Source organism: Saimiri boliviensis, chromosome 16 (genome assembly GCF_048565385.1).
Source record: "Saimiri boliviensis isolate mSaiBol1 chromosome 16, mSaiBol1.pri, whole genome shotgun sequence".
Lineage (NCBI taxonomy): Eukaryota > Metazoa > Chordata > Mammalia > Primates > Cebidae > Saimiri > Saimiri boliviensis.
This window is the reverse complement of record NC_133464.1, coordinates 81,554,840-81,699,018: the sequence shown is the minus strand read 5'-3', so window position 1 is coordinate 81,699,018 and position 144,179 is coordinate 81,554,840. Positions and strand designations below refer to the sequence as shown.

At 40.5% G+C, this 144,179-nt stretch overlaps 1 protein-coding gene and 1 non-coding gene across 2 annotated transcripts; both read right to left on the bottom strand.

The window, feature by feature from the left end:
• Positions 1-25,940: 25,940 nt before the first annotated feature.
• USP12 (ubiquitin specific peptidase 12) lies at positions 25,941-130,804 on the bottom strand. Its single transcript, XM_039473350.2, has 9 exons — positions 130,530-130,804; positions 77,440-77,520; positions 67,408-67,621; positions 57,121-57,350; positions 51,297-51,373; positions 51,096-51,179; positions 34,318-34,515; positions 30,542-30,620; positions 25,941-29,193 (listed from the first exon to the last, which is right to left on the bottom strand). Exons 1-9 carry the CDS (start codon positions 130,575-130,577, stop codon positions 29,092-29,094), a joined length of 1,113 nt encoding a protein of 370 aa, XP_039329284.1. The 5' UTR covers positions 130,578-130,804; the 3' UTR covers positions 25,941-29,091.
• Positions 62,950-63,068, bottom strand: LOC120365775 (5S ribosomal RNA). Its single transcript, XR_005580628.1, has one exon. It is a non-coding gene; the product is annotated as a 5S ribosomal RNA (ribosomal RNA).
• Positions 130,805-144,179: the final 13,375 nt, after the last annotated feature.

Sequence of the window (144,179 nt, the reverse complement as noted above, 5' to 3'; positions counted from 1 at the left end):
TGTCATACCTGCCTTCCCATTTTCAAAGATCCTCTTCTAAAAATACTATCAATGAATGCACTGTGGCATGGCAACAGGAGACAGCAAACTTAGAAACTCAATCTCTGAGCCTGGAACTTCCCCTAAATCATATTTTGGCAAAACATCTACAAAGCCCAAACACATTCTTGACCTTTGAAGAAAATGTCAGTGTGGAGCAAAGGCCTGTGTTCTGACCCCACCGAGCTACAATCATTTCCTCCCTCCTGCCCGCACATCTTCAAAGAGTCCCTGAGATTCCAGGCTGGTTGCTGCTTCCCCAGAGGAGCACTGCATGCGTCTTTTCCATGTCCTGGAGGTCCAGAGTGGCTTTATAAAGTGGCCCCAACCCAGCAGCATTTGGGGCTGTGCTCTAGGGGAAATGGAAGGAGGAGGCAGATTTGTCTTGGAGGATTTCTGTCAGTCAGCAGGAGTTCTGGGTTACATTCTGAAAAGCAGACTACATTTTTTCATTGCAGATCGCTTCTGAAAAACACCATTGCAGAAAGGGTGATCGTACATCCCGGTGCCTAAGACAATTCAGGTTTACAGCTGTTATTCCTGCATACATATTAACAGCACCTCTTTAGCTCTCAAAAGCATCTGACTTTGGCAATAAGATTCCACTTCCCAATCCTAGTCTTCCCGTGTCTGGATGGGGGCTGGTAAAGCCTCGGCCTCTGGAAGCCCCCTTGCAACCGGCAGTTGGTTTATCCCTGAATTGTCTGCCGGAGTGAAGCTTAATTAAGATCTTGTTAGTTTGGGGAGAAAGAATCGGGGCCATTTGGCGGCACACTCCTCACTTTGTGTCACCCCTAAGTGAAATCTCCAGCCGGCTTCAGGGGGGCATTTTCCCATCACCAGCCTTCTTGGTTCTCAGGAGCAGAGTTACCCTGTGGCAAGAAATGTTCACATCAGAGGTTTCCAACTTGGGAAGAGAAGAGTCCGAGCAAGTGGGGAGACTCTGTTGTCCCTCCACTCACCCCCGCTAACTGGCCAAAGCTTTCCTGGCCACCACAGGACCTCAGAGTGCATCTCTGGCCTTTCAAAGACAATGTTGTCTAGTGTCCATAAACAGTGGCCAGGAGACTCAAAAAGAAGAGCTGGACCAACCTAATGCCTGTACAGAGCAGTGCACAATAAATACTTGTCGACTGATTAATACATAAAGGAATGAAAGAAAAACAAAACCGACAAATATCTGGCCCTCTGTCTGAGCTGAGAGGAAGCGAATTGTTCTCATACAGCACCTGCGAGCATTCTTGCTCCCAGAGCTCAAGGAAAATCAACATGCAAGGGAAATCCAGGAAGGGAGGCACCAGCCACCAACTCCCCTGGGGTGGCAGGTAAGCATGCGGAGAGGCCACACCTGTGCACGCTGGGTCTCTGTTGCTCAGCTTCTGGGAACCGGCAGGTGCTTGTGTCTGTCCTCGAGGTTCTGCCCCACCTCCTCTGCCTCCTTCCAGGTCCCTTGAGGGAGAGAACTGAGGACACCTCTGCTTTCCTGAGCATGGAGGAATTATGATAAGATGACATCCCCAAAGAGAAGGGAGCGGGGCCAAGACCCTCACTGGGGAGCAACCTTGCTTCTTTCTCCAGCCTCCTATGGCTCACACTTACCAACTTCCGTCTCTCGTGGTCTCTTTTTCCTAAGATCCTGAGGCAACAAGGTTACAAAATACAACATAGGCTTAAAAGCAAAAGGCATTAGCAGAGATCATTTGGGTCACTTCTTAACGATACAATGATACCATTTGGTGAGTTTTCTCCACGTTGCTGTGTTGGCAGTGCACAGTGCTCCTATGGACATTTTTGAATGTCGGCCAAAAGTGTTTTTTGAATATGCTCAATTCACCAAAAGATATAATTTTATGCATTAATAACGTAGCTTCAAAATATATAAAGCCAAAAAATGACAAAACTAAAATGATAAATAGACAAATCCATGACGATTTGGACAACCCAATTTATCACTTTGGAAAAGAATGGCATTATCTTTAAAATTATGGATATGAAAACCCAGAACTTCCAATTCTAGGTGCAGACTACAGAGAGACCTGAGTACATGTGCATAGTGACTCACCCTCAGAATATTCATCACAGCCTTGTCCACTGCCGACAACCCATTCCAGCGCCAATTTTCCATCTACAGTCAAGTGAATAAGTAGTTGTGGCAGATTCATACAAGAAAACCCTATAGTGCAATGAAAACTCAGTGAACTTCAGCCACACATACCTCAAAGGATGCATCTCAAAAAGCAATGTCGAAGGAAAGAAGCAAGATAAAAGAATCCAGGCCAGGCGCGGTGGCTCGCACCTGTAATCCCAGCACTTTGGGAGGCCAAGGTGGGTGGATCATTTGAGGTCAGAAGTTCGAGACCAGCCTGGCCAACATGGTGAAACCCCATCTCTACTAAAAATACTAAAATTAGCGAGGCATGGTGGCGGGCATCTGTAATCCCAGCTACCTGGGAGGCTGAGGCAGGAGGTGGAAGTTATGATCGTGTCATTGCACTCCAGCCTGGGAGACAGAGCAAGACTTCATCTCAAAAAAAAAAAAAAAAAAAAAAAAAAAATCCATACAGTATGGTTCCATTTCTATCAAGCTGAAAACCAGCTAAAATGAAAGTGCATTGTTTAGAATACATATGCAAGTGATCAGACTATAAAGAAAAGAAAAGAGATGGCCATCTCAAAAGCCGGGAGGATGGTGACTCTGCGAGGAGGAAGGGTATGGCCAGGGAGAAACACCCAGGGGCTTCTGTCTAGTTCCTGACCTAATGAGTATTACCCATGTGTCCATGTTATAATTCTTCATTCAACTGGACATACGCTTTTATGCAAGTTTATGTACATGAGGTGTATTTACCAATAAAAACAATGTTTTCAAAAATCTGGGAAAAGCTGGGGCCAGCAGGGTTGAGTGCCCCCAGCTGGGACTGTCCTGCCCAGAGAAGCTCTGCCTCTCTTCTCTCCCTCCACCTGCTGAGAGGCAAAGGAGCCTCCGGTCTCCCCATCTATGGGGGTCTCCCCCACCCCCACGTGTTCTGGGCAGCAGCTGGTCCAGACCTGCCACGACTCAGGTCCTGGGGTAAAGGCTCCCAGCCCCTGGCTCTCCCTGGTGGGCAGCTCCTTCCCAGACAGGGTTTTCCTCCCACAGAAAGATGCATGTGTGGGCTTGGGGAACAGCCACGTGACCTGGTCCCAGGCCCCCAGCCTGCCCCGTAAAGAGGCATTCTTCACATGGTCCACATGAGGATCAAAGCAGACATTGGCCTTGACCTCTTTGTCTTGAGGACATCAAGGGGAGAAAGGGCTGTGTGAGGGCAGGATTCAGACACTCAGGCTCTTTAACCCTGTGGCATCGTTCCCAAAGCCCAGTCCCAAGGATGAAGCAAACAGGGCAGAATATTAGAGCCAGGCCTTTAGGGTAAAATCCCCGGAACATGCTCCCTCCATTCCTCAGCCAGAACTACCTGGTCCCCAAAAGTGAGCTGGAGCTGATGCATTTCCCGTCCACCCCGGGGTCCCAGCAAGGTTCCTAGGCTTCCAGGAACCACTTTTTCTCCAGATAGATTGCTGACACCTGTACATAAAATAGACTCCCACAAACAGACATTTTCCAAAAGCTTTTAAACTGCAGAGCGTTTACCTAAAGCCTGAGAAATCTAAGCCTTAGGCTCATTTTCCTCCAACAGGGAGCTCAGCTGCAGCATTCCCCAACAATGACTGCCAAACTTGGGCAGAAGAGCCCCAGGGCAGCAGGCCCGAGCTCCCTGATGCCCCGCAGAGCTGCCCGGCCCCCAATCAGGTCTGCCGTGGAGACAAGCAAAAAGCAGCCTTCACCATCTCCTTACTCTGCCCTCCTCACTAGAGGGAAGAGAAAGCCACAGGGCAGAAGACAGAAGGAGAGACTTCCCAAGTCGGGAAAATGGTTTCTAACAGTGAAATCAAGTTCTGCTTTGTCCTGTGGAAGTAAATAGAGCTAACTCCACCTTCACCTTCCCTGTGGGAGACAGGCCAGGCCTGTGCCTGCCGGGGTGCAGTTAGCTGGAGGCAGGTCCCTCTCCCCAGGCAGCACTAAGGCCTCCCTCCTCACTGGTAACATCCTCCCTACGCCACATTTCATCCCTCCTGCCCTTCCATTCCAGCTACCACCGAAGGCGAGGACTGCACAGGGTGAGGTGGGTCTCACCTCCTCTCCTTCTCGCCTCCTCCAGCCCTGCAGCCCCCTTCTGCCCACACGGTCCTTGAAAGCTTCTGCCTCCAGGCACCTTTCGGGGTTGGATGCTCCCCCGCCACAGTCCACACCTGGACAGTCTCCCACTGTCCTTTCCAGGAGGTCCTGGACCCTCCACTGGTCCTTCTCTGTTCCCTTTGTGGCTTTTTGCTTCCACTCTTGCCCCGCTCCAGCCAGTTCTCCATATGGCATCCCGGGAAGCAGACCTGACCTGGCCAGTCTCCTCCTAACACCTCAGGGCTCTTCAGAGCCTTCAGGATGACAGCCAAAGTCCTCACCAGGGTCCCCAAGGCCGGAGCAATCTGCCCTGCAGTCTCCCTGCTCTCACCCCTGCTCTCCACCTCCCACCGGCCCCTCCAGGCAGGCTGCCTGCTCGCTCATCCTGAAATGCATCAGCCCAGGCCCAGCTCAGGGCTTCCCCTCAGAGGTCCTTCTGCCCTGTATCTTGGCCTGGCTCCCCAGCCCGCACTAAAAGGTGAAACCCCACCTTTTTTAAAAATACAAAAATGAGCCAAGCGTGGTGATAGGCATCTGTAATTCCAGCTACTTGGGAGACTGAGGCAGGAAAATCGCTTGAACCCAGGAGGTGGAGGTGACCATCTTTGCTCCAATGCTTCCTCATTAGCGAGATGGTCACCACATCAGCCTCTTCACCCATCCCTGCCTCTCCACCTGCATAGGGCATCCCACGTGCATGATGCAATGTATCAATATGACGTAGTACGCACTTGTCTACTGTAGGCTCCTTCCCTAGAATGGAATTCCTAAGAGGGCAGGGGCCTTGTTGATCTTACTCATTTCTGCATTTCCTGAATGTGGAATACCAACACATAGCAGTCACCCAATAAAATAGGTGTCAGATGAATTAATCAATGATAAAAAAAAAATTACATAAATACTTTAAACATTTTATTTTAACTTAAAACACACGTATGGAAATTCATTTTCTAGAATTTTGACGCAGGGCCAAAGCCTTTCTTTAAGTGTGGTGCTACCACTAGAGAGCCTGTCCCTTTTCTTACATAAATCCTATCTAGAGAGCATTCACCACAATTTCACGTTTGTTAATTTATTCTTTTTTTTTTTTGAGATGCAATCTGGCTCTGTTGACCCAAGCTGTAGTTTAGTGACATGATCTCAGCTTACTGCAACTTCCGCCTCCTGGGTTCAAGTGATTCTCCTGCCTCAGCCTCCCGAGTAGCTGGGACTACAGGCACATACCACTACACCTGGCTAATTTTTTTATTTTTAATAGAGATGGGGGTTTGCCATGTCTGGAACTCTTGACCTCAGGTGATCCGACCACCTCAGCCTCCCAGGGTGCTGGGATTACAGGCATGAACCACTGCCAAATGTAAATTTCTTTAAAGAAGCAGTATAAGATCTTAAAGACTCATGAAAAGCAGTTTCAGCACAGAGGACTTCCTTATTTTTATTATATTCCCCAATCTTCCCTACACTTAATTGAAAGCAAATGTTTAAGTCAACTTGCCCTTAGTGAGTCTTTCCAAATCATTCGACTTAGTTTCCAAGAAACAACTCCTTCTTTTTGTGCTCATTATACTGGTTTACATAATTTGCCTACGTGTCTGTAATTAAATTACTGAATCACAATGACATCTATTACAGGCATAAGCTAGCTTAGGGAAAAACACCACTCAACTCAAAGGTGTGTGGCTGGGCGGGAGAACTTGCCCGTGGTCACTGGGCCATGGGCACCTGCTGGTGCATTTGCTCCGTGAGTCAGCTTAGAAAGGTTGGAAGACAGAGCTGGTTCTGTAGTATGCATATCCTGGATACAGGCACACACTCATTCTGATGGGGATGGCATGCCGCCCACAGAAGAGAACAGGAAAAGTAAAATTAGTGCACAAAATGTGACGAGGATCTAAACAAGAAATTTCCCTCAGTCTTTCCTAGCCAAGGAAATTTCCTGCATGAGAATGAACTGACGTAAATATAAGAGCCATGGTGAATGTTGGGTTTCTAGACATAGAATTGGCCTCTACCATTAGTAAACAGACTTGGTATTTATTTATTTTTATTTTTTGAGATGGAGTCTTGCTCTGTCGCCTGGGCTAGAGTGCAGTGGTGTAATCTCGACTCACTGCAACCTCTGCCTTTTGAGTTCAAGTAATTCTCCTGCCTCAGCCTCCCACGTAGCTGAGATTACAGGCATAGACCACCATGCCTGGCTAATGTTTGTATTTTTAGTATAGTCGGGGTTTCACCATGTTGCCCAGGCTGGTCTGGAACTGCTGATCCAGGTGATCCGCCTGCCTTGGCCTCCCAAAGTGCTGGGATTCCAGGTGTGAGCCACTGCGTCTGGCCTGGTTTCCATTCTTGAGTAAGAACGACTGAAGTGTCTTTCTCTCTTCTTTTGTGGTCCTTTGAATCCTGCATAAATTAGTACCTCCAGGTATTTTTACAAACAGGCTTCTGAACTCAAAGTGAATTCTTGCTTTTAATTCTTGCTTCCTGACTTCGTAACTTCATCCAGCCCAGGTGTTACCATCACGGGTTCTTCTGTTCATGTGTTAGACGCCCATAGAGAACACCGGCCCGTCTGTGGATCTCAGCAACACTCCCTTCTGTCTCTCAAGGAGAGCCTCTTCTGAGGTCTTCACTGCTGGGGTCCAGACCTCCACACACACATTTGCCACAGGGCATTGTCACTGTCATCATCATCCTCCCTCCCTTTCTCCCAGATGCACGGGCTTGGGAAGCCCAGCAACTCCTCTCTGCTGCAGCCTGGTCAGACAGGCAGCATCAGGTCATAGGTGCTAAAGGCAAAGCCAGTTGTTCATGATCCTGCAGGCATTTTAGTTACAGCTTTCAAGGCCATGAATGCTCCCTGGAATGAAAAGGATGGACCAAAGCCAAGTCCCTTCCGCTGGGGCATGCACATGAACACTTGTGACATCTGACTTTGATCCAAGCCCCGCTAAGGCTCACGGCACCCCCCTTTCCGGCACACTGGTGAGTTGTTTTATAAGATTTGGGCAGGGCCTACTGTTGGCACTCGCAGTATGGGATCTGTTTCTAAACGGCCTGATGATAGTGGCCTGCAAGAAGAATCACAAAACCAAGACTGAAGGAGATCCACAGGAGAGCGTCAGTCACTCTAAGGGCGAAAAGGTTTTCCAGATCTGAGAGTTGTGGCTGGCTTGAATGAAGCTCCTGACACGACATGATGTGACCGTGCTAGACAGAGAGGGGGATGGGCGGGGAGACCTGGAGTACATGGGAAGGGCTGTCCTAGCAGCAAACCCCAGACCTGCCCATGTGGACTCCATTCATGGGTAAGAAGGGACCCCCGTGGGAGCAAAGCAGCACCCAGCCTGCCTGAAGGGCACATACCCGTGATGGGCCCTCAAGCCAGATGCCAGATAACATGCAGACCATACAACCACGTCCTCTGCCCTGTGCGTTCTGATTATCTGTCTTCCGTTGGAGTCGGCTTAAAGGTGAGATGTACAACCTCACCCCAGGCCAGTTAAAATCAGAATCTTTTAAGAAATGAAGCTGGAACAATGGCCTTTCTAAAAAGCTTTCCGGGAGATTCTAGTGAGCAGCAAAAGCCGAGGACCATGGGCTTAGCGCACCTAACTGACAGAGCCCTTGGATGCTGGAACCTATGTGAACGGTCTTCGGATCTGTATTAGCCTAAGCACTTGTAACATTGTTGGTTACCATAGGCTGCGGGCCTAATCTGGGCTCAGCACTGTTGCGTACTTCCACATCAGTACGTGAAGACCTAAACACAACCCTGTACGGTAGCTATTGTTACCCCACTTCAAAATGTTTTAAGAAAACAGGCTCCGAAAGATTAAGTAACTTGAAACAAAATTTGCACACTGATTAAGCAGAGAAACAAGTATCTAAATCCAGCCTCTGATTCAAAAAGTCTAAGCTTTTCTATTATGCATGTTGTCTTTTAGCCTTTAATAATTGCAGAAACTATGAGTAAGATGCTGGGATCAGAACTATCTCTTCCTAAACTTTCTTTTTTTTTTTTTTTTTTAAAAGATGGGGTTTCACCATGATGGCCAGGCTGGTCTTGAACTACTGAGCTCAGGTGATCCACCCACCTTGGCCTCCCAAAGTGCTAGGATTACAGGCGTGAGCCACTGCACCCGGCCCCTAAACTTTCATCTGTAGGAAATTTGGATCGGGAAGCCTGCTCCTCCAGAGGCTATCAGCACCCTGACACCTGCCTGTGTTCAAGAGGGCCAATCATTTACTATCATCATCTGATTTTGTAGAACAGCAAACTAGAGAATAATTTTGGGCTAAATTGCATTTGTGTTTTAATCAAGAGGCCGACATTATTGATTATGTAATAACCCATGCTCTGTTTATTTTCATCCTTAAGAAAACAGTAACTTCTTCATTAAACTCACTCTGACCCTGATTTTGGAGACTTACTGCTGTCCCTGAATCCGACAAGACTCACACATAAAAAAGCGGAATTATATGCATAAAATACTAAAAGAGAGAGTCCCTCTAATTGCAGAAGTAACTCCTTGAGGTACAAAGAAGCCATGGCATCACCCCGAAAGCACTTGTGGGAAGCCTCCCTTCTCTCCTCACACCCCCAAGGGGATGACCCTGTGACTGAGTCATTAGAAGACCAGACAAGTGAGCTCCCAATTCCATCACTGCTGGAGACTGAAGAGCGTGGCTGAATTATCCATACACGTCTTGCATGGAACCCTGTGAGAGGTCCCACCTTGCTTATGAAATGGCCATTCTGTTATAAGCAGAAGAAGGAACTATCGGAAGTCAATGATGAGGAGTGTTGAAGGAAGGTGTCATCTGTTGTATCAGTGCAGTGAGTCCTCCTTAAAAACACAGGTTGACGTGTTCCTCAGCTTTGCAGGATGGTAATCATCTCTCCATTCTGGTGCTCTTGGGGTTCTCCTGGACTGAACCTTGAAATACTATTCCCTAGGAACAACTGAGGAATCCACTGTTTAGCACTGTTTTTCAAGCTTCATAGGAGGAGGTGCATAAAGATGTGTTGACTTAAGGAGATGGAGGAAGGAAGTGCTATAACCCCAGCAGCTTGGTAGGGGCTTTTTCCACCTTCAGGGCATTCATCTTACATAAATCTCGGCCGGGCCCAGTGGCACACGCCTGTAATCCCAGCACTTTGGGAGGCTGAGGTGGATCACAAGGTCAAGAGATCAAGACCATCCTGGCCAACATGGTAAAACCCCGTTCTCTACTAAAAATAGAAAAATTAGCTGGGTGTGGTGGTGCATGCCTGTAGTCCCGGTTACTCAGGAGGCTGAGGCAGAAGAATCGCTTAAACCGGGAGGTTGAGGTTGCAGTGAGCCGAGTTTGTGCCACTGCACTGCCGCCTGGTGACAGAGCGAGATTTCGTCTCAATAAATAAATAAATAAATAAATAAATAAATAAATAAATAAATGAATGAATCTCACAATTCCCAAATGAGGAATTTGAGCTCCAGAGAGTACACAGCTAATAAGTGATGTGACTGATTTTCAATTCAGCTCTAACCTCAGTCTCATACAATTTCTCTGTACCACTTAAGAGTGTCCCAAGAGGACTTCTTATCTCTCCATGATGACAGGCCCAACCTTCAACCACTCCTCTCCCTGTGTAAGGTCTTCGGTTCTTGGGTTTGGCCCCTTCCGAGTCAATTCGACATTAAGCAAATATCCATTCTGCCGTAGGGCACTGTGCCACATGCTGCCAGAGATACCTCCCGCTGTGGCCCAGCCCTCAAGGAGGCTGAGCTCCATAGAGCAGCCCGCCTAGCCAAGCCCCAGCCCAGCAGGTCGTGGGAGACACAAGAAAGCAACAGCTCCATCTCTTACGTGCCTGAGAGGTCTCAAAGTATGCATAGAACCCTAAAACCCAGAAATGAGGCAGGGGAATGGCACGCTCTCTAAGGCCTGGCAAGCAGAAGAGCTTGGGCAGACTGTGCATACTCTGCACTCCGAGCCTGAGCTCTCCTGGGTCCATATCCTAGCTTCACCACTTCGTTAGCAGAGGGACTCTGCCAACAAGTAAGTTAACCCCTCCACGCTTCCATGGCCACACCCATCAAATGGGAACCAATTCTGTCTAAACGCAAGGTGTACACCCTTTCCTCTATACCACTTATGAAAGGAATTAAGGAGAACATTACCCGCAAGAGCACACACTGTTGTTGTGAGGGTAAGAGAAGATCACCTTCAGTGACAAGCCTGATTCCTGGCACACAGAAAGCTTTCCATCAATATGCTATTATTTTGATTATTTGGGGGTACATCAAGCATTCCAATTTGACTGGAGGATAGGATATGAGAAGTAACTTCCCACCCTGAGCATGTAGCATGTCACTTGGTACATGTTGGGCACTTGCTGTAACACAGTCCCTTAACCTCTGGAGGACGGGTTGAGAGAGATGACACACTTGAAAGCACCTGGCATGATGCCTGGCATGTGGTGGTGGTCAGCAAATGCTCTGAGAATCTGAGTTCCTCCAGGGTCAACTCCAGGCCTTCTAAGTCCTTTGGAAGCAAGACGGTACAAGATTCCCAAACTGGAATCTAAGAAACATGCACATTCCCTGGGATGCTGCTAGTGTTCCGTAAAAACAAAATCGGTGCCTAAACACACTCCCTTCTGAAACGTAACACCGGCAATGCAAGAAAACACTCAACATGCCTACACAGTCATCCTTATTACTTCTCAATAAGGTGTAGTTAAGACATGGAAGATCACAGAGGCTAAAATCGTATGGTCCCAAGAACAGGACTGGACAGACCGATAAAACTGAAGAGAGAGCCCTGTGGTTACAAGAGCACGTGGGATTTCAGTACATGACAGAGATGGCATTTCACACCAATGGGAGTGAGGTTTTATTTGATGAATGACATTGGAACAAATAGCTAGCTGTTTGATTTCCTCTCTCATTCCTTTCATCAAATTTTCTGGGAGTTGGACATAAAATACCTGTAATAATTTTTAAGTTGCTGAAAACACTCACCCCATGACTATTCAATTTTGCACTCAACAAAAAACCTCACCATGTTGAAGACAGCAGTAAAGTGACCCGTGCTCGGGAGTCCCACTGACGCAGCTCCTGCTGCCCCCTGCACCTCCAACTCATTCCCACCTCAGGGCTCATGCATCTCCACCCCGTGCCCAGGACAGTCCCCACCTAGCCTCTGCACGCTCCCTCATTCTCATCCCGCAAGTCCCACTCAAGGGTTGCCTCCTCAGAGAGGCCTTCCCTGGCCACCCAGTCTATAGCAGGCCTCCCCAGCATGGCCATCCTAACACATGGCCTTCTTCGTTCCCTTCTTACCTACTACACCACCTACTAAATTTGCCATTTGCCCCAGGAGAACGTTAGTTACACGAGGATGGGGGTCTCATTCTCTTCCTTATTGCCTGCAATAATGCTGAGGGCAAATTAGGTGCCCAACAAACATTTCTTCAATGAATCAATGAATGAATGGCCTCCGCAGCTTAAATATCTGCCCTGAATAGGACACTCTTTTTCAAGGAAGCTGATATATTTTTTTCTTTTAACCCCAATAGAAGGCTCGTGGATAACTTTTATTTTCAAATGTCTACCCACCTGTGCTTGGTTTCTCTCTTCTATATCTTTTTTTTTTTTTTTTGAGACGGAGTTTCACTCTTGTTATCCAGGCTGGAGTGCAATGGCACGATCTTGGCTCACCGCAACCTCCGCCTCCTGGGTTCAGACAATTCTCCTACCTCAGCCTCCTGAGTAGCTGGGATTACAGGCATGCGCCACCATGCACAGCTAATGTTTTGTATTTTTTAGTAGAGACGGGGTTTCACCATGCTGACCAGGATGGTCTCAATCTCTTGACCTCGTGATCCACCCGCCTTGGCCTCCCAAAGTGCTGGGATTACAGGCTTGAGCCACCGTGCCCGGCCTCTCTTCTATATCTTAAGTTAAAACAGTTTTACTGACTGGAGCACTACATTCATGTCTCTTTGGTAATGCACTGATTTGTAACTTCAGCAACTAATCTGTTGCCTGATTATATTTAATACTTTGACACCAATAAGATGACAGAGACTACTTCCAAACCACACTTTCTTTACTGACTCATGCATCCCTAACCTGCTGGTTCCACATTCAGGAGTTCATGCTGAATGCCTCAGGCAAGGGAGCCTCCCACCCAGTGTTCTGTCTAGAAAAACTGCTGTACACACATGTGCATGCATGCACGTGTGTGTGTGTGTTGCTTACTGTATGTGAGGTAAGGCACCTTTTCCCTGCTTCTATTTTCTGTGCCCATTGCAGCATCAGACCCAGAGACACTTACCACAGGTAGAATAATGGCATATGATCGTGAAACGTCCTTACACAATGTGACCAAGGCCAGCACCCAAGCCTGCTCCCAACACCTTTGACTGGTGGCACCTCCAGAGCCCGGAATCCCTTCCCAGACTTTTACTTCTTTCCTCAGTGCATTCTGTCCTGGCCCTTTCTGTAACAGACATGCCTGAAAAGCTTTTACTAAATAAATAACCTCACGTGCTCTCTAGATGACAGGTATCCTCTACGAGGTCAGCTAGAGAAGAAATGTGGTACTCAGTGTGGCAGATTTATTTTCCAAACATGGTAGCAGCAATCTTTCTCCCAGGCCACCTGTTCTTGCAGTGACCCTGACATGCGTTCCACCATCTCATGGCATATTTGTCCACTTCCCTTGGGTCTGGGCAGATCTTTGGGGCTGCCTTGACCAACCTGCTGTGGCAGATGTATTGCTATGTGACTTCGGAGGAGAGATCATAAAAGTGCCTTGTGCTTCTGCCTTGCTTGCACAGGATTTCAGCTGCCATACCATGAGGAAGCCCAATTATCCCATGTGGAGCGATCACATGGAGAGGTCTGTGTGAGATCACAGGTATAGGTAGTTTAGTCAACAGCTCAGATGAGATCCCAGCTGACAGCCCACATCAACCTTCAGATGATCTGGACCCTACCTATCGGGCTGTTCCCAGCCTTCGAGTCTTCTTACCTGGGGCCACGGATGCTGGGGAGCAGAGGCAAGCTGTTCCTGCTGTGTCCTGAACCAGAAAATTTATGAGCATAGTAAAATGGTTATCACACACCATTAAATTTCAGTTTTTTAGGCAGCAATATTATGTGGAAAACTGATTTCCGTTTATAAGCCCAGTTCCTCATTTCAAGATGCAGTCTAGATGTTCTATGAAACAGCATGCTTTTATATTCTTTTAAATATTTATATTTTTCCATAAGTTACTGGAGTACAGGTGGTATCTGGTTATATATTAAGTTCTTCAGTGGTGAGCTGTGAGATTTTGGTGGCCCCATCACGCGAGCCGTGTACACTGCACCACATGTCTAGTCTCATCCCTTCCCTGTCCTCTATTCCCCTCGAGTCCCCAAAGCCCACTGCATCATTCTTATGCCTTTGTGTCCTCATAGCGAAGTTCCCACATATCAGTGAGACCATGGGATGTTTGGTTTTCCATTCCGGAGTTACTTCACTTAGGATAATAGTCTCCAGTCTCATCCAGGTCACTGCAAATGCTGTTCATTCATTCATTTTTATGGCTGAGTAGTATTCCACTGTGTATGTGTGTATACATATATATATATATATATATATCCCATATATATATATATATATATATATATATATATATATATATGTATACACACACACACACACACACACACACACACATACATACCACAGTTTCTTTACCCACTCATTGATTCATGAGCATTTGGGTTGGTACCATGTTTTAATCAGAGTTTAAAACATTTAGAACAACCGAGCCCATGGCTGTGGTTTATACATTTTCCCCTCCAAAATTAAGGTTGCAAGTTAATCCCCAATGTGGTAGTATTGAGAGGTTGGGCTGCGAAGAGGTGATTAGATCATGACAGCTCTGCCCTCATGAAAGGGTTAATCCATTCATGGGTTAATGTGTTGTCACAGGAGTGGGACTGGTGGTTTGAAGAGCAACTTGAGCTAGCATGTGAGCATGCAGAGCCCCCCAGTAAATGGCCCTCACCAGGTGATGCCCTCTGTTACCTCAGGACTTCAAAGTCCCCATCAGCAAGAAGGTTCTCACCAGAGGTACTCCCTTGAGCTTGGACTTCCCAGCCTCCAGACCCACAAAAAAAAAAAAAAAAAAAAAAAAAAAAAGACTTTATTTCTTACAAATTACCCTCTTTCAGGTATTCTATTATAAGGAATAGAAATTGGACTCATATGTCCACCAAAACATCCAATGCATGGAAAATTACACACCCATTTAGATGGATTCGAATGACACAGGGATATAGTTATGCATTTACTTAATGCATTTTCCTCAAAGAATCCTCCATGTATGAGGGAAAAAAGCACAGCTGCTTTGGGAGTCAGAGGGCTTCCTGAGGCTGATTAGGAGGGAGCGGCTCCCTACTATGCAGCTGGAACACACAGGACAGATGGAGGGAATGCAATAAGAAACCTTGCATTCTCTCTGCACAAAAGTGATTTTTTTAAAGGCAGCGAATTTAGAAAATCTGGAAAAAAAAAAAAGTGATTAGGAGGAAACCTCATCACCTCCCCTCACCACCAAGAATCCCCAGAGATAACGTATGTGGAAGAAGGAGGTGCTGGCTGTGGGGCCAGACTTCCCACCGGAGCAGGATAGGTTTGAGCCCTTTCTATGCTCTCATCAGGATGAGAGCTGGGGACATCCGGACACACACACTCAAGGTAAATTTACCAACATGTCAGCACTGGCTGTCTCAGCTGTGTTAATTACAGCTGCATTTTTTTTCTTTATATCTTGTGTGTTCTGAATTATCTCTAATGAGATGTTTCTACCACACCAGGGAGAATAAGCAATGACAGGGACTGTAAAATGAAATTTAAATACCAGACCCTACAAACGTGGAATGCGCAAAGGGCTGCAACCCCCTGCCTTCCCTCCTTCCCTTCCCAGGCAGCTCCTAGAAGGAGCCGTCAGCCCAGCCCCCCCACCTCCGTTTCCTCTTGCCCATGCAGTCACATCTCTGCAGTCTAGCTTGCACTTCACACCCCCACCTCCAGATCAACCGTGACCTCACTGTCAAATCCAAGGGACATGTATTTATCGTTATCCTGCGTGGCTGTCCAGCATCCGACCCTGTGGGCTGCTCTCTCTTCCAGGTCCCCCCTGCTGCCTTTTCTATCTGCCTTGTGGGTTTCCTCCTGCACCTCCTCCAAGTTCCCCAGAACACCATCAGGGGCCCCTGTACACCTTAATCTACACATGCTTCCTCTTCTAAATTAATGGTTTCAAATAGCAATGCCACACTAATGAGTCCCAAGCCCATGGTGAGCACTGCCCTCCCTAAGCTCTTGCCACACGTGTCTAACCACCTGCTGGGCATCTCCAGCAGGAAACAAGCAGAGCTTGAGACATAAGCTGAAACCTGAAGGATGGCTGGGTTTTGAAACTAAGAAGCTGGGGTGGGGTAGGAGTGTTCCAGGCAGGAGAAATGACACATGCACATGTTTAGAGGAGAGAGGGATCATGCGCATTGTCTTCCAGGGACTGAATCCAGCAGGAGCTCACCCAGGTTGGGATCGTGCGTTACCATTCCCCAATAGGAATTCGTCCTCCCCTGTTCTCTGAGCATAGGTGCTATTAACTAGTCACCCAAGCCAGAAATGAGGAAGTCCAGTTACCCACTCATTCATGTATTCATTTGCCATTCCTTAGGTGCATGCGGATAAGATGCACACATCGCTCACAGCCCTGCCCTCACAATGTGGAATCCACTGAGGTGGGGAGGTTGTCTGGGTGGTGCGGGGCCGTGAGCTGGCAGCCAGGTCAACAGGCAGTCACATCTCAACGTGGAGGTGCTGTGACGGAGGAAGTGCTGGGGCTATGAAGACACTCAGGAGGGAATCAGGAAGGACTTCCAGAGGTGGCAACGTAAGCCAAAACCTGAAGGATGCTGGGTTTTCGAAGAGGTTGGGGTAGGGTGGGAGTGTTCCAGGCAGGAGAAATGACATGTGCACATGTTTAGCAGGGAAAGGTCTCATGCACAATGCATTCCGGGGACTAAATCAATATGGCAGATGCTCAGATTGTGGAGAGCGTGAGGGTGTGTGTGTGAGAGAGAGATGAGACACAGAGAGAGAATGACAGAGAGGTGTGTAGGAGCTGAGCACTCAGGGACCTGTTTAAGAAAATGGATTTTGCCCGGAGGAACATGGAGTCATTGTAGTGTCTTAAAGCCAGAGAGTTCTTTCAGCATCTATTCAATAAATGTGTGCACTTTAAAAAGAGCCCTCAAATTGCACTGTGAGAATGTGTTTGCACAGGCCAAGCCTGCAGGCAGAAAGGCTGAGCAAGAGACCCAGGTGACTAGCCTTGCCAAGGCAATGGTCAAGAGATAAGACAGGCTCAGGAGAGTTTGCAGAGCCAGTCCTACTAACAGTACTTGCTACATGTCTGTGCAGGAGGAAGATGAAGGACTAGAGGAAGCTTTCCAGACAACGACAGGTGCACATGGGTGGATGATGGTACCGTGCAGGGTGAGGGAAGCTGCAGGAAGGTCGGTGTTGGGGCAGGAAGTGGGTAGAGCCAGTTGTCTGGGGTGTCTGTGTCCTAACTGGGTGTCGCACAGGGGACACAGCTGGAGATACGGGCCTGGGACCTGGGAGACCTGGGCTAAAGGTTTGAGAGGCACTGTCTGATAAACCAAAGCCATGGGAGTGGACAAGTTTGTTTCAGAAGAGCCTAAAGAGAGCGAACTGCCTAGAACAGAGCCCTGCAGAACATCAACTTTTGTGGTAAGAGCAGACTCCCTCCTGCTCACTTCCACGACAAACCCTCCACCGCGCCCTAGGTTCACAGTGCCTCAAGTCCGAGCCCCCACCTCCAGCCCCGGTGCCTTCACCTTGCCCAGGCTCCTGTCCCTTCTCAGTGAGATTCCTACTATCTTCTCAGGGGTCATTCGCTTCCAGTTGGGCCCTCTTCTCCAATCTACCTCCTCCACACTGCTGCCACTGAAATGACTTTACCAAAATATCGTTCTGAGAAATCAGTCATTCGCATTCCTCAAAAGTTCCCTACGTCTATTTTAGGAAAATCTAGACTCCTTACCTGGATAAAAAGGGCACTTACAGCTTACAATCCTCCTTTTCTTACCTCATAGGGCCAAGTGTACTGAAGCCACATGAAACCTGGACTCCCCAGACATGCGCTGTTGTGTACCACCCATGCCTTCTCATGGGCTTTCTTTAAACCCAGAATGCCGCCTGCCTCCACCCTCTCTTTGATCTAAATAACCCTGACTTCTTTGAAGCTAGGTTTACATGCGCTATTTCCTGTGAGGCCTTTTCTGCCCAGCAATCTCATTTAGATGCCTTTTCCCAGTGTTCCTGCATCAACTTATTCATGCTCCCATTATGGCTCTCAACACTGTATCCCTGCAATTCATTACTAATTTGTCAGTTTCCTTCACCAAACTGCACATACAAAATCTCACTCAACTTGCTGTTCTTGGTAATTGAATACAGTAGGTACTCAATAAATATGTGCTGAATAAACAGATAATCACTAACATTTACAGAGCACTTTCAGTTAAATGCTCACTCACAGAATCCTCCTAACACTGAGCTAAGCAGGCATCCACGACACACTCTGTTTTATAGATGAGGACCACTGAGGCATGGGTGGCCAGGGAAACACCAGGAGTGGGTGGTCTGACTCTAGAACCTGGACTCTTAACAACAGCAGGCTTCCTCTGATAACTCCTTTCTCTGAACCCAAAGAACATTTTATACAGCTTTTGTCTAACCATTAACAACAAAAACTTCTCTTCTACATTGGAAAGCTCCATGAGAATAAAAATTGCCTTGGGCATCTTTACATTCCTTGCAATAACTGATCCGATGCTCTTCACATAACACATGTTCAATAAATATCTGGGAAATTAGAGTGGCGTTTTAGCATGTTTCTAGATGATGCTATTTGGGGAACTATTGCCATGAACTGTGTGAGGTTAAGCTTCTCAGTTGAGTTTCACATCTTACAAGACGGTATTAGGTTAGTCATTTTATAAATGAGAAATGTGGGCTTAGGAGGGGTAGGCAACTTGTTCAAAGTCATGAGGCTGCGAAGGGCTGGCTTACTGCCCACTTAAAGTGTGTATGCTTAGCTCAACATGCAAAGGAAAAGGCATGGCCAGGCACAGTGGCTCAAACCTGTGATCCCAGCACTTTGGGAGGCCGTGGCAGGAGGACTGCTTGAGGCCAGGAATTTGAGACCAGTCTGGGCAACATAGTAAGACCTCATCTCTACGAAAAGTTTAAAAATTAGCCAGGCATGGTGGCATGCCTGAAGTTCCAGCTACTCAGGAGGCTGAGGGGCAGGAGGATCACTTGAGCTTAGGAATTTGAGGTTGCAGTGAACCATTATCACACCGTTGCACTAGAGCCTGGGCGACAGAGCAAGTCCCTGCCTCTTAAAAAAAAAAAAGTGAAAATAAAATCAACTATAATAAAGGGGATGGTGATAAACATGATCAGCCAGTGCAGTAGCTCATGCCTGTAATCCCAGCACGTTGGGAGGCCAAGGCAGGCGAATCACTTGAGCCCAGGAGTTCAAGACCAGCCGGGGCAACACAGTGAGACCCCATCTCTACAAAAAATGAAATAATTAGCCAGGCATGGTGGTGGGTGCCTGTAGCCCTAGCTACTCAGGAGGCTGAAGTGGGAGAATCGCTTGAGCCCCAAAGGACAAGGCTGCGGTGAGCCATGATTGCACCACTGCAGTCCAGCCTGGGTGACAGAGTGACACTGTCTCAAAAACCAAACAGAACAAGAACTAAAAACACCTTATGGGCAACAAATGAGTACCACTTTGGTTGCTAGACTGGTGCTAGGAAGGACACCAATACACCTGTGTGGGAGAATGTGACACTGTCACAGGTAACTCCGCTGACAGAACTCCCTTGGAGAGGCTGGTAGCAAACCTAACCCCAAGGAGCCATCACACCAGGCTGCAGTCCAGTCATCCTATCTCCTGTTCGCCTGAAACGTCTGCATGTATCACAGAAAGCAACACCTAGGTTCTGGGCCACTTCCATTTGCTATTAAACTGGCTTTAACCGCCGGGCGCGGTGGCCCAAGCCTGTAATCCCAGCACTTTGAGAGGCCAAGGCAGGTGGATCACGAGGTCAAGAGCTCAAGACCATCCTGGTCAACATGGTGAAACCCCATCTCTACTAAAAATACAAAAAATTAGCTGAGCATGGTGGCATGTGCCTGTAATCCCAGCTACTCAGGAGGCTGAGGCAGGAGAATTGCTTGAACCCAGGAGGCGGAGGTTGCGGTGAGCCAAGATCACACCATTGCACTCCAGCCTGGGTAACAAGAGTGAAACTCCCATCTCAAAAAAAAAAAAAAAAAAAAAACTGGCTTTAACCTACCTAGCAGTCAATTAACTTCACAAAACTTCTCTCCAAACATGTGCAAATTGCCCAGCAAATGCACTTTTTTTCTTGTCCTAAACCCTTTCAAGGGTCTCAAGGATGTATATTTCCATAGGCGAAAAGGAAACGTTTTATGCTAGATCAAATGATTCAGATGCAACTAGTTGCTGGCAGGAATTTTCAATAGCCACCCACCGGCACTCTTCATGAGGCTGTTAGTTTGGTTTTAGCAGTGTGTCCTCAATTATCAAATGCCTCAGAATCACTGCAGACTTCATAACACAGTCTGTGAGTACACCAAAAACAGAGTCTAATTAAGAATCCTAATTTCAACTCTACCTAATCTCAAATCCTAACAACTAAGTTTTGCACATGTGGGATGTGGGACAGGCTAATAGGTATACCCTGGGCATGTGAATTCCAATTATTCTCATTCCATTACAGTTCCCAAAACCGCTGGGCAAGGTCAGTTTATTAAAAGTGAATGCTTTTAAACTGTGGTACATCCATACCATGAAACACTCATGCTCTAACCCCCAAAGCTAATTATTTTCCAGGATTCTCAGCAAAAGCCTTCTCCATCTACCTAGCTGTGCCGGCTAGAAAAGCCTAGGCATCCTCCCTTAGGATTCCCTCCCATGGCCAAGGCTTGTCACCTTCCGAACCCTGCTCCACACCCAGGAGTATCTTCTACAAGGACACAGCTCCCCACCCCTGCATACTATGGCACAGGACCCGAAACCTCATCTCCATTTGTGACTTCACATGCGGTAAACTAATGTAATTTCCAATCAATTCTAATCAATAGTTTAACACGTAGTAAAATATAGAGTTCAAATAATGTGGAGAAATCCACACACTACGATGCCCCTAACTTTGTGTTCATGATAGAAATTTGGTTTTTGCAGATATTTAAAAAAATACATCTGTTCAACAAACCAATTTAATCAAAATGTAACAATTGATGATTTAGGGAATGATAAATATATGTAGTACTGGGAAAATAGGTCAGATGCTTACCTGTAGCTGTTTTCTAAGGATCTACTCCATTAAAATGAAATTTTGTGTCTACTTTCCTCATCATTCTACCATTTTCTTCTTAAAATAAATGTAAAACTTTGACAGGTTATAAATAACTAGCATCCAGTGAAAATCCATCCACAAAAACATTCATTTTTGTGGCCTAAGAACATCATTTGGAAAATGGTTTCTAACTGGAGGAAAAAACAGAGAAATAAAAAGTTCCAGCAAGTAGTTTAAAAACAACACAATCATTACATCTGTCATCTCAAAATATGCACAGACAGTATATTACTATCTTGTTTCTGAACCTGACAGTGGATAAAGACTTTGTAATGACATGGTAAATACAGTGGTATCAAAATTCTATCTTATTCTTCTATAATCTTGCTTACAAATAACCCAATGGGCACTTCAAGGATTGATGGGAGAGGACTAAAGATAGCAGAGTCATGCAAAGTGAACAGATCATCTCTCAGTTACTTTTTAAGTCTTCTATCAAGCTGGTCACAATTCAGAGGTTCCTCAGTCTAAAGAACCTGAATCTTTAAACGAAGGTGTTTTGAGAGATGGTGGGAAGTGTTTTATTAATGCAGCATAGACTTACTCAACACTAGTAACGTCACTTTGATACCACCCCGCTTGCTCAAACTGAAGGTGATATAAACTTGACTGCCACTCTAAAATCTTCAGGCTGGTGTGCTTTGTTCAACCCACCTCTATTCTAGTCGGGAATTGGTGATGGGATACTTTCCATCCTTATGACCAGTGGCAGTGTAAATTCTCCCAGTGGTGTGTTACAGCACTCTAGGTCCAGCTATTTAAAAGGACAAAGGACAGCATGATGCAGAACTATGAGCCCTGGAATAGAAAATATGGGCCCTGGCTGGGCGCGGTGGCTCACACCTGTAATCCCAGCATTTTGGGAGGCTGAGGCAGGCGGATCATGTGGTCAGGAGTTGGAGACCAGCCTGGCCAACATGGTGAAACCCCGTCTTCACTAAAAATAAAAAAATTAGCCAGGCACCTATAATCTCAGCTACTTGGGAGTCTGAGGCAGGAGAACTGCTTGAACCTGGGAGATGGAGGTTGCAGTGAGCCAAGATCTCACCACTGCACTCCAGCCTGGGTGACAGAGAAAGACTCCGTCCCCCAAAAAAATACATGGGCCCAGACACCAGCTTGGCCATTTACCAGTGACCTTGGCTAAGTCACCAGTCTTAGCTGCCTCATCTGGGAAGAAGCTTAAGTTCTGCACCATGTTCTAGCCCAGAGGTATCTAATATTTTGGCTTCCCTGGGCCACACTGGAAGAATTGTCTTGGGCCACACATAAAATACACTAACAGCCAGGAGCGGTGGCTCAAGCCTGTAATCCCAGCACTTTGGGAGGCCGAGGCGGGTGGATCACCTGGTCAACATGGTGAAACCCCGTCTCTACTAAAAATACAAAAAATTAGCTGGGCATGGTGGCGTGTGCCTGTAATCCCAGCTACTCAGGAGGCTGAGGCAGGAGAATTGCTTGAACCCAGGAGGAGGAGGTTGCGGTGAGCCGAGATCGCACCATTGCACTCCAGCCTGGGTAACAAGAGCGAAACTCCGTCTCAAAAAAAAAAAAAAAAAAAAAAAGAAATACACTAACAATAGCTGATGAGCTAAAATTTTTAAAAGGGGTTCATGTATAAATCTCGTAATGTTCTAAGAAACTTGACGAATTTGTGTTGGGCCACATGCGGCCTGCAGTCCACAGGCCGCGTGTTGGACAAGCGTATTCCAGCCAGTGTTAAGAAGCCCACCTACAAACAGCCTAATGACATACGTTTGACCCTTTATTTTTTACTATGTCAGCTCCTCTCCCTGCTGAACAACCAGAAAGCTCTTCATTGCACTCAGTATGTGGCTCTCTGTCCTTTTCAATGCAGTCCCAATTCAACCCTAGAAGCAAAACACACCCCCAGACGGCAGCCCTTCAAACTCTGTATGAGAAGACAAGTGCCACACCCCCTTTTAAGTTTCCCCTGAACAATCCTTACATGATTCCGTTTTCTGACAACTCTCTCCATGTCAGGTCAACTCTGGCTTGGCAGAAACCTTACAGAAGCACGCTAGGGAACGCCAGAGGAACTGCATCCCAGGACTTCTAATCACCCAAACCCAGCTGATTAGAATCACCAGGGAACTTCTGAAAACTAGTTTTCTCATCTCCATTGGATCAAAATCTTCAGGGATCGAACGCAGGAATCAAAACATTCTATTAATCATCCAGATGTGATCAAATCAGTATAGCGGGACTACTTAAGACAGTTTGGTTAATGGAAAACAAGCAGGAGGTATGAGCTTTTCTCAATGTTTTATATCACAATTTAATTATATGGCAAATTGTTGAGAAAGGTTTTTACTTTTATTTTTGGAAATAGGGTCTCACTCTGCCACCCAAACTGGGGTGCAGTGGTGTAATCATAGCTCACTACAGCCTCAACCTCCTGGGCTCAAGCCTCCAAGTAGCTGAGATTATAGGCTCACACCACCATGCCTGGCCAATTTTTTGTGTTTTTGTAGAGGCAAGGTCTCCCTATGTTGCCGAGGCTGGTCTCGAACTCCTGGGCTTAAGCAATCCTCTTGCCTTGGCCTCCCAAAGTGCTGGGATTATAGGCATGGGCCACAACGCATGGCCAGAACAGGCGATTTTTAAAGGATCCAGTTATTTAGATGCATTATAACAGATGTATATGATACAAAATAGAGTAAGATCTTTCGCTCAGGAGTCGGGGCTCTACAGTGGCTGCCTGAAAATTCCTCAAGAGTAATTTAGGGCCTTTCCTTAGGGAAAGGAAGGGGGAAAAATTAGTCTGACGCAGTCTTAGAAATTCTACTACCCAATATTATCATAATATTCTTAAATTTCTATTATACTTAGTATTTCCAGTCCCTTTGACAGTTTTTGATTTCCAGATTCCCATTTTGGGCCTGGGAATCTGACAGCATCCCTGCGATTTCACCAATACCTTCCTACCCTGCATTCCTCCACCCACCCTGCAGAGTTGTATAAATGTCCATTTATACAACTGATTTTCCTAGGTTTCCTTTGATTCATTCTCAGATGATAAATTCCTCAAGGACAAAAACTAGGCCTTCAATTTTCTTAATAATGACTTACAGTAAGGAAGTACTGGTTATTGGTAAAAATCTTTTGATAGTCTCAAACTCTTTCACAAAGTTGAAGAAGGTGGAACATTTCCTAACTCATTCTATGACACCAACATTACCCAGACACCAAAGCTGGGCAAAGACACTGCAAGAAATAAAATTTGCAGACCAAAGTCTCTGATCAATATTGATGCAAAAACTGTCAACAAAATACTAGCAAGCTGAATTCAGTAGCATACTAAAAGTAATTTATGCACAATAACCAAGTGAACTTATCCCAGGAATGTAAAGATAGTTTCACATGTGAAAAACACTGTAATTATTGACACAATAAAAAAAACACATGACCATCTCAACTGATACAGAAAAAGCATTTGACAAAATTCAATACCCTTTCTTGATTTAAAAAAATCATACTCAAATTGAAACAGAAACATGATAATTAAATACCCACAGATAGTATTGTACTGTGGTAAAAGACTGAAAGCTTCTCCTCTAAAATCAGGAACAAGACAAGGATGCCTACTTTTGTCACTTCTATTCAATATAATACTGGAAGTTCTAGCCAGAGCAATTAGGCAAAACAAGTTAAAAAAAAAGTCATCCAAATTTGAAAACAGGCCAGGCGCAGTGGCTCACTCTGTAATCCCAGCACTTTGGGAGGCTGAGGCGGGTGGATCACCTGAGGTCAGGAGTTCGAGACCAGCCTGGCCAACGTGGTGAAACCCTGTCTCTACAAAGAACACAAAAATTAGCTGGGTGTGGTGGCGGGTGCCTGTAGTCCCATGTACTTAGAAGGCTGAGTCAGGAGAATCACTTGAACCTGGGAGGGCGAGGTTGCAGTGAGCTCAGATCATGCCACTGCACTCCAGCCTGGGCAACACAGCGAGACTCCATTTCAAAATATTAAAATAAAAAAAAGAATTATCTGTTAGCAAATGACATGATCTTTTATGCAGAAAATCTTCAAGATTTCACTCTAATAAAGCTAATAATTCAGCAAAGTTGCAGGACACAAAACCAACAAGTAAATATTAGTTGCATTTCTATATACAGACAATGAACAATCCTAAGAGGAAATTAAGAAAACAATCCCATTTATCATAGACCAAAAATAATAAAATACTTAAAAGATCTGTACAATAAAAACAACAAAACATTGTTCAAAGAACTTAAAGACCTAAATAAATGGAAAGACATCAGTATTCACAGATTAGAAGACTTAAAATTGTTAAGTCAATTTAATCTTTAGATTGCCTTGGGTAGTATTGTCAAAGGCAATCTTGGCAATCTAAAAATTAAACGCAAGAGTGGGTGGCAAGGGACTCTTGGCTTTTCAACAGTTCATGAAAAACTTTTAGGTGTACAAGATTTCATTTACTAAAAGTTCAGTATGAAGTGTGTGATACAGATGCTTAGAAAAGATAATGTAATCTTAGGTCCCCAACGACCGTCTGGTTCACCTTTTACTGTGTTTGTTCTAGGAACACTCTTTTAGAGACATGAATGAAAAAGAGCGCTTCCGGAATAGGGCTCCCAAGAAGGCTGAAGTCTCTGAAAGCCATCCAATACCAAGGTGAGCCCTGAGAACAGAAGCACACTGGGAGACAGAGGGTGGACTGAAAATAATGACAACATAAATAACAATTCAAGTCATTCAACAGTGGGACAGGCTCCCAGCACTCAAGTGCAGGCTGACTGACCGCTTGTGAAACAGATTTTACAGGAGTAATTACTACACAGGAAAGGAGGAAGAGCAGGAGAAACAGTGACCTTAACAGTATTTGACCCTCGAAGGTTCTATGACTCTCAATTTTCAAATTTAAACTTTGAACTTTTAAAGACATGTTATCACATAAAGATAACACAAGCTATGTGCTAAATAAATGCAGGCACATGTAGAATGTTATTTTACACAGATGCAATTCTGTTCTAGGGAAAATCTCTTTGGATACAGAAGTCATAGCCTGAGCCAAAGTAGTAACACAATTTCCAAAGCGTCTACTTCTACTCTGCAAAAACAAGTAGGCAAAAAGAAAAAAAACACACTTAAAACCCACAGGCACAAATAAACCAACTTTAATAGATATTATTTTGTATTTATATAGCGCCTTCTTCAAGAACCTTAAATGCTTTACAGACATTATCTCTAATTAATCCCCACAACAACCCTGTGAGGTAGGTATTACTCCCATTTTACAAGACAGGGAGACTGAAGCACAGAGAGGTTAAGTGACTTGCCCAAGGTCACACAGTTAAATTCACTGAAGAGCCAGGACATGAGCGCTTTAGCCTCCCAGCTCCTAGCCAAATACCTCATGATAGAATCTTTAATAAAAAGTGTCTTTAAAGAAAGTATCAAGAGTAGTTATGTTATGAAAATGAGGTCCTCCTACTGCCATCAAGGAAAAAAAAACCCTATACTGATGGTTAGAGGCCACAAGACCCACATAATACAACATTTCCTTCTTTCCCTGTTCCCAAGCCTCCTGGTTCCTGTCTTAAAAAATCTTCTAAAGGTAAAATTTCCAAGACAGAAGCCATGTGACTTAAGAAGTGGGACTTACTTTAGAATATTTACTTTTAGTTACAATAATTTATAGAAATTTTTATTCCAATATACAAAATATGGGACAGCCATCCCAACAATCATGTACATAGTTACACAGCAATCAGCCACCATTTACAACCTAAACCGGCCCCGCATTTTAATCACAGTCAACCGACACACACCCTCACAATGCTTTCTTCATGGGTCACTTTTCTTACTTACTGTACCTGTATTTTTCCCCCAACACTTACCCTACATGTTTTAGAAGTATATTAGGTTTCTGATAAGCTTAAAAACATTTTACTTAGATCCAGCTGCATTAAGAAGAAAAAGCAAATGTAAAACTGTCACCCCACAGTCCCTCCCCTGACAAACCATACGATCAAGTATGGTGTAGCTGTGAACAAAGTATGTGACCACCAGGAACTCAATACAAATGCTAGAACTTGCTTTAATATGGAATTTAACTTGGGTTTTACTGCATGTTCTTTTTTAATGCAAAAAATGTAAAAACAAACACAACGTAGTATTTCAATGCTGTACCTTTATGCAAATGACTTCATCTATCTTTTTTAAACACGCTGTGATATAGATAATGTTAAAACTGACAGTTTCACTTTCCTCTTTTTCTCTGTACTGAAAGCTGCAAAAATACACCTTTAAGTCCAAGACAATCTGGTTTAAGCCCTCAAAATAAAAAGTGTACATCCACTTCCCCTTCCCTGGCTTTCCCCACACTGTTGATTGTGATTCTCTGTGCCATGCGGGTAGATGAGACAGCCTATAAATAATTTGTACAAAACATCTCTAGCCAGGGTAAGGCTTTAGAAACTATCTTAGGAAAAAAAAAAAAAAAAAAAAAAACCTGTCAAAATACCTTTGATATTTAGTACAAATACTAAATATTATAATTTTCTCCCAGCACATCTGTTTAAGCAGCCCAATTAGCTAAGTGACCCTGTTAAAGATCTGCTTATGGAATGAATAGGTGAAGTCATTTCCTGAGCCAAAAGATACAGTTAATAAATGTTAGTAATAGCAGCAGACTAAAAACATTCCTTTCTGTGGTTTGTTTTCCATAATCAAGTTTTAGCAAAAGAACTTTAGAAAATGACAGATTTTTTTTTTTTAATTTACTGCCTGAAAAGAGTTTAATGAAGAACATCCAAGGCCTGATTGCTATTATTCTGAATATAACTTTCTATTCTTTTCTGCAAGTTACATTCGGCTACTGTCAGACAACTTACCGATCCATGGAAAAATATCCAAAAAAACTGCAATGTTTTACATACATTTTACGTTACATATATTACTTGTTAAAACCCCCAACAGAATAAAGTCTTAGCAAATACAATTTTTAATTTCTGAACACCCTTCCAAGTAAGATTTGTAAAGGTAGGGGGAAGGGGAGGAAGGATTTGTTTTTTGTATTCCTAGTCTACTTGATTAAAATTTAATCTTCAGAGGGTTTATTTAGCTCACTATCCAGGCTGCTAGGGTTATGGTGAACACTATTACTTCTTTCCAGGGTGAAAAATGACGTTTGAAAATAACATAAATGCTATGACATGATTTTCCCAAGCATGACCTCAGCTTGAAACATTAGAATACTTAAGAATTCTAAAGATTGGTATACCACCACTGCACCAGAATTTTTAATTATTCCAACAACTACAGGAATTTTTTAAATAGTTTTTTAATTTTACAAAATTAAAGCTGAAGAAAATAACTGATTTAGAAACCATGATAAAAGGACACATATTTAGCCAGAGATATCAGTTCCTCCTGAAAAAGGATATTTACCTCCTCTCATTGTAGTTCTTCTCAAGGTATCTTACTGATTTCAGATAGAATTTAAATTTCACCTTAAAAATAGAAACAAACAAAAGGACTACTTAAACTGACATTAACTAATGAAATATGCTTAAATTTACTGATAGAATCATGGGCACTTCACACAATACTTAGACTCTACCAGTTTTAGGTAAAATAAATAAGGAAAAAATTATAATTACAAAGCCAGTCTTTCCCCTTGGGGAAACAAAAAGCCACTTTTGACCAATTGTTCCCTACATATACATATACTGTATATTATTATAAGCTTCTTCAGAGAAGCAAAACATCTTTGTCTTCCTGACACTGGATTATCTAGCACGTTAGTTTTTTACATCAGGAAGGCAACTGCAAGTGTTGGGCCCAAAAGTATTTCTGGTTTACTCTTGAAAAGACCACTGAATATGCTTCTATACATACTGAACAAATTTATGCAGTGTGTTCAACATCATCTCCTTATCAATACGGCACAGGTTCTGATTCTTTCCACTGCACCCCCAAGGAATTCAAAGCATTATTGGTGCAATTAATAAAGAGAAAATGCGTGTCAATGACTGGAAGGCTGTTTTACAAGAGGAGCTGGTATCTCTGATTTCACCTCCTTGTTGTATGGAACTGTACAGACAGCATGATACCTGAGCAAATAAATCAACTACCATGATCGGAAGGGCTTGTCAATCCATCGTCTTTGCTTTATCGTGTGCAAAGTGTGCTACTGCCCCCTGAGCTTCCTGCATTTCTCTTTTCTTGAAAAATCAGTGCTTGATCCTTTCCAAAATAACCAGAGAAGAAATGAGGCAGAAAGTATCTCTTCATCACGGTTCCCCCTCAGTCCCGAGACTGATAGAAAAGGATGTAACCAGACTCAGAGTTCTTTGAGATATCTGATGTCAACCCGTAGAATTCTTCAATAGCTTGTGCATCTATTTTCTGTGAGGCAAAATGTAAACATTAGTACATAAATGAGCTCTGTACAACCAGAATGACTTAAATTTAATAGACTGACAATACAAGTATTTGGTGAAAATGTGGGGAAAACGGAACTTTCATACATAGCTGGAGGGAATGTAAATAGCCAAGGCACTCTGAAAAAATGTTTAGAAATACCTATCTTCTAAAGCTGAACATACAACTACCCTTTGACCCCGCAATTCTACTTCCAGGTATAGGATGAATTATATGAAACCACTAATAGCTATTTTGGACCTACAAAATGGCAACTTCCAATGGTCCAACCTAAGATACGCCCAAGACAAATGAGTGTATATGTCCAGCAAAAGGGGTTGTACAAGAAGACCAATGCATTTTAATTCAGAAAAGTCACTGATTGACAAAAAGCCAAATTTCTAACTTGGTATATTCATACAGTAGAAAATGACAACGTAGTAAAAAAGAGCTGTTATTACCACAGGAAACAAGAATGCATCTCACAAACATACTGCGTGAATAAAGTCTGGCACAAATAAAATCATACTGTATGATTCCATTTATATTAAAGCATAGGCAAAATTAATCATAATGATAAAACTTCAAAGAGCAGACTCCGGACAATGGAGAGGAGAGGTGTGAGGTGTAAAGCAGTAAGTTCTGACCAGAAGGAGGAACAGGGGGCCTGCTGCGGTGTCGAATTATATCCTAATCTGGATGGCAGTTACAAGTGTGTGTGTAAGTGTGTGTGTGTGTAAGACATGCGGGGACATGTATCTGGATGGTAGTTACAAGTGTGTGTGTGTGTGTGTGTGTCTGTGTGTGTAAGACATGAGGGGACACGTATCTGGATGGTAGTTACAAGAGAGAGAGTGTGTGTGTGTGTGTGTGTGTGTGTGTGTGTGTGTGTGTATAAGACATGGGGGGGACACATGTATCTGGATGGTAGTTACCTGGATGGTAGTTACGTATGTACGTGTGTGTGTGTGTGTGTGTGTGTGTGTGTTTAAGACATGGGGGGACACATGTATAAAAATTCATCCAATTCAGATTTGTACACTTTCCTATGTTACATGGCTTAATAACATTAAAGAAAAAAAAAAAAAGCCAGCTCTGTCGTTGAAAGCTTTCCCTTGTTTTATTCTCGGTGTGTAAAGGTTAGGTGATCACTCAACAGCTGGGCTTGGACATTGCAGAGTAAGAAGCAGGAACCGGACTACAAACTAAAGGCCCAGAAATTTGTCTCATATTCATCACCAGTCATATATAAATGAAAAACTACAAGAAAAAAGTGACGAGCAACATATACACATAACTTTCAAAAAAATAATGCAATAAAGAAACTACTTACTTCTACAATGTCGTCATCAAACAACAACCAAAAATCATGACTCTTAACTATTGCAATGTAATGGCCTCGATTGGGACCACTAAAACAAACAAAAAGGAAAAGTTAATTTATTAGGATATTTAGTAGTATCACTCTTTCATGCTCTAAATTTTATGTTTTGTAGAGTAACTGAAACAGATAAAAATACCCCTTACCTATTCTTTCCAAAAAAGATAAAGCCACACTGAGTTGAACTGGTAATCAATTTTAAAATCAAATAATTAGCACTCAAAGAGATATAATCAGTATTCTATTCACAGAGCTGTATTACTGAAATTCTTTACCGTCTTTGTAATAATTTTCAATTTTGCTTCTATAATCAAAGACAATTTTTTTCTATCATTTTATAAGGAAAGAGAATGACAGCAGAACATGCTGAGTTAAACTATAAAACAATGCATATAGAATTATTTCTAAGTCTCACTCCCTTGGCAATAGTTTTGTTCTTGAGGGAAGATCCAACATGATACTTGAAACAGGCAAAGATATCAAATCCTTGGCTCCAAAATCAAGCCTGAACTTCATAAAATGTCTTTAAAAGCAAATGACCTTTGCTCAACAGTGAGTCATTATTAAGTACCTAATTTTTAATACCATTATAACTATGATTGCTCCTGCATCTCATTTTAAACAAATCTGGAATATATAAAATGTACACACGCATAAAAATAAAGGAGGCATAATTTCTTTTAAAAGTGATTCTTTGCTTCATAAAAGGATATGACAAAGGTCCTAACCGCTTCCATTTTAAGTATGATTCATTATAAAAGCTTATATAATTATTTTTATTAAATTGTAATTCTACAATTAATACAGAATTTGAAATCCTTTTCAACATAAATTATTCTTTATGGTGAACATTATTTTAAAAATAATGACCAGATATTAGAATAAGCCACCTCCTTTCACGTCTTATGTTTCTCAGATCATTTGATTCAGTAGGGGAGATAAGTATCTTAGGTGACAGAATAATATCAACAAAAATACTTTTTTTTTTAACTATGGAGGATGACACCTCAAAACTTTTTCTAAAAAAAGCATTTAATGCTTTATTAAGTCTATTTCTACATTTATTGAGGACTCATCTAAAGGGTCTTATGTGTTAGGAGGAGAGGGTCAGAAATGAAAAAAAATTATAAAAGGTGAAATAAAAAACAAAGAAAGGTTGCAGAACACAGGGTGGAAGGAAAGGAGGTGGGCGGGAGTAAGGACTAGTAAATTGAGAGAAATTAGGCGGCTTTTTCCTTAGAAGAGCAGACAAAAGTTAATTTCATAAACGAAAAATAAAATGAGAGATGAAGGGCTGAACTTCCACCTAAGGAAGTTGTTTCTTAGGCATCCGATTTCTGGACATTAAACATACTCAGTTGACTAGTACAAATGCCGAATACATGCAAATAACTGTTGATTGCTGTGGAGATGGAGATATCAACAAGTGCTTGCTAAAGACCCCGTTAGTACAGTAGATTAGTCCAAAAACATAATCCAAGGCAGAATATGATATAAAAGTAGAGCCATAGAAGAGACCTCATCCAGTGAGAGAGGAGGTGGAAGGGAGACAGGGCTGGGGAATCAAGAAATGAAGCCCAGGTCTGGCATGGGCTTGAAGGGTAATAGTCAGTCAGCAAACGTTTGCTGGAAGTCTCCTCTAGGCTAGGCACTGGGGACAGAGACGGAGCAAGCTGGACTCGGACTGACATGCTGACAGTGAGGCTGTGCACACCCTGGACATTTTCATATGAAACAAATCTGCAAGTAAGTCTCATAGATAAAATACACAATGGAAAAATATTCTAAAATATGATTAGTCTGTTATTAGTGAGCAAATTATTTCCCGTTTTAAAAAGCACCTGTTCTCACAAGGGAAGCAGACATACATCCTTTTTGTACATACATACAGTACGCAAAGCACTAAGACAGGGCTAGCAATGCACATCTAGTAATTATGTGAAGACAGTGGAGCAACACCACGTGAGGACAGGACTAGGCAGAAGAGCATCAAAGAAGACATCCAGAGAGAAGGGGCAGGAGGGCATGAGGCAATGAAAGTGCGACAGGAGGAAGAGTAAAACCCTGGAGTCGTGGCGGAAAGCCCAAAGACCTGCTGTGCCAGACTCCACCAGGAGTGAGTTCCCAGTGAAGGCAGACCACCAGGACTGTGAGGAAAGTCAATAAGCACCTCTCTGCAATTTTCTGCAACAATTCTGAGAGTAGGGAGTCAGACAGCTGGCAAGAGGATTTTACAGTACTTGTAAGTACATGCTTCAAATAACTGACTGTGGAGTTCAAGTTGGGAGAAGCAAGTGAGGCCAAAGAAAAGGTTAAAAAGGGAAAGGGTCAAGAGACTTGAGCAACAATTTAAGGGTGGGAAAACAGTTGGATTAATTTTAAAAGGAGAGAGTGGGGAGGGGACCGCAGTTGCCATCTGAGTTAGGAATCTCAGCTCAGTATCTCATGAACAGAGTGATTCCAAAAATCTAGCATAATTTAAGTAGAGTAGGACTGTCACTAAATTTGAAGAGGTAAAGAACAGTCTAGTTAGGGTGTGAGAAAGTAAATATAAAGTTAGGATGGGAGAAGGTAATATTATATTTTTGTTACTTAAACAATAGCAGTAGCTAAGTGATTTACATCTCCCTTTGAATCCTAACAAAGCAATGAGGTAATCAGTATTATTGACACTTTCTAGAAGAGAAAACTGAAGCTTTTTTTCAGGAAGCTAGGCGTGACGTCACACGGCCCACAATTGGCAGAAATGGTACTGAGACCCAGGTTTCTCTCACTCTGAAAACCTGATCTGAATCACCACACCAAAGTTCTCTGTCATCTGACACTGCTTCACTACTGTAAGATGTGATCACTCTTAATTTAGAAGTAGAAGAAAGACTCTTGCTGAGGATGAAAGACGGGAGCCAAGACTGACCCAGGTAATAGAGGTGGAAGATGATTACCACAGAGCATTTGCTGCCTCTGGATTGTCCTTAAAAATTCTGATCAGAGAGGTGGGAGGAGGGCTGAAGATGGGAGAGCTGGACGTCTTTTCATTTGAAAAAGCAGGTTGTTAGGACAAGTTACCCAAAACCAGCATCAATGAGTGCCTGTTTTAAAATTATTAAAAGAAATTCTAAGCAGTCAATGAAGACGGTAGGTTCCAAATACAAGTTTTGATTATGTGATACTCTTGCAGTGTGAGCATGTTTTGAGGTATTTAATAAGGTCAGTTATATGTATGTACATTATACAGAGATGTGTATACTATGTTGGAAAAGAAGATGAAAAGGAGACAGAGCACTAAATAGGCTAATGGGAAATGATAACTACACACATAGGTAAAATCAGCAAATGAATCTCTGAAGATTCCAATGTCATTTTAAATGCTTTTATGATCATTAATATGAACATATGCAATTAAACTCAGAAGTGACTTATTTTAACAACCCTCTACACACACACCCTAAAAAAGGAAAAGAAAAACAAAGAGACCTCAAAGTTCTAGGAAATAAGATATAGTAGTTGTAGAGTAACAAATGATAAAAATAAAAACAATATATTTAACATACAAAAATTTTAAGGAGTGATAAAATGTAAAGCTAAAAATCCATTTTGAAATAAAATTGTCTTGAGGAGGAGATAGACTTTCTAAAAGTTCTACATTTGAATCATCCATGAGTTTCTTGATGGTACACTGCTCTTCTAACCTAGAAATTCCACTACTATGTACCCAGAGTTGCAATTACCTTCCACAGTGAACCACAACAGCAACAAGGTCGTACATTCTGTCTGGATTGGTGGCATCACCTGAAGTGTTAAACAGACGAAGTTCTAAAGGAAAAACTACCCGGTAAGAGAGTTTTGTATATCGATGAAGTTGATCCATATATTTAAATCTCTTCAGGTGCAGGGCTAGAATCATGGGCAGTTTTTTAACTTTCATCCTATTAAAAATAAAAATGAAAACAAAATTTCACAAAAAATATCCACCATGTCCTTGAGTTATCAAATCTTATGATATTCAATGAACAGACAGCCAAGGGTTGGTTTTAATAGCCCAGCATTGCCCAGTTTTGCATATTTCTACCAATTATTTTTATACGGACAAAACAATATTCTGAACACCCTAAGACGACCCCATCCTACCCATCATTACCACACCACATCATTTGACACAGCACTCAATACAGCTCCAAGACAGACAGAATGGCATTAGCCCTTGGTTGAGGAATATGTATATTTCAAACACACATCTCTTATAATAAGGCTGAATGCATAGGGTGCTCAAGAGTGGTAGAGGAAAAACAAGCGTCTTGAAACTGACAATTCCTTTGGACTTGAGTGGACTGAAATCCATTTTTTTTCTATCAATCTATGTGATGCAGATACAGACTGACAACAGGAGACTAAAATAATAAAAGCACTAAAGACCATTCAAGGTGCTTGTCAGAGACAAGAAATAATTCCATATTAAGAACAATGGCTATGTATATCCTAGAAAGGGAATAAAATAACCTGGAAACTTAGGAGTTAAGATTTTGATTGTGAAACACAGGCTGTTCTTAATGTTCAAAATAGTCTTTATTATGCCTTTAAATGCTATTTCTCCCTGAGAGTGCCTTTGTACTCCTACTTCACCTAAAAACTTATTCTTCTTTTAATGGCTCAGCTCAAATGTCACACCCTCTGGCACAAATACCTGCTCTCTTCAATCTTCCATCAGCACTTTACAGGTTCACTTTATATATGTCAAGCTTATTACATGGTAAAAGTTTTAGGTGGTTGTGGTTCTTTTCTTAAAGGCGCTGGACTCTTGGCAGCTAGAAAGCATTCCCTTCATTTTTATTTCTCTACTATCTAGCAACATGCCTGGAATATGATAGATGCCAAATGTTGCAGAACTGGATTTTAAATGGATTCAGTGAAGTAAAATATTCCTCACAATTTAAAGAAATGATAAATGGTAAGCCACTGCCTCTAATAAGTGAAAAAAAAATCATTTTATAACATTATACTAAATCTGCATTCTACACATCTTAGATATGGTAGATAGCTTATTATTCCTAAATTACTTACTATTCAACTAACTTGGCCTTTTGGAAACATTAGCCAAAGTAAAGGTAAAAACCCAGCAATATGAATTAAGAGCTTTTATGGCCTTTGGTTCAGTAATCCTATTTCTAGAAACATAAATTAAATATATAATCTCAAAACATCACTTATGAGAATAATCTATTTGTAGAGTTCTTTTACATTGTGAAAAATCCCAACTATTCAACAACAGGTAATGTTAAATTAGAATGCAAATATAACAGAGTGTTATACAACTTAAATAAAGCAATGAGGATGAAAGTTTCTAGGTGACAATGGAAAATACGAGTTAAAAAGTATATAAAATTATACATAAAATGATTCAACTATGAAACATGAGATCTTTGATTAAACCCATGTAAAGTTACTGAAACAAAATCTTCACAAAACAACAGGGTATCCTTTGAGAATTTCCAATGAATGGCAGATGCAAAAGAAGAATTTTCTCAGCATAAAATGAGTGTCAGTGTACTATTAATAGATGGCAGTCAGGTAAGATTAGGAAGAAGAGAATGAACATGGCCTGATGGTTAGGGAAAATGTGCTTTTAGAAATTAAAGAGGGGAAGTCCAAATGCAGAAAAAAGAAAATATCTCAATAATAGCAGATACAATATGTCTGATCGGACAACACATGAAGAAGATGAATCCTATTTGCCAAAGATCCTCTCAGAGAACTGCTGGCTACCACAAAGAAACCAACTGCCCATGGACCTGTCATGCAAAAATATGTGCAGAGCCATATTTTAAAGATGCTGAGAGACTAGCTTATAAAATTTCCCTCATATTGAAATAGTTCCAGAAGAAAAAGCAGAATACTGCTTGAACATACGTGTAAGGAGTGTGAAACTCATTATGTAGATTTTGCAGCAGAAGGAAGAAAAAAGAAGTTGATTTCCTGCTCAAAACACCAAGACACCAAAGAATTTATAGGATTCTGGCTTTCCTTCTATTCAAACTTGTGGGGAGGGAGGTTATATTAGGGAGCTCTTGACCACTGTCATTGTTTTAAAAAACAGTTGTCCTAAAACATGTTATCTATAAAAGACAAAATTTTGAAGAAAAAAACAGGAGGACAGAGAACACTTTTTTCCTTTTTAAAGTTTGAATAGACAATAATTTTTAAAAATCTTCTGTAAACTGATATAAATTAATTTTCTATTAAAATTTATTTTTTAATGACATTTACTGATCACATAAACAACTACTTAAAATGTGGATGAATTTCTGTTATTCAGTTAGCCTGCCCTATCTGGGAGTTCCACATCCACAGATTCAACCAACCATGAATTGAAAATATTCAATAAATAAATAAATAAATACATAAATAAATAAAAAGAATGACAAGAAAAATAATACCATTTTTAAAAATACAGTGTAACATCTATTTATATAGCATTTACATTATATTAGGTATCAAAGCACACAGGAGGATATGCATAGGTTATATGCAAATGCTATGCCATTTTATATCAGAAACTTGAGCACCCATGTATTTTGCTGTATGTGAGGGCCCTGGAACCAATTGATACTGAGGCACAACTGTAGGCATTTTCTTGCTTTTACATCTTTAAAATGACAAATTGCATCCATTCTGTATTCTAACATAATAAGGGTTGCCTTTCTTGCTAATGTCTAGTTATAATTTAAAACTATTTAGAAAAGAAAGCAGAAGGATGGGAAAAGACATACCATGTAAACATCAATCCTAAGTAAGTGGGCTATCCTAATGTTAGACAAAGCATACAAGATAAATAATATTACCAGAGATAAAGAATACTTCATAATAATGAAGGTCAATTAAGTAAGAGGACATAACACACTTAAAAGCATGTGCTCCAAAATGGGAAAGAATTATAGAAGTAAACAGACAAGTGTATAATCAGAATTGCAATCTTTACAGAATTCTCTAATAGCAAAAAAAAAAAAAAAAAATCAGTACAGATAAGAAAATATGAACAACCTAACTATGGATTTAATTGACATTTATGGAATACTCTACCCCAGAATGCACTATGCGCATTCTTCTCAAGTTCAATCAAAACATTCACTAATGTATTGAACAATAAAAGAAGTCTCAATAAATTTAAAAATATGAAATTGGAGTATGTCCTCTGATAAAAAAAAAAATCTAGAAAATCCCCCCAGATATGAAAACTAAGCAACATATTTCTAAATAGCCCATAGGACAAACAGAACATCACAAAATAAATTTTGTATTTTTAAATGAATGATTATTATGAGACTACACATCCTCTCATTTTAGGTCTTGTTCCCTAAGAGCAGACCCTGAGATAAAAAGTCCCAGGCCTGTGATTTATTATTGTAGTGCTCCGTGTGTGTGTGTGTGTGTGTGTGTGTGTGTGTGTGTGTAAGGGGGAGGGGCAGGCAGGGAAGGGAAGAGAAGGAAAACAGGTAAGGATTCAATCTCAAAGTGGTGTGTGTGTGTGGGTGGGTGTGTGTGTGTGTGTGTGTGTGTGTGTGTGTGTTGGGAAGGGGGAGCGGCAGGCAGGGAAGGGAAGAGAAGGAAAACAGGTAAGGATTCAATCTCAAGCAAAATCCCAGAAAGGGTGCCTTCAGCCCAGTGTCACAGAGAAACCCCAGAAGCTAAATTTCACCACAGATTTATCTTAACTACAAGGTAGCTGGGCTTTCATATGCTCTTCAGCACCTGTCAGTGGCTGGTCAAAGACTGGGAATTTGAACCAAATTGCCAGAAACTCCCTTCTCCAGTAGCCCACAGGGAAGTCCTTCCCAAAGCCAGCAGGTGCTAAGTATTAGAAAACAATCCAAAGGACTAGGGAGAAGCTGGACAAAGGACCAACATCACCAGCAACCACCCTCAACCAGAATACCAACTACCCTGCAGCAGGCAAGCAACACCATTATGGGATGGAATGCAGACCCTGAAATCCAGTGGAGTCTCATCTTTGAATTGTTTTTCTCAATAGTCAGAAAAAATTTTTAAAGTAAATTACCCATTTTTATAAACTGTGTGAGCCAAACAGAGAGTTCTACAGATGGAATTTGATCCAGAGGACACTATTTGCAAGCTCTATCACAGATGAATGTAATATCCAGCCACAGGCACTTAAGAACTTGCCAACATCCTGTCAGCAGAGAAGTCCTGACCGCACAGAAAAGCTTAATAATTATACAGACACACAGTTCTAAGGACTGAATTCCATGCGCTTTTAAAATGTACCATTAACAAGAATTAATTGTGGCACATTACAATGAGGGGGTCAGGGGAAATAGAATGCTTTAAGTGAGAAAGACACTAAGGTAACTCAGTGAGATATAAGCAATGAGAGGACATTTAGGCGGCAGAACCTATCCCCAGCATGTGTTAAAATGAGGGATGGGGTCACAGGCACAAATGAGGCCCATGGCATACCCTAACATGCGTATAGAACACAGTATTGAGTGACAGACATCTGGAGATCCACACAGGCATGCAGGCAGGCAGGGAGCCAGGTGGCACCAACTTCTCAACAGATGGAAGGACCCACCCAACTCAGATTCCAGAAGACTTGCATGAGGGTATGTGTGCAAGAGGCAACTGGAGATGTTGACTACAGCAAGGCCAATCCCTATTGCCAATATGATTTTGACATGATACTACACAAATAACCTTGACTGGGACTGGCTACAGGGGAATAAGATATGAATCTAGTTAGGAAGATGAAATAAAAGGTAGGGCCTTTATCTCAGAAACAGGAAGCAACTCAATCATTAAATCTAGGGCAGATACTCAGAGATGGACTGCGGCCATGACAATGTAATATAGAGTCACCTGGCCATGAATGGGTCTTGATTCAATACCTGGTAAGGACAGGACTGGTCCTAGAAGTTGGGTCAGGCACATACGGATTAAAGGGAGAGTTAAGAGAATTGAGAGAGGAGATGAGAAGGCAAGGAGCTCAGCTCCCAGTCCACTGTCATTAATCACTGGATCCCACAGAGTAGTGACAGAAATACAGGCATACCTTGGTGGCACAGCAAGTCCAGTTCCAGACCACCACAATAAAGTGAAGACCACAATAAACTAAGTCACACACATTTTTGGTTTCCCAGTGCATACAAAGTCAGATTTATACTATACTGTAGTCTATTATGTAATGGCATTATGTATGAAAAAAATCCATATCTGAATTTAAAAATAGTTTACTGCTGAAAACTTAATGATCATCTGAGCCTTTGGTGAATCATAAACTTTCTGCTGGTGGAGGGTCTTGCTCCAAGGCTGATGGCTGCTGACTGATCGGGGTGGTGGCTGCTGAAGGTTGAGGTGGCTAAGGCAATTTCTTAAAATCAGACAAGAACGTCTGCCACATTGACTGGCTTTTCCTTTCATAGACTTCTCTATAGCATGTCATTCTGTTTGATAGCATTTTATCCACAGTAGAACTTCTTTCAAAATTGAGTCAATCCTCTCAAACCCTGACACTGCTAGCAACTAAGGTTATGTAATATTCTAAATACTTTGTTGTCATTTCAACAATGTTCACAGCATGTTCACCAGGAATAGATTCCATCTCAACAAACCACATTCTTTGACCATCCATATAAAGAAACCTCTCATTCATTCAAGTTTGATCATGAGATTGCAGCAATTCAGTCTCCTCTTCAGGCTCTGCTAATTCTTGTTCTCTTGCTGTGTCTAACACATCTGCAGTGACTTCCTCCACTGAAGTCTGAACTCCTCAAAGTCATCAATGAGGGTTGGAATGACCTTCTTCCAAACTCCTGTTAATGTTGACATTCTGACCTTCTCCCATGAATCACAAATATTCTAATGGCACCTAGAATGGTGAATCCTTTTCAGAAGGACTTAGATTCACTTTGCTCAGATCCATCAGAGAAATCTCAATCTATGGAAGCCAGAGCCTTAAAAAATATTAAATAACAAGACTTGAAAGTCAAAATAACTCCTTGATTCATGGGCTGCAGAACGGATGTTATGGTAGCAGGCATAAAAACAATATTAATCTCCATCAGAGCACTTGAGTGATCACATGTATTGTTATTGAGCAGTAATATTTTGAAAGAAATCTTTTTTTTTTTTTTTGAGTGGTAGGTCTCAACAGTGAGCTTAAAATATTCAGTAAATCATGCTGTAAAGAGATGTGATGTGATTCAGGTTTTGTTTCTTTTCTACAACACAGGCAGGGTAAATTCAGCATAATTCTTAAGGGCCCAAGGATTTTAGAAATTGCAAATGAACACTGGCTTCAACTTAAGCTGCATTAACCGCTAACCAGAGAATCAGCCTGTCCTCCGAAGCTGGGCATTGACTTCTCTCTAATTATGACAGTCCCAGACGCCCTCTTTTTCCAACAGAAGACTGTTTCCTCTACATTGAAAATCTGTTTTTTAGGGTAGTCTCAACAACTATTTTAGCTAGACAATCTAGATAACTTACTGCAGCTTCTATATCAGCATTTGCTGCTTCACCTTGCACTTTTATCTTATGGAGATGGCTTCTTTGCTTAAACCTCATGAACCCAACACTGCTAGATTCAAAATTTTGTCCTGCAGCTTCCTCACCTCTCTCAGCCTTCCTAGAACTGAAGACAGTTAGGGACTTGTTTTGGATTATGCTTTGGCTTAAAGGAATGTTGTGGCTGGTTTGATCTTCTAACCACGCCACTCAAACGTCTCCATATAGGTAATAATGCTGTTTTGCTTTCTTATCATTTGTGGGCTCACTGGAGTAGCTCCTTTAATTCCCTTCAAAAACTTTTTCTTAGCACTCACATCTTGGTTGTTTGGTGCAAGGAGCCTAGCTTTCAGCCTGTCTTGGCTTTCAGCATGTCCTATTCACTAAGCTTAATCATTTCCAGCTTTTCATTTAGAGTGAGAGACATGCAACTATTCCTTTACACTTGAACCCTTTGAAGCCACTGTAAGGTTATTAATTGGCCTAATTTCAATACTGTTGTGCCTCAAGGAATAAAGAGCCTCGAGAGAGAGTTGGGGGGACGTCAGGTTGGTAGAGCAGTCAGAACCCACAACACTGAAGTTCATCATCTTAAATGGGTGCAGTTCATGGTTCTCCCAAGACAATTACCATAGTAACATCAAAGATAACTGATTACAGATCACCATAACAAAGATAATAATGAAAAAGTTTGAAATAGTACAAGAATCACCAAAAATGTGAAAGACAGGAAATGTGCACATATTGTGGGAAAAACAGCACTGATAGACTTGCTCAACACAGGGTGGTCACAAATCTTCAATCTGTAAAAACCACGGGATCTGCGAGGCGCTGTAAAATGAAATGCAATGTGCTGTTCTCTAAGACCTGAGCCCCAGCCTCCCTGTCACCCCCATGCCAACGCCCAGGCACAAAAAAACAACACCTGAAACATCCATCCATCCTTTCTCATTACAGTTCCCAGGGCAATCACTCTCCTCTCACCTATATGCTTTAACCTCCTGTGGGATAAATGTATATGACCATTACAGTGACATTTCCCAAACTGCTATCTTTCCTGAACTGTGCTATTTACAGAATTAAACAGACATGCTATATAAATGGAGTCTATGTGAAAGTAAATTCTGGAAAAGGCTGGATAAACTTAAGTTTATTTTATTTTGTGAGTCTTCAGAAGCATGAATATCTAAGATAAAATGTTATTATACAACAAATTCATTTGATCAGCAAAAACTAATTTTGTGACGCATCACTAACATTCCCAGAAATCATTCTTCAGTGTTCCAGAATGAACCTTTTTGGAAGATTTTTTTTTTTTTTTTTTTTTTTTTTTTGAGACAAAGTCTCGCTCTTGTCGACCAGGCTGGAGTGCAATAGCACGATCTCAGCTCACTGCAAGCTCCGCCTCCCAGGTTCAAGTAATTCTCCTGCTTCGGCCTCCCAAGTAGCTGGGATTACAGGCACCTGCCACCATGCCTGGCTAATTTTTGTAATTTTAGTAGCAATAGGGCTTCACTATGTGGGCCAGGCTGGTCTCAAACTCCTGACGTCAAGCAATCTGCCCACCTCAGCCTCCCAAAGAGCTGGGATTACAGGCATGAGTCACCGCACCTGGCCAAGAATTTATATATATAAAAGCAAACATGGATTTATGAGTGACAAACTTCAAGTGTGTGTGTGTGTGTGTGTGTGTGTGTGTGTGTGTGTGTGTGTGTGTATTTTTTTTTTTTTGAGACGGAGTCTTGCTCTGTCTCCAGGCTGGAGTGCAGCGGCGCAATCATGGCTCACTGCAACCTCTGCCTCCTGGGTTCAAGCAATACTTCTGCCTCAGCCTCCCAAGCAGCTGGGACCATAGGTGCATGCCATCATGCCTGGCTAATTTTTGTATTTTGAGTAGAAACGGGGTTTCACCATGTTAGCCAGGATGGTCTCAATCTCTTGACCTCGTGATCCGCCCACTTCGACCTCCCAAAGTGCTATGATTCCAGGTGTGAGCCTCTGTGCCCAGCCTCAAGTATATATTTTTATTGTAGTTAAAAAGATAATGAAATTTATAAGCTCAACCATTTACATGTAAGGTACAGCAGAGTTATCTACATGAACATTATTGCATAGCAGATGCTTTTTCATCTTCCCAAACTGAAACTCTATACCCACTGAACAACCACCTCCCTGTGATCCCCTCCACCAACCCCGAGCAACCACCACTCCACTTTGTTTCTATAAGTTTAACTATTTTAGATACCACATATAAGTGGAATCACGCAGAAATGCCTTTTCTGGCCAGCTTATTTCACTTAGCATAATGTCGTCAAAGTTCATCCCTGCCATACATGACGTAATTTTCGCCTTTTTTAAGGCCAAATAATACTCAACTGTATGTATATACTACATTTTCTTTATCCATTCACCTGTCAACAGACATTTACGTAGCTTTCACCTCGTGGCTATTGTGAAAATGTTTCAGTGAATATGGGTGTGCAAGTAACTCTTTAAGATCCTGTTTTGAATTAGTTCAGACACATACCCAGAAGTGGGACTGCTGAATCATATGGTAATTCTCTATTTTTAATTTTCTGAGAACCTCCATAGTATTTTCCACAGCAGCTGTACCACGTTTCTACCAATACTGCACAAGGGTTCTAACCCTAGTCAACACTTGTTATTCTGCTTTTCTGATAGTGGCCATTCTAATAGGTCTATGGTGATAGATACACCATGTGGTTTTGATTTGCATTTCTCTGATAATTAGTAACGTTAAGCATCTTTTCATATGTATGTTAACCATTTGTAAATCTTCTTTGCAGAAGTGTCTATTCTAGTCCTTTGCCCATTTTAAATTGGATTATTGCTGAGTTGTAGGAGTTCTTTATATATTTTGCATTTTAACCCCTTATCAGTTTACCAATATTTTCTACCATTCCATATGTTACCTTTTCACTCTTGTCATTTCCTTTGCTTTGCAGAAGTTTTTAAGTTTGATGTAGTCTGTGTTTGTTTTTCTGGCCTATACCTCTGTAGTCACATCTAAGAAATCACTGCCTAATCCAATGTCATAAAGCTTTCTCCCTATGTCTTCTTACAAGAGTTTCAGCCGGGCACGCTGGCCTGACACCTGTAATCCCAACACTTTGGGAGGCCAAGGTGAGTATATCTTGAGATCAAGAGATCAAAACCATCCTGGCTGACATGGTGAAACTCCATCTCTACTAAAAATACAAAAATTAGCTAGGAATGGTGGCGAGTGCCTGTAGTCCCAGCTACTTGGGAGGTTGAGGCAGGAGAATTGCTTGAACCAAGGAGGTGGAGGTTACAGTGAGCCAAGATCATACCATTGCTCTCCAGCCTGGCAACAGAGCAAGAATGCCTCAAAAAAAAAGTTCTAGAGTTTCAGATGTTCCTTTTAGATCTTAAATCCATTTTGAGCTAATTTTGTGTAGGTGCTGTAAGGTAAAGTTTCAACTTCATTCTTTTCTGTGTGGTTATTCAGTTTTCCCAACACCATTTGCTGACGACATTATCCTTTCTCCACTGTGTATTTTTAGCACCCTTATTGAAGATCAGTTGACTGTACATGTATGGTTTTATTTCTGGGCTATTTTGCTTTACCAGTCTATGTGTCTTTAGGCCAGTTCCATAACTGTTTTAATTACTGTAGCTTTGTAATATATTCTGAAATCAGGAAGTGTGATGCCTCCAGCTTTGTTCTTCTCTCTCAAGAATGTTCAACTATTCAGGGTCTTTTGAGATTCTGTATGGGTCTTTGAGTGGTTTTTCTATTTCTGCAGAAAATGCCACAGGAATTTTGATAGAGACTGTACTGAATCTATAGTTTGCTTTGGGTGGTATGGACATTTTAACAACATTATGTCTTCCACCCATAAATATAGGATGTCTACTTTCTATTTATTTGTATCTTACTTAATTTCTTTCAGCAACATTTTATAATGTTCAATATACAAGTCTTCTGCCGTGTGAGTTTATTCCTAAGTATTTTATTGTTTGTAGAACTGTTTTCTGTTGTGTGTGGTGAAAATATATACATAGATTTAGAATTAGCCAGCTGGGCTCAGTTTTGATGATCCCAGTTTCGTTGGCAACATCCAAAGCATCGTAATCAGGAGCCAGTGGAAATACGCCTTCTTCTCTCCATCAGGCCGAATCAGGATGCTGACCTTGGCCACATCCATGTCACAGAGCTTCTTCACAGCCTGTTTGAGCTGGTGCCTGTTGGCTTTAGCATCCACAATGAACACAAGTGTGTTGTCGGCTTCTAGTTCTTCCTGGCGGACTCAGCGGTCAGCAGACACTTGCTGACAGCACAGGGGTCAAGCTTGTTTCTCCCGGGGGCGCTCTTCCAGGATATTCCGGCTGCCTCTGGAGTCTCAGGGTCTTGGGCTGCCAGAAGGTGGGTGACGTGGGGATCTTCTTTTTTTGTGTGGCTGTGGACACCTTTCAACACCACCTTCTTGGCCTTTAAAGCTTTCGTTTTGGCTTCGGCTTTAGGAGAGGCAGGAGCTTCTTTCTTTGCTTTCGATGCCATCTTGTGAAAAGGGCTGTTTCTTGTACTATTATAAATAAAATATTTTCTTTCTTTCTTTTTTTTGAGACAAAGTCTCGCTCTGTTTCTCAGGCTGGAGTGCAGTGGGGCCATCTCAGCTCGCTGCAACCTGTGCCTCCCAGGTTCAAGTAATTCTCTTGTCTTAGCCTCCAGAGTAGCTGGGATTAGAGGTGCACGCGACCACACCCAGCTAATTTTTTTATTTTCAGTAGAGATGGGGTTTTACCATGTTGCCCAGGCTGGTCTTGAACTCCTGACCTCAGGTGATGTGCCCACCTCGGCTTCTCAAAGTGCTGGAATTACAGGAGTGAGCCCCCATATCTGGCTGTCAAATTGATATATATATATTTTTTTTTTCAGTAAGAACTATAGTTTGTATACTCAACACAAACTTATCCTATTATTCTGAGGCTGAAAACTATCAACTTTTAGAGCTTGTAGAGACCTTATAAGTGAACTCATCCAAGTAAAGATCAAAAATGCTAAATGAGGCTGGGCGTGGTAGCTCACACCTGTAATCCCAGCACTTTGGGAGGCCAAGGAAGGCCAATCACAAGGTCAAGAGATCGAGACCATCCTGGCCAACATGGTGAAACCCTGTTTCTACTAAAAAATACAAAAATTAGGTGGGCATGGTGGCACGCACCTGTAGTCCCAGCTACTCAGGAGGCTGAGACAGGAGAAATGCTTGAACCTGGGAGGCCAAGGTTGCAGTGAGCCAGGACTGCACCACTGCACTCCAGCCTGGCACCTGGCAACAGAGCAAGACTCTGTCTCAAAAAAAAAAAAAAAAAACCTAAATGAATTGCTCAATGTCACACCATCAATTATCAGAAAGGTTGTTACTAGATCCTAATGAGAAATAGGTAACTTCTGTAAAGTTGTCTTTCCAGGAACTTATGCATAATTTATCCTACAAAATGTCTTAAAAATATGTGGGGAATATGTGTATATACACACAAAACTGTTCATCAAAACACTGTTTATAACAGTGTAAAAAGTCTGGTAGATATATGGTACTAAGGTACATTCATACAAAAAAATAATACTATGCAGCAGGCATAGTGGTTGGCTCCTGTAATTCCAGCTACTCCAGAGGCTGAGACAGAGCACTGCTTGAGACCAGAAGATCAAGGCAAGGCTAAGTAACATAGCAAGATCCTGTCTCTAAAAAATAAAATTCAAGGCTGGGCACGGTGATTCACGCCTGTAATCTCAGTACTTTGGGAGGTCGAGGTGGGTAAATCACAAGGTCAGAAGTTGGAGACCAGCCTGACTAACATGGTGAAACTCCGTCTCTACTAAAAATACAAAAATTAGCTGGGCGTGGTGACAGATGCCTGTAATCGCAGCTACTTGGGAGACTGAGGCAGGAGAATCGAGTGAACCCAGGAGGCAGAGGTTGCAGTGAGCCGAGATCATACCACTGCACTCCAGCCTGGGCAACAGAGCAAGACTTTGTTGCAAAAATAAATAAATAAAAGTAAAAAAGGCCGGGCGCGGTGGCTCACACCTGTAATCCCAGCACTTTGGGAGGCCGAAATGGGCAGATCACCTGAGGTCAGGAGTTCGAGACCAGCCTGGCCAACACGGTGACACCCCATCTCTAAAATAAATAAATAAATAAAAATAAAATTTAATAAATTACTCAGTCACAGTGGCACACATCTATAGTCCCAGCTACACAGGAGGCTGAGGTCGGAGGGTCATTTAAGCCCAGGAGTCTGAAGCTACAGTGAGCTAAGATTGCACCACTGGACTCCAGCCTGGGTGAGAGAGAGAGAGAGATCTTGTCTCTTAAAAAAAAAAAATACATATATATGTATATATGCATACATATACACATATGCAGCACCTCCTAATAATGATATAAAAATATTTCTTCATTAACATGGTCGCAATTTTTGAAGTGAAAAAAGTTTCAAACTCATTTATAAAGTATAACAACATTTTAGGGACTACGTGTGCATATATATACACACTTTAAAAATCTAAGATACATACAAAAATGCTAACATTTTATAGCTGTCATAGTGATTCTTGATTTACACTTATCTGTATTTTCTAATTTATTTACAAAGAATATGCATTCTTTATGTATTTTCTAATATATTAAAATCTCATGTCTTTAAAACAAAGAGCTCAACTTCATAGACAATTCTCAATTACTCTCATGTGATTACTCGTATAACCATCATTCTAGGGGAAGGGTGGCTTTTGCTCACAGATGGGCCTTCCTCCCTATAGTCAGTAAAGTCTGAAAGTTGTATTTCTCTTAGCTACATTTAGTCCCTGACTCTTAACTTATCCAACAGTCTTAGGTACTTTCTTTTCTTTTCTTTTTTTTTTTTTTTTGAACAGAGTCTCACTGTCACCCAGGCTAGAGTGCAGTGGCACGATCTCTGCTCACTGCAACCTCCACCTCCTGGGTTCAAGCGATTCTCCTGCCTCAGCCTCCTCAGTACCTGCAATTACAGACATGTGCCACCATGCCCAGCTTATTTTTGTATTTTTAGTAGAGACAAGGTTTCACCATGTTGGCCAGGATGGTCTCGATCTCCTAACGTCGTGATTCACCCACCTCGGCTTCCCAAACTGCTGGGATTACAGGCATGAGTCACCGCGCCTGGCTGGTCTTAGGTACTTTCTAAGGCGTTTTCAGGATGAGTGTAATGCCTCAGTCCCTATCCCTCTGATTAAACTTAACTGAGGTGCGCCCTATCATACGCACTAATGGACAGAAACAATGAGTAATCTGTTTTGATTCTGTGGTCCATCACCAAAAACACTTCCCTTTCTAGGAAATACGTCTATGTCCAAAACGAAATATAATCGTTTAAAAATCTGAGCTTTTCCCCTCCTTAATGAACAACTCTGTTCAACTATTTGATGGGGCCAAATAACACAGACATCTATACAGGCAGGAGAGTGGGAAGGCCAAGCAGAGGGGAAAGACGTGTGGGGTGGGTGTGTATGTATGTGTGCGTAGGATGTGTGTGTGTGGGGGGGTTGTGTGTGTATGTGTGCGTGTGTGGGATGTGTGTATGTGTGCGTGTGCAGGTTGTGTATGTGTGCCCGTGTGGGATGTGTCTGTGGATGTGTATATGCACGCATGTGCAGGTTGTGTGTGTGTATGCGTGCATGTGTATGCGTGTGTGTGCGGGTTGTGTGTGTTTATGTGTGCGTGTGCATGCAGGGAACAGAAGAAGAGAGATTAAGCTGGGTTACCTACAGGTGCACTGACTCAATAAGTAAATGTAGTGAGGGTAACGGCAGCCAACTGTACTGTTGGAGAAAGGAATTACAAATATCATGGGGGTGCCTATAACAAGATATCACTATGTATTCATGGTTTTCAAAACAGATAAAAAGATTAATAGACGGAGAAAATAAATGCAGATGTAAAAGTGTGTGTGTTATCTACAAGTACTCATCTATCCTCTAGCTCTGCTCACTAAGGGGGCTAGAGAATAATGACATCCCAACAGCAATGAGCACAATGACACAAGGTCCTAGTTCTTCCTACTCCCCTAAGAGAAATCAGGACTCCTTGGAGAAATGGCTTGTTCCAGAGTAAGGGCAAAGAAAGTCCAAAATGATCCTGAACGGCTTGAGTCAGAAAGGAAAGAAGTACTGGAGAACGATGGGGTACATCAAGAAGAGAGGAGCCAGCCTAGAGGAGTTCCCCATGGCCACACTGGGGATAATGTGAGCATGGAAGCAAGACAACCAAAGAATGACAATCCACTGAATAAAACAGGAAACTTTGGGTCCACTGTAAGATTTTAAAAGTGAATAAATTGAAAGTTTAATAAAGAAAGGAATATTTATAATCTCAAAATACTTCTACACAAAATACTCCTAAATTACAATGAGAAAAAGTGAAGATTAACAGTGAAGAACTCTGGAAAACATCTGGGGAACATTCACTCAAGTGTTCGGTAACAGCCAAGAACAATAATGGGAGGTTCAGAAAAGAATTCACAGGGCCTCAAACTATCCTTAGAAAGGCCCCCTTACATGGATGGCCCTTTCAGCATCTGGAAACTTGAATTTAGGACATGTTCCCACCATTCTCCAAATGAGAAGAGAGTCTCGCTGTGACTAAATTGTTTGAACAAACAAGAAAGTTTATGCTGAACTCTTGCTTTCTTCCTGGGAGTCTGGAATTTGGGGGTATGGTAGGCAGAGGGTACCTATGTGACCGGCCTCCAGTAAAAACCCAGTACTCCGTCTGTAATGAGCTTCCTGTATTGCCACAATTCAATGTGGGAAGAATTAAGTGTCTTGTGTGGCTCCACTGAGGCAGTGACTCCTGGGAGCTTGCTGGCTTTCCCTTTGCTGACGGTGTTCTGTATCCTGTCCCTGTAATAAATCTTGGCTGTGAGCATGCCTGGATGTTGAGCACTGTGAGTCCTTCTAAGAAATCACCTGTCCCAGGAGTGGTCTTGGGGATACTCCAACATATGGCACAAGTCAAGTCACACATAACTGGACATGATGAGAAAAACACTAAGATTCCTGTTCAAGATACATAATCTGAAACTAATCACAGGAAAACGAGACAAACTCCAATGAGGGACATTTTGCAAAATAACTAATTTATGATCTTCAAGAGTCAGCATCACCAATGTCAAGAAACGACTGAGAAACTGTTCCAAATTGAAAATAACTAAAGAGACTGAATGTTAAATGTAATGTGTAATTGTGGACAGAATCCTTCTTCTATAAAGGACGTCCTGTGATACCAAAATAAGGTTTGCAGTAACAGTAGCATGTCAGTGTTACTTTCCTGATTCGAATAGATGTGGGCACATAGAAAAACGTCCCTGTGGCTGGGAAATACCTACTAAAGTGCTGGGGATCATGAGGTACATATCAGTAACTTACTTTCAAATGGTTTAGGGTAAAAAAACTTTCTTGGTACTATTCATGCAACTTTCCTCTGAGTTTGAGATTGTTTCGAAATAAGAAGTAACGATGATGATGATGTTTATTATTCCATTTCTTGATACCAAACCAGTCTTACAATAACGCGCTAAGAGAACATACAAGATCCCATGTAGGAAAAGCAGAAACGGGGGTGTGGGGACAGGGAGTGGGGAGTACTTTTCTCCTCCAACCTCTTAACCAAGAAAAAAGTTTACATCATCAGGAAAGCCTCAAAGCCAAATATTTTAACTGTACTGGTTTATGATGATTAAATAATCTCTAGACATAGAAAGATCACTTGAGTGTACACAGTTTTTGTCAAAAGAAACATCAAATAGAATATCATTTACCAGGTCATACTTTAATAAACATTAACTGTTAGTGACAAAATTAAGAATTTTTACTCACTGTAAATTTTCCTAGATTGTTTTTCTAAGCCCATCTACAATATCTATTGCCAAAAAAAATCACTTACAAATCCATAAAGCACTAACTTACCGTTTGTGTGCTTCCTGCTTGCTGCGACACTCTTCACAGTAATACTTGTATTCACTACATAGAGTTTCCGTGTTGCTGAAACCCCTGTTAGAAATTCAAAACAAATTTATTTTGTAGATACCAGGAAAGCATGTACCCATTAAAAAAGATTCCAGACTAAAAATAATTATTAAATTTCAAATTAAATAATTCTACATGTACCTTAAGCAGTGAGTAATTGATGTATTTTGTTCCACGTCAACAGAAAGGTCTAAAAAATCTTCATCTTTGCTGCTTATCTGTAAAAATAGTGAATTATCTTTGATTTTTTTCAAATATTAGTAAACCACAGTTCCCAATTAACAGAATTAAATGCATTCTATTATAAGTAGTAAGTAAGTAAACAAGTTTACTTACTCTTTTCCCTCAAGTTCAAAAGAAAACTACTTAATTGGATTATCCAAAAAGACACTGAATAAATAACCCGTACCAGATGTATAAGTAAAACACCAAAGCACACTTTTGACTGACTCTCTCATTGGCAAAGGTTAGTATGATGTGAGATTTCATGGCTTTCCAAAATCTTTGTGTTATTTTAAAGCATGAAACAAACTGTACCATATACACTGATTCTTAAAAAAAATAAGCCAAGACTGAATGAAAATGTTTCAAACGGGACATGATATCTGTATTGTTTTATCATTTAAAAAAAGTTAGCCCAAAATGTTAAATTACATTCTTCATTTATGACTGACTTTCTCTTAAAAACTTAATATAAAGTTTTGTTTGATTTATGGGTAAACAACCTTATAAAGTTATCACTTGCACATGTGAATTGGAATAGGACAGAATTTTAGACATAAATTTTCTTAGCTAGTTCTTTCAGCAAGTCCATCCTGAAGGTACATGTGCAACAGGAGATACATCTGGCTCAGCTCCCTGTGCCTCTCATCCACTCAGTTAAGCAAACGCTTTCCCCTTTTTGTTTGTTTTGTGATACGTAGTCTTACTCTTGTCACCCAGGCTGGAGTGCAGCGCCGTGATCTCGGCTCACTGCAAACTCCACCTCCTGGGTTCAAGCAATTCTCCTGCCTTAGCCTGAGTAGCTAGGATTACTGGCATGCACCACCAGGTCGGGCAAATTTTTGTATTTTTAGTAGAGATGGGGTTTCACCATGTTCATCAAGCTGGTCTCAAATTCCTGACCCCATGATTCCTGAGGCCTGCCTCAGCCTCCCAAAGTGCTGGGATTACAAGCATAAGCCACTGCGCCTGGCTGCTTTCCCATTTTATACTACATCAAGGTTATAAGCTCAGTAAGTTGTCAGAGATCATGAGGCCAGACATATTACATATTTATGCAAATATAAGTAAACCAGGGTACTGTGCATAGCATATTTTATAGATAGTTGAAGGGAGTTCCAATGGTGATTTTGACTTTCCTTGATTTCAACATTAAGCTAACTGTAGGACCTAAACCCCTTCTCTAAGATGCCATTCCACTGTAAAGTGGAAGATAGCAACATTACAAGATGACTAACCTGAGTCTCAAAAAGTCCAGTGAAAAAGAAGGGGGAACACAGACAACTCAGAGAGGAAAAGAGAACACGATAGGTTTAAAAAGAACACATCAATTTTATAGAAAATTAGGTAGGGCGTCAAGAGATAGTATGGCAGAGGTAGGCTAAAGTCAGATCAGGCAGGAGTTTACATGTAAGCTATAGAGAAACAAAGGTTACACAGTCTAGTGTTTCTCAAAATCAATTTTGTATTCCTCAAAATGAAGTCCTCAGACACTGCCCCAGAGGTCTTCATTTGAAATGTTCACTTTTATGATCATGTAAAAACCTAGACACAGGATGCTCTAGATCACCTGGGTGCATGAGTTACTACATTTATATCTGCAGTTGGGTTGGTGCCAAGGGGTCCCCAAGTAAGGCAGTATTTCACTTTTCAAAGTGGTTGTGCAGACATCTGGATGCTACTGGAATAATATGTCCCAATGTCATGTCATGTATAATATAGGGAGATCTCAGTTTAAATCTCAGGGAAGAAGTCTAGGCTGGAGATCAGGACTTGAGACTTATCAGCACATGTAATAATAAAATGGAACATGATCCTCCCAATGCAGAGTGAGAAGCAACTGACAGTGAAACCCTGGGGAACAACCACATTTAAAGAATGGAAAAAGAGAAGCCAAGGAATGAGACTGAGAAGGGACCCTCATAGAGAACACCAGAAAAGGGTATTACAGACACCAGCTTCCTACCACCTGAGACATGACCAATTGTATTTCTAAAATACAAGCATGAGCTCCTCCAGGAAGCCCATCTCTCACCTGCCCAAATCCTTCTCACTCCCACTTGGATTAGGTCTACCAATCTCTGTCTGGCATGGTGTCCTGTGCATATACATACAATAACACACTGTACTGGAATCACCTGAACACTGGCTCGCCAGTCTTCATTACCCATGAATATCTTGAGATCATAGGCTTATGTCTTATTCATCTTCTACCTTCTTTTACCCAGCATAGTTGGTGCTTAGCACCCCCAAAAATGAATACTTAAATATAAATCTAACAAAACATGCATGGCACTGATACAAGAAAGAACTGCCAAACTCCAATTTAAGACATCAAGGAAGTAGTAAATAAGGGGAGACAGGGCATGTACTTGGATAAGAAGACTCAATTTTGTCAAGATATCATTTTGTTCCAACTTTATCTATAGGTTCAGCAAAATCCTTAAAATCCCAGCAAGTTACTTTGTGAATATTGATAAACTTGATTCTGAAGTTTACATGGAAAGGCAAAAGACCCAGAATAGCCAACAAAATATTGAAGGAGAAGAACAAAGTCAGAGGACTGACATTACCTGACTTGAAGATTTACTCTAAACCTACGGTAATCAAGACAGTGTGGTAGTGGGGAAAGAAGAGATACACAGACCATCAAGACAGAAGAGAGTGCCTAGAAAGACACTCATACAAATAGAGTCAACTCATATTTGACAAAGGAGCAAAGGCAATTCAATGGAGAAAGAATCGTCTTTTCAACAAATGATGCTGGAGCAGCTGAATATCCACATGCAAAAAAATTAATTCAGAACAAACCTTATAATATCTTATACAGAAATTAACTTAAAAAAGATCATAGACCTAAATAAAAAAAATGAAAAACAATATAATTCCTAGAAAGTAACATAGGAGAAATTCTAAGAAACATTTAGTTTATTGATGACTTTTTAGATGCAATACCAAAAGTACAATGCATGAAAGAAAAAGTTGGACTTCATTAAAATTAAAAACTAATACTTAAAAAACTAAAAACTTCTCTGCTGGCTGGGCACAGTGGCTCACACCTGTAATCCCAGCACTTTGGGAGCTCAAGGCAGGAGAATCACCTGAGGTCAGGAGTTCGAGACCAGCCTGACCAACATGGAAAAATCCTCTCTCTACTAAAAATACAAAATTAGCCAGGTATGGTGGTCATGCCTGTAATCCCAGCTACCTGGGAGGCTTAGGCAAGAGAATTGCTTGAACTCAGGAGGCGGAGACTGCAATAAGCTGAGAATGTGTTACTGCATTCCAGCCCGGGCAACAAGAGTGAAACTCCACCTCGGGGAAAAAAAAAAAAAACAAAAAAACAACCACTGCTCTGCCAAAAACAGCGTTAAAAGAATGAAAAACAAGTTACAGACTGGGATAAAATATAAAAGACTTACCTGATAAAGAACTAGTATCCAAAATTATACCCCAAAAAAGCCACTTAAAATTCAGCAATACTCAAAGAAAAAACAAACAGCCTGATTAAAAAATGGATAAAAGATCTAGACATATCATTAAAGATATATAGAGATAAGTAGATGATAAATAACCAGACAAAAAGATGATCGACATCATATGTCATTAAAGACTTGCAAATTAACATGAGATACCACTACACACTTCTTAGAATCACCAAAATCCAAAACACTGACAAAACCAAATGTCAGCAAGGATGTGGAGAAACAAGAACTCTCACTCACTGCTGGTTAGAAGGAAAAATGGTACAGCCACTGTGGAAGACAGAATGGTGGCTTCTTACAAAACTAAATATACTCTTACCAACCAATCCAGTAATCATGCTCCTTGATATTTACACGAAGTAAAAATTCACATCCACACAAAAACCTGCACACAAATGTTTATAGCAGCTTTATTCACAATTGGCAAAACTTGGAAGCAACCAAGATGTCCTTCAGTAAGTAAATGAATTTTTAAAACTGCAGCACATCCATATATTAGAATGTTATTCAGTCAAAAATAAAGGAAATGAGGTACCAAGCCATAAAAGACATGGAGGAACCTTAAATGTATATTGCTAAGTGGAAGAAGCCAATCCAAACAGGCTGCATACTATATGATCTCAACTACACAATATTCTGGAAAAGGCAAAACTATGGAGGCTTTATAGGACTCTCAGCTTTCTTGCTTACAGACCCTCTTTTCCAATGTTATTAAACCCTAGCAGCGGAACTTTCATGGTAAAGACGAGATCATAAATGCATGCTAAATCTTGGGCAAGGTTTTGATGAGGAGGGAGGTATTTATGTCTCCCCCCAGATTGCCTACTAATTGCAAAGAGATTTAAAAAAAAGTCATCATAAAGTGGAGAAACTGGCCCAGCACGGTGGATCATGCCTGTAATCCCAACACTTTGGAAGGCTGAGGCAGGTGGGTTGCTTGAGGCCAGGAGTTCAAGCCTGGGCAAGACAGCAAGATCCTGTCTCTACAAAAAGTTTAAAAACTAGCTAGGGGTGATGACATGCACTGTAGTCCTAGTTACTCAGACGGCTGAGGCAGGAGGATCACTTCAGCCAAGGAGTTTGAGGCTATAATGATCTATGACAGTGTCACTGCACTAAAGCCTAGGCAACAGAGCAAGAACCTGTGTCCAAATTAAATCAAGTGGAGGAACACCACCACCTTGACTGGGTGATCAAAAATTATTTTCACCAACGAGAGGCAGATGGATACTGAGTGCCTACAGATGTGATACCCCGAGAAGAATATAACACAAACGATGTATTATTCCAGCCATGAATGTATGACCTGCATCTAATCAGGAAGAAACATCAGAGAAATGAAATATGAGAACATCTGATTTTAAAAAGGTGGGGGAGGCATATTCTTAAAAAACCTAACTGTTATAACGACAAAAAATAAAAGACTCTGGAAATGTTTCAGGTTAAAAAAGGCTAAAGAAACAACTAAATGCAATGTCCACCTAAACTGGATCCTGTACTGAATGGGGAAAATGCTATAAAGAATATTACTGGCCAGGCACAATGGCTCACATCTGTAATCCCAGCAGTTTGAGAGGCCAAGGTGGAAAGATTGCTTGAGCCCAGGCGTTCAAGACCAGGCTGAGCAACACGGTAAGACCCTTGTCTCTAAAAAAATAAAAATTTAAAAATAAGCCAGGTGTGATGTCACATGCTGGTGGCTACTCATGAGGCTGAGATGGGAGGACTGCTTGAGCGCAGGAAGTAGAGGCTACAGTGAGCTGAGATTGGCCACTGCACTCCAGCCTGAATGTAAAAATTTTCCAGCTTCATCCTTACAAAGTGTCCAGCAAATGAAATATTTTCCCCTCATTGAGGGTACACTACATGCTTTAGTTTTTATTCCAACAATGGACACTGAAGGTAATCGTAGAAAAAGGAAAAACAAATTAATATACCTCCCTGATCTGTATAATCCTATGAGATTATGTCCTAAGACATAATTTCTAAAACATGGTTCTATGGTCTCCTAAACCGAAAGAAAATCAAACAGTTCAATCTACAGTAAGTATCTTTCTATCACCTCAGGTATTCATTGTAAATAAGCAGTATTACATTAAGAGTACAGACAGATTCCTTTCAACTAAAAAATGTATCTTTAACTCCTATATTTAAGAATTATAACTTTCGAGTTCATCTTCCATCCTCTCTTCCACAAAGAATAACCTTTAATGTAATGATTCAATTTTTTTCTACACAAAATTGTATGATATACTTACAGTTTCACAAGTAAGACATCTGGTTTCATTAGTTAATGTTCCCTGAAAAATCTCATGAACCCACGTTGGGTCTGGTGTGCTGTTATTATTTTCATTATCAATATTACCATTAGGTAAGCGACCATTTTGTTTTTCCTGCTTTCTCTCTTCTTGTAAAATATCAGCAATTGTGTTTAGTAGGTAATTTAAGAATTCATGGGCATCTTGTTGCATGTAGTTGTCAAAAAGCTCTAAAAATAAAAACATAATATTAGAGAATTATTTCAGAATATCTAACTTCATGAAAAACCAATTTATAAAAGAATATCTAGTATTGGATCAGAACTAAAATATAAATGCACAATGTTTTTGTAAGGTGTAAAAAATAATTAAACTTTCACATCTAAAACTTTCATCTAAATTTGGGGAAAATAAATGTAAAATTAATTAAAATCTTGTTTAAAAATACTACTAATTGATCCATGAGAAAAGGGCAAAACCTATCCTCATGTATCAGCATAACAGATACTGAGAATTTAAGAAGAATTGCTTATTAATTTACCTAACATATTGTTTCGCAAGTATTTCAACATGGCAAGCTTTAAAGAAGTTGGACAACCATTTGCCAATGCCAGGCCAACTGCTTAAGAACCACAAAGTTTATCAAAAATAAATTATTGAACCACACATCCCAGAGATTCTGATTTGTTTGGTAAGGGCTCGTGAGGCCAGAATGTGGGGCTTTTCAAAGCTCCTCCAACTAACTCTGATATAGAGTCAGGTTAAGAATCATGTTATCAAGAATTATCTATGTAATCTGGATAATCTCAAGTCCCTTCCAAATGTGAGATTTTATAATTCCATGAAACATTCTCTGCAGTTATACAAATGAGTAAATGTAATGGAAATATTGGTGGTGCTAACATCAAGTGCTTTACCCTGTGCTTGGCAATGTGCAACTCTACCACAGAACAGTAAAGACTTTAGAGATAGCATCTCATTTGATCCTCAACACCCATGTAATATTGTTATTAACTTTATTTTTAAACATGGAAATGGGACCAGAGAGGGTAAAGTCACACTGCCAAGAAATGGCGACCCAGGATTCAAACTTGGCAGCCTGACTCCACCATGCCACACACAAAGTAATACCCAGTGTGAGCCCACACATGAGAACATACATGAATTATTCAATAAAATGCATTGAGAAAAATAACCTATTTAGGAAATTTTATTTTTAGATCCTCAATGTACATTTAATAAATTCCAGAAAGATTTTACATTTTAAAAATGAATGCATACAAATTTAGAAAAAAATTCAGGGAAAGTCTAAAATAAAAGCAATTAACAATTACATTTTAGAAGAGATACAGATATAAAATTAAGTTCTGTGTATTAGAAATCTTTTAAAAGGTTAAAAAAAGTGAAACCTGAAAATTACTAACATTATAACATATAAAAGAAAATCTCATATAAAAAAACCAAAGTGGGCAATGGACTTGCAATCAACAATTTATAAGAAGAAAAAACAATCAAAAAGCTAAGAAACATCAGAAAATGTCCAATGCCATGGGAAGAAAAAAAAAAAGAAAAACAGGCCAGGTGCAGTGGCTCATGCCTGTAATCCCAGCACTTTGGGAAGCCGAGGCAGGTGGATCACCTGAGGTAAAGAGTTGGAGAACAGCCTGGCCATGATGGTTAAACCCTCTCTACTAAATACAAAAATTTCACCGGGCGTGGTGGTGCATGCCTGTAATCCTAGCTACTTGGGAGACTGAGGCAGGAGAATCACTTAAACCCGGGAGGTAGAGGTTGCAGTGAGCCAAGATGGCGCCATTGCACTCCAGTCTGGTTGAGACCAAAACTCCATCTCAAAAAAAACAAAGCAAAACAAAACAAAACAAAAACAAATACCATCTTTCTTTGCAAAGTTATTGTAAAAATAGAAAGGGAACGAGTGAAGCTATTTATGGGGGGCACAGCTGCTAGAGCAAGGCTGTCTGGGTTGGTGCTATGGTTCTACTTCTAACTGCACGTGTGGCATACGCAACTTATTCAACCTCCCTGTACCATAGTTCCTCATCTGAAAAATGAGGCTCACAGCAGTACCTACACCTCACGAGGCTGGTAGGAAAATCAAAAGTGCTCAGAACACAACAGTAGGTTTTGTATTCTGTTCAACAGCAACCACAATAATAATATTGGCAATATTACCACAGGCTGAGTATCCTTTATCCAAAATGCTTGGGACCAGCACTGTTTGGGACTTTAGACTGCTTCAGATTTGGGAATACTTGTATACACATAACAAGATATTTTGCGGGTGGGACTCAAGTCCAAACATGAAATTTGTTTCATATACAGCTTGTAGCCTGGAGGTGACTTTATATTTTTAAATATTTAGTACAGGAAACTAAATTTGTGTACACTGAACTATCAGAAAGTAAAGATGTTACTAAGTCAGCCACACAGTGGCATCATGCAGCTCAAAAAGTTTCAGATTTTTAGATTAGGGATGCTCAACCTATATTATTGTTGTTGCTACTGAATAGAATACAGAACACATCAAAGACTGACTACATAAAAATTAAGAACTTCTGTATGGCAAAGTCAACATAAAGGAAGACAAGTGACATACAAGGAGAATTATTTGCATGCTAATACCTAGACTATTAAAGGATTAATATACAGAATACTAAAAAAAAAAAAAAAAACCCTTACAAAACAAGAAAAGAAAAAACCAATTTAAAAAACTGGCAAAGGAAAATAACAGACAATTCACACTAGAAACACAAATGCCTAAGTAATACATGACAAGTGACTGGGAAATAAAAATTAAAACAATGACAAAATATCATTTTGCCCATCACTTTGGCAAAATAAAAATTGACTTAGCGTCCATCCAGTGTTAGCTTGAGTGTGGAGAAATGGACATTCTCAACCACTGCTGTTGGGGGTTTAAACTGTTACGGTATGTTGTAAAGGCAATTTTGGTAACACATTTAAAATAATGCAATCTAGTTCTCCCAGGTAGCGATGCCAGGTTAAGTATCTGTGCATGTACTGAAACAAGCATAAATCTGGCTGCTTATTTATAACAGCAGAAGTCTGAAAATATCCTAAATGTTTATCAACAGAAGAATGATTTATTTAAATTATGCTATAATTTTGTTAGGGAATGCTGGGCAACGGTTAAAATGGAAGCAGCTCCATATGAATTAACATGGCAAAACTTCCAAGACAGGAAGCAAAGCAAGGATGCTGAACATGCATGGATCCCACTCATGAAAAGCATCCGGCTGGGAGCACTGGCTCACATCTGTAACCCCAGCACTTTGGGAGTCTGAGGCAGGCAGACCACTTGAGGTCAGGAGTTTGAGACCAGACTGGCCAACATGGTGAAACCCCATCTCTACTAAAAATACAAAAATTAGCCAGGCCTGGTGGCAGGCACCTATAATCCCAGCTACTTGGGAGCCTGAGGCACAAGAATCACTTGAGCCCGGGAGGTGGAGGTTGCAGTGAGCCAAGATCACGTCACTGTACTCCAGCCTGGGCGATAGAGTATGACTCTGTCTCAAAAAAAGAAAAAGAAACCACCACCATTAAGTCCCCATAAAATGTAACTCTGGCTTCCTATTTGTACATATATATTTAAATGCATAGAAAAGGTTTGGTCGGATCAGCTTATTTCAAAGGAAGATGAGACTGAGGAGCAGGGGAGAAGCATAGCACTCAGGGAAACTTCTAGGTTTGTTTGGTACTGAAATTATAAGAATGTATGCATGTATTATTGTATACTTAAAATACAACTTTCCATACAAAAACTCTACTGCCTTGCTCCCTATCACTGCCTGTTACACATTCTCTTATTTTTTAAGAGATGGGGGTCTCACTATGTTGCCCAGGCTGATCTCCAACTCCTAGGCACAAGCAATCTGCCTGCCTGTTGCATATTATTTATATCCAATTACTTCCCAAGCCTTTTCAATTTTTAAAGTTCATTTCCTGCATATGTCTAGTCTGTTCCATTTCCATTTAAATCTACTTAGTTCATATCAGCTCCCTTCACTTAACCCACTAAGTCTCCTTTCCTTCAGTTTCACACTGCAAATAGACAAGTTTAATTCAGAGACCCTGAATCGCTCCCTAAGAATTTTCCCTGACACCTCTTGCATTATATGGTAAAATTCACAATACATTTTTCATGTTCATCATTTAGTTATTTTCACATATCCAAATCCATTCCACAAATTTGGGTCTCAAATCAAGCACAATAATATTAAGAATGCAACTGAAGCCACTTCGTTTCTCTACTATAAGTTTAGCCTTAGGGACCCATTAGCCTTTAGCAAACTCCCCATGTTATATTTAAGAACAAGAAAAGTCATGAGTTCTAAGAGTTCAGTATTAGCCTACCTGGACTTAACAACTAACTGATCTTGAATTTGGTACACTGTGTGGGTTTTTGTCCACAAGAGACAGCAGATCTAAAGCACTCCAACCCCATTCCCTTCTCCCTGCTCAGAGCAGAAGTCTCTGCAGCCTCCCCCAACACTGAGACAGCTTGCAATTCACAAACCTCAGCAGTCCACTCCATCCCTCTGAGGCCAGGCCAAGTCGTGCATAGAACCTCACATGGCTCTGCCAGCTGGAAAAGTCTAGCCCACAGCTGAGCTAACTGAAGTAAATTATCTAACCTTGCCCCTCAATGCAATAATCCTCCATCCCTGAAAATAATAAACACTTCACTTCTCAACTGCAATCTCCTATCATCTACTACTCTCATTTGCTTATTGTACCTTATATCTCCTTTCTCGTCCTGGGATTTTCTTTGTTGCTCCTTCAAGGTCTTGCATTCTGTTTTCCCCCATCTTATCAACCTTTGGCATTTTCTAGTTCCCTGCTGCTACTTGCTTTCAACCACAAAAGTGCCAAAGATCCGGCCATACTATGACCCTCAACCCTCCTCTCTCTAAGGCCATCTCCCAGCCTCCTCCTCACCCACTGATGGCTTGATTCACAGTTTCTCTCTCCACTATGCCACCTGCACCAACTCTGACACCTCAGTGTCTAAGCAGCTTCCTGACGTGTATGCGCCTCAATCCCTTACAATTCAAGAACCTTTATCTCTCACTCATCCACCCATTTCCAGGTCACAAACATGGAAACACCCACCACAAACAGATCCACTATGTCAAGGAGTGGAAAATAATTAGGCTAAAGTTGAGTTGAGGGGCTTAAGAAAAGTAGAAACCAACTGGAAAAGTCCTAGAGGAATCTAAAAAGGATAACCAGAGAGGACTAGTAAAAAAATGTTATAGGCACTGTTAAAGACCTAGTTAAGGTTGGAGATGATTAAGTCACCACAGTGGCTACCTACATACTGGCTTGGTGCCACAATCTGAAGTGGTCTAATTTTTCCCTGTGGGGAAAAAAATTATTTTAGCATATACATGTTTTTTCAAAATAATTACTTTCTAAGCAAAAATGTGCAAATGTTTTTGCTTTTTAAAAATTCACATCTTTTTTTGGATGCTCTTTTAACATAGAGCAATGATTTCATATTCACAAAAACCCCTCAACTGACTTGCATGCTCTGGAAATAAGATGCAAAGTAAACAAAAAAATAATCTTTAAACTTTTGTTGAAATATTTCTAAAATTATTTATTGTCCATTTTCCAGAGTATATTAAATATGCCAGAATCTTGCTGTACCTGAAAGCAGCCACTATAGTTTTAAAAACAACAACCAGGACTGCATAAAAAGCAAAATAACACTGATGAGTGACCTCAGGACAATCCCTGTGAACTGTACTGTATTTATTTTTAATTTTTTAAATTTTTTATAGCCTACAGCACCCAGTATTCCCAGGTGGTCTCCCATCCAAGTACTAACCAGGCCCAAACCTGCTTAGCTTCCGAGATCAGACAAGATCGGGCGTGTTCAGGGTGGTATGGCTGTAGACTATAGGTTTTAAAACCCTGGTTTTCTTATGGTTTGCTTTCTTTTTTGCTAAGTAGCATAATGGAAAAGGTAGACTTCAAACTTGCTTTGGAAATTAAACAATTTCATTCATTCATTCACTCATTCAATAAATATTGAGTAAGCACCTACTATGTGCCAGGAACTGGATTATGTGCTGGGAATACAATGGTGAGCAAAAACAAATGGGTTCCCTCCATCATGGAACTGACAGTCTAGTGGGAGAGACAGACAATTTCATTATTAAATAAATGTATGATTATAAACTACTATTGTCCTGATATAGCTGCAACATTAATGCAAAAAAAAAATGAAAAACAAAATCACTGCTTAAAAATAGGTTATGTTCTCCTCATAATTTAGAAATAGCTATAGCTCTCATTACACAAAATACCATTTATGCTCTTTTGGAGAAAAATAATTGTTTGAAATGAATATAAGAAATCATTTACTCAAATATATTTAATAGGTATTATCTGTGGACAACTAAAATGTCCTCACTTGAGGGAGACCAAGACTTAAATTTATCTGTTTTTTGTATCTCTCCACGGCACATGAAACACTGCTATGTACATGCAGGTTCCTTAAGAACAAGGACCCTATCTATCTCATTCCCTGCTGTATCTCCAGGACTAACAATAGTGCTTGCCACATAATGAGATGTATTTCCCATTTTTAATGAATGAATGAATGGATGGATGGACAACAGGGATTGAAACGGCTAAGATGATGACAGACTTACCCCCAGACAATAACTTAAATGACTGATACTGCTAAGATTCAGTGAATCAGAGCTCACGGCTTCAGATGCCAGCTGGTATGACCCTCAGGCCCACCTTAAATGACCTCCAACAGTCTAGCTGAGGGTCAACTCTACCTAACACAATCAGATCACCAACCTATGTCGTATTTCTTCCAAAACAGCAGACAACCCAGAGGCAGTACCTGCACATCTGTAAAGAGATGACTCCATTTCCTACCTGGGTACTGCAACAGCCTCCAGGCTGATCTCCTGCCTCAACTCTCATGCCGCCTGTGCCCACCCGGCAGCCAGAGGGTCTTCTCATGCAAATCAGAACATATCGTCCACCTACTCAGAACCCTCTCATGGCTTTCCAAATAAAACCCACGCTTTAGGCCCCGACTCTCCTCTCTGACTTTATCTTCATCTTATTCCACTCTTGCCATGCTAATTTGCTTGCCCTCCCTCAAGCACTCAGGCAACCTGCACTTTCTCCTTACTGATGGTAACATTTTTGCCTCAGAACTTCAAATGATGTATTTTTCTCTTCAAATTTCTGATCCAACCACTGACATATGAACTAGCAACTCCCTCATCCTCTGTCCCCTTTCTCAGTCTTCTTTTTATCGTGGCAGTGACATATTACATCACACAACTGATGGCTGTCTGCTTCCCCATGAGGGTGTCAGGTACTAGAAGGCATATTTCTGTATCATCAGTTCCTAGACAGTGTCTGGCACACAAAAGGAAATATATCTGTCATAATTAGTCTACTCAAACACTCAGCTAGCATCCATCCCAAACAGCAGGCAGCATGCATGGAGCCAGTGTTGCTGTACTCTATGTAGGAGCACTGTGCCAACAGTCCTCTTATGCTATGATTAGGTAACATAAGTTAAAATTGTAAAAACAAAAATTTGTTAATAAATAGAAATTAAAATCAGTTCTTTCCAGGGACATCAAAAAGATTAGTAACATAAAGCAATGGTGGTTAAAACAATATGGGGCTAGTATCTATTGAGAATAAAAGTTTTTAACATAGTATAGAAGGAAATTAATTTAGTAAGAACCAGCTAACAGTGAAAGTTCATGGAAATACTGAAATGAGTAACATACAAAGATTTAAAACAATCAAAATCTCAGAAGGAAAGATAGGCAATGAATAATATATTAAATCCTCTTTGATTTGTATATTCTTCTCTACACAATCCTCAAGGGAAAATTCAAAAGCCAAAAACCTATTTCAAAACATATTTGCAAATGTAAGCAACATCAAATAATAACAATGCTTTTCTATTAAAAAAATGGCTTTTCTATTAGGCATTATTTCTGAAGTTTAGAAAAATGAAGCAAAACTTATGAGAAGATGGGCTTGGAATAAATATTTATTCTGGACTCAGTCTCTTTCAAAGAAGTACTTAAGAACTCTATTGTGTTACCAATTCAATCTGCCTAAATAAAAAAAAAAACTACTGAACTATTTTAAAAAATAATAAATAATAATAAGGGCAGGCACAGTGCTCATGCCTATAATCTAACACTTTGAGAGGCTGAGACAGGAGGATCATTTCAGGCCAGGAGTTCGAGACCAGCCTGAGCAACAATAATGAGATCCAGTCTCTACCAAAAAAAAAAAAAAAAAAGAGAGAGAGAGAGAGAGAGAAAAGAAGGAAAAAAAAAAAGCCCATCTGGAAAAAATAGCAAACACTGTAAAAATGCCCCAGGTTTGACAAGCAAACATATAAAGTCGTAAGTACGTAACTGTATTTTACATCTATTCAGCATGAGAGTCAACCTAACTAAAAATTAATAAATAAATCATTGTATACTTAAAGAACACATGTGATAGGTTAATAAAGCCAAGATAAATGTACTATTAAATAAAAAGGGAAATAATGTATGCTCTGCATGAGCTGCATACTTTTGAACTTTTTTTTTTTTTAAGAGACAGGGTCTCGCTCTGTTTCCCAAGCTGGAGAGTGGCACAATCAGGACCAGCTTCGACCTCCTGAGTTCAAGCAATCTTCCCGCCTCAGCCTTCCAAGAAGCTGGGACTATAAACATGAACCAACACATCTGACTAATTTTTAAAATTTTTTGTAGAGACAAGGTCTTGCTTAGCTGCCGAGGCTAGTCTCAGACTCTTGAGCTCTGGGATTATAGGTGAGAGCCACCATGCCCAGCCAATGAACATTTTAAAGATACTAATAAAGTCACTGAGAAAGGGTGCTGTGTTTAATTACCAAGTACATTAATTTTTTACCAGGACAAAACTTTTAAAGTTTCGTACAGACACAAACAAAAAGAAAGAAGACTTAATGGCTCAATCCACATTCTAATAGGTTATATTTTATTTTCTAAAAACACAATATATACAGATCTATAGTCAAAGAAAGTATATATGTTTACCTTTCATTAGGGGAAACAAGAAGTGATCTGTGAGCAACTAATCAATTATTCTACATGTTTATGTGGGGAAAATGAAATCTTCAACACGTGTATCAAATTCAAGAATAATAGCCTATAGCCTATTTCTGGGTCATCTTATATTTTAGGGAACTAGATACAATGCAGGCTTACCTCAATTCACATGATAATACACAGTGTCAACAGACTAATTTAAGGACAGGATTACATATTAGGGCATTTAATAATCAATCTTAAAGACTTCTCTAATCCTGTTTGTGAGCGTCTATTTAATAGGTAACAAATCAAACTAAAAATGCCATTCAATTTTGTTTCTACAATGACTGAAGTGCCTACATCAAACAAAAGTCAGAATTCTACATGTTACCTAATTTCCATTTGAATTTTTGAGGCAGTGTACCATATTAGATAGAACACTGGGCTTATGTATCAGAGAGAAGTAAGTTTGTATACCAGCTCCACCACTTACTAACTCTGTGAGATCTTGGGCAAATTAACCTCTCTGAGCCTCAGTTATCTCAGAGGGTGATAATGCCTAACTTATTGGCATGTGAAAATTAAATAAACAATATTTCAAAAGAGAAAAGGGAGGTGGGGCTTACTCAGTAACTATTTTTAAAAGAGGACGGAGAATTAAACTTATCTACTCTAAGCCAGAAGGTCTTTTCTGGCTCTTTCCCTGGAGCGTGGCTCCTGGCAAGCCTTTTTTAGCTTCTGATTTTCACAGCTAAAATGGAGGAAATGACATGCTCTCTATCTAAGGCTACTGCAAGGATCCAATGAGTTAACACACATGAAAGCATTATGAAAATGACAAATGCATAAGCATGCAAAAAAAAAAAAATACCCTTCATTCTTGACAGAAAAGCCAAGTAAGCAAAAAGAAAAATTATGATTTCTCATTTGCTGCTTCCACACAGAATTTTATCTCTGTATAACATGATGCAAACATTAATTGTATCTTGTATTAATGACTGTGAGACTATTTCCTTCACTCAACAAGTGCCTCCTTGAAGAAAGGAGTGTCATCTTTGTTTCTTCAATAGCTAACATGTTATCAGGCCTATAGATGATGCTCAGTAAGTGCTGGAATTATGGCACACTATATTTAACCTTCCTAGCATGTCATTAATACAGTGGGAAGTAGAATTACCATTTTCTTTCCGTAATCTTGTGATGAACTTCTTAGGCGGTATTACTCCAACCTTTTTCTTCTGAGTGGCTATGCTATGGAAGAGATCTGCTAAGCATGTAAGAAGACTCTCCTTTTTCCTAGGTTGACTCTTATATGCAAGAACTTTTTCCCGAAATGGACGACAAAAATAAAGTGCTTGAAGAACTGAATTGCAGTAGCAAGTATTCCCAAACTGCAACAGAAAAAAAAAAAGTTTTGTTAAATTTAGGGCAACATGTTTTCAAGAGAGAAATTCCTGGTGTATGGCTGAGAGAACAGAGAAAGATAACAATTGGTTACTACTGTAACTGTAACACTGACTGCATTATATTATATATTTTAAAATACAACTCTCAAAAATTCTTTAGAAATCACAAAAGTAAGGTTTTCTATTAGGTACATCCAAACTAAAACACAGAAAAACAAAAAATAAAAAGCTCCCCTGAAATGTTACATTGAAAAGTCGCTGGTATGACAGACAGTCTAAAAACCACTGAAATGCCAAGTCACAGTATTCATGATGTTCACATCAAATTCTTAACTATGAATTTCTCTCTTACTAGCCATATCATTGGGATTATGTCACTACATCTTACTGAACTCTACTTCACTCCAGTATTTGGTGGGGAGGGAAGTAACCCTACTTCAGAGAGTAAATGACACACAGTTTGACAAATATGTATTGCCTTCCTTTTCCCTTCCATTAATAAACACTGGCTCTAAAAGTTAGCTAATAAAACACCTAAAAGTCAGTCATGAAGATCTGGGGAGCACTATGAAACTATAAAAGAAATGAGGACAATTCTCGTATTGCTACTCTGGGGTGAGATCATGTAATATACAGTATTAAGTTAAAAAGGCTAGGCAGAGAAAAATAAGATTGGGTGATATCAAATATATGTCCATAGACCATTGGCTTATATTTTCAAAAAAAAAAAAAAATGAGGAAAGATAAAAAGCTAATAAAAATAGTTATTTACAGGAGAACAGGAAAAATAAAGAAGAGATAGATAAAAGTGAGACTTCTCTAAAAGTATGTTGTTATAAATCATTACTTTGTAACCCTATCTCTTCTAACACACAAAAAAAGAAATTTCTAAAATTAAAAACAAAAATAAACGAAACCTAAATGTATATGAACTCAATGGTGGAAATACAGAAAAAAGAATTACTTCAGGTGACTTAAAACAAAGAATGTTTACCATACATGCCTAATGAGATACAGTCTAAGCATTAAAAAAAAAAACAACCACCACCAAAAAAAACTATTGACCGGACATGGTGGCTTACACCTATAATCCCAGCATTTTGGGAGGCTGAGGAGGGTGGATCACTGGACATCAGAAGTTCAAGACCCAATTTGGTCAACATGGTGAAACCTCGTCTCTACTAAAAATATAAAAATTAGCTGGATATAATGGCGTATGCCTGTGATTTGGCTACTCAAGAGGCTGAGGTATGAGAATCGCTTGAACCTGGGAGACAGAGGTTGCAGTGAGCCAAGATCGCACCCCTGCAATGCATCTTAGGTGACAAAGCAAGGCCCTGTCTCAAAAACAAACCAACAAACAAAACCCCACATTTATTGATATTGTTATTTTGTAACTATTGTAGCTATATCATAGGATAAAGCAAACAAGGAATTATGTTAATAACCTTAGGAACCAAAATTTTTAATGTAAAGGAAAAAAAGACACTGTAATAAAAATCAGAAAAGTGCCAGGCGCGGTGGCTCAAGCCTGTAATCCCAGCACTTTGGGAGGCCAAGGCGGGTGGATCACGAGGTCAAGAGATCGAGACCATCCTGGTCAACATGGTGAAACCCCGTCTCTACTAAAAATACAAAAAATTAGCTGGGCGTGGTGGCGCGTGCCTGTAATCCCAGCTACTCAGGAGGCTGAGGCAGGAGAATTGCCTGAACCTAGGAGGCGGAGGTTGCAGTGAGCCGAGATCGCGCCATTGCACTCCAGCCTGGGTAACGAGAGCAAAACTCTGTCTCAAAAAAAAAAAAAAAAAAAAATCAGAAAAGTAAAAGCCCTATAAACTTAAGTTGGTAATATCAATATAAACTAATGTCTTTTATAACTCTGAAAGTGTACATCTGTGTGCAGGCATATATGTTTGTGTGTATGTATTTTCAAACTCTGTCCACTGAAAAGGTGTGGAAGCAACAACTTTCTCTTATACCCAGACTGTGTTCTCTAAACACCTTTTTTCCATCAAAAGGAACTCGGACGTCTTGAAGACATGGCTCATATAAAATTTGGGACAAGAAATGTACAATGTGCAAGATTAGCCTGGGATATCTTGAATGTGTCAACTTAAATACAAAAGGATTACTGCAATGGATTAAAATACACCAACTATATAAAAATTCATAAATTTAAAATGACATTTTAGGCTGGGAGCAATGGCTCCTGCCTATAATCCCAGCACTTTGGGAGGACAAGGTGGGTGGATCAGTTGAGGTCAAGAGCTTGAGACCAGCCTGGCCAACATGGTGAAACCCCATCTCTAACTAAAGTTACGAAAATTAGCCAGGTATGGTGGCACACACCTGTAATCCCAGCTAATCAAGAAGCTGAGGTGGTAGAATCCCCTGAACCTGGAAGGCGGAGGTTGCAGTGAGCCAAGATGGTGCCACTGCACTCCAGCTTGGTCAACAGAATGAGACTTTCTCCAAAAAAAAAAAAAAAAAGGGGGGGGGTGCGCACGCATATGTGTGTGTGTACGTGTGTGTGCGCGCGCACATAATGACATTTTTAAAAAGGAAACCCTCATTAGTCTCCATTGACAGTTGCAAACTAACATAAAAAAGGAAAACATCAAAGATTCATCTTGCCTTTCTCTTAAGAACCATATTTCAGGGACACTAAACAGTTGATAGGGAAGTTTTTGTTTATAAAATAATTCCAGTGAATAAAATCAGAAGAAATGGTTGTAAATAATGGATTAAGCAATAATTATCAATGGATGCTCAAAGGATTAGGTTAAAGGTTGATGGAGAACTTTAAAACAGAGGGATCAGACCTAAACCTCCCATGCGTTTCAGCATTGCTGAAAGTGAACAACTGAATATTTTATGTCTTTTAACATATCTTACCTCCTATGAAGTATTCTTACCTTAAAAAAAACAAAATCATTAAACTTCAATCACGTCTCTAGATGCAACTACTAATTTACAAGACAGTCAGACAACGGAAGAGACAATGTAAAGAAGAAAAAGGTCAAGTTTGAAATGCGGATAGTCTCTAGGACATACAACCTAGTTTCTCCACAAATCAATGGCTTGAAAAAGAAAAAAGGTTGAGAAGGACTCAAGAGATACAACAGTCAAATTGCAAATGTAAATGCTTGGAGTTTACTTAGATCCCGATTTATAAGCCAACTATAAAGTCATCTTTGGCCAGGCTCAGTGGCTCATGCCTGTAATCCCAGCACTTTGGGAAGCTGAGGTGAGCGGATCACAAGGTCAGGAGTTTGAGGCCAGCCTGGCCAACCTGGTGAAACCCCCTCTCTACTAAAAATACAAAAACTAGCCGGGCGTGGTGACGCACTCCTGTAATCCCAGCTACTCAGGAGGCAGAGGCAGAAGAACTGCTTGAACCTGGAAGGTGGAGGTTGCAGTGAGCCAAGATCTTGCCACTGCACTCTAGCCTGGGCAACAGAGTGAGACTCCATCTCCCCCCTTCCCCCCCCCCAAAAAAAAAAGAAAGATATCTGAATATATACCACCATTGGATGACACTGAGAAATTGGTGACTTTGTTAGGTGTGATCATTAGATGATCATGTTTTTTACAATGTTCCTGCTACTTTGAGACATGTAATTAAGTGTGTCCCATTTTAGCCAAAATGACGTTGATGACTAGAATTTCCTTTTCCAGGAAAAAAAAAAAAGGATAAGTAGAAGAGAATGAAAATATTGTTAATTGTTCAAGATAGATAGATGGGTTCATGGTGATTCATTATGCTCAACCTCTCCTCTCGCTTTTCAAAGGTGGTATTTGATCTTTGAGGTAAATTAAATCATCATGTCATCATATGTCAAAATCATAGCAAATAAAGAACCTAACCAGATAAATTCATAGTGAAGAAAAGAGACTAGGCAGAACCAGTAATTCCAGGGGAAAAAATTTAAAAGCTCTGCTATGTTCAATCTAACTGTCTGAATATATTTCTTCCTTTCCACAGAGAGTATAAAATTAAGATCCCTCTGCCCCACTGAAACAAGAGTTAACAATTTTTTGAAGAGGCTTGGGAGATCCATGCCCTCTCCAGCTGAGGACCTGAGACCTACTGAGGACAATGGCTTCTCACATCCACACTGCTAGCAGGAGACAAGCACTGGTTTCAGAAAAAGAGGTGCTTAAGCTTAAGAAGCATGTGATTAAAGGGTACTGATATCAGTGATCATAAATGTAACTATAGACACACTTCAACGAAGCCTACCCAGGGGTTAAGTACACCTGAAGTAGAATCTACAGTGTTACCAGGATTAATTTATCCAGTATCCAGTATCAATTTTTCTTAGAAATATCCATATTGTACAACAATCTAATGAAGCTAACAACCAACAAATCTGGTTACATCAATCGAAGAGAAGACACAATCTCCATATTTTAGAATAGGCAACAGGGGAAATGAACAACTACCACTGAGTAGGGAAATGAAAGCAAAAGAGATCATCTCAGAGTATATCAGAAATATTACGACAGTAAGTATTGACCTATCTGTAAAAAATGTAAGAAGGAAATAGGATAAGCTAAAAAACAAGACGGAGTCTCTATTTTGTAGACTACTGGAAATCAGGCTCACACTTCTATCCAACATGACTTGCTCATCTTCTGAATATAAAGCAACAGTAACATTATAATCAATTCTTTGAGGTCTGCTATTAGAATCTTCCTGTATTTACTTTCATCAATCCCATTAAAGAAAAATTAAAGGTTGAAACTACTATTTTTGCTCTAGAATAAGCTAGCTTTCAATCTTATTAATAATTTTGAAATTTTTCCTTCAATGTCCTTGATTTTTTAAATTAACTTTCATTCAAGGTCCTAAGACCTAAAAATTATCTTTCAAGAGTATATATAGCCTTCATGCAAAAGGTTTTCTGGGATGATTTCCTCTATACTCTTCTTTGTGAATGCTCAATTTCTTTAAAAAAAAAATTGTTTTAGTGCTGAAATCTATGCTGTATTATCTCAGCTGGTTTTGAAGATCAAGGTAGGTTTAGATCAGAGAGAAGGCATTTTAAAAGTTGCCACCCTACTCAAGGTCTGATCATTGATTTTTTTGATTGCTTAGTGAACACAATGACTCATTCTTGCTTTCAAAGTGCTTTTTCTAATGCCTTTTTCTCCAAACTATAACAAACATCCCACCACAAACATTTTTTATATCTCTACCACTAAGACCATTTTGAGCACACATCCCTTAAACATATTTATAAATTATATGTACTCTATTATGTATATTAAAAATGTAAAGGAATGCAACTAAGAAAATGCACATTTAGATTTTTGTCTTATTTGTTACACAAGCTTTTTTTTCATGAAAAATTATTAGTTTTAAGTGAGAGCAATGAGATTGAGTATTTTTTTTTTGTATAGGTTTTAGATTTTAAAAGAGCAATTTGATAGTCTGGGTTTATGTTCAGTTATTTGGACAGGCAGTTTTAACGGCTATCAAAACTGAAAAAGATACCTTCATAAAGATATATAGGTGTAAGGGAAGGAGAGTCTCACTACCTACCTTTATTTTCTAAATCATAGTATCCAATGTGTCATCTCATCGACCAAATTAGTTTGAATTCACTTAGAAAATGCCTGCCTTTAGAGCAGGACAGCACAGTAATAAAGCACACAGAATCTAAAACCAAACTGTCTAGGTTCGAGTCTGGTTCCACTATCTGTCCTTGAGAAATTACTAAACTGCTCTGTTTATCAGTTTCTTTATCTGAAAAAAGAGGGTAATACAGCATCTACCTCTTAGAATTTCTTAAATAATTAAATGAATCATCCACTTAAAATACTCAGAACAATTCCTGGCCCTTCATCATTTCATGGCTACCTTTCTTTTTTTTTTGAGACAGGGTCTTGCTGTCACCCAGGCTGGAGTGCAGTGGTATGATCATGGTTCACTGCAGCCTCAACCTCCTGGGCTCAAGGGATCCTCCTACCTCTGGAGTAGCTGGAACCTCAGACATGTACCACTATGCCCCAGCCTTTTTTTTTTTTTTTTTTTTTTTTTTAGAAACAGGGTCTCACTACATTGCCCAGGCTGGTCTCAGACTTCTGGTTTCAAAGCAATCCTCTCACCTTGGCCTCCCAAAGTGCTGGGATTAAAGGCATGAGCCACCACAGCCAGCCAATAGTTACTTTAAAACAACCTTTTAAGTTAACGAAAATTCAATTATATAATTCTCTAAAACTACATTTAAATTATAATAGATCTGCCATAGCAGAAATAAATGAGCCTACTCAGGGGTTAAGTACACTTGAAGTAGAATCTACAATGTTGCTAGGATTAATTTATCCAGTATCCAGTAACAATTTTTCTTAAAAATATCCATATTGTACCACAATCTAATGATTGTAATCATGGAACCTGAAGTAGCATATAACCATATCATATACAGATAGAGTATGGACACCAGAATCATCCATGTTAAAAATAATGCTTAGTCTATCATTTTTACATAAAAATAAACATCAGAAATTCTAATATTTTCTTCCCATTCCTAATGGATCATCTTACACACTTCATTTCGAGACTACTGGTTTTAACCCAATTCCAATAATATCAGGAATAGCATTGTTAATAGCATCACTTTGTTTAAATACTGAGGCTGGGCACAGTGGCTCATGCCTGTAATCACAGCACTTTGGGAGGCTGAGGCAGAACGATCGCTTGAGACCAAGAATTCAACACCAGCATGAGCAATATAGTGAGACCCTGTCTCTACAAAAACCTTGAAAAATTAGCTGAGCACGTTGGCATGCACCTGTAGTCCCAGCTACTCAGGAGGTAAAGGCAGGAGCATGTCTTGAACCAGTGAAGTGAAGCTGCAGTGAGCCATGATCACTTACTGCATGCCAGCCTGGATGACAGAGCAAGACCCTTTCTCCAAAAAAAAAAAAAAAAAAAAAAAAAAAAAGACAAAACAAACAAACAAACAAAAAATCCCCACATTTTTGAAGAAGTACAACTTCTTCCCTGTCCCCGATGCTGGGCTGCTGGACGTGGGTGACGGTGCCTCTTCTATGAACATCCTAAGATGTTCAAAGGGAATGTCCTCTTCCACCAACCAGTTCTTGTTTAGGTAAGCATATTTTAGAACACTGTATTTTCACATTCCCCTACCCACCACTCTTACTGCAGCAGAGTGGGCCAGGCATTGAGTAGCTAACCCGGAAGTCATCTTTTCATACTCCAATAGATGTCAGTTCCTCACCTGTAAAGGCTTACTCCACTGCCCCATACTTCCTTACAGGAACTGCTTTCTCTTCTCTATGCAAATTACTGTTGTGCTATCAATCAAAACCCTTTTACAGCCCCTCCAACAGGGTTGGACACTTGATACACTCTAGCCAGAGGACCTAAGCCAGAGCTCTTTTGCCAGGTTTGATATGGATATTCCCTGGACTCTGCAACAATGTAAACCTCAAGTAAGCTATAGCCATCAGATGGCGAGAACCTGAATGAGAATGAAATTAAAGCAAAAAAACAAAAACAAAAAAACAGAACCAAGAGACACTGTCTAATGAACTTTATAACCCAAAATGGAAAGTTTCTTTTGTATTTATTTCTATAAAGGACCCTGCTCCAATCAATGACAAGTAGCAATTCAGGTTAAATAGACTTTTATATGATGGACTGGGAATGCAATCATAATTTTATAATAAAGATTCTGGAGGGAAAGCACATTTCTTTTTTTTTTTTTTTTTTTTTGAACAACCTAAAACCTTAGAAGATAGGAAAAGCACATTTCCCAGTAGCCTCACAAATGAACTTACTGAGGCCTGCTTACTTGTATGTTGAGGCCTACCTGTATTAGAAAATTAATATAAGAACCATACAATAAAACAATGGAAAAAAAGCTATTCAAAAAATGCACAGACTACATTCAAGTAGGAAAGATATACTAAATTGCGGTTTAAATCACTCTCTACTATCAACTCTACTAAAGTAAGTACCAATCAGCTACAATATAAAAGGGAAAAAGGCAACTTGACTTATCAAGTTAAAATAACTTGTTTTCAAAGAATTTAGCTGACTATGTAAATAGCTGGCCTGCATGTGAGATACTTTCCAGCAAAGAACGCTTCCAAGGGCTCCTTTGCCCACCCAAAGGTCCTCAAGCCACACCATTATTTATCCTCTCTACTTTCAATAACATCAGGAATAGCATTGTACCTATGGGAGATAAGCTAAGAGGAAATCCTCATTCTATGTACTATACAAATTATAGTTACACGTAATTATCCCTCATTAAGAGTAAGCTGCCATAAGAGCTACTATCTGTGAAAATATTCTTCCGAGACAAAAATATCTGCAACTGAAAGTAACAGAAAACAGGTTGTCATTAAAGTACTAAAAAGCAACCACGCTGTTTAATTTTCTGCTAGGTTAAACTGTGTTATTTTTCTGCTCTTCATTAAAAAAAAAAAAAAAAAAAAAGCTTGGGCATATAGCAAGATCCCATCTCTATAAATAATTTTTTAAAAAATTAGATAGACATGGTGGTGCATGCGTGTGGTGCTAGCTACCTGGGAGTCTAAGGCAGGACTGCCTTAGCCCAGGAGGTCGAGGCTGCAGTGAGCTGTGATCACAACACCACACTCCAGCCTGCTGCCTGGAGTTAAGCTCTCTACTAGTTCTGCTGCATCTACTCTGGCCACAGTTTTATTTCTGAGTATCATTCACAATGTTCACCAACCTTTAATAGGTGGAGCTATGGCCCCTGTAGAGATGTTAATTTTTTGTATAATAACAAGGCACACAGACCAAAAGCTCTATTTCTACTCATCAAATGAATCTCTCCAGGGGATGAAGACAAAGCGTCTTCTGATGGTTTCTTAGTAACTTTATTCTCTCCTGCTTCTCTTAATTTTATTGTTATTTAAAAATTCTAATTGAAATGCTGTTTTTTAAAATTAGAATATAAGGGTAAATTCCAGAATAAAATAAGTAAGAGGAATGAATAATGAGTACCCTGTTCTGAAAAGAGACAGAGAAGGGTAGGGGAGTGCCGACTCTGTGTTACAGGTTTTATGCATAGTACACACACAAAGAATTCCCAAAGCACAGGGAATCACACACATCACTTCAACTGCTTTCCTCAAATCCATGAGAAACCCATCTCATACGTCCTATGCACAGACTAGTATTTAGAGTCCACCAATTTGTTCAATATAACTTACTGTGTTACCTATTTTATCAATATATGCATTTTAAAACACCTATCATGGGTTCACCTGATAGTACAGTACAACAGTATAAAATAAACTACCACAATTACATAGTACAGGTTTGTGGTATTCTCCTGTGACTCAGAACAGACAACATTCTGGTAAAACTCAAATTTTCCCAAAGTTTCAAAAATGTATAATTACTAGAAATACCTCCACAAGAACTGGGATGTACCTTTTTCCCCACATTGCACACTTTTATAGCTATAGCACTCGTACAATGACAGAAGTAAATTGTCAAATACTGCAAATATACTACTACTATTAATATAAATTAATACTAAATTTCAGCTATGAGAAATTTCTGACAAAATCGGGACAATCAGGCTGACAAGTTAGAAACTACTCTATCTCTAGGACTCTTAAGATGCTAGGCAACTTTGTTTCCCTTCCCTTAAAGATCATTTCAAAATTCCCAATCAAGTCTCTTGGCACTATTGATAAAAAAAAATTTCTTTAATAACTTATGAAATGCATTCATCATTTTTCAAACTGCTTCCAAACATGATTCTAAAAGCGTATCAATGGATACTTACATTGACTAATCCAAAATAGTGCTCATTGACTGGAAACTGTTCTGGACCAATCTCTTTCTCTAATGCCGAAGCATTGGCGCCCTATAAAATGAAAAACAAAAATCTTAGTATTTATACTACAGTCCTACACCACATAATGACGCTTCAGGCAATGACAGGCTGCAACACAATGATGGTCCTATCATATCATAACGGAGCCACCCTAAACAGGTGTGTCTTTATCCTTTACACTGTATTTTTAACTGTACCTTTCTTAGGTTTAGATATGTTCAGATGCACACTTATAACTGCCTAGAAAGTACAGGAACATGCAGTACAGGTTTGTAGCCTACCAGCAATAGGCTCTACCATCTAGCCTAGGAATGCAGTAGGCTCAACCACCTATGTTTGTGTAAGAACACTCTATGATGTGCACATGCACAATGACAAAATGGCCTAATGATGCATTTCTCACAATATATTCCCATCGTTACACATAACTGTATTTTCATAATATTGTCACAATTACACAGGTTAGAGACACCCTGTTAAAAAACCTTTCTATGATCCCTATTGCTACATAACACAAAAGAAAAAGGAGAAGAGAAACAATAATATTGAAGAATAAAGGCTTTTGATAATGACTAAAAATTGGTTTACAGGAACTTTCTCACAGAACCAAAGCCTGGATCAAGGAATTACATTCATGGTTTTTTTTTCTAAGTAATGAATGAAATCTGCTGTATCATGTACTCTAACAGGAGTGTAATCTGATAGCAGACATCTCTGAGAGCTGAAATTCTGTGAAGCTAAATATAAATACGTACATACTCAGTGGCCTAGCAATTCTGAACTATAAACCTGAAATTCTTACCCAGAACTAAGCTGACAAGAATGTTTACTGCAGTGTCATTTATGAATGCAGCTGACAGCAGTCTGGATGCAGCTGACAGCAGTCTAGATGTCTAGATGGTCCATCATTGGGGAAATAGATTCGTAAAATGTGACAGCATACTACACAGTAGAACCAGAATAAATGAACTGGGTCGGGGTCCCCAAACTACGGCTGGAGGGCCGCATGCAGCCCCCTAAGGCCATTTATCCGGCACCCGCCACACTTCAGGAAGGGCCACCTCTTTAATTGGTGGTCAGTGATGCATCTGCATCCTGTGCTCCTGGAGTACTGTATGTGGCGGCGCCACAAAGCACAGTGTCCCTCACGTACAGTACTACTTCCGGTGACGCGGGACAGACGCTCACGGCTCTGGAAGCGCGTCATATGACATACATCCGGTCTGCGACTGCGGCGCCCCACATCACTGGAAGCCGTGTGAAATAACAGCAGAAGTAGGAAGAAAGGCAAAGCACTATAACCATTACTACACAGTACAATGGCCCCCATACTCCCCCAAATCTACGACAACAGATTGGCCCCTATCACCTCCCTTTGCCCAAAAGTCTCCCCCCACATTACTACACACTGTGTTTCCCCTATTATAAGACCCTGTTTTATATTAATTTTACCCCCAAAAGACGGAGGCTGTCTTATTTTTAGGAGGTGTCTTAAAACAGGGGAAACATGCAGCAGTGGGCTTCCCACAGAAGAGGCCCACCGCTGCTGCAGATGTCCAGGACGCTGTATACACAGTGTCACAGGCTGATCACCGCCATCCCTGTATACAGCACTGGAGGTGGTGCTGGGCCTGTGACACTGTATACCGCTGTCTGGGATAGTGGAGGCAGCAGCGCTGGCTGTGAAGGGTGTCACACCTTGCATAGTCCAGCCCTCCAATGGTCTGAGGGACAGTGAACTGGCCCCCTGTGTAAAAAGTTTGGGGACACCTGAACTAGGTTTACACACAGAAACATGAGTAATCTGAAAAACACAATGTTAAATGAAGAAAAGAAAAATTAGATTAACACAAAACAACACCATGTGTGTTTAATAACGCATGGAAAGTAGACTGAAGAGTGTACAGTACATTAAATATACTACATACCTGAGTGGGTGCTGGAAAAGGGATAGGCCACAGAATTGGGAATGGAGGACAAGAAGAAAAGAAACAAAATCAAAGAAACAAGGGCCTCGCACAATCGTAGTATGTCACGGTTTCAAGAATGTGATCAACTCAGTTTTGTGCACCTGTGGTCCCTGAAGACCATGTGAAAGGGAGGGGGACAAATGTGGCCCTGAGCACCATGTTGGGTGATGATACATAAATGGATACAACTAAATGGACTCTAAAATGTAGTCTGAAAAGGAAATAAAAGCAACTCCGTTAATATAACTCTATGTTTACCTTGAAAACTCCCAAGAAAACATACTAGATAAGTATAACTGATAGGGCACTACTCAAAAAATACCCAATGTCACTGTGAAGAGCTGCAGAGACAATGTGCCTCCTCAGCTACACAGGGCATACGGTCAGCAACACACCAGTGATCAGAAACCCACACCTGCTGCTTCCTTTCCACACGTGACTTCTGAACCTGGGAAGCCCAGAACTTTTGTTAGACACTGCGTCTTCAATTCCCTGACACTTTGAAGCCGAAAAGGAGGACTGATAAAGGTACACAGTGAGTTGGCAGTCAAGTTCCACCAAACCAAGATGTTTCTTCTAACACCCTCCAGCCAACCAGTCCTTCTATATACATGACACTGTCTTTAATTTTTTAACTTGGGAATTACTTTTGGGTTTTACATAAAACCTTGATAGCATCACTAGTGAATAGATATCATCTGTTTCTAAGTTTGGATAGCAATAAATATGTCATAACAATGCCAAATTCAATTATTACAGCAACTTCACGATCCACTAAAAACTGTTGGGAATACTGCAAGCCCTACTACCCTCCACCCTGCCAGCTCAAGTACCTTGTTACAAAAGTCCCTCACATATGTTGAAAATAATCAATAAACCCAGGTTTTTACCACCTGTTGTAAAAATCCAAACTGATACTGGCTTATTTAAATGAGTATACTCCTTTTTCCCCACCAAAACAGAAGAAAAGGTACCATCATTCAAAATACAACCTCAAACACTTACGTATCTAGAAAAATAAAATACTAGTGCATATACCTTAGATGGCATTTCTAGCCCTTAAGATGCACAAAGAACAGGGTAACAGGTAAAGGTTCTCTCTCTACTGTTAGCCAAATCACACGCCACTCACCTTATATTCTAACCACCCGATGTCTGCCTGTCACCATATGTATCATGTACTTTTACACCTGCTTAGTAAGCTCTTCTCCTACCGCCTTGTCCTCACAGAAGTTTCAACTATGGGTCAGGTGTTGTCTCTCTGTGCCTCAGTTTCCCAACTGTTAAAAATGTTAGCAACTACTTTACAGAGTGACTATAAATTAACAGAATTTTAACTTTTCTAAGGCAGCTAGTGGTGCTTGGCACATAAGCAAGTGTCTAATAAATGCTGGTCCTCTTCTCACCCTTCCTTTCAAACACAAAGAAAATAAACCAGTCACAGTAATATATCTTTTCTGCTCCACGCAAAAGCTAAGAAATGACAAGAAGAAAATCAGAAGACAAAACAAGACAGCTATAATACACACACAAAAAAAAATAGATACTCTCCTTAGTTTGGCAGACAAGAGCCAATTCCACAAAGTGCCCCCCCCCCCAGAGGTATCATCACTGTACACCCCCGACACAGCCTAACAACAAAGTGGAATCATAAGCCAATTCAGAGGTCTGGGAACAGTAGGCCAAGAATGGTAAGGTGGAAAGAGCTGTAGATCACAATCGTTGAACCCTTCTAGATTGAAGAATCTTCATTTGCAAAACAAAAGGGTCAGAATCCTCAGCAATTTTCAAAATTCCCAGTTCCAAATTTATCTGTTGGGTTTTCAAGTAACCCTTTACATGAACTAAGATTTTCGTGGCTAAACCTATTCAGAAAATGAAAAGATTGTGTGATCTCTAAAATCTCTTCTCACTTCTCACTCAACATTCTACCGTTTCCAATCACTTTCATCAATACTTCTGAAGACATCAGTGTATTAACACAAAACTCCAGGGAAGTCCAAGGCAACCAATATATGGCAAGCCCACAATTCAACAGCCTGAAGAATGATGGTTAGGACAGAGGGAGGGTAGCAGATCGAAATCAAATGTACAAAGAAAGAACACTCACCTTATTACAGTTCTAAACTAAGGCACAGCACCGTAAACTATGCCTTCCTGTGGTAATGACACTGCACAGCAGATTCTGCAGATGAAGGAGAAGCATGCTTACTGCATGGAGTCAAGGTTTTCCTCTGCAGAAATGGTCAGAGTACACTCCTCTCTCTAGCCTAGTACTAACTAAAAAGGCAAAAGCTTATACTAAGCAATTGGTTCCTGCTGAGTTGTTTATAAAATTAAGAGTTTTCAACACCAAAGTTAGATATAACTGGTGAAAGCAAATTGCAAAGTCAAAATTTTGCTGTACAACTGTTACCTTTTTTTTTTTTTTTTTCCCCAGATACGGAGTTTCACCATGTTGGCCAGGCTAGTCTTGAACTCCTGACCTCAGGTGATCGGCCTGCCTCAGCCTCCCAAACTGCTGGGATTACAGACGTGTACCACCATGCCTGGCGAACTGTAACCTTTTTTTTTTTTTTTTTTTGAGACGGAGTTTCCACTCTTGTTACCCAGGCTGGAGTGCAATGGTGCGATCTCGGCTCACCGCAACCTCCGCCTCCTGGGTTCAGGCAATTCTCCTGCCTCAGCCTCCTGAGTAGCTGGGATTACAGGCACGTGCCACCATGCCCAGTTTTTGTATTTTTAGTCGAGACGGGGTTTCACCATGTTGACCAGGATGGTCTTGATCTCTTGACCTTGTGATCCACCCGCCTCGGCCTCCCAAAGTGCGGGGATTACAGGCGTGAGCCACCGTGCCTGGCCCAATTGTTACCATTTTTAAGACATCCCTGAAAGATTTTGTTGAAGGCTGACAAATTCTATTACGTCACATAATGGTCACACAATCACCTGAAAATTTAAAGTGAGCCTAGAAAAAGTAAAGATTCAATAAAAATAACTCCATTCCCACATTTGAGAAACATGACCCTAACAAACCTAACAATGGCTTTTATGAAATCAGTGATTCTTTACTGGGATAAAGGGAAAGCATGGTGGTGACAAGAAGTTCTGCTCCAGGTTGGGTATGGCAGCTCACACTGTAATCCCAGCACTTTGGGAGGTGGATCACCTGAACCCAGGAGTTCAAGACCAGCCTGGCCAACATGGTGAAACCCTGTCTCCACTAAAAATACAGAAAACTAGTCAGATGTGGTAGTGCACACCTGTATTCCCAGCTACTCAGGAGGCTGAACTGGGAGAATCGCTTGAACCGGGAGGCGGAGGTTGCAGTGAGTTGAGACTGCACCACTGCACTCCAGCCTAGGAAACAAGAGCAAAACTCTGTCTTAAAAAAAAAAAAAAATAGAACAAGTTCTGCTCTGTACCCTTCATAGGTATCAGAATTTATTTTGTCTGAGCACATGGCACACACAAATGGAAGAAGACATTTTTTTCTGACTTCTGTCCCATTTTTGTAACTTAGGCAAAAGATTATTTTAGACTTAGTACCCTTACTATAGAATTCATCATGAAAAAACAATTAGATACTCAGACCCTTCTGATGAAAACAACCAAAAGATGGAAGAAATTAAAAAATAACAATAATTAACTGAGCTAGTGATAAAATAATCTGCAGAGATCAAAAAACAAAGTGATTGGGGAACTACGAGAGATAAGCAAACACCAAAGACTTCCCACTGTGGGTATCTTTGACTTTAGTGACCTTTAAATTCTCTTCTCACAGCTGAACAGAATGGAATGCAGAAAACAGGTACTAAAACAGGGCCCACTCAACACAGGGAGGACAACAGGAGATACCAGCATGAAGCTGAGGTCCCCAAAGCATCTCTCTTCAATTTAAAAGGGAACCATACCACAAGAAACAGCAAGAAAACTTGCTTGACTTGTCCTTGGCCCTTAGGAGTAGAGACAGGAAGAAAGAAGAAATAAATCTCTTCCAAAATTCATAACCGTAACTAGGCCCTCGTAAAAGTTTGTGACCCAAATTTCCACAAGCTACGTGATCTAAAAACCAAACAACCAAACAAAAAACACCTCAGTAGAGAATTCAAAGAAATCCTAAATTGTGAGTACCCTCTTCCACCTCACAAAAGGCAGAATTACAAATTCACTCTGGAAGGGGATAAATTCAATTCACCCACAAAGAATTCCTACAAATACAATGCCAAAAGATTTGAGTTCATAAGTCAAAAATTACAAAAACACACAGGAAAAGCAAGCCCCATGAGTAAGAGCCCCATGAAGAAATGCAGAGAGCAGAATTAAACTCAAAAAGATATTAAACACAAGACTATCAGACACAGAATACAAAACAAATGTCTAATGTGTGTCAGGAAATGACAATGACTTGATTATAAGAACAAAGATGAGACTCTAAGCAGATTTTTAAAAAAGAACTAAATGCAACTTCTAAATATAAATGTTGCAAAAGCTGAAGTAAAAAATCAGTGGTGTGGCCAGGCATGGTGACTCATGCCTGTAATCCCAGCACTCTGGGGAGGCTAAGGCGAGTGGATTCAGGAGTTCAAGACCAGCCTAAGCAACATGGCGAAACCCCATAATGTGGTTTGGCTCTGTGTCCCCACCCAAATCTTATCTTGAATTATACTCCCATGATTCCCACCTGTTGTGGGAGGAATCCAGTAAGAAATAATCTGAATCATGGGAGTGGTTCCCCCATACTGTTCTCATGGTAGTGAATAAGTATCACAAGATCTGATAATTCTATCAGGGGTTTCTGTTTTTCAATCTTTCTCATTTTCTCTTGCCACCACCATGTAAGAAGTGCCTTTTACCTCCCACCATGATTCTAAGGCCTCCCCAGCCATGTGGAACCGTTAAGTCCAATTAAACCTATTTTTCTTCCTGGTCTTGGGAAATGTCTTTATCAGCAGTGTGAAAATGGACTAATACACCCCATCTTTATCAAAAATACAAAAAATTAGCCAGGCATAGTGGCACCTGTAGTCCTAACTACTCAGGAGGCTGAAGTGGGAGGATAACATGAGCCTGGGAGGTGGAAGCTGCAGTGAGCCAGGACTGCGCCACTGTACTCCAGCCTGGATGGCAGAGTGAGACCCCATCTCAAAATAAATAAACAAAAATAAGTTTAAATTAAAAAAAAATTTTAATGGGTATGCTTAAGAACTAAACAAGGTTAATATCAGATAGTATTTTTTAGCCAATATTCCTGTCAATGAAAGGTTATTAATAGAAACTCAAGTTTCATTAAAAATAGGAAACATTTTACAGAGAAGATTTCATGGGAGAATGAATCTATTACAGAACTGCTGTAGAGAGACCACGGTATACTACAAGTAGCACTGAACTAGAGTCTGGTCTTGGCCATAACAGTAAGTTGTAAATGACTTGAGACAAATGCTTCTCTCCAGACCTCAGTTTCCTCAGATACAAAACCTCTGTCTATAGTACCTTCCATCCCCACATTCCAGCAACATATGAATCTATCAGCTCTCATTAAAACATTAAATGTACAATGTTGGACAGTCTATTAAAAGTCAAACGTTAACAAAGTCCTCAATGAGTTAGGAAACAGCATCATCCCTCAATAATAGTAATAATAATCCAATACTAAAAATTTGTAGGCTGATATGGTTTGATGGTTGGCTCTGTGTCCCCACCCAAATCTCATATTGAATTATAGCTCCCATAATTCCCACATGTCGTGGGAGGGACCCAGTAGGAGGTGACTGAATCATGGGCATGGGTTTTCCCATGCTGTTCTCGTGATAGTAAATAAGTCTCGTGAGATCTGATGGTTTTATAAAAGGCAGTTCCCCTATACAAACCCTCTTTTAATTTATTTACTTATTGAAGTTTATTTATTTGAGATGGAGTCTCGCTCTGTCACCAGGCTGGAGTGCAATGGCACGATTTCGGCCCACTGCAACCTCCGCTTCCCGGGTTGAAGCAATTCTCCTGCCTCAGCCTCCTGAGTGGATGGGACTGTTACAGGCGCACACCACCACACCTCAGCTAATTTTTTTGCATTTTTAGTAGAGTCGGGGTTTCATCATGTTGGTCAAGATGGTCTTGATCTCTTGACCTCGTCATCTGCTCACCTCAGCCTCCCAAAGTGCTGGGATTACAGGCGTGAGCCACGGCGCCCGGCCCCCCTGCACACATCTCCTGCCTGCTACCATATAAGACATGCCTTTGTTCAGCCTCTGCATTCCACCATGGTTTTGAGGCCTCCCCAGCCATGTGGAACTATGAGTCCATTCAGCCTCTTTTTCTTTATAAATTACCCAGTCTCAGGTATTTCTTCACAGCAGTATGAAAATGGACTAGTACACAGGCCACAGGGCAAGTACCTCCTTAAACTTACCTAGCATGAATTCTTGAAAAGATGAGGGCTTGTTCTTTTCATGCCCAGAAATTGCCATCCAAGTGAAATAATAGGATGGAATTACAATGATACCTTTGACCTATTATTTTGATAATATAAAAGTAACTACATGTTAAATGTTGTAAGCAACCCCAAAATATCTGCAAATAGAAAAAAACAATAATATGGGATATGGCTGTCCTGCAATAAAATAATTTTTACATAGTCAACCACGGAAAACATACAACTAACTACCTTTCACTGTCCCACTGTGAAAAAGATACAAATTACACAAAAGTAAACTGGTAACCTGGAATGTTTTCAAGAAAATAATTAATTCATTCTGGAATTCACATAATTCCCCAACTTAAAAATCTCCTGGCTCACAACATCTACATCTAAAGCTAGACTATGGCTAAAAAATGGTGTCTATGAGGATATGTCATTTTGAAAAGTTAATTATATTCAGTATACACTGTTTTAAAAAGTAGAGAATACACCTTACCAAGAAATAAAATATGATGAAAACATAAAAGAATGCATATCTATCATCTGGAAAACATATTTAAATAGCCAAACTATTAGTTTCCACACAACTTTCTATTAATACATATAAACAGAAGATTCAATATACTGTTCCAGTTTCATGTTTCAAATCATATTTTAGAATGCAGCGTGTATTATTTTAAGTTAGATCAAGTCAGTACACAAAGGAGAACTGCCAAATCAGGCAGGAAAAGCTTCCCAGAGGTGGGAAAAGCACGTGACTTGGTAAAATAAGAAAAGTTCTGAAGGCACAGGAAACAGCTCATGTGAAGGTGTGAGGGTATAAACACAACAAAGAAGAGAATGTGAGCCATAAAAAGATGAATCCAAAGTATAAAGGTGAAACAAGTTTATCTCGTAAATGAGCAAGTATAAAAAGTCAAAAAGAGAAGGCTTAATCCTCATACCTGTTGTAGAAAACACCATGTGCTCTGAAACCCAATCAAAGCCAAGGAAAGTATTTATAACAAAACACATTGTATCTATATGATGAGTCTGAGGAATCATAAAAAGAGTATCAAAGCAGTAGGTTTTGGGCTATGTGAGATTCAGTATCTGACTATCTGTGTTCTCTCTAGCCCTGTGCTACAAGCTGGAGAAGATGATATTCAAAGTGGGGCACTCATTAGTGAGCGGTGAGGTCTTTGCAGTAGACCACAACTATCATCTTCTTTTTCAGTAAAACAGATCAGATACATATCTTTATTAACAGTAAACAAAGGCATCTGAAACGTTTGTTTCAATATGTAAGTATGTACATATTAGGTCTCACACTATTTCTCACTGTATGTTGAAATTTTTTAAATTTTATATACGAAAGCATAAGAAAAATTTCAAAATCATAATTCAACTGGGGAGTACAGAGTAAATAAAACTTAGCTTGTCATTATTACATATAAATAAAATCTATTTAAAATAAATTTAAAGATGTAGAGATAAGAGAGTAAGTGTCAAAACTATGTCATAACACAGGATGTCATAGCACGTCCGGACAGGAACAACAGTGAGTGCTGGAGAACTTGGAAAAGCTTCACAAACAGATGGAATGAAACAAGCCAAGCCTTGACTCTTCCTTCGGGGTATTTCATTATAGCTTTTCATGTTGGTAAAATGAAAGCCCTGAACTATAAAGAATAGGCATTTAAACGATCCAACTGCAGGATGAACAGGGGACTGAATGACAGCCTTCAAAGCAGGCGCTGCATTCCTGTCCCCATTCTAATAGAAACTATGAAACCACTGCAATAAAACACTGCCTCGGTTTTGTCATCAGCAAGAGGGGAGACCAGATTTGTACCATCTACTGCAAATCCAAAATGCTACAATTCTAAAAAAGCAGCACTACTATAGAGTAACCAAAGTTTAAATTTAGAACAAATATTGTACCCCTTTGAGCGTCAAGTTACTAATCTGCAAAAAAGGGGCAAACAAGACTCATAACATGGTCTGTTTCTGTGAAAACGTATAGAAGATGTTCAGAACAATGCCCGGCACAAAAGGCAAGAAGCACACTTCCTCTGCCCATCTTCCTACATCCCAACTACAATGCCATCTATTACTCCTTCCTTCAGATGAGCCTTTCGAAAAACAGTCCTGACAAAACTTCTGTGACTTGGAGGGAAAGTATCTGGGGGTTCCACACTGATCTGTGGTCATCCTAAGAATCTTGGTCTATAACTCCTCTACTGGCCTCCTCTGTTTTTAACTCTCCCATCAAAGTTAAAATGTGCACCATAAAAAGTACGAGGGATTTTTAGAAGGGTCTAGACCTAAAACTGGCATTGTACCATTGCAGCACACATGACAGAAGTTTGCAAAAGCTTAAAATCAGAAATCAGCACAAAGCAAAGTGACCGTCGGTTAAGGTATGATAAGGTACCAATGACACAAAAGGGAACAGAGAGGTTCAGCTGTCAACACTAATGGAGAAATCAGAACACGCTGCTAACTCTGAGAGAAACGAAATACTGTACAACCAATTATCAAGTTCTAAGAATCATATGATCAAAGGGCCGTTACCTCTATTCCTCTCTATCACGGGTCTTCTGAAAGCCACTTGTTTCATTGCAGGAGGAAAAAGAAACATGTAAATTAACTGTCCAGTAGTGTTTATGCTTGTGTATTCATCCCATCCTCTCACCTACTCTCCATATCACTCCCAAAAATCTTCAACCTGATAGGGGAGATTTCTGGCAAGTTTTCAAAAACAGAATTTCTTCCAGAAGAAATTAAAAGTAGCTTACTTTCTCCTTCAACTGCCACCACAGAAGGACTTGTGTAACGTATTAAACATGTAGATTTCTCATCTAATCAGTTCAGAAAAATCCAATTATATGATTAATCACTGGGCAAATAACCACAAATTTAAATTTACTCAGAGGACAACACTTATGTAATAAGAAACAAGTTACATATCTGAATCAGTATTATAATTATTGCTAAAGTAACTAAACCAAAACCAACAGGCATGTAATTTTAACTTTCAAAAGTTCCAATGTCTACTAGAAACTCAATGTTCCTATCAGACGTGTCAAAAGGCACACTATTCCAATGATCTGATTCAGTATTTTCAATGAAAAGTTTCACCATATAATTCATGGCTAAATGTGTTATAGAGAATATTTATTGAAAGATTCAGATTTATCTTAAGTCTTTTAACTCAGTCAAGATATGGAAATACAAGAACACTGAACACCAAAAAAAAACAAACAAAAAACACGCTTTTGATCTGTAAATGCTCACAACGAGACAATGAGCTACTGAAAGAAATCTCATTACTTCATCTCTGTCAGAAGTAACAGTAGTAATACTGGCCTTTCCAAGAACCACTCTGTCAAGCCTTCACATTTGGCTTAACAATAACATCAAAAGGAAAATTTTTAAATATGACCAAACTGAGCCTAACAACATAGTTAAGTGTGCACGATTAAACATTACAGCTCTTACTTTCCTGCCAATACAAGAAAACTTTCAAAAAATTCATAAAATATTCTCATGAATAGCTAAACATTTAAAACATAACTATATCTGAACTCCATAACTTGCAGCTTACCTAAGGCAAAAAAAAAGGGGGGGCAGCATGTGTTTTTTACAGCATCTTCACATTATCTTCAACGCAAGGATTTACCTACTTTGATGAACAAATTACAAGAATGTTTCATCAAGCTCCTTCTACCATATTCTTGACAATTTCTGTATCTATTTAACCACATAATGTTTCAGCTCTATAAAAAGCAAGGATCCTTGGATTGCCACCCTGCGTACCCTTCACACACCTGACTTGGGTAACAGATTTCTGTGATTATGCTCAATCAGAAAACCTGTGTTGATGTTTTTCCACTTATAAAGACATGAACACTTCTAGTTTTCCAGATGCCAATGTTATAGTATAATGAAGTATTTGTAAAGTACCTACCACTCCTGAGAAGAAAATCACTATATAAATAAATACAAGGTATTATTAAGTTGAAGTAAAACCAAAATCAACAAATAACATTATGGTCTGACTTAGTTTATAGTAACAGAGTTCGTTCTTCAGATTTCATATGTGAACCCTGGTTCGCCCTAAAAAAAAAAAGCAAATTATCATCAAACTTACATAGTTTTATCAAATACTTAAAATATTCCATACACTTCAAACAAAACAAGGTACTCATATCGTGAACTGTCTCAGAAAGAGTTCTTCATTCTTACCACAATAAGAAAGTAACCTGTGGCTCTTTCTGTGTCACTGAGACAACAGGAATATTATAATAAACCAGGGTTAAGTGGAAAGAACAAAGTAGCGTCTCTGCCAGTCCTGTTTTCTAGACCTCGATTCCCCTGACCTATAAAATGTGGTTCTCTCTTACCATTTTCCAGCTACAAAACTGTGAAAGAACTGAAAACAACTTTTAAATTCTGCAAAAATAAAAACCATTCTTAGCAACCACACCGTTAATAGCTCAGAAAACGACAGTGTCACTCTAAAGACACGCATAGGCCAGGTGCAATGGCTCATACCCACAGTGCCAGCACTTTGGGAAGTCTGAGCAGGAGGACTGCTTAAGGCCAGGAGTTCTAGAGAAGCCTGGGCCAAACAGCAAGACTCTGTCTCTCCAAAAAAAAAAAAAATTTTAATTCCCTGGATGTTGTGGAGCACGCCTACAGTCCCAGCTGCTCGGGAGGCTGAGGCAGGAGGATCATCAAGCCCCGGAGTTCGAAGCTGCAGTGAGCTATGACCTGGGCAACATAGTAAGGCCCTACCTCAGTAATAATACAAAATAAAAATAAATGTAAGCATAATTTCTGTGAAGGATATTGGGGAAATTCTGCAAAATATTTTACACCGTTAATATAGATTCAGTCTCTTTAGAAACAATAACAAAAAAGCACCACTGTTTGATAAATAGTGGGGAAGTAGAAAAAAACTGGCTACAATTGGCATGAAATGCAGTCACATCCAAAACAAAAGAGTGGAGTCACCAGCATGGAAAATGGCAGAGTAGAAAGCTCCAGGCATTAGCCCTTCCACCAAAACCATTAAGCTGAAAAATACATCAGAATCAACTATTCTGAACCTTGGAACCTAATCGGACATTAAACTAAACACCCAGGGCAGTGGTTGATGAAGAGAGAAGAAAGCAGAGCATGCAAACCAGCTATCATCCCCTACTTCTCAGCGCCCCTCCACCCCACCAGAGATGGGCACAGGACCATCTCCTAGGTACTTCTTGGTACCAGGCCTGGCAGCGGGAACCATGTCCCCCAGTAATTTGGGATTGTGCACTTTGCTCAGTCTGGCAGTAGCCTGGGGGAACAGCACAGACGCTTGCCTTTGTTTCTGTCCCCTTAGATTGCAACCTTTCTTCATTTTTCCCTTTACTGGGGGAATAGGGATCCAGACATTGGTAAATCTCTCTCAAAATTACAGCTGTCCAGAGGTAGTAAGACAGAAACTTCAGTGACCGCACACAACAAGGAATACGGACTTTGCAAAACTGGTTTAGAAAAGTCATTATACAAATGGATAACTGCAAGCCTCAAAAAAGCAATCACTGAGGAGGCGGAGAATCTGATTTTCAGAGTCACCACATTACAACATTCAAACTGTTCACTTCTCACAAAAAAATCACAAAACACGCCAAGAAAAAAAAAGAGGAAAATATGGTGTTATTTGCAGGAAAAAAGAATCTGACAGAAACAATCCCTGAGGAATTCCAGACATTGGGAATTACCAGTCAAAGTTATTAAATCAATCGTATCAAGGGTACCACATGGGGGTCCCAACACAAGAGCTGAGCACACTTAACTTCCCCACGACTAATGTAGTTTTTCCAGTGAGTCACTTGTTGAAATCCAAAATTTCCTGGATGAGAACCATTTCTGCCGAGTTCAAATGAGGCCAAATCACAAGTCCAAAAAGATTACATAGTATCACACATCCAAAAGATTAGTTAATTCTTGAAGGCAACAACATTTACATTCTACCACTTTGCTTCAGCAAGCCATGACGCTTCAAAACAAGGGTGTCAGAAAAATTCTGGACAAAAAGATGGGTTCAGGAGGGTAAGGAGGGTGTTGTGCAGCTGCGGAAATGAGAAGAGCTGGATCACACTCAAAGTTTGTGTGTGGCATTTTCAAAATGCAGTGAAATTCACTTTTTTTTTTTTTTTTTTTTTTTTTTTTTTGAGACGGAGTTTCACTCTTGTTACCCAGGCTGGAGTGCAATGGCTCGATCTCGGCTCACCGCAACCTCCGCCTCCTGGGTTCAAGCAATTCTCCTGCCTCAGCCTCCTGAGTAGCTGGGATTACAGGCACGTGCCACCATGCCCAGCTAATTTTTTGTATTTTTAGTAGAGACGGGGTTTCACCATGTTGACCGGGATGGTCTCGATCTCTTGACCTCGTGATCCACCCGCCTCGGCCTCCCAAAGTGCTGGGATTACAGGCTTGAGCCACCGCGCCCGGCCGTAAAATTCACTTTTTAAAATAACACACATTTATATACGTTAACCACAATTTGAATACAAGTTGACAATGTAGGAAGCAATTAATATGGGAACTTGAGCGTGGGTACATCATAAAGAAGAAAGGTAAGAACTGGTAAGAGAAACACTTCAGCCATTGCAGGCCAGAAGGCTGTGCAGGCGTGAAACCCTCACAGTGAGTGGGTGAGCAGTGAGCTCCACCGCCACTTCTCAAGCCGTGCGACTCTGGGCGAGTCATTTTTTCAGTCTCAGTTTCCTCACCATATCACACAGGAAAATACCTACTCTGCCTACCTCAGAGTTGTGGAAATCAAATAGTGAATGTGAAAGTGCTGTAAAACGTAAAGCATTAAGTAAAGATATGACTAGAAACATGAGTCATTTAGATTTTTCTAAGTAATCGTTTTATCAAAGTAAGCAACAAGATGGAAACTTGTAGCAGGAGAGAGAAGTACCTCATTCAAGCACACTTGGCTTTGAAAGCCACTATGTAAACGTAGAGAAAAGATACCAATCTTCAACCTATGTACAAGTCTGAAGTTAGCTTCCTATGGACAGTTAAAATAGCAAAACAAGCACCAAATCCCTTTCATATGCTTTGTATAAAACTTTATGAATACCGTAAGTTCACAATCTAAAAATAATTCATACTATAAACAGGGTACAAAACTCAAAGTATTATTCACCACTCCCTCCCTTAAGGTTCATTTCTCTGGAGACAATCTCCATTAACAGTTTTAGTTTTTAATGATGATAATTATAACTTCAAATAATGTATCGCATGCCTCAGTCAACAGCTCTTAATTCTGCACTTTGCAAGAGAAACTGGCACACACACTACCTCCCGACGCTCCTTCCCCAGACTACATCCTAATTTTTATTACGTGTCATTGGGTATAGTATTGCTCTAGGGCTTCTACTGGTTCTGCATCTAAATCTTTAGCTAGATTTACCAGTTTTCATATAGCACATAAGAAATCTGGGCTAGGAAACAAAAGGCAAGAAGCACAGCCACCTTTCCTGCTATCCCTCATTTCATCCACCCCCAGCCACTTCCTCACATATTCAGGAATTATAACATTTACATTTGCGTCTATAATTATGATATCTTCCATGCTTCATATGTGGTGTATTCAAAAACCAATTAACTGACGGGGAGGAAGGCAGCAAATCACACTGCCACGTGTGTACCTATGCAACCATCTTGCATGTTCTTCACATGTACCCCAAAACCTAAAATGCAATTAAAAAAAAAAACCAATTAACTAGAAAGAGTGGATACTTGAAGGACAGCTAACGTGTGCTAAGGAGATTGGTTTGTGAAGTAGAGAGAGGGATGGGCAGAAACGTTAGTAAACTTCAAACTTAAGAAAATTTTTGTTACACGAGGCGGAAGAATCGCTTGAACCCAGGAGGCAGACGCTGCAGTGAGCCGAGATTGCACCACTGCATTCCACCCTGGCAACAGAGCAAGATTCTGTCTCAAAAAAAAAAAGTATAGGTTACTAGCAAAAAATAAACAAAATATCATTCCAATAAAAAGCACTATAGGAAGGCCAAAAAAAAAAAAAAAAAAAAAAGCAGAAGAACAGAAAGATAGTCCTCACTCATTAAATTACTGCCCTTCAAAGGTGATTCTACCATGTTTCAATCTCTTGCTTTTCCTCAAATGTCTGGAAATCCCTGGTTGGCTGTTTGGCTTTGTGAATGAAAAATGGTTAATGTAAGTATATCGTACGGGTTTCCTCTGCATTTGTGTAGGTCTGGTTGTCCTAAAAGATCGCTGGTTTCAAGTTCTGTGTGTATGATGAGCTGGTGGGCATGTTAACAGGAAGAGCAGTATTCTGAAGGTAGGAATGTCCTTGTCCCGTGTCTGCTGTAAAAACCAAAGTGCCATGAGCTCTTCTCTGCTCTCTCCACTCCCATGCTCTCCTCAGATAAAAGATCACCCACTTTCTGGCAAGACTATGACTCTAGATTTATCCTAAAAATGAAAGCCTGGCATACCAGCTACTCTGAAGGGGACAGGAAGAAGGCTCCACTGAGCCTGCTATTCTGAATGAACTTCTGTAACTACCACGATGATGGCAACACAGCCATGCTCCCACTATGGACTGTTGATTCCAAACTCACACTTCCACCAGGGCTCTCTTGAGAAGCCCAGGATCAGCTGTGAACTAACACTTACTAATTATTCTTTCTCCTGCTGTAACTTTTTCTACTAGCTGTTGTTTCTCTAATCCTATTTACTATCTTACAATCCTCTAGGAATCCTGAAAAATATCTGTCAATTAATAACACAGTCTATCCTCTAGCTCTATTACGGTTCAATAAACTTAATGCAAACATCACTCACCACACTCACAGGACATCTTTCTGTCATTTCTATACAAATTTTCGAAGAAATGGCTGTGCACATGCTTAGACTGATCTCAGGATTCTTTGTAACATAGTTTAACAAGAATAGCATTACTTCAAAATAGTCTACTTTTCCCAGAATATAAATTATCATCTAAATTACATAGAAAGCTTTGCTAATAAGCATCTACAATAATGGGAGGAATACCTGGAGCTAAATCAATCTGATTGGAAACTCTCAGCTCATACCAAAGCAGGTTTCATTCAGACCATTATTCCAATAATAATCACCAACAGTGTTTTCTTAAATACTATATATAGAAATGCAAAAAAAAAATTTATAGATTATTCAGAAAAAATTTCTAATTTTATTCTAATTTATAAAGCAATATTGGAGATGAGCATGTTGGCTCATGCCTGTTATCCCTACACTTTGGGAAGTCGAGGCAATAGGGTCACATGAGCCAAGGAGTTTGAGACCAGCCTGGGCAACATAGTGAAATTCCATCTCTAAATAAATAAAATGAAAACATTAGCTGGGTATGCCCATTAGGTGGTGCATGCCTTTAGCCCTAGCTACTTGAGAGCCTGAGGCAGGAGGATGGCTTGAACCCAGGAGTTCAAGGCTGCAGTAAGCTACGATCATGCCACTGCACTCCAACCTGGGTCACAGAGCCAGAGCCTGTGAAAAATAAATGTTGTTAGTCACATATTATGACTGAAATGTGTGACTGACCTATAAATGAAAAAGACAAAAGAAGCTCTCTCAATAGGGTTACTAACAACTCACAGGACAGAACTTGGAGAAAAGTAACATACAAGAAAGTGTTTTGATCAAAAGCAATTCCGTTTCTCAAATTTCCCTATCACATTTGGCTTGCCATATAAGCTCATTCTCTATTATATTCTGAAAAAGAAACATAGAAAAAGGGGAGAATAACAGCAACTGAGAGGGTGGAAAAATAAAGTTTTAATGAGTTTCAAGGTGAGAAAACATACTTCAGCATGCCCACACATAAGGTAAGCTTTCTCCCAAATCTGTCAGAACACAGAGTTACTTTCTTATCAGGTCCCCTAAAGTCTTCCAGATTACAAAATATACTTTCTCAATTACTTCATTTTGAGCAACAAAGGGTTGTCCAAAGAAGCCTCATGAGCCTAAAACAACCTCAAATAAACAATAATTCTGGGTGCCATTAAAGAAGAACTTGAACACTTTTTAAATTATGCCTAGAGATACAGTGTCATGATTGTACAAGATAGATGTCATAATAAATAAGCCACCTTCAATCAGTTTTATAAAAAGACTAGGTCAGTAATTAATGATCTATCAAGTGGGGATATTAGCAAACAAAAAAACAACTGTCAATATTATAGAAACGGAAATGCTATCCCAAGCCACAGTACTCATTGACACCATCAAAAATGAATTTAAAAGTGCTGTAAACAGATGTACACTTAAATGAAAGTAGACATGTCCTAACAAACTATGCTAGATTTCACAAAAAATAACTAAATATTTCACAGATGCTGAAAATACCTACGAACAGTTAAAATAAAATTGTATCATAAAACGAGGCCAGGTGCTGTGGCTCATGTCTGTAAATCCAGCACTTTGGGAGGATGGGGTGAGCAAATTTCTTGAGCCCAGTAGTTTGAAACCAGCCTGGGCCATACGGCGAAACCACATCTCTACTAAAAAAAATACAAAAATTAGCTGACACGGTGGCATCCACTTGTAGTCCCAGCTACTCAGGAGGCTGAGGTGGAAAGATCAATCACTTGAAACACTGAAGGCAGAGGTTGCAGTGAGCCACAATCATAAAACCTGGGCAACAGAGCAAGACCTTCTCTCAGATAATCATAAAATGAATGAAAACATTTAGAATTTATTTTGTTTGATCTCAAATCTCTATACCATTTACAAATTTTTTAAGTAAACTTTTAATTACATCTAAATCCCTAAACATTTATATACTCAAATGTTTAAATATTGGTGAATGGAGGATGGCTCACTTCATAATCCGAGCACTTTCAGAGGACTAGGCAGGCAGATTACTTGAGGCCAGAAGTTCGAGACCAGCCTGGCCAACATGGTGAAACCCCCATCTCTACTAAAAATACAAAAAATTAGCCAGGTATGGTGGCAGGCGCCTGTAATCCCAGCTACTCGGGAGGCTGAGGCAAGAGAACTGCCTGAACCCGGGAGGGAGAGGTTGCAGTGAGCCAAGATTGCGCCACTGCACTCCAGCATGGGAGACAGACCGAGACACCGTCTCAAAAAAAAAAAAAAAAAAAAAAAAATTAGCTGGGCATGGTAGCACACATCTGTAATCCCAGTTACTAGGGAGGCTGAGGCATGATAACTGTTTGAAGCAGGGTAGTGGAAGTCGCAGTGCGCCGAGATCGCACCACTGCACTCAAGCCTAGGTGAAAGAGTGAGACTCTGTCTCAAAAAATAAAATAAATAAATGTTAGTCTAAGGAATATATAAATTCAAATCTGCTATTTTACACATGGGTATATAACCACATACAAACACTTACTGACAGAAGCTAGCTAGGGAGGTGAGAAGGTAGCGATGAAGGAAAACAAGATTTTATTTACTTCCGAAGTTGAATTTTAAAATATCTCATCCCAAAGCACATGAATTTTGTTTTAACGGGGCTCATTTTATATAGAATTCAGGCAGCATCATGAGTTTCTGCTACAGGATTCTCAAATGATTCTCGCCCTGAGATCAAAGTTTTATTTTAAAACAGACCCTAATTTTCTGTCACACTGCTGAGTGTGGGAGAGTTAAGTGATTACAATAAAGTAAACCAGTTTCCATGTTCTGTTTAACCCACTGCCTTCCTTTCAAAAAAAATTTTTAAAAATTTAAAAAATTTAAAAACCCCACGACTGTTAGAAAAGCACCAAAACTTCAAGGCTCCTAAGTCCAAGTCTATAACCAAAAGAAAGCAAACCTTAATAAAGACCCTTGACCAGGCACAGTGGCTCATGCCTGTAATTACCCAGCACTCTGGGAGGCCGAGGCAGGTGCATCACCTAAGGTCAGGAGTTTGAGAACAGCCTGGCCAACACGGTGAAGCCCTGTCTCTATTATTTTTGTAAAAATACAAAAATTAGCTGGGCGTGGTGGCAATGCCTGTAATCCCAGCTACTCACGAGGCTGAGGCAGGAGAATCGCTTGAACCCAGGAGGTGGATGTTGCAGTGAGCCAAGATCATGCCACTGCACTCCCATCTGGGCACCAAGAATGAAACCCTGTCTCAAAAATAAATAAATGCCCTTTAAGTAATTCAAAAAAGTGAAATTCCTCTTCAATGGAGAGAACAAATAGATAACTTATCCTAGGTTAGTTTGCTGACTCAATTCACATGAAATCTGAGAAGGCAGACTTAAGTGTATACTTATGTATAGTTTTCCAAATTAGGCACCACTAGGCTAAAACTTAAAATAAGCATTATAGGGTCCACATGCTCAGGGAGCATTCAGTATAAAAAAAGGAGAACCTAGATCAAACATATTAAAAGGGTAAATATACAATATTTAATAAAATGATATCTGGAATTTGCCCCTAAAGAATCTGGGAAGGTTTAAGTTGCAGGGAATAAAAAAGACACAACACTGGTCAAGAGACGCTTTTTGCTTTAACTGAAAGCACAATAGGTACTTGGAGGTACATACTACTATTTTGTCTACTTCAATATACATGAAAAAACACTAGATATGGTTAAAGCAAAATGCATGATTAACTGCCAAATAAGTGACAAAGACAACTACTGCATTTGTTCAGAAACAGACACCTCTTCTCATTAGGTGACATGTGCTGGTAGTCTTCCATATTACAAAATACGCTCCCTCAATTCCTTCATTTTGAACAAAGGTTGTCCAATAAAGCCTCATGAGCCTAAAACAACCTCAATTAAACAATAATTTTAGGTGTCATTAAAGAAGAACTTGAATACTTTATTAATTATGCTTAAGATATGATGTCACACTGTACACAGTAGATGTCATAATAAATAAACCATCTTCAATCTGTTTTATAAAAAGACTAAGTCAGTTATCAATGATCTAATAAGTGGGGATCTTAGCAAACAACAAAATCAACTGTCAATATTATAGAAATGGAAATGCTATCTCAAGCCACAGTACTCACTGTGCTCACCATCAGCAATGAATTTAAAAGTGCTGTAAATAGATGTACACTTAAATGAAAGTAGACATGTTCTAACAAACTATGCTAGATTTCACAAAAACAATCGCAAGTAAGATACCACACTGACTAAACCTCAGTCAGAGACTTCTCACTGATAAGCTATTGTGAATGCTGTCCTGTGGTGAAAGTGTTCCCCCTGATCTCATTGATACTAGCCTTCTAGTATCCATGCCTTTGCATAATTCCCTCCCCTGGAATATGGGCAGGACCTGTGAATTGCTTCTAACCAGTAGAAAATGATGGAGGAAATGGGATGTCACTTCTGTGACTATGTGACATTATACAAGACTCCATGCTGCTAGCAGACTTGCTCCCTGACTCCCTCACTGGCTTGGAAGGAGCGAGCTGCCAGGCAGAGAGGGCTTACGTAGAGGGGCCAAGGGACAAGGAACCTGGGCAGCCTCTCAGCACCTAGGGCAGCGGCCAATCAGCAGCCAGAAAAAGCCCACAACCCTCACTTAGTCTTCACAGCTGCAAGAAAGCATTCGGCCAGCACTCTAAGTGAGCTTGAAAGCAGATCCACTGCCAGCTGCAACTGCAGATGTGACCTAAGCCCTGGCCAACACGCTGATTAGAGCCTTGCAGAGGGCAGGGCTTATCTACAACAGAAACTGTTACATAACATGTGTTTGCTTAAGCTGCTATATTGTGATAATTTGTTACACAGCATAGAAGAGTAATACAACCAACTATTTAACTATAAACTTTTGCTGCTATATGGCAAACATACTCCCAACGCCTCAGGGAGCTGAAAGGCCAAAGAGGCTAACAAATCCAGTTTCTCAGAAAGAAGCATGTAATAGGGACTTAGGAACAGAAGCAACGTCTTGGGCAACTGAGAAATGGTGGATTCCCCGTGTCACCCTCCAGAAAACACCCTTTACAGATAGAGTAAGCTTTTGGAGCAAACACATGTACAGCTTAACATGCCTCAGTCTTCCTTAGGAAACTTGTGACCACTGGAGAGGTTAGATAACCACCTCCATGAGGCATTATCAATGCTACAGGCATTGCTTTTAACCTTGCTGCAGGAAAGCCTTGGTATGCAGGAGTCAAACACTGGACATTATGACTGGTTTCACTTCAAGATGGTGTCACTCTTGTCATGCAACAGGCTGTTTTCCTATAATTACTCTCATATTTTCAGTCTGAGAGTTCCACATTTGCTACGTTTTGGGTAGTATTTGCCGTTTTAGTTATTCTATCCCTTTGAGTTTAAGGAAATATGAATTCTAGAATTCTAGGATGCAACAGAAAAACCCTATAACAGAATGGCCAGATGTCTCAGTTTGCCAGAAACAGTTTGTTCCAGCTGTCATAGCATAATTAATAGTAGGCCTTTCCACTCCCAAAGTGTCCCAGTTTAGACGGTAAGGTATATGATCATTCAGCCTTATAATCACATCCTATATATTAACCAGTATCTTTGCAAGGAAGATTCTTATTCTTTTCAGTTTGTTACTATTGCATCCATTTCTAATAGCAGCAACATTTTGCTGGACTTTTCCCAGATTTGTGATTTGAGAAACTGGTTCAACATATGATCAAGATACAGTACCTAAGATGCAGATACACTTAACAGAGCTTTCTATGTATCAATTCATATTTTACCCTTCATCTGAGTAATTAATTTATATAATGCTGATATACCCTATATTCTTACAATTGTAATTTTCCTCCAGTTTATGCTACATACTAGCATAAAATTGTTTTTTAAAATAGTCAGGTGTGGTGGTTCATGCCTACAATCCTAGCATTTTGGGAGGCCAAGGCAGGAGGATCACCTGAGGTCAGGAGTTTGAGACCAGCCTGGGCAACATGGGGAAACCCCGTTTCTACTAAAAATACAAAAATTAGCTGGGCGTGGTGGCATGCACCTGTGGTCCCAGCCACTCTGTAGGCTGAGACAAGAGAATCACTTCAACCCGGGAGGGAGAGGTTGCAATGAGCCAAGATCACACCACTATACTCCAGCCTAGGAGACAGAGTGAGACCCCATCACCCAAAAATAAAAATAAAATAAAGCAAAATAGTCCCTCTTGTATAAACTGATAAGGAAAATAGAGCTCTCCTATAGCAATTTCATGCATGCAAGTTCCACCCAAAATTCTTTCATATATAAATAAATGCAGGTGAAGTCACATACAAGTATGAACATGTACTTACCTAGACTGATTCACATATTTATTTTTAAAACATTTTCTTATATGGCTTATGTGTGCCAGGAACTATGCTAAGGACCAGTGATAGAAAATTATGACTTATCCTTACATAAAAGGAAACAGAGGTTCTGCCTTGTTGTTCACAGACAATAAACAAGTGATAGCGGGAAAAAAAAGGTTCTAAGATACTTCTCTCTCAAAAAGGTTCTACTGATTACCCTCTAAGAGAGTAAAATACAAATTAAAACTATACTCCCTACCTGCAAAATACATTACTACTGTACTTACACTAAAAATCACACTATGCAATATAAAAAGCTATTTACAAAGCCCATTTCAAGTTTCTTATCTAATGCAATTCTAATCCCCAAAATAGTTATTTTTAAACAACATGTTTTGAATAGGGCACAATAAACAAAAAGTCGTAAAACTCATGCAATGTCCCCTGAGAGCATAGATGTTGTGTAATGACTGGGAGGGACCTAATGGTGGTTTCCAAAGTGCTGATGATGTTCTAATTTTTAATATTGGATCTAGTTGCATAGGTGTAATTTGTCTGAATACTCACTGAAGTTTACATTGAAATTTTACATTGAAAAGATGTGAAATTTTCATTTTAAATTCAGCACAGTTATGAAAACACACAGTCAAAACTTTTAGAATATGAAATCATAAATCTGTATCAATAAGGAATATTGATCTGCCCACTTCAGTTTCTCAAAGTGCCAGGATTACAGGCATGAGCCATTGCGTCCAGCTGTAAAGTCACCTTTTAAAACATTTCCTTGCTATGTCCACCAAGAGGGACTTATGATTAAAAACCATGACAACTCACTAGTAATGAGCACACCTAAAGCCACCATCATGGTTTTTTTGTTTGTTTGTTTTGTTTTTTTGAGACGGAGTCTTGTCTGTTGCCCAGGTTGGAGTATAATGGCACAGTCTCTGCTCACTGCAACCTCCGCCTCTCAGGTTCAAGTGATTCTCCTGCCTCAGCCTCCTGAGTAGCTGGCATTACAGGTACCCACCACCACACCCAGCTAATTTTTTGTATTTTTAGAAGAGACGGGGTTTCATGATGTTGGCCAGGGTGGTCTCAAACACCTGTCCTCGTGAGCCACCCACCTTGGCTTCCCAAAGTGTTGGGATTACAGGCATGAGCCACTGTGCCTGGCCATCTTGGTTTCTAAATGTCATTCTTCATGAAAAGAAAGACACTTTAGATTGTATGGCCGGAGAAAGGAAGATACAAGATGATTCTATCTTATACCAAGAAGTTAGAAAGTGCTCAAAGAATGATAAAAACTTGACAAATGAACACAGGAGCCTGCCTGAAGTTACTGGTCCCATCAGGAACAATTTGGGCATCAAAATCAATAATAATCAATCACATGAACACAATAAAAGTCCATGCTGCTATAAAAAAGGAAATCCCTTTCTTGCTGTAGAATGCCAACTAAAACCCAGAGAAGCAATGACAGTCCTACTACTAGTACAGGTTAAGCATCTCTAATTTGGGTTCAAACGTAACACCACAACTGGAAAATTCCACACCTGACCTCAGCTGATCAGCTGAAGTCAAAACACAATGACAAAGGCTAGGCATGGTGGTTCACGCCTGTAATACTGTACTTTCAGAGGCCAAGGTGGAAGGATCACCTGAGGTCAGGAGTTCAAGACCAGCCTGGGCAACATGGTAGAACACTGCTTCTACTTAAAAAAAAAAAAAATACAAAAATACAAAAATTAGCTGGGCATGGTGCACGATGGTGTGAGCCTATAGTCCCAGCCACTTGGGAGGCTGAGGCAGGAGAATCGCTTGAACCCGGGAGGCAAGGATTGCACTGAGCTGACATCGTGGCACTGCACGCCAGCCTGGGCAACAGGGCGAGATTCCCTGTCAAAAAAAAAAAAAAAGAAAAGAAAAAAGTGGAAGAACAATGAAGTAGTAGTCAGCTTGGAGAGGCTTCTACTGGCAAAATTGAGAATAATTTGAACATCATCAAAAAGAATGCTTGTAATTGACTATTGAACAACTATAACACTGAATAAATAAAAATCTATTATGACACAAAAAAGAAGTAGAATAATAGTAAAGTGGAAAAACTCATTCACAGCATGGGTAGAAAGTATCACATTGATTCCTTATTCTAAAAACTGGCAACTGAAGACTTCATTGTATACTTTGCCCTTTCTGAAGGAACTATAGTTCAACACCAGTTAATGAGAGAAAGTTCTTCTTTACAGAGCAATGCCTACTAATAAACATGAAAAAAATAACAGAATTAGAAAAGTACCATTTTGCAAGACCCAATAAAATAAATGATAGTGTCCTAATTGTCAATGGGTGTGCTGGAGAACAAGCTATTGGTCAACTGTCAAATCCCTCAGATTATGTGGTAATTGTGAGGTGAAATATTTCCCTTATGAAGAAGACACTGGTGGTCTCCACTTGAATCTGATTATCAAATTCAGCATCACAGAGTGATACAACTATCATCATGTTCTATACGATAATTTGCAATATGAACAACACAGTATCACTTAAGAATTATTCATTCCCAAAAATGTTTACCCTGTCTAATCAAGCCTGTAGATCTAATTCCCATTTTATAAAACATATAATGGACAGAGGAGCAAATTAAAAGATACCATAAGGAAATGTTCAGACAAATTCAGATAGTGTCATTCTGTGAGACAATCAGTCTTATCTGTTCAAATAGTCAGAGGCAGTCCGGGTGCAGTGGTTCATGCTATAGCCCCAGCACTTTGGGAGGCCAAGGTGGGTGGATGAATTGAGGCCAGGAGTTCAAGACCAGCCTGGCAACATGGTAAAACCCTGTCTCCACTAAAAATATGAAAATTAGCCAGGCATGGTGGCACATGTCTATATTCCCAGCTACACGGGAAGCTCAGGTGGGATGAGCAGTTGAGCCCGGGAGGCTGAAGTTGGAGCCCAGACTGCACTACTGCACTCCAGCCCGGGCAACAGAGTGAGCCTCTGTCTCCAAAAAAAGAAAAAAAAAAAGTGTCAGCCAAGTGTGGTAGTTTACTACATCTGTAACCCCAGTGCTTTGGGAAACCAAGGTGGAGGCATCACTTGAGCACAGTTTGAGAACACCTGGGCAACATAATGAGACCCCCTGCCTCTACAAAAAAAAAAATCAATTATTAGCCAGGTATGGTGGTACATACTCTGTAATCCTAGCTACTCAAGAGGCTGAGGCAGGATGATTGCTTGAGCCCAGGAAGTCAAGGCTGCAGTGAGCTATTAATATTATCACACCACTGCACTCACCACTGCACTGCAACCTGGGCAACAAAACAAAACTCTGCCTCTTAAAAAAAAAAAAAAAAAAGAGGAGGTGAGTCACAGAGACTAAAAAGAAAAAAACTTGAGACTGCTATATATTAAAAGAGACTAAAGACTGAGTAGAAGAAATGTAAATACATTTAGCAAAGTAAATAAATTAAATTTTTTTTAAAAGAGACTAAAGAGACATAACCAAATGCAAAGCATGAACCTAGATGGAATGACGGTAGTTTGAAAAAATAAAACAGGAAACCACAGAAGACTTTTTTTTTTTGGAGGCTTTAAGAAATGGGAAAGAGCTAGGCACGGTAGTTCCTGCCTATAATCCCAGCATTTTGGGAAGTCAAGGCAGGCAGATCCCTTATGCCCAGGAGTTTGAGACCATCCTGGGTAATATGGCAAAAATCCCATCTCTACAGGGGAAAAAAAAAAAAAAATAGCCAGGCATGGTGGCATGTGCCTGTAATCCCAGCTACTCAGGAGGCTGAGGTGGGAGAATCACCTAAGCCTGGGATGTCGAGGCTGCAGTGAGCCATGATTGCACCACTGCATTCCAGCCTGGGTGACAGATGAGAACCCTGTCTTCCCCCGCCCCACAAAAAAAGAAAGATAGGAGGTCTCACTATGTTGCCCAAGCCAGACTCAAACTCCTGGACTCAAGCCATCCTCCCACCTCAGCCTCCTAAGCAGCTAGGACTACAGGTACACACCAACACACCCAGCACAGAAGGTATTTTTTTTAAAACAACTCGGGGAATTGGAATATGGCCTGAATATTAGATGATACTAATAAATTACCACTACTTTTCTTGGGAAGACAGTGGAGTTATATGTAGAAGTATGCCCTTATTTTTCAATGATGCATTTAAGCACTGACTATTCATTCCTTTGTATTTAATACTGTCATCAAATATGCCTATGTCTTTTCACTTAAAGGTTAAAATGTTTCATTAGAACCTAAATGAAGGAAGAGATAAGTAAAATTCAAGGGTATAAAGAGAAGGTCCTCAGTCACCTGAGGGGAGAAGTCCCTGACTTCGAATGGCACTGCCACTGTGCTGCTCAGAGCTCCCCCCATGTCTTTCCCTTCCCCCTTCTATTCATCCAAGATCTACCCTAAATTTTGACTGGGAATTATCACCTCAGCAAGAAGGTAATGTGTAGAGAACTCAGGAGAGGTAAGATATCATTAAAGCTTATTTTGCTGATACGAAGAATACATAAATTGTGGTTGTAAGTACATGGTCAGCCATGAAAATATAGGGTTGCTAGCAGCCACCTGAAGAGCTGAAGAAGGCAACTAACATTTACTGAACTAGGCATCGGATATACACTCATTATTTATTTCTCCCAATAACCCTTAAAGCACTATTTTTAAACAGGCAGGTAGCTGAGTGGGAGGATGGTTATAGAGAGACTCTGGGCCAGGCACGGTGGCTCATGCCTGGAATCCCTGCACTTTAGGAGACTCAACTGGGCAGATCACCTGAGGTCAGGAGTTTGAGACCAGCCTGGCCAACATGGTGAAACCCCACCTCTACTAAAAATACAAAAATTAACCCGGCATAGTGGTGGGTGTCTATAATCCCAAGCTACTTGGGAAGCTGAGGCAAAAGAATGGCTTGAACCCGGGAGGTGGAGGTTGCAGCAAGCCAGTATCACAACACTGCACTCTGTTCAGCCTAGGTGACAAGAGCCGAACTCTGTCTCAAAAAAAAAGAGAGGGAGAGAGAGAGACTCTGAATCCAGACCACAGTGATTCAAATCCTAGCTCTATCAGCTTCATCACTATGACCTTGAGAAATTCCTTAAATTATTTGTGCCTTGGTTTTCTTATCCATAAAAGGTAACGTTTCCAACCTTGCAGAGTTGTGGAGATTAAGTGAGTTAGTATGTGTAATGAGCTTAGAACAATGTCAAGCACAAACTAAGTACTTATTCCATTATTGGCAGATATTAAATTCGGCCTGTTTTATTGGAGAAACAAACTCAAAGACATTAAGGAGATTTGCCCACAGCAGTAACTAATAAGCAGCAGAGGGGACCTGAACACGAGTCTTGGGCTCTGTATCAAATGTGACCTCCCACTCTTCACTGAACCGCCTCCTTTCCTTCCAAATGGCAGGTCTCCTCAACTACAAAAGTGTAAGGTATTTCCCAGTGAGTTTCCTTCTTGAGGAATGACAGGCGGCAAAAAAAAAAAAAACCATGAAATTCTGGACCAAGTTTCCTGCATATGGCAATAGCTGCCCCTAAGAATCAACTTTTCCCCACAATGTTGAACTATAGTACCAATATTGATAAAACACACCTTACCCATTTGGCCAAGAAATATGGTTTCCATGGGACAGGAATAAGCTCCCAACAACTGACTTTAAAAAATCGTCTTTGAAAATCTATCAGTTAGGCTTCTGGCATAACCATTTTCTTCCAATGCCTGTTATTCCAGTTTAGCAGCTTTTCAGTTAGAAAGACATTTAATAATAACCTAAACCCAAACTAGCTCCCACATTAACTTCAATCTAAATTACTATGCTGAAGGAGTTCATTTAGCATCTGCTCCTCACTGTGAAATGTCATGATCTCAGATTTAGTTCCCCTGCAATACTCATTTGTCACTTCTGTAAAGGTCTAGTTGTCCTAAAGTCCCTTCTTTATCAACAAAAGTCTGCAATTCTATAACACAACATTTTGTTATCAATAGAGAAAATGAGAAACAATGAAAAGAAATGTATCTTGGTCCCCAAAATGTTACAAAATGGAAGAAAAGCAAAAACAGTCTGAGTACTAGTCTTCGTAATTAATTATCTACAGAACAATGTTAAGAGAATATGTAATGATCCAGATTTTGTTTCAACAATCAGGTTTACCATAAACAAACTGGGAACACACTCACAACAATACTAGTTACAAGTAATTATTAATGGGTTATAGGTGACTTTCAGTTTCTTCTTGACACCTTTTTACACATCACATTACAAATTGATTATACTTAACTTCTTTTATAAAACAATAAAATTTCTTTAAAAGTGCCTATAGAACTAGGCTGGGCACAGTGGCTCATGCCTGTAATCTCAGCATTTTGGGAGGACGAGGTGGGTGGATCACTTGAGGCCAGGAGTTCAAGACCAGCCTGGCCAACACGGCGAAACCCTGTCTCTACTAAAAACACTAAAACTAGCTGGGTATGGTAGTGGGTGCCTATAGTCTCAGCTACTCAAGAGGCTGAGGCAGGAGAATCACTTGAACCCATGAGGCGGAAGCTGCAGTAAACCAAGATCACACCACTGTGCTACAGTCTGGGCAAAAGAGCCAGACTCTGTCTCAAAAAATAAAAGTACCTATGTAATATTGCACAGGGTTAAATGCTAGGGGTGTAAGGCAGAAAGGGGAGTAAGCAGTTATGGAGAGGATAGACTCAATCAATTAACTATACCCGTTTCTAGAAAATGTTAGCCATTATAAGATTAATGCAAAATTAACTGTCAGTTCTACCACAGCAGAGCTCTAATGTTAGCTTATAAGTAGGTTTAGAGTTAGTTAAAAAGAACCAATTGCTACTTCCCTTAAAAAAGTATGATTCCCTGATTCTCTATCTTGTTTCAGAAGAGACATAAGATGGCAATATTCCTTTAAGTTATCCATTGCAGACTGAACTATGCACACCCTCCTCTAAAAAAAGATAAATTGAAGTCCTAATCCTCAGTACTTCATAATGTTACCTTATTTAGAAATAGAGTCTTTACAAAGGTAATCAAGTAAAAATGAGGTCATGAAGGTAGGCCCTAATCCAGTATGACTGGCATCCTATTAATAATATTATAAAATGGGGAAATTTGGACAGATACACAGGGAAGACGTGAAGACACACAGGGAAAAGAGGGCCATCTACAAGCCAAGGAATGCCTAAGGCTGTAGGAAGCAAGGAGAGAGGCCTGGGGCAGGTATTTCTCCAGCACCTTCAGAAAGGGCATGATCCTGGCAAGATGCTGATTTTGTTCTTCTGGAAACCAGAATTGGAAGATAATTAATTTCTGCTGTTTAAGCCATTCAGTTTACAGTACATGTTAAGAAGGCCCTAGGAAACATAGATACACCATCGTATAAATTCCACATAGCCTGACACCCTCAGAGTCACTACCTCTAAAGAGCTAGCACTGAAGAATTTTACATATAGAATAATACCTAATCTAAGCAACACACAACTCATGAAAGAAATGCGTATCACCATTTTATTTTAGTTTGCTTCCAATTTGATTACAAATGTCTTATATGAGAATGTTTGAAATATTTTAGTAATATGTTATCAGCTGAGACATAACAATTCTGAATCTAAACATTCTAGCTTACAAAGTTAATACCCTATAGCTGAAGTGTCCAATTTTTAAAATACTTAATTGAAAAATACAGGCATTTAGCATAAGCTAGAATTTAAGAATATGTCATAAAAAAGAAAAAAGTATAAACACTAACACACAAAACATCAACAAAATAGTCACATGATAATAAAAATGCTGAAAGTCAAAGACAAAAAGACAAAGCAAGAAAAGAAGATGCATCACTTATAAGGGAAACTCCAGTAAGACATAAGGCAGACTTCTAAGCAGAACCTGTAATGCTGGGATTACAGGCATGAGTCAGTGGGGTAACATGGTCAAAGTGCTCAAAGAAAGAAAAAAGAAAAAACTGTCAACCAAGAATGCCAAATCCGCCAAAGCTTCCATCTAAATGTGAAATAAAGACCTTCCCATAAGGGCATGGTGGTTGACACCTGTAATCCCAGCACTTTGGGAGGCTGAGGATGGAGGGTCGCTGATGCCTAGGTGATCAAGACCAGCCTAGGAAACATAGGGAGACACCATCTCTACAAAACATTTAAAAATTAGCCAAGCGTGATGGTGTGCACCTGTAGTCCCAGGCTGCTCAGGAGATCTGAGGTAGGAGAATCACTTGGGCCCAAGAGGTCGAGGCTGCAGTGAGCTGTGATGGCACCACTGTACTCCAGCCTGGACAACAGATCGAGACCCTGTCTCAAAAAACAAAACAAAACAAAACAAAAAAAAAACTTCCTGAAACAAAAACCTAATAGAAGTTGTTGCTATGCTAACAGACATACCTTACAAGAAATACTAAAGAAAACTGTTCAGGCTAGAAGCAAGTGTTCTCAAACAGCAAGTCAAGTCCACATGAAAAAACATACAAGAGTACCTATAACAGCAAGTGTTAATTAAAGGACATTATAAATGAATATTTTTTCTCCTTTCACCTCTTAACTGATTTAAAAAGCAACTGTATAAAACTGTATGTAGAATATATTATTGGGCCTATGTCACATAGAAATATATTAGATAAATAATAAACCAACAAGAGCACAGAAGAGGTAGGTTGAAATGGGCTAATGTAAAATAACTATCAATTAAATTTTAAAAAACCAGAATCACAGAATCATCTTAACAAACACACACACACACACACACACACACACACACACACACACACAGAGGTGACAGAAATCCAACACCCTGTCATGATAAAAAAAAAAAAATGCTCAAAAGGACAGAAATAGAAAAGAATTCCTCTCTGAATACAATAAAAATTGTATTTATGGGCCAGGTACAATGGCTCATGTCTGTAATCCCAACACTTTGGGATGATGAGGAGGGAAGATCACTTGAGCTTAAAAGTTCAAGACCAGCCTGAGCAACATGACAAGACCCCATCTCTACCAAAACTACAAAAAATTAGCTAAGTATAGTGGCACACGCCTGTAATCCCAGCTTCACAGGGGACTAAAGTGGAAGAATCACTTTTGCCAGGAAAGCAGAGGTTGTAGTGAGCCAAGATCACACCACTGCACTTCAGCCTAGGCAACAGAGCAATATCCTGTCTTCGGGGGAGGGGGGAAGAAAATAGAAGAGGAAAAAAGCTCCTCAATCTGACAAAAGGCATCTAGAAAAAATTAACGCTAATCTATTTAATAGTGAAAACACTGGATGCGTCCCCCTAAGATTAGGAAAAAGACCAGGAAATCCTCTCTTGTTCCTTCGTTTCAACACTGTACTGTAGGTTCTAGCCAGAGCAATTAGGCAAGAGAAACAGGCATTTAAATTTGAAAGAAAGAAGTAAACCTATCTTTCTTTGTATCTAACATGATCTTATATATAGAAAACCCTAAAAAATCCACTAAAAAAATTACTACCACAATAAATAAGTTCAGCAAGGTTGCAGGTTCTAAAATTAATACATAGCAATCAATTGTATAGGGCTCATAAAACTATGGAGTAGAACAGTGTTTACTGGAATAGAGGATGGAGATGTAGGGTGTGGGAAGAGTAACCAAGGGTTGGTTAATGAATACAAAATTACAGCTGGGTAGGAGGAATAAGTTCTAGTGACCTACAGCAACAGTCCCCAAACCTTTTGGAAGACAATTCTTTCGTGGATGCAGGAGGATGGTTTCGGGATTAAACTGTTCTCAGATCATCAGGCATTAGTTAGATTCTCATAAGGAGTGTACAACCTAGATCCCTGACATGTTTGGTTAATAACAGGGTTCACACTCCTATGCCTGCTGATCTGACAGGAGGCGGAGCTCAGACAGTAACGCTCCTTGCTGGACACTCACCTCCTGCTGTACAGCCCAGTACCTAACAGGCCACAGACCAGGGGTTGGAGATCCCTGTTCTATAGCACTGTAGGATGACTACAATTAACAACAATTTATTGTATATTTTCAAATAGCTAAAGGAGCAGATTTTGAATTTTCGTAACACAAAGAAATGATAAATGTTTGAAGTGATGGATATGCTAATTCCCCAATTTGATCATTACACACTGCATACATGTATCAAAATATCATACTGTACCCCACAAATATGTACAATGATGTCTATTTAAAATAATAAAAGCAAAAAAATTCATTGCATTTACATATGCTTGTCCTGAACAATCTGAAAATGAAATTAAGACAACTCCACTCACAACAGCTTTCAAAATGATTTAAGTAGGAATCAATTTAACAAAAAAAGAGATAAGCATTTCAAAGTTTCGAAACTCTGAAAACTACAAAATATTACTGAAACAAATTAAAGGAAATCTAAACACAGAGAAAAACAGACCATGTTGATAGACTAGAAGACTTAACACTTAAAATGGCAACACAAACTGATCTACAGGCTCAATGAGATCCCTATCAGAATCCCAGCTAGTAATTTTATGGAAATTAACAAGCTGATTCTAAATTTATATGGAGGTTGGGCTCAGTAGCTCACCTGTGTAATGATCACTTGAGTCCGGGAGTTAGAGACTGCAATGAGCTATGATTGCAATCATGACAGTGTGGTACTGGCAGAAAAGTAGATATACAAATCGATGAGATAAAACTAAGGATCCAGAAAGAAACTCATACATTTATGATTGACTGGTTTTCAACAAGGGTGCCAAGTCCAATCAACAGAGAAAGAATAGTCTTTTCAACAACTGGACAAATGGACAGTCAGGTGCAAAAGAATGAAGTTACCTTTACCTCAAACCATGTACAAAAAACTTACTCCAAATAGATCAAAGCAGCATATGAAAGAGCAACACTCAGAAAACTCTAAAAAGAAAATACTGGATTTGGCAAAGGATTGACATGGGATTTGGCAAAGGATTATAGAATATGACACTAAAAGCATGAGCAACAAAAGAAAAAATTAGTCCGGATGCCATGGCTCATGTCTGCAATCCCAGCACTTTGGGAGGCCGAGGCGGGCAGATCACCTGCGGCCAAGAGTTCAAGATCAGCCTGGCCAACATGACAAAACTCCATCTCTATTAAAAATACAAAAAAAATTAGCTAGGTGTGGTGGCGCACACCTGTAATCCCAGCTACTTGGGAGTCTGAGGCATGAGAATCGTCTGAACCCAGAGGCGGACGTTGCAGTGAGTTGAGATCCAGGGACAAAGCAAGACTCTGTCTCCAAAAAAAAAAAAAAAAAAAGGAAAATAAAAGAAAAAAAAATCAGATAAATTAGACTTCATTAAAATCAAAATTACTTTGTGCTTCAAATCGCACCATCAAGAAAATAACAAGACAACCCACAGAATGGGAGGAAATATTAGCAAATAATGTAACCAACAAGGAACTTGTATCCAGAATATATAAAGAACTCTTACAACAGGGCCAGGAAGGGTGGCTCATGCCTGTAATATCAGTGCTTTGGGAGAACTAGACAAGAGGATCCCCCGAGGGCCAGCAGTTCAAGACCAGCCTGGGCAAAATAGCTAGAACCCATCTCTATGAAAAGTAAAAAATTAGCCAGGCATAGGGGCATGTGCCTGTACTACGAGCTACTCCAGAGGCTGAGGTGGAAGGATGACTTGAGACCAGGAGTTGCAAGGAATCATCATGTCAGTACACTCCAGCCTGAGTAACAGAGCAAGATCCTGTCTTGAAAAAACAAAACAAAACAAAAATTCTTACAGCAATTAAGACAACTCAAACAATAGCCCAAAAATGTGAATAATTTTCCATAAAAGATACATAAATGGCCAGTAAGTACATAAAGAGGTGCCCAACATCATTACTCATCAGGAAAATGCAAATGAAAACCCCAATGAGATACCACCTCACACACAAAATGAGATTGCTACAATCAGAAAGTAAGATAACAAGTACCAGTGGGGACGCAGAAAAATAGGAACAGCCATACACTGCTGGCAGAACATAAAATGGTGCATCTTCTCTGGAAAATAATCTGGTAGATCCTCAAATGATTAAATAGCAATTCCACTCCAAAGTACAGACACATGGGAAAACAAAACATATGTCCATACAAAAGCTTGCACCCCAGTGTTCACAATAGTATTATTCACAAGAACCATAAGGTAGAAATGCTCCAAATGTTCATCAATGAACAAATAAACAAAATGTAGTATATCCACACAATGGAACAATATTTGTCCATCAAAAGCAATGCAGTACTGATATATGTTACAACATAAATGTACCTTGAAAATATGCTAACCGAAAGCAGCCAGTCCCAAAAACCATATACTCTATGATTTTACATACTAAAGTCCAAAACAGATAATTATATAAACACATAAAGTAAATCAGTGGTTGTCTAGGGCTGGAAGGGGGAGGAAAAAGAAGGGGAGGAAGATGATAGCTAAAGGGTATAAAGTTTCTTTCAAGGGGATTAAAATTGACTGTGGTGATAAACGCACAACTCTGTCAATATACTAAAAACCACTAAACTGTACACTATAAATGAGTGAATTGTTTGATGTGTGAACCGTATCTCAATAAAGCTGGTTTAAGAAAAAAGAATATGCATGTTAACTTGGGAGCCTTTTTTAATGAATTGTTTATATTCAACATTTAAAAAGCTTAGTGTCCAGGCCAGGCATGGTGGCTCACACCTGTAATCTCAGCACTTTGGGAGGCCAAGGCAGGCCTATCACCTGAGGGCAGAAGTTCAAGACTACCCTGGCCAACATGGCAAAATCCCATCTCTACTAAAAAATACAAAAATTAGCTGAGCATGGGTGGGCGCTTGCAATCCCAGCTACTTGGGAGGCTGAGGCAGGAGTGTTGCTTGAACCTGGGAGGCGGAGGTTGCAGTGAGTCAAGGTTGCGCCACTGCACTCCAGCCTGGGTAACAGAGTGAGACTCTATCTCAGAAAAAAATAAGTAAATAAATAAAGCTTAGTGTCCAAAACTCAAATTCACTTCTGAAGTCTTCAATATAAATTTTGTTTTTTAGATAAAACATATAAATGTATGCATGCAAAAACATATAAAATAATGAAACAGAAATATTTTCTAGTTTCAAGTAAGTTCTAGAGAATCTAGTAACAATAAACTCCAAAAATATCAAGAGTGGATACATCACTTCTGTAACAGTGAAAAGCTGTTCTATAATCCATTCACTGGTACATTAGAGTTTCAGATCTTGTTAATACTCAAGAATTAAATGTTCAACCTCTCCCCTCCCACAAATCACCCTCAGGGAGCTCATACATCTACTTTTCTGATACATTCTGTTGGATGTTAATTTTAAGTCTCATCTCCCCAACAAGACCTTATCTTCCATAAGAGTAAGAACCACCCATACCTAACAGTTCACCTAGCACAGCCCATACATAAATATCTACTGAGTATTCTTTTCTGTCTTCCTTACCATCTCTCTTTTCTCGGCCTCTCTTGCTCTATAAGAAAAATAAAGTCACTAAAAGTCCAGGTTCTATGTTTCATCCCATCTCGTGAGTTTACTAAGATATCAAATCTAATTATGGCAGTCGTTTAATAAGTGCAAAACAAAACTATTTTGAGATCTGGCAATCCTCAAATTAGAGTTTCTTCTGATACTACCTTTAACCATTAAAAATCTATTTCACATCCCAGAGACACTTCTGCATCTTTCCACTTTGCCTAAGAAAACGTCACAATTGCCCTTTTTTTGCCCTTTCTTCCTTAGAAAGCACACAGCCTAAGTAAGGCCTTCTCTCTAAACCTCCAAGACTGTCTTTTAATGAAACCCAACCATCATTTAAATTACTATACTGTAAATATAAAAGGTTCTGATCTAATCTTAAGACCCTAAGATATGTTTCACATATGCTCTATTGAGCAAGGCCATGTAGTATAGGTTTTATTCATTTCACCCATTTTCATAACCTCTCATGCTACCAACCCTGTATTTACTTACTTATCAAAAGTTGTGGCCCAGCATAGTGGCTCACATTTGTAATCCTAGCACTCTGGGAGGCCAAGGCAGGCAAATCACGAGGTCAGGAGTTCGAGACCACCCTAGCCAATATCGTGAAACCCCATCACTACTAAAAATACAAAAAAAATTAGCCTTGCATGGTGGCATGAACCTGTAGCCCCAGATACTTAGGAGGCTGAGACAGAAGAATTGCTTCGACTTTGAAGATAGAGGTTCCAGTGAGCTGAGATCATGACACTGTACTCCAGCCTGGGCAACAGAGCAAGACTCCGTCTCAAAAAAAAAAAAAAAAAGTTGTAAAAGTATTGGTAGCTAATTTTCCTGAATATTCCACTGCATCTTTACTTTTCTCTGCTGACACTGGTAATGTGCTAACAGTACCTGAAGTAAAAATTCCCATTCTGTTACTTCCAAAACTAGAACAGATAACCACCGCTTAATGTTCACTTAGCACAAAAGGTATATGTTTACAAATCCACTCAACTTCTTCCCAATATTTCACCACAACCTAAAATTCATTAAAGGCATATCAGGAATTGATTTTCACCTCTAATATATTTTTAAAGTTAAAAAAAAAAGGTGCACACTTTGTGGTAGTAGAAAAATAACTGCCTCCCTCAAAACATCTAGATCCTAATCCCCAGAACCTGTGAATTTAAGTTGCAGAAGGAATTAAGGTTCCTAAAATCAAATGACCTTGAAGAGAGATTATCCTGGATTACCCAGGTGAGCCCTGTGTAATCACAAGGGTCTCATAAGTGAAAGGAGCAAATAGGAAAGTCCCAGTCCAAGGGAGGTAATGAAAGAAAGACTGGCCAGTCATGGGATTACATGGGAGTAGCTGCAATTACAGGCATGCACCACCACGCCCAGCTGATTTTTTGTATTTTTAGTAGCGATGCAGTTTCTCCATGTTGGTCCGCTGGCCTCAAACTCCCAACCTCAGATGATCCGCCCACCTCGGCCTCTCAAGGTGCTGAGATTACAGGCGTGAGTAATTCAAATTCATTCTTAGGTCCATTTCAACTACAGCATTCTGTTTTTTAGCTTAATGTATATAAAACTTACCAAGCAAAAAGGAACTTAAACAGCTTTGCATCTCTGGGGTCTAGCACATAACCCAACTTGATAAATACTCCTTGATACTGATTGCAATAATGGACCTGATTGTGCCATTGGTTTTATCGGGTGAACTGTGTTCTCTAATAAAGATACGTTTAAGTCTTAAGGCCCAGTATCTCAGAATGCGACCTTATTTGGAAATAGGGTCTTTATAGAGGTAATCAAGTTACAATGAAGTCACTGGGGTAGACCCTAATTCAGTGTGACTGGTGTCCGAGTATAAAGGGAAAATTCAGACACAGGCATGTAAGGAAGACAAGGTGGAGAGAGAGACACACAGGGAGAAGGCCATGTGAAAAGACTGGAGTGATGCAGCCACATGCCAGCAAACCTCCAGTAGCTAGGACAGACAATGAAGAGATTCTCCTCACAGCCCTCAGAAGAAACCAATCCTGTCCACATCTCAATTCTGGACTTCTAGCCTAAACAATCCTAAGGTGATAAATTTCTGTTACAGGCATGCATCACTTAATGAAAGGGATACATTCTGAGAAACTGGTTGTTAGGCAATTTCATCATGGTGCGTACATCACAGAGTGTACTCACGCAAACCTAGACGGTATGGCCCATGACACACCCAGGCTATGTGGTCTAGCCTTTTGCTCCTAGGCTATAAACTGCACAGCATATGACTGTTCTGAATCCTGCAGGTAACTGTAACACAATGACAAGTATTCCTGTCTCTAAACACATCTAAACATATAAAAGGTACAGTAACAATACAGTAGTATAATCCATACACACAGTTTCTGATACTTTGCTATGGCAGCTATAGGAAACTAATTATTGTTTAATAAAATGAAAATGTGCAAACAGTATTATATCACCAAACTTTCCAATATGATAAACATTGAAGACGATGGGAAATTAAAATGCACACAAGGGTTTTGACACGGAATGAAACATGATGACAACCAAAAATGCACACTGTAGGTTAAGTGAAAAGGCAAATAAACCTGCAGTTTTAAATTTTGGGGGGAGTAGAGGGGTGACACACACGCATACACACAATACCTCATGCTTGTATATGCACAAGTAATGTCTAGCAACACACACACATATATGCCAATTCTTTCTAGCAATTACTTCTTGGGAAAGGGTGGCCTCTTCTCCTAGTAAGAAATAGATTTTTTAACTCACACAATTCGGCACTTTTGAAAATAGTGATTTGCTTTTGCTTAAACTTTTAAAAATGCAAAATTAAAAGAAACTACCATTTCTAAGGTAATCAGATATCACTTTATTCTTTAAGAGTACATACAGTTAAACCTGAGTAATTTAATTTTTTTAAATTCCTCACTTTGGTAGTTCAAAAAACAATGTATGAATTACTAAACTACAAGGGCATATCTACCATACAATTTCCAAAAGTTACCAGGACCTTATATTTCAGAGTCCATATCAAACACAGGCTGTTCCCCAAAATCGCAAGAGGCAAATAAGATTTTTCTTTTATTTTTTTTTTTTGAGACAGAGTCTCACTGTGTCGCCAGGCGCCAGGCTAGGGTGCAATGGCACAATCTCGGCTCACTGCAACCTCTGCCTCCCGGGTTTAAGCAATTCTCCTGCCTCAGCCTCCCGAGTAGCTGGGACTACAGGCGCACACCACCATGCCCAGCTTATATATATATATATATATATATATATATATATATATATATACACACACACATATATATATTATTTTTTTTTTTTTAGTAGAGACGGGGTTTCACCATGTTGGCCAGGATGGTCTCGATCTCTCGACCTTGTGATCTGCCCTCCTTGGCCTCCCAAAGTGCTAGGATTACAGGCTTGAGCCACCACACCCGGCAGAAAATACGATTTTTCAAACACCATTCCATTTGTATCAGGCATATAATTCTGGTGTTTTACAAGTGTTTTATCATTAAATTTCATTTCTCAACTAGGCCAAACCTACTCAATCCAGGCTTCTCTATCAACATCCAGTAACATTTGCAGAAGGCCTTGTTAACTTTGATGTCAACCAAAAATGTACCCAAATATCCTAACTCTTTAACAATCTGTTCTAGATTTATCATCTATACATTTATCTAAACTCAACTGAAGTTTACATGAGGAAGGTGCATCTTAAAATAACAGAGCAGGGACATTCCCTTTTCCACAAAACAGGATATAATGTTTAGAAGGTTTCAGACTTAATGGCCTTGAGAGATGACGCTTTATGGAAGGGAACACCTCTACTTTTTATCATTGTGAAACCTGAATCTGTGAAATGCCTAGCAATAGCATCACCAACTAGCCACTCAATAAATGTCAGACTCTGATGTAAGTTCCTTGGAAAAGCTAAAATTACAGAAGTCACATTCAACTTTACAAGTCAGTGAAGCTGACCTAAGTCATCATTAACATAAAATGACAAGAACATCACAGTAGGCTATTGGCACTGAAATGGTGAAATAACTACAAACTAGTTTCAGATATGAAAAGGAAAGACAGTAGACTATTAAAGCAACTAACACCTGGGTTGAAAATGTGTAACAGGCCGGGCGCGGTGGCTCAAGCCTGTAATCCCAGCACTTTGGGAGGCCGAGGCGGGTGGATCACGAGGTCGAGAGATCGAGACCATCCTGGTCAACATGGTGAAACCCCGTCTCTACTAAAAATACAAAAAACTAGCTGGGCGTGGTGGCGCGTGCCTGTAATCCCAGCTACTCAGGAGGCTGAGGCAGGAGAATTGCCTGAGCCAAGGAGGCGGAGGTTGCGGTGAGCCGAGGTCGCGCCATTGCACTCCAGCCTGGGTAACAAGAGCGAAACTCCGTCTCAAAAAAAAAAAAAAAAAAGAAAACGTGTAACAGAAGAGAGGCTTCATAGACACAAGGAAGTAAAAACCTGAAACAGTGGAACTGTGGGGAACACTTGTCAGAAGCAGTAACCTGACCAGAGGCATCTGTGCAGTCTTTAAAGAACGAAAATACTCCCTTAAATATATACCATGATATGTATCCATTATTCCTCAATAAAGCTGGAAAAACTCAATAACAGAGAACAAAAACGGTGACAGATTTCACTTACGTATTTTTAGTTAAAAAGAGCAACATAATGACTCCAACTAAGACAATGATACAAATAACCAATTTTTATCAGGCTAAGGCTTGATTTGTATAGTGAGAAAACAACCAGAAGTGAAAGTTGCTTCCTTTTAGTTTTTCATTTGCAAAGTTAAGTCAAGGCCTCAGTTTTAACCAGTCACGTGACAATGACAGGTCCTTGTTCGGCAGGGTCTCCTGTGGAGAAGATATTGAACAATATTCTCAAACTGAAAAAAATGCAGAAAAACAAATGAAACTAACTAGTAAAGTTAAAAAAAAAAAAAAAAGGTGAACTGTCTTTTAAAAAAATATGTAACAGAAGACAACAAAAAGATTCTAATTTGCCCAGCAGAACCAAAAGCACAATATTTTTGGTTGTGTTTTTGGTTAGTTACATCTAGTTTTAAGACTTTGATGTTTCAAATTTGTTCCAAATTTTGTCCACCTTTACATAAAAACCCTGACTACATCAGCCTGAAGAAATTATCAGCATTGAACCTCAAGGTCTATCAAATAACATACAGCGAAACCACTTGATTCCTGTTCCTCACCTGCTCTTAAAAGAACCAGAGCATCATGTTTCTTTTTTTTTTTTTCCTTCAACCTTAAGTTCCAGGGCACATGTGCAGGATGTGCAGGTTTGTTACACAGGTAAACGTGTGCCATGATGATTTGCTACACAGCTCAACCCATCTCCCTGGTTTAAGCCCAGCATCCATCAACTATTCTTCCTGATGCTCTCCCTCCAGCTGTCCTCCCCCCAGGTCCCAGTGTGTGGTGTTCTCCTCCACAAAGCATTCTCTCTCAAGGCCATCAAGTCTGAAACCTTCTTTTGTGAAAAAGAGAATGCCCCTGCTCTATTATTTTACGATACGCCTTTCTCATTAAAACTTCAGAGTCCCAGCTACTACCCTCATGGTACCACTTAATCGTCCTGCATATGACTATCTTTATTAAGCAAATTAAACAACCAGGGAACCTTTGCAACATCAGCAAAGAAAAACTGTGAAACAATATTCTAGAGAAATGGTAGAAATAATGTCTTCAAAGTTATAACAGCTAGATTTTTGGACTAAGATAATCACATACAAAGCAGAATAAATGTTTATCTACAAAAATCTCAAATTATAAATGCATTTTTCCATTTCAAAGAACAAATAAAAGCCTTTTATTTTATTGTCTCCTTACCCCTACAACATAAGTACTTTATGGCTTATTTTACTTGTGCCCAGACGGGCTCTAATCTTGAAAGTCTCTATTCAGGGATCCCTGAAAAACCCAGGTAGAAGAATACTGTAGAAATCAAGGCAATTTACTCACTATAATTTTAGACCTTAAAAGAATGTTACTAGAAGGGAACTGCAGAGTTTACTGACATCAGAAGTTAACTACAGGCCAGGTGCGATGGTTCACACCTGTAATCCCAACATTTTGGGAGGCTGGGTAGATCGTCTGAGCTCAGGAGTTTGCGACAGGCCTGGGCAACATGGTGAAACCTTGTCTCTATAAAAAATTTATTAAAAAGAAAAATTAGCTGGGCACGGTTGTGTATGCCTATAGTCCCAGATAGCTTGAGCCCAGGAGGCAGAGATTTCGATGAAGCGAGATTCTGCCACTGCACTCCGGTCTGGGCAACAGAGCAAGGTTCTATCTCAAAACAAACAAACAAAAGACAGCCACTTTATGAACTATGAATTCTTAATACAGTAAAAAGATTTTAAGGGTAATCTAAAACTATGCTTCATAGATTAAAATACTCATGTTCAAACTTTGAAATGACTACACTGTGTCAAAGGTAACTTGTGAGCCCTGTTACATAACTCCTACAGTCTCACAGTATCTTAACGTGCTTTCCACCCTTTCCTTAACAGGGCATGGAGTCTCACCAATAATGACCATTTAAGGGTGATGTTAATATGTGTTTATAGTACAAAGGACGCTCACATGTGTCACCTCAGCTGCTCTAATGGGGAAATTATTATTTCATTTCATAACTGAAACCAGTTATATGGCCTACCCAAGTGAAAATAACTGGTGAGGGAAGTGGGACTCAAAGTCACACACAGAGACATGCAGCTGAAAAGCCAGGAATAAAAATTTCCCAATTCTTGTTTGAAAAGGAATAATTTTGTCTCAACCATCAAAGCTGCAATACATTGGCCCTTAGATGTCATAATGAGTTTGGATGTCTAGAAATTTGGACCCCATCCCTAGTTGCTGCAGGGTTGATTTTAAGCTTCCTTTCCATTTTGTGAAAATGTGGCTAATATTACCTAACTTTTCCTAACTCTGAATCTTCAAAATGACAGATACAGAAAGACTAACAACAACAAAATAAATTATTTTGAAATGTCTCAAAAAAAAAAACTACCGTTAATTTTCTTAGGTGTGACAATATTGTGTTTTTGTTAAAGAGATTGTCCTTTCATTTTAAGTAGGTTTGTTATTAAGCAATATTTTGTTTTTTATCTAATCTGATAGTTCCTTTAACATAATGCAGGTTAAATTTGATCCATTAGGATTATGATTAATGAACTAGAGCTTATTTCTTTCACCTGTGTTTTCTATCATTCTTTTCCATTTTGCTTTTCCTACTTTCCTTCTCTCAGTTTGAATGGTAATGTTTAAATGTCTGCTGGCATGGAAGCAAGAAAATTCACTCCTTGTGTGAGTATTTATCCTTAATTTTTTAACATGTATATACAACCCTAAATTTTCCAACAGTGATTGTTTAGATGGTTCTTAAACAAGGAGGCCCTTAACAAGTTTTAACAACCCACTGAACTGTCCTTCTGCCCCATCCATCTTGTTTTGTCGTCATTTTATCTTTAAAAAAAGAAACAAGCAAATTTTGAACAATCAACGTAATTCAATTTTGCATATTTTTACCAACTCCATTGTTTCTTATATGCTCATGACTGTCCTCTGGACTTACATTTCCTCAGGCCAAACACTTTAATGATTACTTTAATGCGAATCAATAGTTGGTAAACTCTTGGTATTTCTTTAAATATGCCCCCTTCCTACTCTCCAGCTTTACTGTTCACAAGACCCACTTTCATGCCAAACCACTGCAGAGCCTAAGAGTAACACATTGTCTACTTACATCTGGTATCCCATCCCTCTAGGTCCACAAAATAAAGGCCATTCATTTTGCAAAGTTCAACTCTCTTTTAAGCTTTGTCCTGAAGCCCTCTTCTTTTCTCTCCCAGAGAAATAACCACCTTCTCTTTCACATATAATTACCATTACTTATAGCAATAAGAAAAACATCTCATTGTGTGCATTTGTCTTACATGTTCATCCTTCTCTACAATACTGTAAGTAGAGATGGTTTCCAATCTTTTTCTCATCAGGACACACAGAGAAAATAGTACATATAGAGCTCACAGAGATATGGAGGTGGCCAGGTGCAATGGTTCACACCTGTAATCCGAGCACCTTGGGAGGTCAAGGCAAGAGGATAGTTTAAACGTAGGAGACAGCCTGGGCAACAGAGCAAGACTCTGTCTACAAAAATAAATAAATAAATAAATAAAGATACAGTTAAGTATGCTCTCACCAGAATGGAACTGGCTAAATGCCTCTGATCAACCCAGATACCTCCAGGCTGTCCAGGGGTCAAGAGGATTACTTCCTCAGCACAACCATAACCCACTCAGGACATAATGTAATTCTGAAGTTCCACACTGAAGTTCCGTAAGACCAGAGTTTGTCATAGTCATCTTCATATTCTCAGAACCCACATGCAGCCTGATATAATGTAGGTCTCCATAAACCCTTCCTCAAAGTAATTAGGGAAAAACACTCTTTACCCTCTAAACATGGGGGAAAAAAAATCACTATCAGACAGAGGCTTACTAGGTTACTAAAATAAAAAGCACTAAAATAAAATCAAAGACAACAGTACTCTAACACCATCAATATTATGATTTAAACCTCCATTTACAAATAGAGAATGCATGGATGATTACCTATGAAGCATTTCAGTAAGAACATCTGTCAGTTATCACTGAAATAAACATCTACTTCTTGTTTTAAGTTGGAAATAAATTTTGATTGGTAGGTAGCTCTGGACACGCAGATAACTACAAATAAATAAACCAAGCTTATACATCTCTTCTTTAGACATAACACACTGTTTAGAAGAAGCTAATGGTCCTTCTTACAGAGAAGCAGCAGAAAAGCATAAGCCAGGGAACAGAGAGGGCTATAGTACCTCACACAACGGAGCTCTACGTTAAATTTCTTATACTTTACACTATCACAGAAGTCTCCTTGAGTTTTGCTGTGAAAAAGCAAAGACTTAGTAGTTTTTCTTCCAAAATAAATGTATATAAACTGCTACTCTAACCTCCTAGTACAACTTCTGCACATAAGCTATCAAATGATCAAATGTTATATGTAAGTATTTTCAACAATACTGGGCCTCCGATTGAGTTTTCAGTTCAGCAAGCATAACTCTTCATAATACAACTCTTCACTTACCATTTTCTCCCAACATCTTAAAGTATGGTGTATGTATGTAAATATCCCTCTTCCAGACTATGAGATTGGGACAGCAGGTTTTAAACAAGATATCTAATACCAGGGTGGGTAAGTGCATTGTAAGCCAACAAGAGATGTTATTCTCTTGTTATGCTTCCTAAAGGATAGAGCATACGAAAATTAAATATAAAAATATGGCCTCAGTAAACAGGAAAATCTGCAAGGAAATAAGTCCTGAAGCTAACTTGAATACACACACCTTGTTCTAGTAATGACAAAAAGCAGTGTGCTTTTTTTTTTTAAGTATAAAATAAGTTAAGACAGATTTTTCTTCTAAAAGTATAAGGTTGATGCAAAAGTAATTGAGGTTTTTGACATTCCCAACTTACCTAAACTTGTAAAATGTTTGAGAATGTCACAAATTAGACCAGTTATTTTTACTCCCAGACAAAAGAAATAAATTCTTCTAGAAACTGTTCAAAATACAGCAAGAGGACTTAGCTTTCATATTATCGATTAATCCACCTTATTTCAAAATAAATTAGTGCTTTCTCAGGGGGCGTATACTACTAATAAACTAACATTTCTTATGAAGAAAAGGAACTGACAATTGTATTTCATAAAACAAATTTCCATTTTGGTTAGCATATATATGTTGAGCTAACAGATTAATCAGTAGTGCCAATGAATACTTTTTACCACAGGGAGGGGAGCAAATCATGTTAGAAGGATAACAGTAACAGCCAACATGACACAGTGGTTACCATGGGCCAGGTACCAGTCAACAACCTGATGAACTAGATGTTATTTTACTCTCATTTTACAGGTACAGAAAAGTAAAACTTGTCCAAAATCATACTCATAACTAAAGAAATAAATGTGGAATCTCAAAAAAATTCAAATCGTTTTTCTTTTTAGTGGTATTGGCAAAGAAAAAAGTGTAAAAATTAGTAAATAGCTTTGTGGATTATTAGCCTGTTGGTGACTAAAATGGCTATATCAGTAACCGCCAGTAAATGGTTTTAAAGGAAGAAAAATATGTTTAGACTGTAAAAACTAGGAAGCTAAATGAAATTCATGCTTAATTTTATCTCATTCTATGCTTTTTATATTTGTTAAACATAATTAAGGACTCCCAAAATGTTCTAGAAATGGGCTACAGAGCAAAAAAAAAAATTTTTTTCAAGAGCTCCCAAAATGATGAAAATGACACCAATAATCATTTATAAACTATCAAAGAATCAGAATTTTAGATCTATAAGGAGACAAGCATATAAGGAATATCTATTGAAGAGTGTCTAGTCCAATCCCTTTATTTCACAGAAGAGAAAAATTACCTCAAAGTTTTAAGAAACTTTCCCATACATACAAATCTAAATGTCAAAACATGGACTAGAATTTATCTTCTGGTCCAACTACTCTTTTTATTATACCATGCTATCAAATATACAATAAAATATTAAATTTCTGAAATAGGGCTACTTAAAAGAGAAACCAAAACAAAATTAATTATTTAAATCTAAAAACGTTTCTGGAAAAGAAATATACAAAGTACACAAATGCCTAAATGATACTTCCTAAGACAATTAAAGTTCCAGAAGAGCTAGAATAAACATGGGTTTAAAGGCAGGAAGAAAAGAATTTGGTAAATGACAAAAAGGGGGCAAACTCAATTTGGGGGGACGTGGTCAGAAGTCTAGAATCAAAACAACAAGAACGTGACGTCTGGCTGCAACTGCCCAACACGGATCATGGTAGGGTAGATAATTAACCTACTTTGAGACCTATTAGCCACTTATTAGCAAAAGGTGAAAGGCGAAAGCCACTAGCAAAGCCATATGATAAGACAATACTACACATACACACGCCACACAATTGAATATGGTATTTAAAACCAGCGTTTTTAAGCATATTAAAAATTTCAGACCCTAACAAGTCTTATCTTTGTGATAACTAAGTGCCTAAGATTAAACCATCACCTCTTATAAAAGTCCATTTCTACTAACTATATTACTTTACCCTCTAATAATCATTAAACATATAACCTGTCAATGACCTACTCCCCTACCACTATGCTTTACTGGGCTAATATCAACACCTCTTCATTTTCTAACATTAAACTCTTCATGTTCATCCTAAAATTGGGCAAATTTTATAACATGATAACCATTTATGGAAAAACAATATAAAATTATATATAGGGAATATAACTCAAGTTTTTTAAAACGTCAAAGAAAATATGCCCTGGAAGGTAAAATAACCGATCTTCCTTTCGCTTTCTTAGAGTTTCTATATTTTCCAGATTTTCTATGAGAATGTATTATTTTTAATGTCTAGTGTCTAAAAATGTATTTTAGATAAATTCAAAAGTTCAGTGGGCTTAAATAAAACTTCTATAATACTTCTTCTAAATAGTCTCTCTCCACCAAGCTCAAACATTCCTTTGACCAAACATTTATGTAATAGAAGATTCCTCATTTTTGATGTCTTTAAAAAAAATAAAAAAAAAAAAACAGGCCTAAGAAGTTTATGTTTTGTTCCTTCTTAAATTAACACAGCAAATATTAGACAAGTAAAACATGGCAACTCACATTTAAATGCTCCTATCATGAAAGTAATATTTTACTAATAAAATACTCATTTAAAAATAAGAAATATTTTATTAATAAAAGAACTATATCCACCCTATTTCTTGAGGAGGAAAAAGGAACTTTATTATTTAATATAATATAAAGAGGAGACTTCTACACACACACTCCCAACAAAGCATGGGATTTGAGGCTCGCCCCACCTTGCCTTTATTTCTGTAGTAAGGATAAACTGCACTCATCACACATACTCTTATTTGGATCCCAGTGAGACTGAAGCAGTTAAGAATAGGCAAACACTTTTCCATATACGTCCTTTCTAATTCATATATTTTTTAAAACTCTGTTATTAAAACAGAACAAACAAAAAAGAAAAGACAGCCAGCTTTACCTGTGCCTTTTCTTCAGCAAGTAAAGTTTACCATGCTTGGTGTGCTGGGTGAGACACAGGCTTTCTAAGTAAAGCAAATTGGACTCTCCCAGCACCTTCCTTACGGCTTTGGCCATATTACCACCACATTCTAATGGATCTAATCTCAAAGCCTTGTAAATGAGGGTGGGCAAGAAGCCAGGCCATGCCACCCCATGATCTAAGTCTACCCACCCCCTGCACCAACAACTTCTCCTTTGTCCAGTCCCACTCCCGACAACGCCTTCCTAACTATGACTCCTACAACCCAAATAGGAAGAGAGAATAATGATCAGAGGCAGAGCTAACATTGATGGAGCTAACAGTAAGCAGTGCCTGCCTCCATGCAAACGACAGTCATGACGGACCACCCGGATTAGCCACCTCAACTGCGAAACAGAGCCCTTCTACAACTATTCTGTCACTTTTTCCATTATTTCATACTTATTAAGTATAATATTAATTATCAGATAGATAGGTACTCTGTGCCAGGCCCTGAAGTCTGAAACTACTTCAAAGTCACAATAAACACCATGTGATAATGAAAATGTATTATTTCACGAACAAATTAAAAAGAGGTTCTCCCCTCCCTGTATCCATGTGTTCTCGTTATTCAACACCCGCCTATGAGTGAGAACATTCGGTGTTTGATTTTCTGTTCTGTTGGGTCTGTGGGGGAAATAGGGGAGGGACAGCGGGGGTGGGGGGGGGGAGTTGGGGAGAGACGCCAGATATAGATAAAGGGGAGGAAGGCAGCAAATCACACTGACTTCCATGTTCTTCACATTTACCCCAAAACCTAAAATGCAATAAAAAATAAGTAAATAAAAAGAGGTATTTCAAAAGGTACCCTTGAAAATGTACTCATCGCAATCTAAACATAATCACTCACTTGGGTCAGGCCATAATACTACCTTATGAAAAACAAATTTTACTAATTTTCACATGTAAGCAGAACACTAGTGATCTAAAATACGACACAGCTGAAAATTGTTTTTAACAGTTACTTAACCCAATTAAGGTATTGCAGATGTGCCCAGGTACCTTATTTTGACAAATGAAAAAATTATATACACTTCAGTATTTATAGAATGATATTTCAACTCATCCTAAATGTTTTCACAGCTGCTGATTTTCTGAGAAGTATTCTGTTTAAGTCCAGCCCATTCTTCTCTCCACCATTCCAGACACACACCCAGTATCATCCCTGCTTCACCCGGCATTCCAAGAGATAGGAAGGACTTTGAACACTTTTATGCTGAATGCAGAACTTAGTACTCCAGATCAAACTGTAGAAGTAAATGTAAATGATGGTCCTTCCCCTTCAAGGCCCTCACAACTGAGTAAGAGTTCAAAGAAAAATATACTACACAGTTTAAATATGATAGGTGCTACTGACATTTCAAAAATGGCATGAAGTTGTATGAGGGGGATGGAGGGTTGGGTTGGAGACGGGTAGGATTATTCAAGTTAAGCTCCCTGCTTAAGAGGTGCACACACTCACAATACAAGGAGGATGGAGGGTAGGGCGGAGGTAGCATTCCAAGCCTAGCAAAACGGTACCTACAAGCTAAAAACGTATCTTTGCTTTTTAATTTTGTGATTCTCAAGAGGACACATAGCATTTTCTTTAAAGAATAAGACTGCAAACTACTTTGAGATATTTAGCACTATTTGGGGGTACATTAGAACGTATTCAAATACGAATACAGACACACCCAATTTTAATAGTACCTCTCGAACAATCTCATTTGACCAGGCACTTTCTGTATTTGCCAACAATACGCACACCCCACCTGTAATTAATGCATCTGTGTGGAAGCCCTAGAAAGCGCTCCCGAGTTGGACATCCTTGAGATCAGAATCCCAACTACTAAGTGTGCGACGCTGGCAAATCCCTGTCTCACTGTCCTAATGTGATTACAGCACACATTTATTAATATATTAATTTAAATACTGTTTGTGTCCATGAAGAAGAATGTAAACACCATGAAAGCTGGAGCTATCCTGACCACTACGGCATCCCCACCACTCAGCCCCAGCTCTAGCACTCAGTAGCTGCTAAACGTCGTACAGTACTTGAGTGAATGAATAAGAGTATCACACTACTCCTGAAATCCCAGTCTTTGACAGTGAACTATGACCATTACAATGTGTGTGGCTCAGCAATCTAATATCACTGTAAAAGACCTAATTATCGGATTTCTTTTGAAACTGAGTAAGACAACAATTGGCGTATCTAAAAATAATTAGCCCAAACAACTCTTGAAAATCACTTTAAAATAGTCCATTTAATACTAATGCGTTCCTAAAACGTAAACTCTGAGAAAGAGCAACCATCCAGTTGAGAAATGGAGTCTTCAATACGATTTCTTAAATACAGTCGATTTTATGTCCACCTGATTTCAGCCATTTTTTATACTGTTCCTCAGCATGCAGTAGAAAATCTGCTTTTAAAGCGATCTGATTCGCCACTCCTTAAAGAAACATATATACAATGGACCATCCTCAGAAGGGAAATTGCTTGAGGCTCTCCTATATGAAATCGGTTGCATAAATAGGGCCAGTGAGGCATCAAACACAAGCTTTCAGAAGTCTTTAATAACAACCAATAGGTCCACGTTGCAAAGAACAACTTTTTTCGGTGATGACTCATAAATTATGATCCCTACATATAAGCTCATGAGGCGCTAATGAATCTGTCGCATCATGTAGAAAACTGTGGTCCTTCTGGCCAAGCACAAAACAACAAGTTTTAAACGCGCCCACGTTTTGCTTAATTCGGGACTTCCAGCGAGGATTAGCGCTTTTCCTTTAAAGCCTATTTAAGCGCCCTAAGAAAACAGAATACCATCGCCTTGGCAGGCGGTCCCCGCACACAGACAGACGTAGCTTCACCACATACAGATGTGTCTGGTGGGCCGAAGTAAACAAACGACAGGAAAGCTAACGCTTTTCAAGATTAACGTGCATTCCCGCAGACAAGACTGCCACCTGGACACACGGCTGGAAACGAGAGCTCGTGCCTCTCCGAGGAGAAAATGGAGAGAATTTCAACAGCACTTATTTAAAGTTTCCATCTTTACACACGCCCCTTTCCCCCAGCGCGGGGTCGGGGACTCGGCCCGGCCAGCGGCGCGAGGAAATCTGCACTTGACTTCCGTCCTCTCCCGGGCGGGAAAGAGCGCAGCCCGCCCCGGCAGAGACCCTTCCTTCCTGCCCGCCGACCCCCACCCCGCCCGGGGACAACTCCCTCTCGGCGCGCGGCCAGGAGGAAATGGAGCCCGCGCGGCCTCCGCGCCCCCCTCCCCGGCGACCCTGGCCCAGGGCCGCGCTCCGGCTCCCGCGCGCCCACCCGCTGCCCCGCCACAGGCCAGGCGCGCTTTGGCCCTCGGCCCGGCGCGGACACCAGCAGTTCGGTCGCGGGCCCCCGGAGGCCAGTGCCCGCCCCTCGCGGCGTCCCGCACGGTCGCCCCCTCACCGCCACCCTGGCGCAGCCCCGGCCCGCCAGGCGGCGCCCCCTCCCCGGCCGCCTGGGCCGCTCACCCCCGCGCTCCCCGCAGAAGCGCCGTCCAACCGCCCCCTCCCGGGCCGCCCGCCCGCCCCCGCGCTAGGCCCAGCGGGCGGCCACACGGGGAGAAACGCATCCAGCGCCGTCCACCCGCCCGAGAGGTCCCGGCTTCCCCTGCCGCCCGCCCGCTGCACCTACCATGGTACAGATGGAGGCGAATTTGGAGACTGTCATTAGGATTTCCATCCGCCCAGCGCCATCTTCCACCCAATCACAGCGGCGGCGGCGGGCGGGGGAGGAGGGGAGCCGGGCCGCCCGCTCGCACCGCAGCCGGCGGGCGGACCCCGAGCCGCCGCGGACCCAAGCACCGAGCCCGCTGGGCCGCCGCTGCCGTCGTCGCCGCCGGCGCTCAGGCACTCCCGGCCTCGGGCCCCAGCCCCCCGCCTGCCGGCCGCCGGCCCGCCCCCGGCTCCGCCCCGGCGCAGGGCGCAGCCGCTGCCTCCGGGCCCGCGCCTGCCCGCGAAGCCGCCCGCCGCCCACCCCGCCCAGCGCACAGGGGAGCGGGCTCCGCCGAGGCCCTAATGCCCGGCCTGCCAGGCAGCAGTGCGGCCCGGCGGCGCAGCCCCGCCCATCCCTCGGCGCCCCGGCCCCGCCTACCCCCTCTCCCCCCCGGCCCCGCCCACCCCCTCGGCTCTCCGGCCCCGCCCACCGCTCGGTGGCCTGGGAGCGCGAGCCGGGGAACTCCTGCCCGGCCCCACCCCGCGCGAGGCCGAGGGCGGGACCGAGGGCGGGCACTGTCTCTTGCCCGCGTCCCTGCGGTCCTAGTGCCGGGGGCACGGAGCCCCCTCGTAGGAAGAGGGGCGGCAGGTAGGCGCGGAGGCGGCGGCGGCGGCGACCTGGGAGAACCCGGGAGGGGCCAGACTGCGACACCCACCGCGGGCGAGGCGATGGCGATCCCCCGCGGCCTAAACAGAAAACGGAGGCGATGATCTGGGTAACTTCGTGCGGAGTGGGAGGAAACATGCTCTGCACAGTTAAGATAACCTGGGTATGCGTCCCAAGCACTTGGTTTCTTTTTACGTATATTGGATGAATCACTGGAGTCAAACACAACTTAGAAAAAGACAATGTAATTAAATAAAAATGAAGCGGCAAAGAACAAATTAATTACACGTTTAACTCTTTGAATTAAGAAAGATAAGTAATGGGGGAAGGGGGGAAAACAATGAATCCTGTCGGCCTGTTGGCCATAAATTTAGAATAGGCTTTTAAATATCTGCACATTGTGCAGCAGAATAGAGAAGATCTCAAGCCAGCAGTGATGATATTACCAGAAACAAGAAGCCCGCAAGCAAGAAAAATGCCCTGTGAGAAATCCTTAGGCAGTGCTGGCTACTGGCATGGGTAGTTCCTCTTTATTCCTTTTATAAAATTCATCATTGCACCCAGTTCATCGTGTCTAGCAGCTCAGCTTTATTCTTTCCTATTTGAGAAAGTAGTTCAAGTGAGTGGAATAACTTCATAAATTATGATATTAGAAAGCTCGTGATATTTTTTCTTTTTCTTTTTCTTTTTTTTTTTTTTTTTTTTTTTTGAGACAGAGTCTGTCTCCCAGGATGGAGTGCAATGGCGCGCCTCCGGCTCACCACAACCTCTGCCTCCCAGGTTCAAGCGATTCTCCTGCCTTAGCCTCCCCAGTAGCTGAGATTACAGGCGTGTGGCACCACGTCCGGCTAATTTTTGTATTTTTTTAGTAGACACGGGGTTTCACCATGTTGGTCAGGCTGGTCATGAACTCCTGACCTCGTGATCCGCCTGCCTTAGCCTCCCAAAGTACTGGGATTACAGGCTTGAGCCACCGCGCCCGGCCTGAGATATTTTCTAATGGCTGAAGTTATGGGGTACTTTTCTGGGTTCCCCTAATTCAGTGGGGTTGCGAATCTGAATTCAGACAGCTCTAAAATCGGAAGTGCCTCACCTCACGGGTTCAAAGCAGTCAAAAACAAAAAGCATTCAAACAAAATGTAAGTGAAAAATAGACTTCTGGTACATGAATACTGTTTCCATAGTGATTCCATTATAAGCTTGCTTGTGGGGGGAATGCAGATTGAATATAGCCAAGTCCCATGGTATCCGGCCTGGTTCTCCAGGTGCCTGCTTCCATGGAAGCCAAGAGCCCTGATACCGAAGCCAGGGGCTTCCCTGTCTAGACTTGATAGCATCACCCACCTGAATTCTTTCTTGCTCTTTTCTACCCTGTTTGGACAAGGCTCCTACATCTTAGACCTCTACAGCCCACCTGGGCCTTCTCCCAGTGTCACTATGCCTCTGAACCGTGTCTGTCTGTCCATCCCGATAAATAGCTGTGGTCATCCTGTCCTTCCCACTTGCTGTTCTATTCCAGCAAACAGGTCTGATGTGCCAGAATTTTAGCCCTGCCTCCATCCGCGCTCACCACCCAGATGCCTCCTTGCCCATTAATCCTAACACATCACAGGAACAAAAGCCACCAGCTTTACATATAAGTTTATATAAGAATAAGGCCTCTCTAAAATGAATTTCTAGGCCAGATACGGTGGCTCATACCTGTAATTCCAGCACTTTGGGAGGCCAAGGCAGGTCAGGATCACTTGAGGTCAGGAGTTGGATACTAGCCTGGCCAACATGATGAAATTCCATCTCTACTAAAATACAAAAATTAGCCAGGCACACGCCTGTAATCCCAGCTACTCAGGAGGCTGGGGCACAAGAATAGCTTGGGTCCTGGAGGTGGAGGTGCAGTGAGCTGAGATTGCGCCACTGCATTCCAGCCTAGGTGATGGAGTGAGACTCTCTCTTAAATAAGTAAATAAATAAATAAATAAATAAATTTCTAGGCTGGGCACAGTGGCTTACGCCTATAATCCCAGCACTTTGGGAGGCTGAGGCAGGAGGATTGTTTGAGCTTGAGACCAACTCCCTTGAGGCCAGTGAGTTCAACACCAGTCTGGGCAACATAGTGAGACCTTGTCTCTACTAAAAATAAAAATAAAATAAATCAGTGGTGCATGATGGTGCATACCTATAGACCCAGCTACCTGGGAGGCGAGGTAGGAACATCACTTGAACCCAAGAGCTTGAGGTTGCAGTGAGCCATGATTGAGCCACTGCACTGTAGCCTGCACAACAACCAAAACCCTGTCTCAAAAATATAATAAAATGAGAAAGGCACAGTGGCTCTTGCCTGTAATCCCAGCTCTTTGAGAGGCCAAGGTGGGTGGATTACTTGAGGTCAGGAGTTCAAGATCAGCCTGGCCAACATGGAGAAACCCCATCTCTACTAAAAATTAGCTGGGCATGGTTGAGAGCACTCAGCTACTCAGGAGGCTAAGGCAGAAGAATCAAGTGAACCTGGAAGGAACCAGTGAGCTGAGATCCTGCAACTGCACTCTGGCTTGAGTGATAGAGCAAGACTCCGTCTCAAAAATTAAATTAAATTGGCTAGGCGCAGTGGTTCATGCCTATAATTCCGGCACTTTGGGAGGCCGAGGCAGGTGGATCAGGAGATCAGGAATTCAAGACCAGCCTGGCCAATATGGAGAAACTCCATCTCTGCTAAAAATACAAGAATTAGCTGGGCATGGTGGCAGGTGCCTGTAATCCCAGCTACTCAGGAGGCTGAGGTAAGAGAATCGTTTGAACCTGGGAGGCGGAGGTTGCAGTGAGCTGAGATCACGCCGCTGCACTCCAGCCTGGGTGACCCGGTGAGACTCTGTCTCAAAAAAAAAAAAAAAAAAAAAAAGTAAATTAAAAAGTAAATAAAATGGATTTCTGATAGAATTATCTAGAGTCATGTCTAGTTGATAATGGAGTCATCTAAATTCACAGATAAAGTCGTGAAACCTAATCACAGAGCCTCACAATGCCTTGTCTCCCTAGCCTATGGTTGATTGAAGGGCCGCAGAGAGGTGTGTGTGTGTGTGTGTGTGTGTGTGTGTGTGACAGAGCCTTGCTCTGTTGCCCAGGCTAGGGCATGATCTTGGCTCACTGCAACCTCTGTCTCCAGGTCCTGACCTCATGAGCCGCCTGCCTCAGCCTCTCAAAGTGCTGAGATTACAGGTGTGAGCCACTGTGCCCGGCAAAAGAGAGGTTTTTCTACATGCTAGGTGATGTACTGAGTGTTCTTTACCATATGTAATGCATTGGAGAATAAGTTTGGCTGAAACTCCACACTTTTGCACCCTGAGCTAGGAGAGCGTAATCTAGCTTTAGAACAGGGCTTTACACAGCTGTGTAATCGGCTTCGCAAAGAGCTTCCTGTGCCTAGCAAAAGATGTGTACAACTGACTCCTTTTGGGCCTTCTTGAATCTGTAAACTGCGAAATATACCCAGATGCCTCAGGGACCAGGCAAGTAAATGAATTATGTCCAACCTTAATCCATTTAGTCAGCACAGCATTTTATAATTTTTTCATTTGCATACCTTTACACAATCCTACACTCTCCAGTTCCTTACAGTCGGCCTCAAATTTTCCGTTATTCATTCTGTTCAACAGTTTAACATAAGTCACTTTATATAGTTCTGCCACCTCTCTTCTCTCTGAAGCCATGTGGGTTTATACCGCTGCACATAAATGAGTGAAGCTTTGCTTGTGATGGGTTGGGAAAAAAAGTGGTGGGGAGAGGTCCAAGAAGAGGCGTAAGCATTTCATCTCATCCTCACAACAACCCAACAAAGCAGGTTATGATTATCCCCCATTTTAGATGAGGGAACCAAGGCACAAAGATCATCTTTCCAGGGTTGCACAACTAACTAGTAAGCAGTGGAACCAGGGTTTGAAACTGTCTCCAGGGGCCACACCTGTGTCCTATTACATCAGCTTTGTAAAAGTACTTCATTTTGCTTTTGAACAGGATGAAGCTGAGAGGCACTGACTCCTTTTGGACTTAAATGAAGGTTTTAGCTACAAAATATACTCAAACAGATACTTCTTTGTTTCACTTTCCTCTTATGGAAAATATGGGTAATAATTATGTTGCAAGGATAAAACATGTTTAAAATAGTGCCTGGCACTCAACACAAAGTGGAGAGCTTAGAACGGCCATTCAAAGTCAACATTCTAAAAGTTGGGGTGGGCAAACACAGCCCTCAGGCTGCCAGTTTGCTCCTCCAGATTTAATGGGCCTCCACTATGTGCCAGTCAGCTAATTAATTCTTTATATACGTATTCCAATGTAACCCTTACAGTGACCTTACAGATCCATCATTTCCTGCTTATTTTACACACAAGGGAATATGACATTCATCATTGCACTAGCCAGCACATACAGGGCCAGGATCCACACAGAGGCTCTGACGCTAAAATCTGTGGTCTCTCTGCTTCTCTACCCAACTTCTTAATAGTTGAAGCAATCAACCTTCTTGGTGGAATTCATTAATATCATCCAGCAATCCAGCAGTAGATGTCAATCAAAACAGTAATTTTTTTTTATTGGCTTGAATCAACAAATCAGTGACTTACTTTTCCTATCAAGCCTTTCTTTTCTTTTTTTTTTTTTTTTTTTTTTTTTGAGATGGAGTCTCATTCTGCCGTGCAGGCTGAAGTGCAGTGGTGCGACCTCATCTCACTGCAACCTCCATCTCCCGAGTTCAGGCCATTCTCCTGCCTCAACCTCCCAAGCAGCTAGGATTACCGGCATGAGCCACTGCACCAGGCTAATTTTGTATTTTTAGTAGAGACAGGGTTTTACCATGTTGGTTAGGCTGGTCTCGAACTTCTGACCTCCAACCAACACAATACATTTCAAGGCTTCTCAAGCACTAACAGATATTCTGCCTGCTTCTCTGAATCTCTTCTTTGGATTGGAGTATCCCATTTTCTTTTCAGCATTTGCTCAACGTTAATCAGAAAGTTCATTAGAAAAAAAAAAAAAAAAAAAAAGCACAAGAAAATGATACATCCCCTGGACTCTGAGAAGCCTCCAACATCAGGGTCTAACTTCCCCATTCCTAACTCTGATTTTCTTTATTTGTGCCCTTAGAGTTTTCCTATGGATACAGTGTCTTCCTTCATCTTGCCTCAGAGGTACTAGGTAGATACTTATTGACTTAAGTAAACAGAATTCAGATATATACTGTACATTGCTGAATAATTGAGCAATCAGAAGGGATCGTGTTTATGTCCCAGGTTGTCAACGTATTCTACATTCTATGGCTCTCTCTCTTTTTTTCTTTTCTTTTTTTTTGAGAGTTTCGCTCTTGTCATCTGTGCTGGAATACAATGGTGCGATCTCTGCTCACCACAACCTCCGCCTCCCAAGTTCAAGCAATTCTCCTGCCTCAGCCTCCTGAGTAGTTGGGATTACAGGCACCCACCACCATACCTGGCTAATTTTTGTATATTTTCAGTAGAGACGGGGGTTTGCCATATTGGCCAGGCTGGTCTCTCACACTCCTGATTTCAGGTGATCCGCCTAGCTCGGCCTCCCTAAGTACTGGGATTAGAGATGTCAGCCACCATGCCTGGCCAGCTCTCTTTCCGTCTCCCTTTTCACAGAAGAAAACAGTGTCTAATGAAAGCATTTGAAAAGGTATCCCCACAGAGTGTGGTGGTTCATGCTGGTAATCCCAGCACTTTGGGAGGCCAGGCAGGCAGATCGTTTGAGCCCAGGCGTTTTAGACCAGCCTGGGCAACATGGTAAAACCCCATCGCTATTTAAAAAAAAAAAAAGCAACTACTACATACTAGAGTCTTCTCTCCTCCTCCTCCTCCTTCCTTCCCTTCTTCTTCCCCTCCTTCTCCTCCTCTTCCCCCTCCTCCCCCTTTTTCCTCTTCTTCTCTTTCTTCTTCCCCTCTTCCTCCTCATTCTTCTTCTTCTTTTTGTTTTTCTCCATCTCCTCCTCCTCTTCTCCCTTCCTCCTCTCACCTGTCTTTCCAGCTTCACCTCCTACCTCTCTCGCCTCATGCATTGCATTCCTCCCTCTTGCTCCTCAAACACTAGCCAGCTCCACAGCACCTCCGAGCCTTCGCACTGGCCTTTCCTTCTTCTTTGCACAGTAAGCTTTTGGCATGGGACTTCAACTCACATGTCACCTTCTCAAGGAAACCTGGCCTAATGCCTGGTACCATCCTGGCAGTGTAAGTTCTTGAGAACTGTGAGCAAACATGTCCATTTGTAATAGCTCTGTTCTTAACACCCGAGAAAGAAGTATTTGTTACTGAACGAACTGAAACTGATAAACACCTACACTTTAAGTATGTCCCATTCCAGAGCAAATAAAAGTAAAATAATTCTGATACACAGGGATGTTTTATCTTCTCCTTCCAACACAACACATGTCAAGGCTCCTCAAGCACTAAAAGATATTCTGCCTGCTTCTCTCAATCTCTTCTTCAGGTTGGAGTTTCCCATTTTATTTTAAGCATTTGCTCAGCTCAAATGAGAAAGTTCACCAGAAAAAAAAAAAATAGCACAAGAAAATGAAACATCCTCTGGACTCCAAGAAGCCTCCAGTATCGAGGTCTAAATTCCCCATTCCCATCTCTGATTTTCTTTATTTGTGTCCTTTAGGGTTTTTCCTACAGCTACAGTGTCTTCCTTCATCTTGCCTTCTTTCTACTACCTACTTCTCACATTTTTCAGAGTATTTTTTCCATACGCTTTACCAAGGTTTAACCATTTGTTTGGAGTTGTATTGTAAACCCTTGGGTCTAAGTTGTGATTTTGCTGTCAGTTTCATATTCAGGTTTGCATTTTGGCACCCACGGGGCCTCCTTGCCACTTGACCTTCACCAGCCTACCTAGGGTACCCAGGGAGAGGTAATGTGTCACATTGGGGTTTCCCAAAATGTTCAAGCTGAGTCCTCAGTTGATGAAATAGACATAGTTTTTACTTCTTTAAAAAGAAAAAAAAAACCCTTTGTTAAAATAGCTAAGCACAGCAATGTTAAACCAAATTAAAAATTCCAAAATATATTTAGCATAAAGAAACTCCTGTCAGATACACAAAAAACTGTTAACGGTGATTTCCTGGACTTGAGGAAGTGGGAACTAGGAGAGAAGGTGGAGGAGTGAATTTTTACAGTATACTTTTTTTTCTATACTTTTTGAGTCACACATGCAATGTATAACTATTTCAAAACTTCAGTAAAGTAAGTATTTTCAAAATTTAAAAGACATATTTGTGTGACATTATTTTAAAATTAGTAGGGCACAGTTGACTTTTTTTTCTTTTTAAAAGTCATGTATTGGCTGGGTTCTGGTGGCTCATGCCTGTCATCCCAGCACTCTCTGGGAGGCCGAGCTTGGCAGATCACCTGAGGTCAGGAGTTCGAGACTAGACTGGCCAACATAGTGAAACCCCATCTCCATTAAAAACACACAAAAATTAGCCGAGCATGGTGGTGCATGCCTGTGGTCCCAGCTGCTCAGAAGCCTGAGGCAGGAGAATTGCTTGAACGCAGGAGGCAGAGGTTGCCGTGAGCTAAGATTGCACCACTGCACCCCAGTCTGGGCAACAGAGCAATACTCTGTTTCAAAACAAAAAACAAAAAACAAAAAACAAAAAACAAAAGTAATGTACTGTGAGCCGAGTTTAACTCTGATTCCTCACTGCCTAAGTAGACCTTACACATGTACTCCGACACTCCCTCCCTAGGACTCTCTCAAGGTGCTTATCTTCCACCTTCATTGGCCCTGACTCTGGGTGAAGAAAGAAAACAGCCTCTTATACATGAAGTAGAGGGCTAGCATCTATTTGCCTGCTTCAAGAGGGCTGGCTTTGTGTTGTTTTTCCAGCACTGTCAAAATGAAGACGTTATGGGGGAAGTGAGAAGTGGGAAGAAGGGAAGTGAACCCCCAATTTTCTCATTGTTCTCGTGTTTCTGCCACTCCATCCTAAAGACCCAAAAAGAAGAGACGCAGTGGGCCCCAGTCCATCACGTGATCAATGCCCTCACCTGCCCACTAGGTGATCCTGCCCACTAAAGGTGCCACTAGGCCTTTTCCCCAGCACAGGAGAAGTACTTGTTCTTCTAAGCTCCTCTCCATCTTCACCTTTTCTGGTTTGCTGGCTTATTTTTTAGAAGAATTTACTTTGGTCTTTCCCAGTTCCCTCTGGTCAATTCTGCTCGGTATGTTGTGCACTTTCACTTGCTTTTTTTTTTTTTTTTTAACAACAATTACTCACAGGAGCAGATATATCTGCTTTCTGGCACAAACCTTGAGGATACACAAGTGACAGATTTACCAGAACTTTTTTAAATAGGTCTTCCAGGTAACAAGTAAATGCATATCTATCTCTCCAAGGCTCAAGCCAGGCCTGCTTCTCCAGCCAAACTGCTGCAGACTGCCACACAATGTCCTGTCCCCAGAGCCATTCTTCCTCTCTTCTGCTGCCAGTAAAGAAAGAGCAAGGAGTTTTACATCTTAAGGATTCTATTGTTAATTGTTCCTGGGAAACAGGAAATAGACAACCAAATAATGAACATGGAAAAGTCAAAGTTCACAAAGTTCTATAGTAGGAATGGTTAACCCTGAAATACTAGAGGGTTTCAAGTTAAGACTTAGGGTGTCTGAAGGCTTGATTGGCTTTCCCCAATCACACACACAAAGACACGTGCAGGTTGTTCAGTTTGTGATTTTTTTTTTTTTTTGAGACAAGTCTCACTCTGTCACCCAGGCTAGAATGCAGGGGCACGATCTTGACTCACTGTGACCTCCGCTTCCCGGGTTCAAGTGATTCTCCTGCCTCAGCCTCCCAAGTAGCTGGGATTATAGGCGTGCACTACCACGCCTGGCTAATTTTTGTGTTTTTAGTAGAGACGGGGTTTCACCATGTTGGTCAGGCTGGTCTTGAACTACAGACCTCAGGTGATCTGCCCACCTCGGCCTTCCAAAGTGCTGGGATTACAGGCGTAAGCCACCGCACCGGCCAGTTCATGATTCTGAACAAGCTCTTAACTAAGCTTCGAAGCTCTAGTTTCCTCATTATACAATGGTGAAGACCCCCACCTCATCATGTTGTTGAAAGGATTAAATAAGATATTATACATAAGTTCTCAGCACCAGACTAAGCCCACAGGACAAAGGAGATAAAAGGAATGCATGGTTGTTCACCTGGAATCTTTCTTCACCTGTTCTTAACAGGACACTTCAGTCAAAATAGCTTGTGATTCTTTGACTCAAAAAGTAATGCATTTCCAACAGCCAAAAGCTGGAAATAACCCATATGTCCATTGACAGAAGAATAGATAAACAAAATGTAATAGAAACATACAATGAAATATTATTCAGCCTTAACAAGAAATGGTATCTCGACATATGCTACAACACAAATGAACCTTGAGGCTGTTATGTTAAGTAAAATAAACCAGTCACAAAATGGCAAATACTGTATGATTCCGTTTGTATGAGGTACCTAAGAGTAGTCAAATTCATAGAGCCAGAAAGGAGAATGGCTGTTGCCAGGGACTTGGGAAGAGGGGCAGAGGGAGTTACTGTTTAATGGGCACGAAGTTTCAGTTTTCCAAGATGAAAGAGTTCTGGGGATGGATGGTGGTAATGGTTGCACAACAATGTAAATGTCCTTAATGCCACTTAACTGTGCACTTAAAATGATTGCATAATAGTAAAGCCTATTACATGAGTCTTCAGAGGAAGATGCGAGGCAGTTTGGTACAGGGGTTAGAGAGCTAAACTTGGGAAAGACCTGACCCTTTCAGTTTGTCAGTTACTTCTTCAATCAGAGGTCAGTGTCTTGTAACAGTGTTGCATAAACACCAAAGCACAGTCCAAAGGCAGGCTAACTATCCCTCATCTGAGATGCTTGGGACCAGGAGTAATCTGGATTTACAAATTTTTCAGATTTAAGAATATTTCCATTATTCTCACTGGTTGAGCATCCTAAACCTGAAAATCTGAAAATTGACATGCTCTATGATCATTTCCTTTCAATGTCGTGTCAGCACTCAAAAAGTTCTGGATTTTGGAGCATTTTGATTTTCAATCTTCTGATTAGGGACACTCAACCTGCAGCAGGCATCTTTAACGGATTTTTTTTGCAGAGTGTTCCCTAAATCACATTGCTAAATCTTGTTATTCTTTTAAAATCTAAGCCTATCACACAAGAGCATGAAGATAATATGTTCAGGCATGCTCCCTGTAAGCACTGATTGTCATAGTAAATGGTTAAATAAATGTCAATGCATCCACACAACTAAATATTATTCGAGCCTTCAAAAGATTAAGACAAGGCCAGCCTCAGTGGCTCACACCTGTAATCCCAATACTTTGGGAGGCCTAGGTGGGAGGATCACTTGAGCCCAGCAGTTCCGGACCAGCTGGGGAACATAGTGAGACCCCCATCTCTAAGAAAAATAAAAATTAGCCAGTCATGGTGGCACACGCCTGTAGTCCCAGCTACTTGGGAAGCTGAGGAAGGAGGCTTCCTTGAGCCCAGAAGGTCAAGGCTGCTATGAACTGTGATCACATCACTGTACTCCAGCTGGGGTGACAGAGCAAGTTCCTCTATCAAAAATAAAATAAAATGAAATAATAAGACAAGAAGTGCCCCAAAAAGGTATCCATAATCTATTATTAAGTTAAAAAAAAAAAAAAAAGACACCATGACTGAGCACGGTGGCTCACGCCTATAATGGTGGCTCACGCCTCAGCACTTTGGGAGGCTAAGGCAGGCAGATCACGAGGTCAAGAGATCAAGACCATCCTGGCCAACGTGATAAAACCCGTCTCTACTAAAAATACAAAAATTAGCTGGACGTGGTGGTGTGTGCCTGTAGTCCTAGCTACTCAGGAGGCGGAGGCAGGAGAATCACTTGAAACCGGGAGGTGGAGATTGCAATGAGCTGAGATCATGCCACTGCACTCCAGCCTGGCAACAGAGCGAGACTCCATCTCAAAGAAAAAAAGAAAAAAGAAACAGCAAGTTTTAAGATAAGATGTAAGAGAACAGGTATAGTTTAACACCTAATATTTGGAAGATTATAAATGTAACTATTAATTGTGATTAATTCTGGTGAGTAGAGTTACAGAGGCTTTCCCTTTCTTCTTTGTGCCCTTCATTGTGGTTTAACATTTCATATTGAAAATGTATTACTTTTATAATAAAAATGAAATAAAAATAGTGTTTCAAGTTTACAAGCCCCGTAGCTTCTTGCTGTCTCTTCACATGGTAGAGTTGCCATGGATCTGATGGGAACTGGATGACGTGGAAGCACTGTGAGGCTCTGTCTTTGATCTTTAAGCTATCTACTGTGTTACAGGCATAACCAGGCCTTTGGAAATCACATTGGCACCTCTATGAGGTCCATTCATAAAACTGCCATGAGCCACCTTGCAAAATGATGACATATGGTCTAAATAAAGTGTCTCTTTGGAGGAATCTAGTCTTGGTTCTCCTACTTACCATCACTGGCACCCTACTTAAAGATTTTCCAAGATATAGTGTGTAGACCAGGCGTCCCCAAACTTTTTACACAGAGGGCCAGTTCACTGTCCCTCAGACCATTGGAGGGCTGCCACATACTGTGCTCCTCTCACTGACCACCAATGAAAGAGGTGCCCCTTCCTGAAGTGCAGCGGGGGGCCGGATAAATGACCTCAGGGGGCCGCATGCGGCCCGAGGGCCGTAGTTTGGGGACGCCTGGTGTAGTGTTGTAAGACTCTTACATAAATTAGTGAAAACTCCCACATAAATTTCTTTGCTGGTGTATGTACCCAAAGCCTTAGAGAAAGGGCAGCTGAGATGGGACAGCACAGAGTGCGTCATGGGGTCCAGAGCCAAGTCCTCATCATCAGACCTGAAGCTCAATTTTTCTATCAAAGAACACATTTGGTGCAGGAGAGACAGACAAAAACCAAACAAACAAACCTCACAAGAACCTATTAGGATCTCTGTCTCTCTCTCTCTCTCTCTCGCTTTCTGTATACAGAGATGTGTGTGTGTGTGTGTGTGTGTGTGTGTGTGTATTGAGTGTGTATATATATACATACACAATATATAGACACACATGCGATACACACATACACACACACACACACACACACACACGAAACTGACAAGCATTGGCAAAGATATAGAGAAATGTAGAGAAAATTGGAAATTTTTCCTCTAACAATGTGGGGAAATTACTGGTAAGAATATACAATGGTGCAGCCAATGGTTAAAAAACAGTATGGCAGTTCTTAAGAAAATTAAGCATAAAATTGCCATATGATTCTGCAATTTCACGTCTGAGTATATATCCAAAAGGATTGAATGCAGGGAATCCAACAGATATTTGCACACTCGTGTTCATAGTAGCATTATTCACAATAGTCAAAAGGTGGAGTGCCCAAGTGTCCAGTGATGCCTGAATGGATAAACTTAAAATGTGGTACACACATAAAATGGAATATTACTCAGCCATAAAAAAGAATAAAGGCTGGGTGCAGTGGCATATGCCTGTAGTCTGCTGCATGAGGTCAGGAGGTTGAGACCAGCCTGGGCAACATAACAAGACCTATCTTTGAAAAAAAAATAATAAAGAAAGAAAGAAAATTCTGATACATGCTATGATGTGGATGAACATGGAGAACATTTTAAGTGAAATAAGCCAGACACAAAATGACTCATGTATGGTTTCACTTGTATTAATATGAAATAGTTGGAATTGTTAAATTCATAAACATAGAAAGTAATCTAGAGATTATCAGAGGGGATAAAGGGAGTTACTGTTTAATGGGTTCAGCATTTCTATTGGGGATGATGAAAAAATTGGGATATTGGTAATGGTGATAGATGCACAACCCTGCGGATGTATTTAAAGCCGCTGAATTGTATGTTGAAAAATGGCTAAAATGGTAAAT

Excerpts from the sequence above, each read along its gene's own strand:
- USP12 (XM_039473350.2), bottom strand. The coding sequence starts at position 130,577 with ATGGAAATCCTAATGACAGTCTCCAAATTCGCCTCCATCTGTACCATG. Across the intron at positions 34,516-51,095 it reads AAGCAGGAAGCACACAAACG|GATGAAAGTTAAAAAACTGC; the intron begins GTAAGTTAGTGC and ends TATTTTTAATAG. Across the intron at positions 29,194-30,541 it reads TTGATGACGACATTGTAGAA|AAAATAGATGCACAAGCTAT; the intron begins GTAAGTAGTTTC and ends TTTGCCTCACAG.